General features: G+C 42.9%; 1 protein-coding gene across 1 annotated transcript; it reads right to left on the bottom strand.

Annotated features, from left to right (window-relative positions):
* Positions 1 to 140,065: 140,065 nt before the first annotated feature.
* MID1IP1 (MID1 interacting protein 1) lies at positions 140,066 to 141,453 on the bottom strand. The gene is made up of 2 exons (XM_082864529.1): positions 141,245 to 141,453; positions 140,066 to 140,984 (listed from the first exon to the last, which is right to left on the bottom strand). The coding sequence occupies exon 2, from the start codon at positions 140,719 to 140,721 to the stop codon at positions 140,170 to 140,172; it is 552 nt and encodes a 183-aa protein (XP_082720655.1). The 5' UTR covers positions 140,722 to 140,984; positions 141,245 to 141,453; the 3' UTR covers positions 140,066 to 140,169.
* Positions 141,454 to 144,179: the final 2,726 nt, after the last annotated feature.

Genomic DNA, 144,179 nt, shown 5'->3' with positions numbered 1-144,179 from the left:
AAGAAGGAATAGTGGGAGCTAAGGGGAGGTGACAGCTAAAAGAAATGGTTAAAAGGAAAATTGCCAGGATATGGTAACCGGGTGTAGAGAGTAAGGGAAAAGGAAGAGCCTTAGGTGACATCCTGGTCAATGACGGAGCCATTAACCAAAATAGAGAAGTGAGGAAGAGGAGCTTGAATGGAAAGATGATGAATTCTGCTCTGGGACATGTTGGATTTCAGGAGCATGGAGCTGGTTAAGGTGGAGGTACAGTTTATGACAGAAGAGATACATTTAGAAGATATCTACATATAGATTATAAATGAAACCTTGGGATAAAACAAGTCATGGAAGTATGCTGAGTGAAGAGAGCAGAGAAACAAGAATGAGTCCTGGAGTAATGTTAATAGTTTGATATCTGTTAACCAACTGAATATAGACACTGAAAGGCTTTTATACATCTAAATATCAGGTGAGTATGGGCTGTATGTAGCGAGGTCAAAAAGTGAGGGGGAAAGTAAAATAGTATGATCATGAGTTGGTTTTATAAAGGAGCATGGATAATGTATTATAAATATAATATAAAGAGGTTCAACAGACACTTCCACACAATCCCTGTGGAAGAACAGCTCATGTTGAGATCTGCTCATAGATTAGAGTCAAATTAAGAAGATGCTTTGATATCTCAAAGCCTGGTGGACTGGATATTTTCAGCACCATCAGTCTCTTCCAAGTGACTCAGCACTTGAGAAATGCGGAGTCACTGGGGAGAGGCTGATTCCAGTTAATCTTTTCTTAGGACCAGGCTCAGCTGTCAGAACAGGGAAAGTTCCCTTTCGCTAAGCCGAACAAGAATGATATCAGGGTTGTATTAAAAGCACAGTTGGGGTGAATCCTCATCATCTAGTATAATTTCAACTTACCCTGTAGCATCATCATTCAAGTTAATTATGAAGTTGTTCTCCAGTCAGCCCTCTTTCCTTTTAAAGAAACCTTCTAAATGGGTTTTCCTTCTGGCCTGAAATTTCCACCATATGAGTCATTAAGTCATAAAACTTTAGGGCAGTCATAGACCATAAGGTCCAACTAGCCTAATCTCTTTATTTAGATGATGTTAGTTAAGTGCAGAGAGGTTAAATCAAATTCCCAATCAAATGCCTTCCGGGATGAGGTAGATAACATCAGTGAGTACAGCAGGCCTTGAATCTGCTTTTTAAACACCTAATTTTCACCAATATGAAATATGCCCCTCTTTTGTTTTTCTTGAAATCATGTGACCTTCACGTTCTAGCTCCCCTCCCCCCAACATTTTCAATAGCAATATGGAAACAAATATTTCTAGCTACAGGGAAAAGCAGCACCCATTATGAGCAGGATAAGAGATATGACTTCAGTGTCAGGCTCAGTACGGAGCTAACTGGACAACTAACTGGACAAGTTCCATCCAGAAGGGTCAGATTCTCCCCAGCTTCAGTCAATAGTTGTCTTCAGGGCTTCCCTGGTGGCACAGTGGTTAAGAATGCAGGGGACACGGGTTTGAGCCCTGGGCCTGGGAACATCCCATGTGCCTCAGAGCAACTAAGCCCGTGTGCCACAGCTACTGAGCCTGCGCTCTACAGCCCGCGAGCCACAACTACTGAGCCTGCGTGCCACAACTACTGAAGCCCACACACCTAGAGCCCGTGCTCCACACCAAGAGAAGCCACCGCAAAAGAGAAGCCTGTGCACCACAACAAAGAGTAGCCCCCGCTCGCCGCAACTAGAGAAATCCCGTGTGCAGCAACGAAGACCCAGCACAGCCAAAAATAAATAAATAAGTAAATAAATAAATTTATTTTGTTTTAAATGGTTGTCTTCAAGACTGTGAAGCAATTGCTGCCGGACCTTCTAAATGTGTTTACTTTTCTTTTTCTCTCTTTCGCCTACAGGCTGCTCCATGCTCTTTCCACAGACCTTAACTCATCTCCTGAAAATAAGCTGTTGACCAGGATGAAAGCATAAATAACTTTCCTAGAGTTTCCCTGTTATTTTGGGGGCACCTGTTGGTTTTCCTGTGTTTCAAATGGATGTAGAACGTTCCAAATTTCTTCAGTCTAGGTCATTTGGTACACAGCACTCATGTTTCATTTCTGTCTGCCTCTCCCTGTTTCTCTTCCTACAGACTTTTTTCTGCAACAATTTCAAACACCAAACCAAACAGATTTTAAACAATCATGTAGAAGTTTCTTCATAGTACATAATGGATTAGGTAACCAGAGCAGTATGATAGGGCAATTTTTCCAGAAGTTCATGGTTTAAAAATGCAAACAGGAGCCAGAAACACTTCAACATATATTTATCTCTAAGATTGCCTACTTGAAATTAGAAGGTTACCAGTGTTAACAGATTGTGGGTAAACCCCAGATTAAAACCCAAATATCTGAGTGTATTAGTTGTCTATTGCTACACAACAAATTACCCCAAATTTTAGAAACTTAAAACAATACATACACATTCATATTTCCCAGTTTCTGTAGGTCAGAAATCTGGACAAACCTTAGTTGAGTCCTCTGTCTCAGGGTCTCTCACAAGGCTGCAACTAAGATATTGACTGAGGCTATAGTCTCATCTCAAGGTTCAACTGTAGAAGGATCCATTTCCAAACACATTTATGGAGTTCTTGGGAGGCTCCAGTTCCTTGAGGCTGCTGGACTGAGGGCCTCAGTTCCTCACTGGCTGTTGGGTGGAACCCACCCTCAATGCCTTGCCACATGGGCCTCTCCAATATGGCAGTTCGCTTCATCAAAGCCAGGGAGGAAATCTGCTAGCACAAGGGAAGGCACAATCTTTTGTAATCTAATCATGGACGTGACCCTCCATCATCTTTGAACTATTCTACCAAATATAAATAAGTCATTAGGTCTGTCCACATCCAGGGGAAGAGGATTATATGAAGATGTGAGTTTCAAGAGGTGGGAATCATTGGGGGCCATTTAGAAGTCTGCCTACCCCAGTGTGATTCCAAATATACTTGTCACTATACCAACTAGAGCTTAAGAACATCAGTTATAAGGAATTTGAACTTCATTGTAGCCCTTGAAATGGTAGGAGGGTTGGGAGATAGAGATGTGTTAGTTCAGATAACACTGGCTTCTATAACAAATAAACCCTAAAATGTCACTGGCTTAACACAAACTAGGTTATTTATTGTTACTATAACCATGTAAATTGGGGGTTCCTGATCAGGTGGGTCTTCTGAAAGTGGTGATTCAGAGACCTAGGCTCCTTCCATCTTGTTGCTAACTGTCTTCAAAACGTCACCCTGGAGATTGTCTCCATTCCAGGAATCTAGAAGGGGGAAAGGGCATGAAGGATACCGTCTGAGAAGTCTCTGTGGATCTAACTTGGAAATGGTGCTTCCACGGAATTTCCATCAGATAGAACTCACAGGCTATTCCTAAGCACAGGGAGGCTGGGGAGTGAGGTCTGTTTACGTGCCCAGGAAGAATATGAATCATTTTGATGAGTAACTAGCCAGGCTCTGCCATAGAAACTTTATCAAATTCATTCATTTAACAAACATTAACTAGGAGCCTCTTTGTGCAAGACTCTATCCTAAATGTTGGTAATATACACATGAATGTATGCATATTTGTAGAGTATTCCTATTATATTCTTGAATTTTCTTTCTTCAATTTCTGTGTGTTTTTTTTTTTCCTTCACCATTCCCTTATATTTCGCCCTCCTTACTGGTAAACTATCACTAAAGATGGCTACCAAAAATTCCTCCCACCCTTTATGTACACGCTGTTCCTTTTATTTAGAACTAGAAGCTATTTCCCTCCCCTTGAATCTTATGCTGACTCGGTGACCTGTTGTGGCCACTAACATGCTGTGGACTTGGTACAGTTTAATTTCACAGTACTGGGCTGAGACCTTACTTTCCTGCTCTTGGAACCCTGAGACCACCTTTTTGCAAGAAAGTCCAAGTTAATACCATGAAGAGGCCATGTGGAGAAGAACCAAGGCATCCAACTGACAGCTCCCACCCTGCCATTAGCTGAATGCAGCCACATGAGTGACTTCAGCCAACATCATGTAGAGGAGAACTGCCCAGCTAAGTCGAGCCAACCCACAGAATCACAAAATATAATAAATCATTGTTGTTTAAGCCACTAAATTTCGTAGTGGTTTACTACATAGCAAAAGATAATTGAAACATATTTTATTCATTTTTCTTTCCTTTCTTCCATGTTCTTCACATTTCTAGCATGTCTTCCAGATAATGTTAGAAGAAATTACTTCAGATAATAGAAAACAGGTGAAACATATCACAGGGTACAAATACACATGATACCACAGGAACCCTGAGCAATCACACTACTTCAAATCATTGATGCAGTGTGGGCAGAGTATTTATTTGCCTTGCAGAAAGTGTAACCTGTGAAAAAATGCCAAATGAACTTTGGATGCGAATTGCTCCCCTCCTAGGGTATGACCTGTTACAGCCACATTCTGCAGGCATGTAAATACTGATGAGTGATAAGTTCTGTAGTTCAAATAAAAGAAAGTTCCAAGCGATATGGTCACGGATTCAAAATGTCAATAGTGAAAGTGAATAGGGATTGATATGCCAGCCCATGCCTGACAGTATGGAAAGACAGATTCCAATAAGTGCTGATATCCTGTTTCTATTTGCATATTTCTCCTACAATTAACCAGCACTTTTTTACACAATTTTGAAAAAAAAAATTACATAAGAAGAAGTCTCAATTCCAAGAGAAAAACTGACAGTGAAACCTAGAGATATTGCTACCTCACATCAGAGCCTAAAAGAAAAAGACACCCTTAGTTTGCAGAAAGGAAAAATGGCTCTTCTCCAAAGGATGAGTACAAATGATTCTACCATTGGTTCCCATCCAGGCTTGGCTAAGTCTACCTTAGTCTCCTCTGTCCTTGAGTACTCTAGGGGCGTTTGTCTGGCAGCCCATCAGCTATTTGCCTTGGAAGGGTGGAGGGGAAGTAGGGTGGGACGAGGGTGGAGCCAACAGGTACTCTGTTATTTGCCCTTCTCCCACGCCATTACACTTAACCTCATAAGAGTTGCCCGAGTCTCTGTGCAGAAGCCTGGCATCACTGAGCTTTATACCACAGTCTGTCATTTGAATGATTTTTGTCTGCCTCTGAGCAGATGATATGTTTGGTGTCCCTGTTACAATCAAAGCATCCTTATTATGGTTAATTCCCATCAATCAATAAGACTTGCCTCTTTGCTTCATCAGAGAAACAGAGAATGGCCTCCATGCCAAAGCTCTGTAGATAAAATGAGAGTCAAGGCTTATTTGAGGAGGCAGAAGACATCTGGGGGAAATGAGAAAGGAGTTAGTGAGTAATTCAGCTCTAGGGAGTCACATTTCCTGCACTTAGATGGGTTAAAGGAGCTGGGGACCAAAGAGATTCTTTGCTTAAAGATCCAAGGTGAGAATCTCATTTGTAGTCAGATGGCAGCTGAAGCAGGAGTCATCTGAAGGTTTCACTGGGCTGAACATCCAAGATCAGCTTCTTCACTCACATGTCTGGCATCCCAGTGCTCCTCTACATGGCCTGTCTCTTCAGCAGAGTAGCCTGGACTTCTTTTATGGACACTCAGGGTCAAGGCTAGAATTAGAAAGTACCAGTCCTCTTAACGACTCAGCCTACCACTGGCAAAGCATCATACCTGCCATATTCTATTGGTCTGAGTAGTCACAGACAAGCCCAGATTGAAGGGAATGTAAGAACGATTAATTCCTCTTAATGGAAACATAGCACTTCTTTACAGGAAGAGGAGTTGACGGCAGCCATTTGGGGGACAAGGTACCACGTTGTCCTTCCACTCTCAAATTTTTCTTGGTTTGCAAAATAAATCTGTAGTCCTAGAAGTCAGGATAGTGGTTACCCCTGAGGGAAAGGGAGTGACTGGCAAGAACCCGAAGGGGCTAGTGCGTGTTCTGTTTTTGTTTTATCTATGTGTTAGTTACACAGGTATGCTCATTTTGTGAAAATTCTTCAAGCTGTACACTTGTGATTTGTCCATTTTGCTGGGTGAATGTTACACTTCAATTTAAAAAAAGTTTACAGAAGGTGAAAAAAACAACCACAAATCAAAAAAAGCTGACCCTTTCTAGATGATAAATTATAAGGTCATCCTGCCCACTACCCAACTCCAGGCCATATGAGAAAAGCCAAGTGACTCATTAGAAGTTAAAGGTGGGGAGAGAGTGGCTGGAGTGCTGGTGCCCCTCGCCGTCATGAGTGAGAGGAATGGGGCTTTTTCTCTTTGTCTTAAACCAGGTGATAAGGGCTTTATGAGAACCGCGAAGAGCCTGACCTATGCTCCCTGGAGCTTGAGGGACATAAAGGCAGCCATCTGACTCCCTCCTGGGGAAGTACTAAGGTGAGCCTGTGGCCGACCAGCTGCCCTGGAAGCAGCGTAAGGAGAGCTGACTGCCCTCGGAACCACCAGCACTTGCTGTGTCAAAAGGGTCGGAGATGCATGCATATTTCCCCTGAACCAGACGTGGCCCTTGGAAGGGATCTGGACTGAGCGATCCTGAGAGGGCTCTGCCCAGGAGGACCACTTATAAGGCACTTGATCAGTTGATCCCATCAAGGGATGGACTGTACCAAAGCCAGGGGGCTGAGGGAGAAGCCAGCCAGAGGATGCTCACCCTCACCAGAGGCCTTGCTGGGGAGAGATTGCCAGCAACGCAAAGTCCCCTTTGGGACCATGAGAGCTGCCAAAATAGAGTCAACACTGAACATTCTCCACACCTGGGAAGTTCCCTGGCCAGTAACAGCTGCACCTGTCTACTGAGGGGTGCCCTGTCCTGTCCTCAACCCCTTCCTCTGCACCAACTGTGGAAGGACTGGAAAGGGTAGCCAGAGACTGGGGGAGACAGTGAAAGGTGGAAAAGAGAGAACAGAGGACATCACTATGCATCTCTCCCAGCCCCTTTGCACAGGTCCCAGTCAGAGGCAGGCTAGAGTGTGGGTGCAGGGCGTGGGGAGCAGAAAGTGCTTCAAATTGAATAAAAGATTGAAGTTCTCAGGTTAGACTGGATGGGACGTTTTATTTACTGAAACGAGATTATGCTTGAGACTGAAGGGGATTGAAAACCTCTGGCACCCGCCTGAGATTTCATCCAGGAGTGAGAAAGAGCTACCTGAGAAATCACGTTTGATAAGGCGGTGGAAGGAAGAATGAATAATTTTCTTCTTACATCCCCACACAAGTCGGATACAAGTAAAACACAAGTTGTAATGTATGCCACAGGCCTTTGTTAGCTGGTGACTTCAAATGAGATTGCCGCCCCGCCTGGTACTCAATATTAAGGCACAGGCCTGTATCAATCCAATTGCTACCACGAGTGCCCTTGAAAGGGCTCCCCCTTTCCCAAGCTCTTTAGGCGAGTTCCCCATGGCACTGACTTGTGGATGTTCCAGAAGCAGCCTCTCTGTTCCTTCCATTCACACGTCCTCATTTGCATCTTTATGCCACAAGAGTCATTGAGTTTAGTATGTATCGGGGCAAGAGGTACAATAACAAAAACAATAGAGTCCCACCTAATAGTGAGGGAGGTCAGAAGACTGTCCTCTGAGGGACTTGTGATTGAGGTGTGATCTGAAAAAGAGTAACAGTTAACTAGGGGAAGGGGGAGACTACCCCAGGCAGAGGGACCAGAATGTGGACTGAGCAATAAAAATAGGGGCTGGAATAGAGAACCTGAGGAGGAACACTGTACCAGGTGGAGAGGTGGGTAGGCGCTGGGGAGTCCTATAGACCTTGTTCATAATTTTGGAGTTTGTCGCAAGAGTGAGGGCGCTAGGAAGCCACCAAAGTGTTTTGAGTATGAAGGAGACATTAACAGAATTAACCCTGCCCTCAAAATACAACTCAAATCTGACCACTTCCCCACCCTGACTGCCGCCAGCCTGTTCCAACGTATCACCACTTCTCACTTGATCTCTGAAATCACTTTCCAAGTGGCCTCCATGTTTCCTCCCTTGCCCCTCCCCCTATAGCCTGTTCTCCGAACAACAGCTACAGCGATCCTCCCAAAGTGTAGGACTGGTCATGCCCTCCCTCTGCTCTAACCCCTCCAGTGTCTACCCATCATCCTCAGAACCCGATACAGAGTCTGCACCATGGTCTACAAGGTCCTTCAGGAAGCGGCCCCTGCCTGGCCCTTGCTCGATCTGCTCCAGCCCACTGGTCTCCTGGCTATTCCGGGCCCCAACCGAGCGTGTCTCCACCGCAGAGTACTTGCACTTACTGTTCCCTCCGTCTTCCCAGATTGCCGTGTGGCTCTCAATCTCAACTCATTTGGGACTCAAATGTCACCTCATCAGCAAAGCCTTTTCTAAAATAGCACCCTGCCACCCTTACCCCTAGTCACTCTCTATCCCCTTTCCCTGCTTTATTTATTTTTCGGGGCACTCACCCGTAGCTGACATATTTATTTTGTTTATCTCTGTTTCCCAACCACCTCCCTAGGATAAGCTCCAAGTGGGCAGGAACTTTCTCAGTCTTATATACTCCATCGCCAAGAACAGTGTCTGGCACACAGCGTCTCTCAATAACTCCTTGTGTATGGATGCATGCAGGGAAGAAATGAGATGAGTGAGGCGAGGGTAAGAGTGAAAGTGCACGGCCCACCAGCTGCTAAGTTCCCCCATCCCGCCAAACGCGCAACCGACACGCTACGCCCCAGCCAGGGGCAAGGAACCGGTCTTCCTGTGAACCTGTCACCCCGACCCAGAGCCTACCCCTACCCTCCAAACGTGCCATGACACTAATCTCAGAGCAGAGGCGGCTATAGCGATGCCCCACGGCAAGATGCGCAGGGCACATGCTCCCGGCCCCGACCCTTCCTACACCTGTACCCAGGCTCCCTATAAAGGCAGAGGGCAGAAGGTGGCAGTGGTCCCAGGGTGTGGGCAGGGCAGCAACCAGCCAAGAACCCAACCTGGGGAAGCAGGGAGGCAGCAAGAGGCAGGACCACAGTGAGCTGACGCTCCACACCCCGGCACCGTTGGGTTGCATGATGCCTTTGGACTCCATTTACAAAATACAAACTCAAGGACAAAATTATGAAGAATTTCAAGATAACAACCGCAGAGCATTAAACCCCAAGCGTGAGACCCTTCTGAGCACGGGGCTCTGTGGTCCTCCTGTACTGGCCACAGGACCATGAAGCCAGGGCTGCTGGCCCTCTTTGTACTCGGTGAGAGATCTGCGGCTTCTGAACCAGGATGGGTTGGCAGCGTTCGCGTTCACCATCCTAGGGTAGGAGGACCCTGGTTGAGGCTCAGAACACAGCCCTCAGCCTTTTTTGCCCTCCTCCTCACTGTGAGCCTGTTTTCCCGCATGACATGTGCAGCAAGAGCTTTGACCCCCCCAGCCCTCTCCAGTGGAGCTTATCCACTCTTGCTTCTCTCCGACACTTTGGAACTGAACCAGCGGCCTCCTCCCTACACCCCACCCCCATCACACACTTCAACTTTTCCCGCCTCTCCAACTACTTTGATGGGATGATGGCTTGCCCAACATTTTAGAGACTGAAGGGGAGGACTAGGTTTGGGCGACCAGATGGAAAGAATGAGGCAAGGGAAGGAGGGGCCCTCCATGGGAGGACATACAGTGCTGAGAATGCTGAAGAGGTACTTTTCACCACGATATGTCGGGAATTTATGTTTCTATGCTCTACTCAACCCAAACTTCCTGCAGCTCTCAGGAAATTGCTTGGGGTGAGGGAGGGGAGCCACACAATGTCACCGAAGCAAGGAGAATTTCAGTACATTAAAGGTTAAGAGGGATCTTGGCTATTGTTAATTGCTAATTGCCTACTACTTAAGGACTTCCAAAACAGACACTCAGTTGATCAAAGGAAAAATGTAAGTGCAGATAAGACTCTCCCAAACACTCACCCAGACACTCAATGTGTGTGCACACATACTCACAGAGGGGAAAGAAGGCAACTTCAAGTAGAATAAAAGAATACTACTAATAGACAGCACTTAGGTTGTCTATTACCATGTGCCTGTCACCCTTCGAAACATTTTATTCGTAGTAACCGATTTAATCCTCACACAAATCTATAAGGCATTACTGTTATCCCCATTTTACAGATGAGAAAACTGAGGCACAGAGGATGATGTAACTTTTTCTGTGCTGTCATCGTGTGCATAGAACTAACTAAACCAGGCAGCGAGTCAGAATTCTTAGAATTAAAACATCAGTCTTCAGAGCAGTTCAAGAAAGAGTACTCAGCTACACAGGTAAAGCTTAAGAGGAAAGTCAGTCCAATGCATAAAACTACAAGCCTGAAAATATATTCATAAGCACTTCTGTCCTGTTGCCTCTATTCAATTACAGTTAGGGGCACAGTCTCTGACTTTGCGGAAGACTGGAGAGGAGATGATGTGACTACATAATCTGTCAGAGCAAAGACTAAGGCCTTCCCACAATTCCCATCTGTTCCTGCTCCCGAGAATAAACAGAAAGTTCCCACATGAACTCATTTTTTAAATATTGCGAGGAGCATGCCAAAGGTGTCCTGACTCATTGCTCACGGGTGGCCACCCCTGAGCCATGCTCAGCTGCTTCATCAGCATGGCCCTAAAAGTCCCTTCATACCAGAACAGCGACCTGCCAAATATAGCAAGCGCCCTATTTTTAAAAAGGTTCAAATGAGCTAGCAGAGAGCCATCAACGCATGCCATCAGCGTAGTTTTATAAAAACCCGGGCCAGGCCATCTGCGCGGCATTCAAATAATGCTGAGGCAATACAGCCACAACAACAGCAGCCATGAGAGTGAGTAGCTCCTGCTCAGTGAGGGCCTCCACGGGTCAGACCCCTCTAAGCACTCTCTTATATCCACTCTCACTTCATGCTGGTAGCTGCCCTGCATGACAGGTTTTATTATCCCCATTTTACAGATGAAAGTACAGTCTCAGAAAGGTCAAATGACTGCCCTGCATTCACCTAGCCAGCACTCCACACCGTTTCTGAGACACCTCATTAAATACCACTTGCAGTTGTACATTCCCAGGCGTGTGACACTTGTGCTACTGGAGGTTGATTGACCCCAGATGTACCGAGGACCTAAGAGGAGACAAAACCTAGTGGCATGTTGTTGCCCCTGCACCCAACGGTCAGACCCTCAGCTATCAGCGTGGAAATGCCCTTCAAGTTTTGAAAGGTTAGAGAGCTTCAAGAATGGATCATAGACCTAAGCATAAAAGCAAAAATGATACAATGTCTAGGGAAAAATAAAAACATTTTGTGACATTGGGGTAGGCAAAAAATTCCTAGATAAACAAGCATGGACCATAAGAGAAAAACTAGATAATGGACTTCATTGAAATGTAAAACTTAGGCTCTTCAAAGGACACCTTTAAGAAAATGAAAAAGCAAGCCACAAACTGGGAGAAAAAAGTTGATATATACTTGACAGAGAACTGGCATCCAGAATGTAGAACTCTTACAACTTGATAATAAAACAAACAAGTCAATTAAAAAATGGACAAAATATTTTAACAGACACTTCCCCAAAGACAAGTACAAATGGCCAAGAAGTGTATGAAAAAGTACTCAACATCATTAGTTGAAATGGAAATTAAAACATGAGATGTTAGTACATACCCACTAGAATAGAATGGCTAAAAATGAAAAGTCTGACAATACCAAGTGTTGACAAGGATGCAGAGGAAGTAGAACTGGCCTACATTGATGCTGAGACTGTGAAATAGTCTAGCCACTAAACCAGTTTAGCAGTTTCTTATAAAGTTAAACATACATTCACCATATGACTCAGCCATTCCACTTCTAAGTATTTACCCAAAAGAAATGAAGACATATGTCCACACAAAGACTTGTACAAGAACATACATAGCAGCTTTCTTCATAATAACTGAAAACTAGTAACAACCCAAATGTCCAACAACAGGAGAATGGATGAACACATTTTGGTACACCCACACAATGAAATGCTACTAGCCATAAAAAAAGAGCAAACTAATAATGCATACAATGCCATGGATGAATCTCAAAATAATTATGCTAAAAGAAGGAAACTAAGCAATAAAATAATATAAAAATCTCTGGGTGAGTCTATTTATATGATATTTGAGTACATGCAAAATGAATCTATACTGACAGAAAGCAGATCAGTGTCTGTCTGGTACTGAGGGTTAGGGTGGGTTTGGCTGCAAATGGACACAAGGGAAACCTGGGGGGCATTAGAAATGTTCTATATCTTGACTGCAGTGAGTACACATACCACATGTGAGTATATAAATCTGACTAACTGGATGTTTACAATTGGCACATTTTTCTTCATATTTATTACTCCTCAGTAAAGTTGATTTTGAAAAAAAAATATTGATAAAACGTGTTTTGAGAAAGGACAGGAAATTCAGAGGACAAGGAAAGAGGTTCGGCGAATGAGTGGCAGTTAGTGATGGGGCAGGGAGGGGAAAAGGTGAGAGTTTCCAATCGTGAAAGAGAACCCGGCCCTGCCATTTGTCACTCGGAGAGCTTCAGCCAGTCTGTGAGGTGCGGGGCAAGGAAATTAACTCCTTTCACCCTCATTGTTAAGTGCAACAATGAGTGTGGTGGCTTTATTTCCAGGGCTGACAGACCTGGTTCCTGGCTGCCCTGAGACCTGAAGACCTCCAGAGCTATCTGCTGCTTTCTCGTCGTGAGGCCTGACGCTCCTGCTGCCTGCTGGCACCACACCTCTCTAGCTGGGAAAGTGAGACTTCTGTGAAACATGTGGTCGGCATGGAACATAAATCTCATTCCTCCCGGGTCCCTGCAAAAAAAGATCTTCTTTGTCTAAGTACATAAGCACATTTCTCTCACAAGAAGGATAAATTATTTCCAAATGCAGGAAAACTGTACCTATGTGCTGCTGCTCTCACTGCAGAAGCTCCCTCAGAGATAGATGTTATTCAGCCACCCGTTTAGTCATTCATCCACTCATTCGCTCATTCAACAACCATCTAGTGAGCACCTGCTATGTGCTAGGCCAACCATGGTGAACACATAGGCCCTGAGAGCAAGGAGCTCACTGCCTGGCGGGGTGGGGCAGGGGGCTACAGGTAGTTAACAGGCCATTACAGCCCAGTGAGGTAAGAGCCCCATAGCAGATGCTGCCAGTCTCTGTCCCTTGGACCGCTTTACCTCATGCCCTTGGACCTCTTTGCCAGTTCTGTGTATGCCTGCTCTAAAGGTACTTTCAGCCTACAGAGATCATCCATGCCCCTTTGTAAAAGGACTTCCCCCAGGCTGCTGGAGCCAGATTTGCCTGCATCAAAGAAAGCTAGAACTACCTGGGAACTTTCCTCTCCCGTCCCCTTAACCAATGACTGAGGGGTATATAAATATTCCGTAAGTATAAAGTATTGATAAATATAATTACTCCAGTTTCCTCATCCCCTGTTTGGGACAGTAGTGAGCTGTGGTCTTCACTGTGTCCAGAGCTCCCCTCCAGGACCAAGCCAAAGTCACCTACTGTGATATTGTGATTTATAATAAGAAATAAATATTTGGTCTTTGTTCTCATTTCTGGCACAGAGCTCCTAAAGCCCTTAGAATTTGTCTTTCGTTATGTTAATGAGGTGACTTTTAAAATAATTTTTATTGGAGTATAATTTCTTTACAATGTTGAGTTGGTTTCTACGGTGCAGCAAAGTGAATCAGCTATACGTATACATATATCCCCTCTTTTTTGGATATCCTTCCCATTTAGGTCACCACAGAGCACTGAGTAGAGTTCCCTGAGCTATACAGTAGGTTCTCATTAGTTAGCTATTTTATACATAGTATCAATAGTGTACATATGTCAATCTCCCAATTCATCCCACCACCACCACACCCTGCTTCCCCCTTTGGTGTCCATATGTTTGTTCTCTACATCTGTGTCGCTATTTCTGCCTTGCAAACCAGTTCATCTGTACCATTTTTCTAGATTCCACATATATGCATTAATATACGATATTTGTTTTTCTCTTTCTGACTGCCTTCACTCTGTATGACAGTCTCTAGGTCCATCCATGTCTCTACAAATGACCCAATTTCATTCCTTTTTATGGCTGAGTAATATTCCATTGTATATATGTGCCACATCTTCTTTATCCATTCGTCTGTTGATGGGCATTTCGGTTGCTTCCATGTCCTGGCTATTGTAAATAGTACTGCAATGAACATAGGGGTGCATGTGTCTTTTTGAATTACGGTTTTCTCTGGGTATATGCCCAGGAGTGGGCTTGCTGGGTCATATGGTAGTTCTGTTTTTAGTTTTTTAAGGAACCTTCATACTGTTCTCCATAGTGGCTGTATCAATTTACATTCCCACCACCAGTGCAGGAGGGTTCCCTTTTCTCCACACCCTCTCCAGCATTGATTGGTTGTAGATTTTTTAATGACGGCCATTCTGACGGTGTGAGGTGATACCTCATTGTAGGTTTGATTTGCATTTCTCTAATAATTAGTGATGTTGAGCACCTTTTCGTGTATTTGTTGGCCATTTGTATGTCTTCTTTGGAGAAGTGTCTGTTTAGGTCTTCTGCCCATGTTTGGATTGGGTCTTTTGTTTTTTTGATATTGAGCTGCATGAGCTGTTTGTATATTTTGGAGATTAATCCTTTGTCAGTTGCTTCATTTGCAAATATTTTCTCCCATTCTGAGGGTTGTCTTTTCATCTTGTTTTTCATCTTGTTTATGGTTTCCTTTGCTGTGCAATGAGGTGACTTTTAGAAGGCTCCTAAGGATGGGGGCTAGTTGCCAGGGGAATGAACCCTGTGAGTGGAGGGTTAGAACTTTCATTCCCACCCCTGGATCTCTGAGAAGGGGGAAAGGGCTGGAGATTTAATCACTCATGCCTGTGTAACAAAGCCCCTATGAACACCCAAAAGGACAGGGTTTGGAAAGCTTCTGGGCTGGTGAACACGTGGAGATGTGGGGAGAGTGGTGAGCCCAGAGAGGGCATGGAAGCTCTGTGCCCTTTCCCCACACCTTGCCCTATGCCTCTCTTCCATCTGGCTGTTCCTGAGTTATAGCCTTTTATCATAAACTGGTGATCCAGTAAGTAAAATGTTTCTGAGTTCTGGGAGCTGCTCTAGCAAATTAATTGAACCCAAGGAGAGGGTCGTGAGAATCTCCGATTTATAGCCAGTTATCAGAAGCACAGGTGACAACCTGGACTTGCAATTGGCACCTGAAGTCTGGACAGTCTTGCAGGGCTGAGCCCTTAACCTGTGGGATCTGATGCTACCTCCAGGTAGATAGTTTTGGAATAGAGTTGAACTGTAGGACCTTCAGCTGGTGCTGGAGGACTGCTTGGTGGTGTGGGGGGAAAACCACACATTGGAATTGGTACTAGAATCATCTTACCCACCCTCTGGAGGACTTGACGTAATAATTCACCCTGGCTCAGCTTCCTTTGCTCTATCTCCTGCTTCCCCAATTCCCTACTGGTTATTCCCAGAAACATTTCCTAGTAAGTTGCTTTCCCAGGAATCCTTACTTCAGGATTTACTTCTGGGAATTCCAACCTAAGACATGCACCAATTGTAGAATACCAAAGTTGAGCTGTGGAGGCCCCTGGGAGGGGCACTGGGATCAGAGAAATCTTCTAAGAAGGAGCAACATTGGTATGTGCCTGTGTGTGTGCATGTATGTTGGGTGGGGTTGGGAAAGCAAAACTGTAAGTGGGGGAGGAGTCTGAACCAAGGCCCCACGTTGTGGTGAACTTGGGAAACAGCAAGCAGTCTAGTTTGGCTGGAGCGCAGCGCATATATGACAGGTCACGGGGAGAAGTGAGGCTGGAGGGGTCCATAGGGATGGAGGTCATAAAAGTGTAAGTCCCATTAAGAACTTGATCTTCAGGGTAATAGTGAACCATTGAAAGGTTACAGTGATGAGACCAGATTTACTCTTTAGAAAGATGGCTTTGTTTGAGAGGGGCAAAATGAGAGTCTGGGAGCAGTTAGGAGGCTGTCTCAGACATCCAGGCCATAACTGGAAAGAGGTCATCGGAATGGAGTGGGAGAACATGGGTGCATTCAAGAGATGTTCCAAAGTCACATTCAATAAGACTCAAGTTTTGATTGAGTGAACGATTGATCATATAGGGATGGATAAGGAAAGAGAGGACACAGAGATGTTTCCTGGGTTATCACAGGTCTGGGTCCCTAGGAATCAGACTCTTATTTGGAAATTGGAATGCAGGAAGTCTATTGGAAAGTGCTCTCAGGATTGACCCTTGTTGGTAGAAAGGGAAGGAAGTTGGACTGTGATGAAGTCTCCACAAAGGCCTCAGCCAAACTCATGGGGGGGCCCTGGAGGTGGGAGAGCCCTGCAAGAGTTGTCCTAAGTTGGGACAAGGGATCCAGGCCCCTGTCCACCCACATCACCCAGCCACTGGATGCAGATTACCCTGGGGGACAGCATGGAACCTTGGGTGGTACGGCTCCCTTCAGCTGAAGGCAATTCCTGGAGAGGGTTGACAGCTGAGCCGTCAGCTAACAACCTTCCCAGCAGCTGAGGAGGTAGGTCCTTCTGTCCTAGCAGGGGTGCTGGGCAGCATAGCACAGCATCCACAACTGACATGTAAGTGTGAGGTACTTGTGAGACCTGCAGTGGGATACATACAGAAAGCACCTGGTTCTCTGTGACTGGATATCAGGAGTGGATGAGCCGATCTCGAGAAGAAGGGTTAGGTGTTGGTTCTTGGCCTCTTTAGGGTCATAGACCCTTTCGAAAAGTTGATGAAGGCCCTTAATAGTCACAACTCCAAACAAAAATTTGCATAAAATTTCAGGAACTTGTCGTAGTTTGGGTTCCTCTACCAGCAGACCCTGGGACAAAGATGTTGGTTCAAGAGGTTCATTTGGGAGGTGATCTCAGGAAACTTGGAGAGGGAGTAGAGAAATGAGCAGGGAAGGGAGAAAAGCCAATAAAGGTACATTAATGGGAGGTGGCCAACTGGGGCTCAATCTTGCTGGAGCCCCTCTGAGAAACCCTGAGGGACACAACCTAGAATTGTCCCACCCACCCAGCAAGGAAGCTGGGGAGTTTGTCTATCATCTCCCATCTCTCATGGATTGAGGATCGCCCCAGGGGCATTAACTCTCCGGCCTATCTAGTCACCTAGTACCCATTCTCCACCCTGTCCCACCCCCTGTGGGACTAAGAACAACTTGGTTCAGTGGCTAGAGAACACCCTCAGGCAGAGAGGGTGCAGATGCTTACAGTAAGAAACCATTAGATTGCCGCTAATGGTTGAGAGCCAGAAGACACAGCTAGGGCACCAACAGCATCTGCCACAGGACTCGTATATTCCTCGTTGAGAATTTTTGCCAGAGAGGACTGAGGAACACCGAGGAAGCAGAAGGCACAGCCAGCGAAGTAGGGGAAAAAAAAATCAAAACAGTATGGTGCCACGTCAACAGCGGGAAGTGATGGAGACATCGAGGGTACACAGCTTCCTCCAACTGGGTCCCCACTGGAGCCACTGGGGAACGTACTGCTGTCAGTGAGCTTGGTTTTTCTGTTGTAACTCTGAGCTCCCCAGTTCTGACACTGCCTGCCCTGACAACTCAAAGACCAAATGGAAGGCTGGGATTGCCAACTGTCGGAGAGCAGCTTGGGAAATTAGGGTGCGGCTCTCAGGGGGCCAGGATTGAAGGGGATATTTAATCATTTGCGAGTTCAGTGACAGGTCTGGAAAGTATACAGAGGAGGCCAAGCCACTCGCCTTTGTGCCACAAGAATGCCTCAATTAAGATGCCATTCAGTTAGAAGAGGCAGAAAGAAAAACAAACCCTTCAGCTGTAATGGCGGACCGGGTTTTTTTCTGTAAATCAAGGGGTGCAAGTGGCATTTCCATCAGTGGTAAGTGTCAAAAAGCCCAGAGGTGTGCAGCTGTTATTGTGCAGTATTACCCAGTGACCATTTAAACAGCCGATCAAGTTCCTTCCAGAAAAGAAGGTTCTGAGTCCACGTTCCTAGTCAAACCACTTGAAGTGTTTGACTTGAGTGGAGCCATGAAGGCCTTACAACGGGTCTCCTCAAGGCTGGGCTGTATTGGGTTTTGTGGTTGTTATTGCAGTTGGGGTTTGAGTTTGCTTGCTCCTCAGAACACCTCCTGCTACAAACAAATTGCCCTTGGACAAGGTGCTGTGGACCCAGGGGACAAAACACAGTGTACACAAAGCTAAGGAAAGGTTAAGAGGAACTTGGTAACCTTGGGATAGTCTGGAAACGAGCAATGCTAACAACAGCTCCTGTGCACAGTGGACGCCCAGTCAACAGTCCTCACACTTGAGAGAGATGATACAGCTATGCTTATCCATATCTTCACTAACTTATAAAACCCTTGAATGCGGAGACTGTAATCCCTATGCTCATCCCCACCAAACTCCCTTGTGTTGACCGAATCGCATACGTGTATACTCCAATTACACAGTGCCCACACCACTGTGCCCACACCACCTAGATGACTCTGTTGATCATTTTGCAAAGACTTGGGTAAAACAAGGAGGGAATCGCAGATCAGAAGGGCAGAGCTCCTGCATCATTCTCCTGCTTTTCCGCTGCTGAATGATCTTGAATGAATTACTAAATTCCTCTGAGTTGTGATTTTCCCAACCAGAAAATGGATAAATCACCCCGTTTACAAAGTGCCCTGGTAAGACAACTGGAAATACAATCAAAAGTTTATCAAGGGAGATCTCTCAACTAGAATAAAAATTAGACCATGACATTTTGGGTAAAACTCAATATTTTGTTAGTCAAGTTCCATCAAAATTATACTTAGGTACATTAACTTAATTTAAGAACTAGTGGTAAATTATATTACTATTTGACACATTATTGCTCTGCATAATTATTCAATCAGAGCTCCCCTGAAACAAATTAATGCTGATGCAACCCAATTTTTTTTTGAAATAGTTCAAGAATACAGAAAAGTATCAAGAATAATATAACGAGCACCCGTACACCTACCATCCAGCTTTTTGGAAGACTCACATTTTGCCGTATTTTCTTAAGAAATAACACATCAAAGAGCCAGTTGAAGCTCCCTGTATATCCCTTTCTCATCCCATTCCTTCCCCTCTTTTCCCAGGGGTAAGAACTTAAAATAGCATGCCCTTAGCCCACTTCTGGCTTCAGCCGTCAGCCATACTGGCAGTATCCCACTTCCAGGGCCCACCTCGAGTCTCTGTTTCTTTACTCCAAGGCTTTCCTCCAAACCCTCAAGAGTGCACTCAACCCTCACAGGCACATCACAAATGCATGGGGGAATTAGCACCCCCAGGAGAATCATCAACCCAGGGGGACAGAGCATTTTATAAATGCCCTTAGGACAGACAATTCTCAGAGGTGGGGTTGAGCCCTTTTCCCTAAAGCAGTGACCTCAATAACACACCCTTTCCTGGCTTCCCCCCTTTTCTTGTCTCACTCTCCCTGCTCCTTCACTCCTACTCCCTGGGATCGCCCCTCAGTAAATGCCCTGCACCCAAGTCCTGGTCTCAGGCTCTGTTGGAGGGGAACGTAATCTAAGACATGGCTCTCCTGTAATTGTCTACTGCTTACAGGCAGGTATGGTTCTATCACTGATGTGCTTGCATGCATTCTGAGACAATGGATAGCATTTTTTGCACCTTTTTGAATTCTATATAAATGGTATCATATTATACTTGCTTTTTGTCTTTGTGACTTACTTATGCATTCTGTAGCTCTCCAGAACGTGGAAAGGCAACTAGACACAAAACACACTTCGTTTCCAAATGTTGAGCAATTCTATTATACCCAACACACTAAACTCTATGTAAAATCTTTCTCAATTCACATCACATTAACATCTAAAGGTGCTGCTGAGCTTGAAAAATCCCAGTAAATTTTCCAGTTAGATGCAAATGTTTGCATACACAGAAGGCTGAGAATAATACTTTGGCAAAAGTATTACTTTCCTGGGGTAAAGAATTACCTTATTGCATTGAATCAGGCATTCACCATAATTGTCATGTCTTAATAAACTCTTACGTTGCTGTAACTCTTTCTCCTTATAATGTGATTTTACATGAAGTGCCTCAGTTGAGTCTCTCAACTCTGAGTCTGATTTATCTGTTTCTCCCACACGTCTACCCTTGCCCATGGTAGGCATTTGATAAATATTTATTGAATGACTCACCATTTTATTCACAAGAATACTGAGTCTTCCAAAGATAAAAACATTGAGTACACACAGCAAGTTAGTGGTGGACCTAGGAGTAAAACCCAAGTCTAGGAGCCAAAATTTGATTCAAAGCATTTTGAAATCTGTGTAATAACATTATATTATCTTCCATAATTAGTGGTTACAGTAGTACCAGTCCAATACTTGCCTTTCTTTTTTAATGTTTTAGTGAATAATCTTTTTTTAAATTTTATTTATTTATTTACTTACTTATTTTTGGCTGCGTTGGGTCTTCGTTGCTCCGCACGGGCTTTCTCTAGTTGCGGCGAGTCGGGGCTACCCGTGGTCGTGGTGTGCAGGCCTCTCATTGCTGTGGCTTCTCTTGTTGCAGAGCACGGGCTCTAGGCACACGGGCTTCAGTAACTGTGGCATGCTGGCTCAGTAGCTGTGGCTCGCGGGCTCTAGAGTGCAGGCTCAGCAGTTGTGGTGCACAGGCTTAGTTGCTCCATGGCATGTGGGATCTTCCCGGACCAGGGCTCGAACCCGTGTCCCCTGCATTGGCAGGCAGATTCTTAACCACTGCACCACCAGGGAAGCCCCAATACTTCCTTTTGTTCAAGGATCAGTATACCAAAGCCACAAGATTGGATATTTTCCTTTAACATGGAATGCCAAAAGAATCCAGAATATAACCGAGTCTCCATGGGAAAGAAACTGCTTTCTTTTTTTTCTTTTCCAGATATATCTATATCTATATCTATATCTCATCTATATCTATATCTTATCTATATCTATATATTGAGAGAGAGGGCACTTATACAGAGCAAAATGGAAAGATCACAGTTACATGAATTTTTGTACCCATTCACCATCAGATTAAGATATAGAACATTTCCAGCTATCTATCCCCAAAATGTCTTCATTCTCCATCTTATTTAATTACCACCCCTAACCCTGCCAAAGATAACTACTGTTCAGACTTCTCTCACTATAATTTTTTTGCCTATGTTGGGACTTCATATATATGAAATTATACAGTCTGTATTTTTTTTTTTTCTTTTTTGCGGTACGCGGGCCTCTCACTGCTGCGGCCTCTCCCGTTGTGGAGCACAGCCTCCGGACGCGCAGGCCCAGCGGCCATGGCTCACAGGCCCAGCCGCTCCGCGGCATGCGGGATCCCCCCGGACCGGGGCACGAACCCGTGTCCCCTGCATTGTCAGGCGGACTCTCAACCACTGCGCCACCAGGGAAGCCCTACAGTCTGTGTTGTTGACGTCTAACTTCTTTCACCCAGTCTTATGTCTATGAGACACATCAGCGTTGCATGTATCTGGAGCCACCACTTTTTCATTGCTGCATGGTGTCCCACTGTATGAATACAGTACAGTTTTCTTGCCCATTTTACTGCTGATATACATTGTAAGTTGTTTCTAGCTTGCGGACATTATGAATAAAGCTGCTATGAATGTTCTTAATGATGTCTTTTGGAGGATATAAAAGCCCAGATATATTCTATTGGCTATATACCCAGAAGTGGATCGCTAAATTACAGGACTGCTGTATAGTTTGCTTTGTTAGATGCATTGCTTTGGCCAAAAGTGTGAAGGTTTCCCTCACCTGGAAAAGCTGGCAGGGAGCAGAGCTCCTGTTCCTAAATGGCTCCTCATTAAAAAACCATAGATTCTTTGATTAGAAGAGACCCTAAAGGCAATGACCTGGCCTCCCACACAATATCGACTCCTTCTCTAGCTCCAGTCTTAGCTGCCCTCACCTGGGCCACCCTCAGTAAGCAGAAGTCACTACCTGCAAAGGACTCGGACAGCCCTGCCACCTGTGACAACCATCCACTCTTCCCTTTAAATCTCCCATGCCTCAAGTAGAACCACACATACTCCTTTGGCTTCGGTCTTACCCCCCAAACCCTTTTTTTGGCACTGAAGAGTAGACCAGAGTTGATTCAGATAAGAGTGAAATTTGTTTCAAACTGAAAATTGGTACCATATGTCATGGATTCTCAGATCCTTAAAGGCTCTCAGAGACCTTTGTGGCCATTTAGCCAATGCCAAATCCACAAGGTATTTCCAAACCTCTGTTTAAGCATGTCCAAGGCAGAGAACTTCGCTCATTCCAAAGCAACCCATCCCATAGTCACACGGATCCATTTGCTAGAAAGTTCTTCCTGTTAGCTTTGAAGCTACCTTCTTTTAATTCCCACCTACTGGTCCTTGTTTTGAACTCTGAGACTCTTGAAAACAAGTTTGTTTTTCTCATTCAGCCATTCTGCAAAGATTATAGGAGCTCCTTCAATATTGGAGCAAACTGTCATCATTTAGTAGGTGAACTGAAGAAGGATGGAAACAGCAGCTAGGGCCTTAGGATGAGGCAAACACTGTTTCATGTCTTAGGTTTTATAATTTGTTATTCTTTAATAGTAACTTTTCTATTTTTAGTTTTGCTATGGCTTCACTGCTCACCAAAGAAGGAATGTGCAGGCTTCTATTATGTATCAAGGCCATGGTGATACCTCCCATCTCATAACTCAGTACCTTTGTCCTCTGGCAGTTGACCAGAGCAGCTCTGGCCTATCTACTGAGCCCTCTGGGCTAATCTGGTTGGCAGTCTGGTGTGTGGTAATGTAGACTAACTATAGTCTTTATAGTCAAATGCATATGCCAAAAATCAGTGTGCTGGTCTAGCCACTTCTTTGAATCTTTATTTCCTTTACTGCAAAATCTAGCTTTTATACCCGCCTCAAGGGAACATTAAGAATTAGATATGCTCATGTATACGAAGTACTTGGCCCCATGCAAAGCATACAAAAGATGCTCAATAACATTCTCTTCCCTCATCTTCCTCCCACTGCTGCTTTTGAAATCATGAATATCCAGTCATGAAAAGGAACTGTCATGTGGTACCATGGGAAGACCTATGAAAGTGTCTTCCACTCTAAGCCCAGGTTGCTAATTTTAACCCCGTAAGGCCTAAACTATCAACTCCATAAGAGACAATTTTTTTGCCCAGTTTATCTGTTTATCGAAGTGTCTCCTAGTACACCCCTAGTGGCTTTTGATGCATCTTATATGATACAGCATTTTACATCTTAAGAATATCCATGATATGGAGCCTTCTGAAATCCTCAGAGAGTGCCATGGAGATTCAGCAATCTTTAATACCTGTCAACTGAATTCATTCATGGGAGGAGGGGCTTTCATATACACACAGGCCTGATAACCATGCTCAAGAGCTGAGCGGAATGGGGCTGAACTGGGAGGGCAGCTTAAGGTCATGCTCACCCCGCGCTGCTGACACAGAGGCCCTGCCAACTGTCTCCCTGTGTGGAGCTGGCCCTGACCCCTGGCATGCAGTTGGTAATTTGAGATCTGGGAATGTGTGACCCAGGCACTGCTGGGGTGATAATCAGCCAGTCCTCAGAGTACCCTAAGACAGTTCACTGCACCCCTCACTGAAAAAAAACTCTAGTCAAATGCAACAACCTTGATGGTAGGTCCCAGAGTCTGGCATGAATGCCAGCTCAGGTCATCACTCATTTATTTGAAATCAGCCAACATTTACTGAGGGGCCTCTCTGCTTCATCTCTTATATGGGAACTGGAAAATAAATCAGATTGTCTCTAGAGCCTGCAGTCTGAATTTCCACTCTGGGCCTCCTCATGGAAGTGTCTTTTTAAAAGCATGTGTCCCCTTTTCCAACCCCTCCCACCTGCCCCCCTGCCCCCCACCATGGGTTGAATTACTGAACTCCTTAGAGAGCAGAAATCCGGTTTCCTCCTCTGTACAATTCTGGTCTTTTTTCAGGTGCCATTTTTCTCCTAGAACTGGACAGAGGTACAAGGTAAACCTGGACTCTGTTAACACACGACAGCTTTGGTCCCCTCGTATCTTGTTCATGCTGGGCCAGGTCTATCTACCTATGAGGTCCTTGATCAGGGCAACTCATTCATGGGGAGGACATTCGTTTACCTTGCTAATCCATGCATTTCCCAAGAAAGACAATAAGGATGAAACTAAACCAAATCATTTATCTGCCGGAGCTCGGAATGAATGAAGAGGCTGCAGGGAGGGGAGGGGCGGGGAGGGGAGAAGGCAGAGGAGGCAGTGCAAGATCTAAGGTGGCATCCTAGCATCCTAACAAGAAGAGGAGCAGAATCAGAGTCCTATTGCCGACTTACAATTCCACTGATTTGAGACCGAGGTTAAGCAAGCCTGACAAAGTGGTTCATCAAATTGGAGGCAAACCCCCACATCTATTGGATCTCATTAATTCCCAGACCGGCTTATCGTCAATCCCAAGCAGTTCAGCCCGCCACGTGGCACTTTTGTCTCTCCGCACTTGCTTCCACCATCCATTGGTGGCCTGACTCCGTTCCCCGAAATAATTTCACTGTTCCTGTCACGCCGGCTACTGGCTGTCTGCTGGGAATCCTAAAAGCCCTGTAGGTGGTGAGCGGCACAGCAACTGGCGACTCTCATTTACCAAAGCTTTTCTATTTTTAATTTTTTTTAAATATTCCATGCTAAAGTTTCCTTTCTCCCCCTCCCACCCTTTGTGTTATTTTTAGGCCGTGCAGGCTCTTCAGAACTAGCGTCTCGCTTGCTGGGCTCTGCAAATAGCTTTTCCCCTTACCTGCCAGTCACAGTGTACTACAGGCGTGTGTCATGTGGAGAGCTGGTCCTTTCACTCCAGCCTCTTACGCAGGCTTCGCTTCTGTGTGCCGCTAATCTGTCAAGAAATCAAAGACACCAGCCTCAAAGGGGAGGCCCTGGCCCAACGGCTGCCTGCCAGGGTTATTATGAAGGCCCATCCATCCTGTACCGAGAGCTCACTGGGAGCAACTAGCAGCAGACAGGGGGAAGCCAGAGATCAGGGATCTGAGCAGGGCCAGGCGATTTGGGTGAGAGGAGGGTGGGAAGGGGCACTAGGGATCAGGACTTGAAAGATGAAAGCATCCTGGGGATGCTGTAGTCACGACTGCTTTCAGGCAAGGACAGACGTGAGAATCATTGGAGATGCTTGCGGGGGCGACCCAAGGTCCACCCAACCCAGGGTCTCCTCTGTCAGGGGTAGCTCCAGAGTTTCTATGGGGAAGAGAGAGGGGTGGAGCAAGCTTGTGAGCCGTCCTCCTTTCTATCATCCTCCCCATCACTCCTGCAGGTACAGAAAGAGGCCCTGCAGCTGCCCGGCCCTCCTCAAAATCTATTGGAAGAGACTACAAATAGAATCTCTTAGGGTGGCGGTTCTCAAAGTGTGTCCGCAGACTGGCGGCCCCAGCAGCACCTGGGAACTTGCCAGAAATGCAGAATCTCGGGAGCCCCACCCAAGACCTACAGAATCAGAAACTCTGGGGGTGGGGCCCAGCACTGTTTTTTGGGGGTATTTTTTGGCTGCGTTGGGTCTTCGTTGCTGTGCGTGGGCTTTCTCTAGTTGCAACGAGTGGGGGCTACTCTTCGTTGCGGTGCGCAGGCTTCTCATTGCACTGGCTTCTCTTGTTGCGGAGCACGGGCTCTAGGTGCTCAGGCTTCAGTAGTTGTGGCACACAGGCTCAGTAGTTGTGGCGCACGGACTTAGTTGCTCCGCGGCATGTGGGATCTTCCCAGACCAGGGCTCAAACCCGTGTCCCCTGCATTGGCAGGTGGATTCTTAACCACTGAGCCACCAGGGAAGCCCCCAGCAATCTGTTTTAACTAACCCCCCCGGGGATTCTGATGCGCATTCAAGTTTGACAACCACTGTATTAGGAAAAACAAGGCAGGGTTATCTACTAAGGAGTCAACTGAAGGAGCAATTTTTCTGTGTCACAGAATGAGATAGAAACATTAGGATTCATAGGTGCTTCTCATATGACCTCTGAAATGAAACAAAATGAATGAAATGAATGTTATCAATATCTAAGAAAAGCAAAATGGCCATAAACCAGAGAAAAAAATAACTCTTTCAAATTCATGTTATAATGTTAACAAGACCTTATCTGATGTTTCCTTGAGGAAGATGGGGGTGAATTTTCCATTGAAAAACTAGTCAGTTGGGACCAGTGCACTGGGTTTTGATTATGAAGAGAACATCCCCAAAGACCATGCATACCTGGAATTGCTGAGTACCCCCAAAAACTGTGCTTGAAAAGTTATAAAAATATGTTATCGTGATTACTGATGTTTCTAAAGGATAAACCTACAAGGACAACTTTTAAATTATAATTCTTGGCTGTTCCATATAGTAGAATAAGATAGAAGACTCCCTCCTTGCTCTCAGCTCAGGGCTTTCTTATTTACTGAGAAAATTGAAGTCATCAGAACTGAAATCCCACATGAGCTGACCACCAACTAGCCCCACCTCCCTGCAACTCTACGCTCTGCTCCACATTCCCTTTACGGGGTCTTCTCACAATGCTCTAAGGCCAACTCCTTCTGTTGTGCCCTGGAATCCCACCGGCTCTCAGCTCATCAAAGATGCGCCTCCTGCAATCACCAATTTCCCCTCCTGACTGGGTCGTACCATCTGCGCATAAACATTCTAAAGTGCGGCCCACCTTTAACAAGCTCTCTTGATCCCATTGTCACTGTCAGCTACCGCTTAATTTCCCTATTCCATTTTATAGTTAAACTAAAATGAAATCAGTCTAAGTTTGCTGTCTCCACTTTCTCTTCTCCTAGTTTTTCCGGATCCCTCTCCGATCAGGCTTCCGGCCTTATCCACACCACTGAAATTATCCTCCTCCAGGCTACCAGTGACTTCTGTGTTGTCAAACACAGTGACCCATGCCCCATCTCATCTGGCTCAGCCTCGGCAGCCTCTGATATAGTTCTCACCTCACTGGCTCAATCTCACCTCCCTGAATCCCCCTCACTTCTCCCTATCCTAAACTTTGGAATGTCCCAGAACACTTCAGCTGCTCTGGCCTCCTTGATGGCCCTTAAACCTGCCCAAGCTGCTCCCACGTCAGGATCTTTGCACTTGCTATTTTCGCTGCTTAGAATGTTCTTCCCCTATATCTACATTTCCTCCTTCCTGTCTTCATTCAGGTCTCTCCTCAAATGTCACCTTACCAGAGAGGTCTTTCAAAATCCCTCTATCTAAAGTCATCCACACATTCACCACTCCATCCCACCCCACCATCTATCCTTTCACCTGCATTATTGTTTTTCACAGCACTTATCACTACTCAGCCTGTTATATATTTATTTGCTTAGCGTCTGCCTCCCTCATATAGAATATAAGCTCCATGTTCCCCAGGATCTAGAACAGCACCTGGCACATAGCACACTTCCAGTAACATTTTGTTGAGTGAATGAATAAATGAATGAACAAAGGTATATTCTCTGTCCCCCAGAAGGAGAAAGTAAGGGTGGGCTCCTCTCTGTCCTGGAAACTTGACACTTACAGGGCATTTACCAGCTCCCTGGAAAATTCTACATATTCTTTGCTGGCCAAGTATAAGAATTAGTTCTCATTATTTATGAAGACCCTCATCTTTTGGTTCACATTAGAGTCTCCCGTGAAGTTTTAAAAATAAATGTTTCTTGCCCCACTCCAAGGACCTCTTGATTGGGAGGTCAGTATCAGGACTCTGAAAGGCAGACTCTTGAGAGTGGAGTGGAGAGATCTAGAGCAGGAACACTGAAGTCTCCATTTTGAATCCTGACGCCATCATAGCTATAGAACCTTGGGCAGGTGACTGTACCACTCTGAGCTTCAGTTTTCTCATCTGCAAAGTAGTGACAATAAGAGGAATCCTATTTCACAGGGTTGCTGTGAGAATTAATGAATATACATAAGCTCCTTAGAACAATGCCCAGCATGTAATAAGCAGGAACTATTATCACCAACATTGTGTAAGTTTCTTGGGTGATTCAGGAATATAACCAGGTATGAAAATTGCTGATATAGACTGTATGTGACACCACTGCATGAGAGAGAAAGGAGATTTCAATGAGGAGTAGGGCAAGCCAGGGCTTGAGAAGAAACCAGAAGGCACACACTGGCTGGTTTCTGAAAGGTGACAAGGATTGAGCGGATCACAAGACAGGCACCACGCTCTCCTGAGGGCACTCAGGAACTCTGAGACTGGCAGAGAGGAATCAGCCCTTTCTGAATTCTATTCTAGTTGGTTATTCTTAGCCAGCTAACCAGTTCAAAGGCAGATGCTTTGTCTTCTCTAACCAAAGCTGGTGATAGAAAGACCCATGTGCTGTACTCAGGGCTGCTAGGGCCTAGAGACTCTCGCAGGGGTACTGATCAGGCCCAGCTGCAATGGGGTACAGTAGGCAGCAACAGCCCATCCTCCAAGACTCCTTCCTCATGCTCCTCACAAAAACCTTCCCAACCTGCTCCCTGATTAGCATGCTTAAAATGGAAACACCTCCCCAAGAAGCACAGATGTAAAGTGACAACACGTTTGATCAGAAAAGCTTAGTCGGGTGATCTAGGAAGATGGAGGAAGAGCAACACGTGGAGATCACCTTCCTCCCCACAGATACATCAGAAATACATCTACACGTGGAACAACGCCTACAGAACACCTACTGAATGCTGGCAGAAGACCTCAGACCTCCCAAAAGGCAAGAAACTCCCCACGTACCTGGGTAGGGCAAAAGAAAAAAAGAATAAACAGAGACAAAAGGATAGGGACGGGACCTGCAGCAGTGGGAGGGAGCCGTGAAGGAGGAAAAGTTTCCATACACTAGGAAGCCCCTTCGCGGGCGGACACTGCGGGTGGCGGAGGCGGGGAGCTTCAGAGCCGCGGAGGAGAGCACAGCAACAGGGCTGCGGAGGGCAAAGCGGAGAGATTCCCGCACAGAGGATCGGTGCCGACCGGCACTCACCAGCCCGAGAGGCTTGTCTGCTCACCCACCGGGGCGGGCGGGGCTGGGAGCTGAGGCTCGGGCTTCGGTCGGAGCGCAGGGAGAGGACTGGGGTTGGCGGCCTGAACACAGCCTGCAGGGGGTTAGTGCACCACAGCTAGCCGGGAGGGAGTCCGGGGAAAAATCTGGAGCTGCGAAGAAGCAAGAGCCTTTTTCTTCCCTCTTTGTTTCCTGGTGCGCGAGGAGAGTGGATTAAGAGCGCTGCTTAAAGGAGCTCCAGAGACGGGCGCGAGCTGTGGCTAAAAGCGTGGACCCCAGAGACATGCATGAGACGCTAAGGCTGCTGCTGCCGCCACCAAGAAGCCTGTGTGCGAGCACAGGTCACTATCCACACCTCTCTTCCGGGGAGCCTGTGCAGTCCGCCACTGCCAGGGTCCTGGGATCCAGGGACAACTTCCCTGGGAGAACGCATGGCGCGCCTCAGGCTGGTGCAATGTCACATTGGCCTCTGCCGCCACAGGCCCACCCCACACTCCGTGCCCCTCCCTCCCCCCCGGCCTGAGTGAGCCAGAGCCCCCGAATCAGCTGCTCCTTTAACCCCATCCTGTCTGAGCAAAGAACAGACGCCTTCAGGCGACCTACACACAGAGGCGGGGCCAAATCCGAAGCTGAACCCCGGGACCTGTGAGAACAAAGAAGAGAAAGGGAAATCTCTCCCAGCAGCCTCAGAAGCAGCGGATTAAAGCTCCACAATCAACTTGATGTACCCTGCATCTGAGGAATACATGAATAGACAACGAATCATCCCAAATTGAGGAGGTGGACTTTGAGAGCAAGATTTATTATTTTTTCCCCTTTCCTCTTTTTGTGACTGTGTATGTGTATGCTTCTGTGTGAGATTTTGTCTGTATAGCTTTGCTTTCACCATTTGTCCTAGGGTTCTATTCGTCTGTTTTTTGTTTTTTAAATTTTTTTCTTAATAATTACTTTTTTTATTTTGATAACTTTATTTTATTTTACCTTACTTTATTTTATTTTCTTTTATCCTCTTTCTTTCTTTCTTTCTTTCTTTCTTTCTTTCTTTCTTTCTACTTTTTCTCCCTTTTATTCTGAGCCGTGGGGATGAAAGGCTCTTGGTGCTCCAGCCAGGACTCAGTGCTGTGCCTCTGAGGTGGGAGAGCCAACTTCAGGACACTGGTCCACAAGAGACCTCCCAGCTCCACGTAATATCAAATGGTGAAAATATCCCAGAGATCTCCATCTCAACACCAACACCCAGCTTCACTAAACGACCAGCAAGCTACAGTGCTGGACACCCTATACCAAACAACTAGCAAGACAGGAACACAACCCCACCCATTAGCAGAGAGGCTGCCTAAAATCATAATAAGTTCACAGACACCCCAAAACACACCACCAGATGTGCACCTGCCCACCAGAAAGACAAGATCCAGCCTCATCCACCAGAACACAGGCACTAGTCCCCTCCACCAGGAAGCCTACACAACCCACTGAACCAACTTTAGCCACTGGGGACAGACACCAAAAACAATGGGAACTAGGAACCTGCAGCCTGCAAAAAGGAGACCCCAAACACAGTAAGATAAGCAAAATGAGAAGGCAGAAAAACAGCAGATGAAGGAGCAAGATAAAAACACACCAGACTTAACAAATGAAGAGGAAACAGGCAGTCTATCTGAAAAAGAACTCAGAATAATGATAGCGAAGATGATCCAAAATCTTGGAAATAGAATAGACAAAATGCAAGAAACATTTAACAAGGACCTAGAAGAACTACAGATGAAACAAGCAATGATGAACAACACAATAAATGAAATTAAAAATACTCTAGAAGGGATCAATAGCAGAATAACTGAGGCAGAAGAACGGATAAGTGATCTGGAAGATAAAATAGTGGAAATAACTACTGCAGAGCAGAAGAAAGAAAAAAGAATGAAAAGAACTGAGGACAGTCTCAGAGACCTCTGGGACAACATTAAACGCACCAACAATCGAATTATAGGGGTTCCAGAGAAGAAGAGAAAAAGAAAGGGACTGAGAAAATATTTGAAGAGATTATAGTAGAAAACTTCCCTAATATAGGAAAGGAAATAGTTAATCAAATCCAGGAAGCACAGAGAGTCCCATACAGGATAAATCCAAGGAGAAACACGCCAAGACACATATTAATCAAACTATCAAAAATTAAATACAAAGAAAACATATTAAAAGCTGCAAGGGAAAAACAACAAATACCACACAAGGGAATCCCCATAAGGTTAACAGCTAATCTTTCAGCAGAAACTCTGCAAGCCAGAAGGGAGTGGCAGGACATACTGAAAGTGATGAGAGGGAAAAACCTACAACCAAGATTGTACAACCAGCAAGGATCTCATTCAGTTTTGATGGAGAAATTAAAACCTTTACAGACAAGCAAAAGCTGAGAGAGTTCAGCACCACCAAACCAGCTTTACAACAAATGCTAAAGGAACTTCTCTAGGCAAGAAACACAAGAGAAGGAAAAGAACTATAATAACAAACCCAAAACAATTAAGAAAATGGGAATAGGAACATACATATCGATAATTACCTTAAAGGTAAATGGATTAAATGCTCCCACCAAAAGACACAGACTGGCTGAATGGATACAAAAACAACACCCATATATATGCTGTCTACAAGAGATCCACTTCAGACCTAGAGACACATACAGACTGAAAGTGAGGGGATGGAAAAAGATATTCCATGCAAATGGAAACCAAAAGAATACTGGAGTAGCAATTCTCACATCAGACAAAATAGACTTTAAAATAAAGACTATTACAAGAGACAAAGAAGGACACTACATGATGATCAAGGGATCGATCCAAGAAGAAGACATAACAATTGTAAATGTTTATGCACCCAACATAGGAGCACCTCAATACATAAGGCAAATACTAACAGCCATAAAAGGGGAAATCGACAGTAACACATTCATAGTAGGGGACTTAAACACCCCACTTTCACCAATGGACAGATCATCCACAATGAAAATAAATAAGGAAACACAAGCTGTAAATGATACATTAAACAAGATGGACTTAATTGATATTTATAGGACATTCCATCCAAAACCAACAGAATACACATTTTTCTCAACTGTTCATGGAACATTCTCCAGGATAGATCATATCCTGGGTCACAAATCAAGCCTTGGTAAATTTAAGAAAACTGAAATCGTATCAAGTATCTTTTCTGACCACAATGCTATGAGACTAGATATCAATTACAGAAAAAGTTCTGTAAAAAATACAAACACATGGAGGCTAAACAATACACTACTCAATAATGACGTGGTCACTGAAGAAATCAAAGAGGAAATCAAAAACTACCTAGAAACAAATGACTAGGGAGACACGACGACCCAAAACCTATGGGATGCAGCAAAAGCAGTTCTAAGAGGGAAGTTTATAGCAATACAATCCTACCTTAAGAAACAGGAAACATCTCGAATAACCTTGAACCTAAAGCAATTAGAGAAAGAAGAACAAAAAACCCCCAAAGTTAGCAGAAGGAAAGAAATCATACAGATCAGATCAGAAATAAATGAAAAAGAAGTGAAGGACACTATAGCAAAGATCAATAAAACTAAAAGCTGGTTCTTTGAGAAGATAAACAAAATTGATAAACCATTAGTCAGACTCATCAAGAAAAAAAGGAAGAAGACTCAAGTCAATAGAATTAGAAATGAAAAAGGAGAAGTAACAACTGACACTGCAGAAATACAAAAGATCATGAGAGATTACTACAAGCAAGTCTATGCCAATAAAATGGACAACTTGGAAGAAATGGACAAATTCTTAGAAATGCACAACCTGCCAAAACTGAATCAGGAAGAAATAGAAAATATGAACAGACCAATCACAAGCACTGAAATTGAAACTGTGATTCAAAATCTTCCAACAAACAAAAGCCCAGGACCAGATGCCTTCACAGGCGAATTCTATCAACCATTTAGAGAAGAGCTAACACCTACCCTTCTCAAACTCTTCCAAAATATAGCAGAGGGAGGAACACTCCCAAACTCATTCTAAGAGGCCACCATCACCCTGATACCAAAACCAGACAAGGATGTCACAAAGAAAGAAAACTACAGGCCAATATCACTGATGAACACAGATGCAAAAATCCTCAACAAAATACTAGCAAACAGAATCCAACAGCACATTAAAAGGATCATACACCATGATCAAGTGGGGTTTATCCCAGGAATGCAAGGATTCTTCAGTATAAGCAAATCAATCAATGTGATACACCATATTAACAAATTGAAGGAGAAAACCATATGGTCATCTCAATAGATGCAGAGAAAGCTTTCGACAAAATTCAACACCCATTTATGATAAAAACCCTCCAGAAAGTAGGCATAGAGGGAACCTACCTCAACATAATAAAGGCCATGTATGACAAACCCACAGCCAACATCATCCTCAATGGTGAAAAACTGAAAGCATTTCCACTAAAATCAGGAACAAGACAAGGTTGCCCACTCTCACCACTCTTATTCAACATAGTTTTGGAAGTTTTAGCTACTGCAAACAGAGAAGAAAAGGAAATAAAAGGAATCCAAATCAGAAAAGAAGTAAAGCTGTCACTGTTTGCAGATGACATGGTACTATACATAGAGAATCCTAAAGATGCTACAAGAAAATTGCTAGAGCTCATCAATGAATTTGGTAAAGTAGCAGGATACAAAATTAATGCACAGAAATCTCTGGCATTCCTATACACTAATGATGAAAAATTTGAAAGTGAAATTAAGAAAGCACTCCCATTTACCACTGCAACAAAAAGAATAAAATATCTGGAAATAAACCTACCTAAGGCGACAAATGACCTGTATGCAGAAAATTATAAGACACTGATGAAAGAAAGTAAAGATGATACAAACAGATGGAGAGATATACCATGTTCTTGGATTGGAAGAATCAACATTGTGAAAATGACTCTACTACCCAAAGCAATCTGCAGATTCAATGCAATCCCTATCAAACTACCACTGGCATTTTTCACAGAACTAGAAGAAAAAATTGCACAATTTGTATGGATACACAAAAGACCCCAAATAGCCAAAGCCATCTTGAGAACGAAAAACGGAGCTGGAGGAATCGGGCTCCCTGACTTCAGACTATACTACAAAGCTACAGTCATCAAGACAGTATGGTACTGGCACAAAAACAGAAAGATAGATCAATGGAACAGGATAGAAACCCCAGAGATAAACCCACGCCCATATGGTCACCTTATCTTTGATAAAGGAGGCAGGAATGTACAGTGGAGAAAGGACAGCCTCTTCAATAAGTGGTGCTGGGAAAACTGGACAGGTACATGTAAAAGTATGAGATTAGATCACTCCCTAACACCATACACAAAAATATCATCAAATACTAATCTTCTTAGCCTCCCTACAAAATAGGTATTATCCTCATTTTACAGGTAATGAGCTGAGGCAAAGGGAAGGGAGAGAACATGTCCAAATTCATATAGTAAGTCGATGCTTTTGGCTACTACCTTATCCTACACTTTGAGGGATGCTGAAAGGGCCATGGTTCAAAATTATCTTTGAATTGTCTCTTATCCAAAGTGCATGCATACACACGCACACACACACACACCACTTCTATTTCACAACAATTAATAAGCAGAATTGTTAGCACATTAACCCAAAAGATCCATTAGATTCTATAACTTGGGTTATGTAACCTGAAAGATATAAACTAAACAGACTCCCACAGGGGGCTGGTAAGAACCACTGCCTTATCCTTGGAAGAGGTTCTGGTACAGAAGAAGCACTGACTCAGAAGTCCTAAGTCCTGGGTTGTGGTTCTTGCATAGCCACTTACAAACCCTGTGACTTTGGCAATATTCCTTCCTCTCTCCAAGCCTCAGTTTCCTCATCTGTAAAAGGGAACTTTGATACCTGCTTTACCTGCCTCATGAGGAGAATCAGATAACGGAGGGGTGCTTTATCAATACACCTGTCAAGAGAGAAGACAATAAATGTTTTTGTGCATTCAAGCTATTATGGTTTGGACAGTATGGATCTTATAGTCACTGACTCAAGTACACAAAATTGTAACTTTTAAAAATTTCCTATAAACTGGACTTAAATTCTACCTGGTACTCCCATCTGTCTGAAGCAGAAAACATAGGCTGATCACTAATAGGCTGTCAGACATTTCAGTGATTTTCTCAGTCATCCAGATGAAAACTCAAACAAACTCAGAATTCCCTGTGCAGCCCCCTTTCCTTCTCCTGGGCTGGATCTCAGCTCATGCCTCACCCAAATGCTGTCTCACCATCAGCAGTAAGAGAAGCCCCCTCTCAGTCTCCATCTGTCTCAGTCTTTTGAGATGTGCCTATGTCCTCATTCTTCTCCTGGCTGGGTGGTCCATTCTTTGCTGAGATGTCCCCCTGTTTGGCATTACATCTCCATCTCTCTGTCTCTCTGTCTCTGCCTCTGTCTCTCTCTCTCTCTTGATTTCTTGTAGCTTAGACCCTAAAAATGGGTTTATTTCAAGATTCAGTACTTGGTCCTGTATGAATTTTTTCCACGTTGTTTCTCTCAGGCAATTTATCCACCTTCTTGACTCCTCCAACCTCCCACTTAAGGCGAAGATTCCCGGATTAAAGCTCTGGCCCCATTTTTTCCCCTAGTCATCAGAGAATCACAATGTTGGGGTTGAAAGGAACCGTTTTCCTGCAGGACTCTGCATGTCTAACTGCTTGGTAGACATCCCCCCATCCTGGCTGCTTCCCAGCCACCCCAAATTCACTATGGCTGTAGCCAAATTTATCGTCTATTCCCCAGACAGCCAGCTCCCCTCTACACTACCTTACAGTTCCCAAGGGAAGTGCCATTACCTCGGCTGCTCAGCTTCGGAGCTGAGAGCCTCTCTCAATTGTTCTTTATGTCTCTCCTTACATCTAGTTGGACCTCACGATGCTCAATTCTCACCATTTAAGGTCTCTGGAATCTGTTTTTCCTTTCCACACAGATGGGAACCACCAGAGTTCGGGCGATTATTGCTTCCTGCCTCAATTACTAAAATCGTATCTTGATTTGCTCCCAGTTAAAATGCATCCTACCCGACAAGACTCTCATCTACTTCTCTGTGACCTCCCAGTCAATACTTGTTGAGACATAAGGGGTTTTTAATGGGTGGCACAGAGTTCACAGATGGGCTCTGGGGAAAACTGTGAACCCTCTGAAATTATACAAAACATTACTTAAACCGGACAATTAGAAATTTGATTTAAAATGCAAATGTTTCTCAGAGAGGGGGCATGTCAACTTAAACTCACACCTAAAATTCAATGGCTAACATTAGGACCTCTCCTGAGACCAGATTTGAAGGGGAGAGAATGAAGGCCCTGGGGCCCAAAGATTGAGCCTCAGTTCTTCCTCGTTTTCCACATGAACACACACGGTAGCCCTTGGACTGATTTCTTGGACTCTAATCAGTCATTCATTCTTTCTTCATTCCTTCGTTCATTTTCTATGTATGGAACACATAGTATGAGCCAGAATATTCCATTTATCATTTCATCTCCACCACGAGCCTCTGTTGAAGACTGTATTACACCTATTTTATAAAAGAGGACATTGAGGCTTAGAGACGTTAAATCCCTGGCCTGAGTTTCACACAGCTTTACAGAAGGGCTGGGATCCAAACCCAGTCTAACTTCAGTGCTCACATTCCTTCCAAAATACCTTATTTTTTTACCTCAACTTCCCGGGTTTCCAGGCACTGCCCGCTCCCTAAGAATATAAAAATGATTAGAACTAAATAAATGAATGTATGTTAAAGCACCTGGCATTGGGCCTGACCTAAAGTAGGAATTGAAAATTGTTGGTTAAAAGAATGATCTTTGAAAAAAATAGTACTGAGTGCTCAACTTAAAGAACTGGCAGTGTGATAAGAGACGGCCATCCAAAGTGGCAAGGGGCACCAAGCAGGAGGGTCTAACTGCGCGGGGCAATCAAGTTACTCATCATCCAGTGGGGAAAGACAGGCCAGAGACCAACTGTGTGATACAGTGAACCGTGAGCAACCTGAAGCCAAAGGCTTGACCTCTATCAGTTTCTCTTCCCTTCAACAAATAGCTTCAAATAAATCTAATCCAATCTATAATTTTATAGACAAAATTGAAATCAAGAAAAGAGAAGAAATAAGGAAGATAAACTGTTAATAACTATGGGCAGTTCTGGGTGGTAAAACTAGAGGCTAAATTTTCCCTTTCTCTCTTCTTTTTTTTATGTACTTAATGATCTACAATGAGGAAGTACGGCTTTTGTTCACAGAAAATAACAGTGTTAATTAAAGATACAGAAGTAGAGGAAAGATCCCAGTGTCAGGGGTACAGAATCTTCTCCTCCATTCTATCACAGAAGGCCCCCACTGTGGTTGCAATAACATGTCCTTGACCAAGCATAGCTTTAATTATCGTTAGAGAAAGCTTATTTTACAGATAAACACACTGACATTCCCAAAGGCCTGAAATTTGACTACATTATATAGCAAAAATCAGGCATAAGACTTCAGCCAAACTAGAAAAGTAAGAAAAGTAGCCTGATAAGGACCTTAATGCCGGTTCTAAGCATTTAGCATACTTTCTTTTCTACCAAGGAGGCTGATGGGATTCATTAGTACTCATTTGATCATTTCAGGGTCAACCTGTGTTGTTAATTAATAATCCTCTCATCCTTCTGTCCTCTTTTTACCCAGGGGCCTGGAACCGCTACTAACGCTCGGTGCCTTAGGGGGGGAAATCCTTTCCTCAGACAGAGATTGAAGCTGTCTAGCACACCATCTTTTCCTCCTCTACCTGCCAACAGCACTCTCTGCTCTCTCAGTGGACAGTTTCCACTGCTAATGTGATACATCAAGAAGCCACCTCAGGGAGTCCTTGCTCAGGCCTCTCGCTGGTGATTTCCAGCTCACCTCCAAAGCCAGCACAAAACTACACTTCTCTCCTTTCTCTGTTTTCAACTCCAAGCGACCTAGTTTCCTCCACACTTCTTTCCCAAAAGCGGCACAAGGGAGCTCGTGAAAACTTCAGCCAGTGGATACAGAAGAGGACATGATAACAACAGTAACTGCAAAGTTGCAAGTTCTGTGTTGTTTCTTAATCATTTCTTCCGTGCTAACGTGAGAGGCCAGTTTCCAAGCAGGAAAGGCCACACGTATTCTTTATCCTTACCAACGATAAAAGCAAGGAGACATTTTCTTCCAACTTTTGTGCCTTTTTTTTTGTCCTGATGTAGGAACTAGGCTTTTATTTTCTTCTTGGATTCTTCATTTCTCCACCTCATTTGTTTCTACAGCCTGAGCAGAGACAAAAATCACGCTTCTACTCAGTTTTCCTGTCCCCCTGAACCTCCAGGAGGTCAGGAATGAAACAGCGCTTCCCCTGCATTCCCATCTGCCTGTTCCATAGGGCCTGTGGTGAGCCTTTCTTTCCCAGCCTAGTTCACAGGCTACCTGCTTCTCTCGCCTGGCCTACCCATGGGTTGAAACTCTCCTTCCCGGCTAGGAAAACCGGGGCCGGGGAAATTAACATGAAGAAACAGATGCCTTAACCGCGGGGATGTTTATAAATAAAGTTCAGAGGACAAATAGCTTTTAACACAAGTGGCTATGGCTACATTAGAGTTTCCTCAGAAGCAAGCCTGGCCAGCATGGTCAGTGACGGGAATTAGAAAGTGTAAAGGATGCTGGCCATACACACATCCTCGATCAGCAAGCAGAGGCACCTTATTTTGGACATTTCAAAGGTCTAAGCACACACAGGCTCCTCTGGCTCACGCCCTGGCACATCAAATATACAACGGAGTGGGATGCAGGTGGCCTTAAGCCTTGCCTCCAGAATCCCCAGGTGAAGACAAACCCAGCTGCAGCTGCAGGGCAGAAAGTTCCTCAGCCATCACAGAGAGGCTCTATTTAGTAACTTTCAGAGAAGGTGAGAGGCGTATAAATGTTTGTATAAGTCAATGTTATTTAGAGGAGGGGTTTTAAACATGGGCTCCATGGAGAGATTCGATGATAGCATTCAGAGGTCTGTGAACTCAGATGGGAAAAGTTTGACATTTTTATACTCGCTAACCTCTAACTAAAATACATTATTTTCTTTGTTTATGACTGTAGGAAACAGACCACAGTTTTATTAGTAAATGTTGTGGCTTTGCTACCAATAAGCATCATAGGTTCGTTAGTATCGTTAGAGTTGTTCAGAATATCTATCATTTATGCTCATCTCCACCTCAAAACTATGGCAGTTATGGGATCTGTCACTACCTTTCCACTGAATATACCAACAGAACACACACATTATCACAAATGTGTTTACTAATATTTTGATAACTATATTGCAGTATAATTGTCTCCCTTATTAAATCTGTGGATTTTTATAGCATTTTTAAAACATTCTTTTTTTTAACATCTTTATTGGAGTATAACTGCTTTACAATGGTGTATGCTTTCTGATTTATAACAAACTGAATCAGCTATACATATACATATATCCCCTTATCTCCTCCCTCTTGCATCTCCCTCCCACCCTCCCTATCCCACCCCTCTAGGTGGTCACAAAGAACCGAGCTGATCTCCCTGTGCTATGCGGCTGCTTCCCACTAGCTATCTATTATACATTTGGTAGTGTATATATGTCCATGCCACTCTCTCACTTCATCCCAGCTTACCCTTCCCCCTCCCCATGTCCTCAAGTCCATTCTCTACGTCTGTGTCTTTATTCCTGTCCTGCCCGGAGGTTCTTCAGAACAATTTTTTTATTTTTAGATTCCATATATATGTGTTAGCATACGGTAATTGCTTTCCTCTTTCTGACCTACTTCACTCTGTATGACACACTCTAGGTCCATCCACCTCACTACAAATAACTCAATTTCGTTTCTTTTTATGGCTGAGTAATATTCCATTGTATATATGTGCCACATCTTCTTTATCCATTCATCTGTCAATGGACACTTAGGTTGCTTCCACGTCCTGGCTATTGTAAATAGTGCTGCAATGAACATTGTGGTACATGACCCGTTTTGAATTATGCTTTTCTCAGGGTATATGCCCAGTAGTGGGAGTGCTCGGTCGTATGGTAATTCTATTTTTAGCTTTTTAAGGAACCTCCATACTGTTCTCCATAGTGGCTGTATCAATTTACATTCCCACCAACAGTGCAAGAGGGTTCCCTTTTCTCCACAACTTCTCCAGCATTTACTGTTTGTAGATCTTTGATGATGGCCATTCTGACTGGTGTGAGGTGATACCTCATTGTAGTTTTGATTTGCATTTCTCTAATGATTAGTGATGTTGAGCATTCTTTCATGTGTTTGTTGGCAGTCTGTACATCTTCTTTGGAGAAATGTCTATTTAGGTCTTCTGCCCATTTTTGGATTGGATTGTTTGTTTTTTTGTTATTGAGCTGCATGAGCTGCTTGTGAATTTTGGATTTAATTCTTTGTCAGTTGATTCGTTTGCAAATATTTTCTCCCATTCTGAGGGTTGTCTTTTTGTCTTGCTTATGGTTTCCTTTGCTGTGCAAAAGCTTTGAAGTTTCATTAGCTCCCATTTGTTAATTTTTATTTCCATTTCTCTAGGAAGTGGGTCAAAAAGGATCTTGCTGTGATTTATGTCATAGAGTGTTCTGCCTATGTTTTCCTCTAAGAGTTTGATAGTGTCTGGCCTTACATTGAGGTCTTTAATCCATTCTGAGTTTATTTTTGTGTATGGTGTTAGAGAGTGTTCTAATTTCATTCTTTTACATATAGCTGTCCAGTTTTCCCAGCACCACTTACTAAAGAGGCTGTCTTTTCTCCATTGTATATTCTTGCCTCCTTTATCAAAGATAAGGTGACCATATGTGCGTGAGTTTATCTCTGGGCTTTCTATCCTGTTCCATTGATCTACATTTCTGTTTTTGTGCCAGTACCATACTGTCTTGATGACTGTAGCTTTGTAGTATAGTCTGAAGTCCAGAACCCTGATTCCTCCAGCTCCATTTTCTTTCTCAAGATTGCTTTGGCTGTTCGGGGGCTTTTGTGTTTCCATACAAATTGTGAAATTTTTTGTTCTAGTTCTGTGAAAAATGCCATTGGTAGTTTGATAGGGATTGCATTGAATCTGTAGATTGCTTCCGGTCGTAGAGTCGTTTTCACAATGTTGATTCTTCCAATCCAAGAACATGGTATATCTCTCCATCTGTTTGAATCATCTTTAATTTCTTTCATCTGTGTCTTATAGTTTTCAGCATACAGGTGTTTTGTGTCCTTAGGTAGGTTTATTCCTAGGCATTTCATTCTTTTTGTTGCAATGGTAAACGGGAGTGTTTCCTTAATTTCTCTTTCAGATTTTTCATCATTAGTGTATAGGAATGCAAGAGATTTCTGTGCATTAATTTTGTATTCTGCTACTTTACCAAATTCATTGATTAGCTCTAGTAGTTTTCTGGTGGCATCCTTAGGATTCTCTATGTATAGTATCATGTCATCTGCAAACAGTGACAGCTTTACTTCTTCTTTTCTGATTTGGATTCCTGTTATTTCCTTTTCTTCTCTGACTGCTGTGACTAAAACTTCCAAAACTATGTTGAGTAATAGTGGTGAGAGTGGACATCCTTGTCTTGTTCCTGATCTTAGTGGAAATGGTTTCAGTTTTTCACCATTGAGAACGATGTTGGCTGTGGGTTTGTCATATATGGCCTTTATTGTGTTGAGGTAGGTTCCCTCTATGCCTACTTTCTGGAGGGATTTTATCATAAATGGGTGTTGAATTTTGTTGAAAGCTTCTTCTACATTTATAGACATGATCATATTGCTTTTCTCCTTCAATCTGTTGAGATGGTGTATCACATTGATTGATTTGCATATACTGAAGAATCCTTGCATTCCTGGGATAAACCCCACCTGATCATGGTATATGATCCTTTTAATGTGCTGTTGGATTCTGTTTGCTAGTATTTGTTGAGGAATTTTGCATCTATGTTCATCTGTGATATTGGCCTGTAGGTTTCTTTCTTTGTGACATCTTTGTCTGGTTTTGGTATCAGAATGCTGGTGGCCTCGCAGAATGAGTTTGGGAGTGTTCCTCCCTCTGCTATATTTTGGAAGAGTTTGAGAAGGGTAGGTGTTAGCTCTTCTCTAAATGTTTGATAGAATTCGCCTGTGAAGCCATCTGGTCCTGGGCTTTTGTTTGTTGGAAGGTTTTTTTTTTTTTTTTTTTTTTTTTTTTTGCGGTACGTGGGCCTCTCACTGTTGTGGCCTCTCCCGTTGCGGAGCACAGGCTCAGTGGCCATGGCTCACAGGCCTAGCCTCTCCGCAGCATGTGGGATCCTCCCAGACAGGGGCACGAACCCGTGTCCCCTGCATCGGCAGGCGGACTCTCAACCACTGTGCCACCAGGAAGCCCTGTTGGAAGGTTTTTAATCACAGCTTCTATTTCAGGGCTTGTGTTTGGTCTGTTTATATTTTCTATTTCTTCCTGGTTCAGTCTTGTAAGGTTGTGCATTTCTAAGAATTTGTCCATTTCTTCCAGGTTGTCCATTTTATTGGCATACAGTTGCTTGTAGTAATCTCTCATGATCCTTTGTATTTCTGCAATGTCAGTTGTTACTTCTCCTTTTTCATTTCTAATTCTATTGATTTGAGCCTTCTCCCTTTTTTTCTTGATGAGTCTGGCTAATGGTTTATCAATTTTGTTTATTTTCTCAAAGAATCAGGTTTTAATTTTATTAATCTTTGCAAGCATTTCCTTCATTTCTTCTTCATTTATTTCTGAGCTGATCTTTATGTTTTCTTTCCTTCTGCTAACTCTGGGTTTTTTTTGTTCTTCTTCCTCTAATTGCTTTAGGTGTAAGGTTAGGTTGTTTATTTGAGATGTTTCTTGTTTTCTGAGGTAGGATTGTATTGCTATAAACTTCCCTCTTAGAACTGCTTTTGCTGCATCCCATAGGTTTTGGATCGTCGTGTGTTCTTGTCATTTGTTTCTAGGTATTTTTTGATTTCCTCTTTGATTTCTTCAGTGATCTCTTGGTTATTAAGTAGTGTATTGTTTAGCCTCCATATGTTTGTATTTTTTACAGATTTTTTCCTGTAATTGATATCTAGTCTCATAGCATTGTGGTCGGAAAAGATACTTGATATGATTTCAATTTTCTTAAATTTACCAAGGCTTGATTTGTGACCCAAGATATGATCTATCCTGGAGAATGTTCCTTGAGCACTTGAGAAGAAAGTGTACTCTGTTGTTTTTTGATGGAATGTCCTATAAATATCAATTAAGTCCATCTTGTTAAATGTATCATTTACAGCTTGTGTTTCCTTATTTATTTTCCTTTTGGATGATCTGTCCATTGGTGAAAGTGGGGTGTTAAAGTCCCCTACTATGATTGTGTTACTGTCAATTTCCCCTTTTATGGCTGTTGGCATTTGCCTTATGTATTGAGGTGCTCCTATGTTGGGTGCATAAACATTTACAATTGTTATATCTTCTTCTTGGATTGATCCCTTGATCATTATGCAGTGTCCTTCTTTGTCTCTTGTAATAGTCTTTGTTTTAAAGTCTATTTTGTCTATTATGAGAATTGCTATTCCAGCTTTCTTTTGATTTTCATTTGCATGGAATTTCTTTTTGCATCCCCTCACTTTCAGTCTGTATGTGTCTCTAGGTCTGAAGTGGGTCTCTTGTAGACAGCATATATACGGGTCTTTTTTTTAATCCATTCATCCAGTCTATGTCTTTTGGTTGGAGCATTTAATCCATTTACATTTAAGGTAATTATCGATATGTATGATACTTTTTCCATTTTCTTAATTGTTTTGGGTTTGTTATTGTAGGTCTTTTCCTTCTCTTGTGTTTCCTGACTAGAGAAGTTCCTTTAGCATTTGTTGTAAAGCTGGTTTGGTTGTGCTGAATTCTCTGAGCTTTTGCTTGTCTGTAACGGTTTTAATTTCTCTGTCGAATCTGAATGAGATCCTTGCTGGGTAGAGTAATCTGGGTTGTAGGTTTTTCCCTTTCATCACTTTAAATATGTCCTGACACTCCCTTCTGGCTTGCAGAGTTTCTGCTGAAAGATTAGCCGTTAATCTTATGGGGATTCCCTTGTATGTTATTTGTTGTCTTTCCCTTGCTGCTTTTAATATTTTGTCTTTGCATTTAATTTTTGATAGTTTGATTAATATGTGTCTTGGCGTATTTCTCCTTGTATTTATCCTGTATGGGACTCTCTGCGCTTCCTGGACTTGATTATTTTCTTTCCCATATTAGGGAAGTTTTCAACTATAAGCTTTTCAAATATTTTCTCAGTCCCTTTCTTTTCCTCTTCTTCCTCTCGGACGCCTATAATTCGAATGTTGGTGCGTTTTATGTTGTCCCAGAGGTCTCTAAGACTGTCCTCAGTTCTTTTCATTCTTTTTTCTTTATTCTGCTCTGCAGTAGTTATTTCTGCTATTTTACCTTCTAGGTCACTTATCCATTCTTCTGCCTCAGTTATTCTGCTATTGATTCCTTGTAGAGAATTTTTAATTTCATTTATTGTGTTGTTCATCATTGTTTCCTCTTTAGGTCTTCTAGGTCCTTGTTAAACGCTTCTTGTATTTTCTCCATTCTATTTCCAAGATTTTGGATCAACTTTACTAACATTACTATGAATTCTTTATCAGGTAGACTGCCTATTTCCTCTTCATTTGTTTGGTCTGGTGGATTTTTACCTTGCTCCTTCATCTGCTGTGTGTTTCTCTGTCTTCTCATTTTGCTTAACTTACTGTGTTTGGGGTCTTCTTTTCTCAGGCTGCAGGTTTGTATTTCCTGTTGTTTTTGTGTCTTCCCCCAGTGGCTAAGGTTGGTTCAGTGGGTTTTGTAGGCTTCCTGGTGGAGGGGACTAGTGTCTGTGTTCTGGTGGATGAGGCTGGATCTTGTCTTTCTTGTGAGCAGTACCACGTCCGGTGGTGTGTTTTGGGGTGTCTGTGACCTTACTTTGATTTTAGGCAGCCTCTCTGCTAATGGTTGGGTTGTGTTCCTGTCTTGCTAGTTGTTTGGCATAGGGTGTCCAGCACTGTAGCTTGCTGGTCGTTGAGTGGAGCTGGGTCTTAGCATTGAGATGGAGATATCTGGGAGATTTTCACTGTTTGATATTACATGGAGCCAGGAGGTCTCTGGTGGACCAATGTTCTGAACTCAGCTCTCCCACCTCATAGGCACATCCCTGACACCCAGCCGTAGCACCAAGACCCTGTTAGCCATGCGACTCAGAAGAAAAGGGAGAAAAAAAGAAAGGAAAGGAAAGAAAGAAAGAAAGAAAGGAAGGAAGGAAGAAAGAAAAGAAAATGAAGTTATTAAAATTAAAAATAAAAAATAATTATTAAAAATTAAGAAAATAAAAATAATAAAAAAAGAGAGAAAGAAAGAAGAGAGCAACCAAACCAAAAAACAAATCCATCAATGATAACAAGTGCTAAAAACTATACTTAAAAAAAAAAATAACGGACAGACAGGACCCTAGGACAAATGGTAAAAGCAAAGCTATACAGACAAAATCACCCAAAGAAGCATACACATACACCCTCACAAAAAGGGAAAAAGGAAAAAAAATATATATATATTTATTTATATATATATAAAGGAGGAAGAGAGCAACCAAATCAATAAACAAAACTACCAATGATAATAAACTCTAAACACTAAACTAAGATAAACATAAAACCAGAAACAAATTAGATGCAGAAAGCAAACCCCAAGTCTCCATTTGCTCCCAAAGTCCACCGCCTCAATTTTGGGATGATTCATTGTCTATTCAGGTATTCCAGAGATGCAGGGTGCATCAAGTTTACTGTGGAGATTTAATCCGCTGCTCTCGAGGCTGCTGGGAGATATTTCCCTCTCTCTTCTTTGTTCGCACAGCTCCTGGGGTTCAGCTTTGGATTTGGCCCCGCCTCTGCTTGTAGGTCACCGAAGGGCGTCTGTTTTTCACTCAGACAGGACGGGGTTAAAGGAGCAGCTGATTTGGGGGCTCTGGCTCACTCAGGCCGGGGGGAGGGAGGGGTACGGATGCGGGGCGATCCTGCCGTGGCAGAGGCCAGCATGACGTTGCATCAGCCTGAGGAGCGCTGTAAGTTCTCCTGGGTAAGTTGTCCCTGGATCACGGGACCCTGGCAGTGGCGGGCTGCACAGGCTCCCAGGAGGGGAGGTGTGGAGAGTGAGCTGCGCTCGCACACAGGCTTCTTGGTGGCGGCAGCAGCAGCCTTAGCGTCTCATGCCCGTCTCTGGGGTCCGCACTGATAGCCGCGGCTCGCGCCCGTCTCTGGAGCTTGTTTAGGCGGCGCTCTTAATCCCCTCTCCTCGCGCACCCCGAAACAATGGTCTCTTGCCTCTTAGGCAGGTGCAGACTTTTTCCTGGACTCCCTCCCGTCTAGCTGTGGCACACTAACCCCTTCACGCTGTGTTCACGCAGCCAACCCCAGTCCTCTCCCTGGGATCCGACCTCCGAAGCCCGAGCCTCAGCTCCCAGCCCCGCCCGCCCCGGCGGGTGAGCAGACAAGCCTCTCGGGCTGGTGAGTACTGGTCGGCACCGATCCTCCATGCGGGAATCTCACCGCTTTGCCCTCTGAACCCCTGTTGCTGCGCTCTCCTCCGCGTCTCCGAAGCTTCCCCCGTGGCTCTGAACCTTCCCCTGCGCCCAGCCCCCATCTCCCCAGTGAAGGGGCTTCCTAGTGTGTGGAAACTTTTCCTCCTTCACAGCTCCCTCCCAAAGGTGCGGGTCCCATCCCTATTCTTTTGTCTCTGTTTTTTCTTTTTCTTTTGCCCTGCCCCGGTATGTGGGGAGTTTCTTGCCTTTTGGGAAGTCTGAGGTCTTCTACCAGCGTTCAGTAGGTGTTCTTAGGAGTTGTTCCACATGTAGATGTATTTCTGATATATTTATGGGGAGGGAGGTGATCTCCACGTCTTACTTCTCCACCATCTTGAAGGTCTCCCTCTAAAACATTTTTTTGAGAAGGAATCCATTGGCTTCACAAGACTGTCAAGGGGGTCCGTGGCACAAAAAAACATGAAGCACCCCTGTCTTTGAGCATCTTATGTCAAGAGTCTATAACGAATGAATATGGACAACTTATTTTATATAATCACCACAATTCCACAGGCAAATTTATCATCAATCCTATTGTATTAATGAGGAAACTGAGGCTAAAGCCAAATCTGTATGATTTCAAAGGCCATGGTCTTTCTATTACATCACATATATACACACGGGCGCACACACACACACAAATATGCATATCTTTTTATGATTCCCAAACATCCAGTCAAAAATTCAATTAGCACAGACACTACTGGCCATCAAACTAAATTAACTAATGATCTGTCTCTACAATGCCACAAGAACTGGTTGAAACAATGAAAAAAATCAATCTAACAGATGTTTTGTCTAATTGCAGTCATAATTTGATGGCCCTCTCCCCCCTTCCCAAAGTGGCTGAGTAGGCCAAGAGCTTCCTGTTATCGGACACAAGTTAAATGAGCCCATCCTTTGGTTATATGAGGGCATGGATGCCCTCCTTCCTCTGCTAGGGCTCTAACATGTAGGTGTAGGACTCCACACCCACTCCCCTTTCCACTGTGGACACCCATCCTGTTCTGCCCCACCTAATGGCTTTAGGACTAAATTATTTATGAAGAGAAGGGGAGAGAAGGGGAGGGGAGGGGAGGGGAGGGCTACAATTGCATTTTGCCCTGAGTGTTAGGGAGAAAGACAGAGAGGTCTCTATCTGTATGGAATTAACATTAAATATTTGAGGACCAATAAGAAATAATTAAATAATGGATTAATTTATGACAACACCAGTGAGTGCCACAAAGGAGGAATTCAGGGCATTATATAACAGAGGGTCCTCAACCAGTCTGGGGCATAAGAAAAGATTTCTCTGAGGAAATGGTGTTTGCCAACTCTTCTTTTATAGTATTTATAGTTTTATTATCCTGCTGGCATGTAACCATCTTTTCATTATAGTATGAAATACAAGTCAGGCCTCACCTCTGCAGTCTCCTCTGGAGTAGAAGCGTGGTTTTCCCACCATTTCTAGTTAAGATTCTACTGCAGGGAAGCCAGAGCCGGTGGCAAAAGTATCTGTCATACGTGGTTAGTGCACAGCCCCAAACAGCTTGTGCTGCCCCTGGCCTGTGTCACCACAGCTAAGCTGAGCGAGGCTGAGACGTGCAGGCCGCCTAAATTGGCCCAGCTCAGCCCCACCATGGCAGCTTGCTGCAGGGACTAGGGAACACCAGCCACATGCCTCGGTGGCATTCAGATGGCCTCCTACAAATCTGATCAATCAAACTTGACAGGCCGGTGTCCCATTTGCCCATGCTGTACAGCATAAATCCAGTGTCTTTTCAACTAGAAGCATAATAGTCGCAGTTACGATGAGGGATGGTCTGGTGTGAGCAGACAGGATCACTGACCCACCCAGGAAGGGAAACCTCCTTTTCCCAAGAGACAAAGAATCATTCATTGAAGGTTTAAAATTCTTACTTGAGAGCAAAATTACAGTGTACTCAGGAAGTACTCCTTCTGATAAATTATTCTGTGGTATTTTTTTGATCCTTTTTTTTCCTCCCTCCTGACATCACTGATCACGGGTGCTAAGCAACATGGGAAAGGGAAGAAGAAAGAGGAACAAAGACTTACTGTTAATCAAAATAAAAAATAATAACTTGAGTTTTAGATGGCCTTTCTAACAAATAAGTACACAAACTCTTTCTGCTCAGGATGAAATTCTGTACTCATTTTAAGATTTCTTCCTGAGATGTGTTCTGTTGATGCAGAATCTTATGACTTTTGGAAAAAAAATTTCTACCCACAAAAGAAATATACTAATTCTGGAAACTTCTGATTCTTAAACCTTTATTTATTGTCTTGCTAACTACATTCCAGGGGTCATCTTTGCTCTCTAGAGGAGGCCTTATTTAATGGTCATTTGCAAAACAGAATTTCTTTGGATATATCATACCTAACTCACGTGATTAATAACAAGAACATCATACCTACAGTTCCCTTCATGATACTTAGAAATCTATCCGCTGTTTTCTTAGCACAAGGAAAATAGGATTCCTTCTTTACGTGGATAGATTTTGATTTACTAGCTATTAAAATGGAAAACTAAAATTGCTATCAATCATATATCTTTTCTATAGCCCTCTAAATGATGCAACTTAAAAATCTTCTAAGAGCAAAATAGAATTGTCTATCTTTTAAAGAAACCAAATTTACTTTATATACCATTGGGCTTTGCGTTTGCCACTTACAAGAAATCATTTGATTGTATTTAATCTAACTTAATGATTATTCTGATTCTTATTGGCAAATTCTTTCATATACTGATTTGAATCCTATCACTAAGGAAACTGATCAAAGTCCACACTTTTCTGTATTTTTCTAGTTTATTCTTTCTTCTATGCTTGCTTTGCTTGGACTTTCAGCTAAAATCCTGAAATAACGTGTGCTAATTGCATAGCATTTTATCTCTCAAATTAATTCTGCAGAACACTGATCTTTCATGAATTGTTGACATGCTCATAAAAGGGGTTTCAAAAGTTAAATGAGATCAGACACTGCAAACTGCATGTCCCAGGAAAGTCGCAAAGCCCCTTGGCATGACAAATGCTCTGACGATCCTGTTATGAAGAAACCTGTGTAATAATTTGATTCAGCACTCCCAAAGCTTATTTAACCATAGGCTGCCCATCTCCTCCACTGCACCCATACTTATGGATCCCAGAACACTTCTGGTCCTCAGAACATGGTTTGGGAGACTTTTACAGCACAGGATGGTTGTGTCTATATGCATATACGGTTTTGCAGAATATAGCTTGATTCATCCAAACTCATATGCAATCAGGAGTAGCTAACGGGTTGTTCTCAAAGGAACTGCACATTTGACTCAGCTCAAGAATTGCTGTATTGCTCCTTTAAAAAAATCAGTTTCCATAGATAAATACATTAAGTATCCCTAAACAAAGCTGAAACTCCAATCAAAATAAACTTCTCTGGAACTGTTCCATTATATCAAAATTTTGCCTTTTTTTTTTTTTTTCCAATTCTGCTATCTCACAGCCAGCAATTTCAAGACAAAATCTTAGGGTAGGAAATGAGAAACCCAGAATGTTCAAGCTAGAAGAACTTTAGAAAACTCTAGTCCAACCCCTTCAGTTTACAGATGAAAGAACTGAGGCTCCAGATCCCATAACCTTTAGTAGCTGATTGGCCCTAAAAGTCACACCCCCTCTCTAAGTAGGCCCCTCTGATCCAATATCATATTTCTCCTTACTTTTTAAGCCAGTAAGTCAATTATACTGTGTGATCTCAATACTGTTGGAAGATTCATGCTTACAAGGAAGACAGATATTTAGGTACACATATTCTATAAGCTGCCAGAGGTACTCTCTTAGGAAGAACTCTCCTAGGGAAATTTCACATCAGTGTGAGGTCTCAGAATCTCATGTATGGACTTATTTCTTTACTAGGGTCTTGTAATTAATTCTCATTAAAGAAAACATTAAGTAATGTCTTCCAATTAGCCCACAAACAGTTTTCGAACCATGGTAGAATGCACGTTTGTTCTTTGCCGGAACATTAATATTATTAAATGCTGATTAAAAAAAAAACCCACCACTTGCTGCCTGTATCTTGTGGCAGCTGCAGAATTGCTTTCTATAGAAAGGACAGAGATACACTGATTTTTCTTGGCTTAAGCATTTATTTGGGGTGGCTGTGAGGGTTGGAGTAGGAGCAGCTAATGGAAATTATGAGGAAGCTCTAAAGCCTTGGGTGTCTGCCTCTCTCTTTCCCTCTCTCCCCCTTCCTCTTCCTGCTGTTGACCTAACCACACTTCCCTGAGCAGGTGATGCTCGCCCAAGTCACACGCTACACCTGTGGCTAATTCTCAGGCAACACAAGTAAGGCTCTGTCACTTAGAAGCAATTGGCTGTTTGTAGGAAGCATGATGATCGGTAGTCACATCTCATTAGGGGTGCCTGGGCCCCGTGGTGCACGAGTGAAGCAAACTCTGCCAATGTAATTTGTTTTAGATGCCTAATTCTCTTCCTTATAATTAACATTTGAAATGCAAAAAGAAAACTAGGGTGCTTTGCAGGCATGTGGGCTCCGTAGAACACTTTCAGGGAGCCTGAGATTTTAGAGCAGCACTCACCCTTGCCTTGTCCTTTCCCACAACAAACAACAGTGTGAGCTGGACTGGGACATCCATAGGTTGTCCTGGAGGACTGATTCCTGGGGTACAATACGTGGAGGGAGGGAGGAGAGGTCAGAGTAGTGAGAGCCAGCATTACCTGCCACCCCATGCATGGGTTTAACTGCTGTCATCTCTGCAATGAAGTGACCCTACAAAGATAACTCAGCAGTAGAACAGAGCCACCAGTCAGGACCTTGCTATACGTTGCCCTAGGCAGACTTTGCAGTCATTCCTCCACTGTCCGACCCTCCCACGACAGCTAGAAACAGTCAGACACAGAGGAACAGAGATGAAATGTGGCGTGATGGGGTTTCTGCTGCCAACCACGCTGGCAGACAGTCTGTGGAACCAGGAGAGAATGCCGTTCACAACATCTCTGCCACGTAAACAGGGCTGTGCAGAAAGGTTTTGGTTTGGCCATCAGATCTGGAGCCTGAACATCTAAGATGAGCCAGAAGAGATGGAGTCTATATCCTGGGTGTACCAGGCAGCTCTCTTGGTTACAAACCTCAGAAACTGACCCTAGAGAATTGAAGTTGAAGAAGAATTTATTGGTAGGATATTGATTAGCTCGCAGACTTGACAAAAAAGCAAGAATATGGGGGCTTCCCTGGTGTCGCAGTGGTTGGGAATCCACCCGCCAATGCAGGGGACATGGGTTCAAGCCCTGGTCCGGGAAGATCCCACATACCACGGAGCAACTAAGCCTGTGCGCCACGACTACTGAGCCTGCACTCTAGAGCCCGCGAGCCACAACTACTGAGCCCGTATGCTGCAACCACTGAAGCCCACGCGCCTAGAGCCCACGCTCCGCAACAAGAGAAGCCACGGCAATGAGAAGCCCACGCACAGCAAGGAAGAGTAGCCCTCGCTCTCTGCAACTAGAGAAAGCCCGTGCGCAGCCATGAAGACCCAATGCAGCCAAAAATAAATAAATAAATTTTTTTTTTTTTTAAAAAAAAGCAAGAAGATGAGATGATTAAAAGAAGCTCGTGACCACCAGCGTATACAGGTTCATGCAGCAAGACCAGCCTGGTTAAAGAATCCCAGGCACTGCTGCCTCTGAACGCTGCCACTGCCACTGGAGGTCACCACTAAACACTGGGTGCCACCCAGCTCCTTGTCTCCCACGAATCTCCATCCAGAAATATAGGAAGGGGGCTCAGTTGTGGGGTAGCAAAAATACAAGTATCTCCTAGCATTGGCCAGCACACTTGGCAGTATGTTGCTTGTTCTTTCAGTTAATGAGTTTCTGCTAAACCTCAGATGAGTCAAAGATACGGTGGAAGACATGTAATACCAGAAAAGGCTGTTTTCAACCTCCCTTGGTATCCCCATCTCCTAACTAGCTCACAGCTAATGCCTTTCCTTCACTCTCCTCCCGTCTTCCTCCTCTTCCTCCGTCTTTCTATTTTTCATAACAAAATCAATAATTATTTATTGAGCCACATGCAACTTGTTAAGATGATTTACATTTAATCTCCATGGAAACCCATGAAGCAGATATGATGATTCATTCCCATTTTCAGGTAAGGGAATTAAGGTTTTCAAAGTTAAGCAACTTGCCAAAAGCCACCGAGCTAATATGTGACAGAGGTGGAATGTGAACCCAAGTTTGGCTGACTCCAAAGCCTGAGGTTTAGGCGGGATAAAGGACCCCCTTTCAACATCAAAAAATTCATAGACACCAACAAGATAATAGTATGCTTATAGTATGTTTTGACTAAAAAATACATAATAACAAAAGCAATGTTAATTCATATATGTTAAGATATATTTTATGAATCCCAATAGTATCTACACATAATGTTTTATTAATCACAACAGGATCTACATGCATTTGAAAAACATATGTGAAGGACATGTTACTTATCTGGTCTTTCACATGACCCCTCATACATGCCCCTTACGATAACTACGTCCCTCAACCCACGAGCTAGGGGGCAGGCATGTGACCTGAGTTGAGCCAGTCGGTTCGGAACCGGAAGGCAGGAAAGACTGCACTGAAACCTATAACTCCGTGGCTCCCATAGGACGCCCATGGTAAATGTTGAAGGAGGAAAGGGCTGAAGGGAGGGAGGGAGAGAGGAAAGGAGGAAGGAAGAGGGGGGAGGGTCAGGGCAGGTTTAGTTAGGAAAAACTAGCAGGAGAAGCTAAGCCAACTTGAAGGTTAAGGCTAACAGGTCCCTTGTGTTCAAAGGCCAAGTCCAGAAAAGTCAGCTCCTGCTGGAGCAGGCTGGCTTCACAGGTCCTGGCAGGTGAACTAAAGTACTCTACAACCTTGAGGACAAAACCAGGAGCCAAAGGAGCAGGGAGCAGGGATAGGGCTCAAATAATTAGACACGAGCTGGGTCACTGACAAAAAAACAGGCACTAAACATCAAACCCACCACCTGCCAGCCACCACCCATCACCCAACATAGGGCTTCCTTTACCATCCGGTCAAGGGGCAGAGCAGTCCTCAGGGTTCCAGCCAGCCTGAGCCCCTTCATGCCTCCTGGAAGACGTCATTGCACAGACTGTGTTCTCTGGGACCCACTTGTTCTAAGAGATCTTCGTAGGGCTTCCTATGAAAGAAATTTGTACTCAGATTCCATTCCCCTCTTGGAGTTTCACAGTGTACATGAGTATGTGAAAGGGCCTTGCAAATCTGAAGTAAAGAAACCCATTTTCCTTTGTTGAGACAAACACTTCCCACACTTACTTGATCCTGGAACCCTATTTGTCAGAGTGCCCACCGTTGTCTCACAGAGCACGAAGGTTCCAAGACAACAGCTGTGGAAATACGGGCCACAGCACTGCCATCATAGGGCAGTGTGGATGCTTCTTCCATGGAGTCATGTCCTGGAAGCTCTCTCTCGCCTTGCCCTCAGTTTTCTGCCTTGCACACCGATTAGGTTTCTACACATATTCATGCTGACATGGCCAATGGAAGTATTTTTGAGGCTGTTATTTCTTCTGAAGAGCTTTCCTTGACTCTTGCCCATCCCAGGCCCACTTCAATCCCACCCAATCCCTAGTGTCATGGGGAAGAGCACAGGCTTTTTTTTTTTAATTTATTTACCCATGTTTGGCTGCGCTGGGTCTTCGTTGTTGCCCGAGGGCCCTCTCTAGTTGCAGCGAGTGGGGGCCACTCCCCGCCACAGTGCGCGGGCCTCTCATTGGGTGGCCTCTCCCGTTGCAGAGCACGGGGTCCAGGCGCACAGGCCTCAGAAGCCGTGGCACGCAGGCCCAGCAGCTGTGGCTCACGGGCTCCAGAGCACAGGCTCAGCAGTTGTGGCACACGGGCTGTGGGATCTTCCCAGACCAGGGCTCGAACCCATGTCCCCTGCATTGGCAGGCAGATTCTCAACCACTGCGCCACCAGGGAAGCCCCAGAGCACAGGCTTTGAATCTGTCTGACTGCCTTTGTATTCTGACTCTGTGCCTTTAGCTCTATGTTTCCTGTGTCTAGCATAGTACCTGACACTGGCTGGCTATACCATATAAATTGGTGAGTAAATAAATGATCTTTTGTGATTTTGAGAAAAACCAAATGGTGGCCAAAATTTGTTTTCTAGAAAATGATAGCAAATGGAGAGAAACCAGATAATGATTAAAAAAAAAAAAAGCTCAGGTGCGAAGCTACAGCTGAGAGATGTCTGGTTCATATCCCACTGCCGGTTTCATCTCTCCAAGTCCATAATTACAAAACAAATGGTATGCCTTGTTTACGTTGAGCATCTTATTTTAATGAAGAATTGATTTCCTCTCGCTTAGCAAAAATGTTCAGTGTCCTTACAAAGGGGGAAAATAAACTCTTACATTTGCATGCCAGATGTTTTAATTTTCGATTATGAAATCCCTGTCTTTCTAAGACATTCTAGGAATGGCAGAATGGAAGCCTGGTTGTAGGCTCTAAAATGCTCTTAGCGGCTCAACTTTCCAATGTTCCATTCCAGGGCAAGCATTTCTTGATTGGGTGGGAGTTCCTGACTACCCAGACGTTTATCTTTCTTCTTCGTTTGGGGGAAAGAGAGCTGTTTTGATCCCTGAGCCTGGGTTTTCCTAACAAAATGATAGTCAGAAATGCCCTTCCACTCTCCTGCTCCAGCCACAAGAAGAGAGGTAACATTTAATGACTCTTACTTGTAAAGGGAATAAAAATAAAAAGCAGAGAAAGTCGTAGAAGTGGGGAGATCTCCAAAAGTCATAGCCCCCATTACAGTGTGTTTCTAATTCTAGCCACAGATACAGCCGCAGACCCCAAAGAATTTGTTCTTAACAATGTAAGCAAGATTGTTTTAAGTTAATCATATACCGCAAACCCTTAAAACAGCCATTTCCAGTCAGCAAACCATTTTTACAGCTCTCTGCTTGTCTGTTTTGCCTTGCGGTGACAGACTTATCTTGCTCTGTCCTTGTCCTAAACTCAGATATGACAGTGGGAATGGACAAAGCTGCAAAGAGAATTATCAAATATCAAAGAAGAAGATACTAAAGTCTGTGCTGGAGTTTGCAATTCACATGGGAAGTGTTTTGTACTTTGTGGCATGTTTCAAGTTTAAAACCTGTGTGTGTGCATATGTGTGTGTGTGTGTGTGTGTGTGTTGCTTTTTGTTTTGGTTTTTGCAAAGTGTAAGGGAGGGTGTTTAATGGCCTAGTTCACCACCTTCAGAAACACTGGCTCTGTTCTTAGCTTTGAAATGGACTTGGCTGTTATCTCTAAGCAAGTCACCCTAGTAATCTACCCTGCTGTTTTCCCAACTCTAGAAACAGAACGTACTTGCATCCAGTCCCACAGATAAGGCACAAGGACTATTTAAAAAGTTAGCCAATCTTTCACCTCCCGGGAGCTTTTTACAAGGTAGAGAACGTTAATATTCTAAATAGTTCTAGCCCTCTAGCCTGTGCACGTTTCAAGCTGCTTCATCATCCGTACAGAGCCTTTCTTTAATCTTCCCCATGAGCGTGTGCACAGGTTCAAATGGTGACAATTACCATAAAACAATTGTGTTGTCCTTCTCCCAATAAAAATCGCTCTGTTAATCGGCCAACTCGCAGCCCCCTTGTCTGAGGACCCTTATGCCAAACTGGCTGCAGATAAATTAGCCCATGTGTGATTGCATGCGAAAACACACTGATTTAGGGGTTTTTTCTTCTCCCGTTCAACCTGACAACTTGTCTAAATAGGCTTCTGCCACGACCTGACAGCTCGTGGACAAGCTGTGTACAACAGGCCATTAAAACGAAATGCTCTGAATATGGAGAGTACAAAACACAGACAAAGGGATAAGATTGAAAGATAAAAGGATGAACAAAGGGAGTGGTGGGGCTGTTATGGGGGAGTGGAGCCTGAAGAGGTACCCTTTCATTGTGCTTTCAGTCTTTGTCATAGGCTGGATTCTTTGAAGCAGACCCTGAGATGGAGTTTGGGGCGAAGGCTATTTATGAGGGATCCACAGCTATGGAAAGGAGGGGGAAGAAGCAGGATGGGGCAGAGGGAGAAGCTGAAATGCACTGCAGGCTGGACAAAATCTCTGTTAATCTCCCCTCTCCTGGGGAGCTTGGGAGTGGTCCTGTGTTGCACTGAAACAGTAAGGACTTTATTCCCCTCCTTTGGCTCCGTCATTATAAAGGCAAGGGTGTGTTCCTGCAGCTGAGGCAAACCCTGACCAAGGTGACAGCTAGAGTACAGAGTCCTTCCTTGGAGTGGGATCTGGGCCTTACATCTCTGTATCTACCACAGAGGTGTTGACAATTGCCCACATGATCAGAGCCCAGCTCCCTATATCTGTAAAGTCGTTTCCCAGCCTTGATCATGTTATAAATCTCCACTGATCACAGCATAATAACAACTCTTGATTAAGCACTAATTAGCCCTATGCTATGAGCAGTACCTACTTTATCTCATTTACTTCTCATAACAACCCTAGGAGGTAAGTATTCTTATAATCTTCATTTTGTAGATGAAGAAACCGAGGGTATGAAAGATGAATTGACAAAAGTTATATAACTGGTGAATGGCAAAGTTGGTATCTGAACTCCGGGCTGTCTGATTCCAAAGTCCATCTGCTTACCTATGACACTGTACTGATTGGAACAGATATAGGTCTGACTGGAACAGATGTAGGCCAATACTGCAACTCCTTCCTTGACCTTCATCCATGAAGATTTAACAGAAAACAATTTTATTAAGACTGTCAGAACTCATGAAAGAGCCCACATCTTGGGCTGGGAGAAACAGCCATGTAATTCTAGTGGATCCTTGCCTCTCTTTGACTGCCAGACCCGGTAAGTGTTTTATTTAGAATATACTATGTTCCATTTCTGGTTGGGTTCTCTGGAAGCGGACACTGAGACAGAAATTAGCGTGCGGGAGATTTATTAGGGCTTGCTCTTGGTATCAACACCTGGAGAAGGGAGGGGCAAGAAGCAGGACTGGGCAGACGAAGTTGGACTACAATGCAGTTCCATTGAAGGCCTCAGCTGATCTCAGAGTGAGCTCTAGAGCTAAAATGGCTCATCAGAGTTACCCTGAGCTGGAGGAAGGGGGCTGAGCCTTCATATACTATGCCAGATAGGCACTGGGTGTGGGATGCCCTAGGAATGGAGCATTACCTTGGGCTAGGTGGCTCTCTGCAGTTGAGACAAATCACAAAGTGGGACTCAGCTGAGGGCTGTCAGCTGTCAAACTCCCAACAGCTGGGGGAATGAGTGCTTCATGATTTAAAAGGGACCCAGGGGGGCTTCCCTCATGGCGCAGTGGTTAAGAATCTGCCTGCCAATGCAGGGGACACGGGTTCAAGCCCTGATCCGGGAAGATCCCACATGCCGTGGAGCAACTAAGCCTATACACCACAACTACTGAGCCTGTGCTCTAGAGCCCGTGAGCCACAACTACTGAGCCTGTGTGCCACAACTACTGAGCCCACATGCCACAACTACTGAAGTCCCCGCACCTAGAGCCTGTGCTCCCAACAAGAGAAGCCACCGCAATGAGAAGCCTGCGCACCACAACAAAGAGCAGCCCCCGCTCGCTGCAACCAGAGAAAAGCCCGCGTGCAGCAACGAAGACCCAACGCAACCAAAAATAAAATAAAATAAAATAATTTATATAAAAAAAAAGGATCCAGGACGCAAATCGTAGCAGCCACTACTGCTATTTTTTTTCAAATACCCCAAGGATGAAGTATTATTAGTCCCATATTTTAGAAGAGAACATTGAGGGTGAGACAAATTAATGACTTATCCAGAGACATGCAGGTAGCAGTTAATTATTCATTCATTTATTTAACAAATATTTATTGAGTACCTTCTGTGTGCCAGGCATTGTGCTTGGTCTTCAGAATTCAATAGTGAACAAAAAGGACCCTTGACTTCATCCAAATAACATTTTAGTGTTGACAACTGTCCCAGATACAGAAAAAAGTTTAGGAGTTTGTCAATTTCTTTAGCTAGCTATATAAAATTCTAATTGATCCCATTTATACATATTGCCAAACTTCTTTTCAAGAGAGTTAAAAACTTGTAAACGTACATTCATAAAATTTTGAGAATGGGGAAAGGGGAAACCAACCTGGTCATGAGATTTGTGGTTAGCATAATGAGGAAGTATTCAGTATAAATCAACCTTAAACCAGCCAGCCAGTTTTCATCTGGAATCTCCAAAGGCACTGCAGATAATAACACCTAATTCTTCATCATTTCACTGATAGCATGAATAGCATCAACAACAAGAACCAACCAGTCAAGCATTAAACTTATGTTTTTAATTGGGATACAGTTGCTTTACAATGTTGTGTTAGTTTTTGCTGTACAGCGAAGTGAATCAGCTTTATGCATACATATATCCCCTCTTTTTTGAATTTCCTTCCCATTTAGGTCACCACAGAGCATTAAGTAGAGTTCCCTGTGCTATACAGCAGGTTCTCATTAGTTATCTATTTTATACATATTAGTATATATATGTCAATCCCAATCTCCCAATTCATCCCACACCCCCTTTCCCCCCTTGGTGTCCATACATTTGTTCTCTACGTCTATGTCTCTATTTCTGCCTTGCAAACTGGTTCATCTGTACCATTTTTCTAGATTCCACATATATGCATTAATATACGATATTTGTTTTTCCCTTTCTGACTTACTTCACTCTGTATGACAGTCTCTACGTCCATCCACGTCTCTACGAATGACCCAATTTCGTTCCTTTCTATGGCTGAGTAATATTCCATTGTATATATGTACCACATCTTTTTTATCCATTCATCTGTTGATGGACATTTAGGTAAGCACTAAACATTTATCAAGCACCGATTCTCATTAGCACATTTCCTATTTAAGAAATTATTGTTTAAGAGAGTAAGTCAATTACTTTCAGAAACAGAGTGAATAAACAGTATAGCTGAACCAGGTCTCTTGTACCCAGGCATTTTCTTGTCCAATAATTTCACTCTTGACATCTGTTGAATCTTGGCACAATCAAAATGGTGCCAAACTTACCACCCACAGATGCCAGTGCCCTCAACCCACTCTGTTCTTTGGCTCCAAGGCTTTTTGGATAGGAAAAGGAGAAGAAGGGAAGAAGTGCCTCTGCTCTGGGTTCTGATTCTGTAGGCCTAAGGTATAGCCTGCCATTTGCATTTGGAAAGTGTTTTCCCCACCTCCACACCCTCCAAATGAGAACCATGACCTTAGCATCTAGAATTTTCCCTCTCACTCACCTCTGTAGTGTCTTGTGGTCTATGCCATCAGGGCAGTCAAGGAGCTTGTCAGCCAATTCAAAAGGCTGGTTGGAGCTCAGGTTTTAATGGGTGACCCTAAATCACATTGATACCCCTCTGAACTAACATTTGTAGGTCAAGTGTATTTGAGGCTTGATCAGTGACTGCATTGTGCAGACCTTAATGGCAGATTCAAGTCACCGTGGGTTTCCTATAGACAAAACGACAGGAGGATTCTGGGACTCCTAGGATGGTGGACATGATAATGGGCATAAACAGGTAATTTTTCAAAAGACAGGCAGAATGGACTAGAAGCACGTCCTATTCACCACTCAGCAGGGAAGAAGTGGTCTTCTCAAAAAGACCAATCAAGGGATGGACAAATGCATCTTTGTGTTGCAAGGATGGCGTTGACCTTGCACAGGGAGAAAAAGCCAGAGAGTTCTGCAACTTGTAGGTAAGTGTAGAACTGTCAGGATAGTAAGAGAAAGAATTAAAGCTGATGCAAATGTTTACTCTAAATAGACCAACAAGTTGTGCAGCTCTCTTGTTTCACCTGAGCTGAACAAGACTTGCTCAGGGCAAGAAGTCAGGGATAAACCCTAAGATTGTAACTAACAGAGAAGAAATTGTCACAGTGGCCCAGATCTCAGAATGAAATACATATACTTGTATTTTCCATTCTTTTGAATTCTTTTAGATAAATTCCTGCTTGCCAAAAAGCTGTGTACTTGGGAAAGGGTGGCCCCAGGGCCTTAATGACGGCCTTGGATTTTCAAGTCGGCCCTCAGAGAAAGTGTTTGGAATAGTGTTCTGGGACTTCCAACCACCACGATGAGGTGACTTGTTACGCTAAAGAATGATAAACTCAACAGTCATAACAACCAAAGCTCCCAGCAGAAGTCACTCCTATTCATACCCCCAGGTAGACCTGGCCATGTCAACAAACTGCCCTGTATGGACACCCACCACCATTTTTTCGTCAGGAACCTCAATCATGTAAAGACTTAATAATAGCAGCTTGTGTTCAAATAGCTTTTAGGCTTACAAAGTATATTTAACATATATCTAAGCCACAAAACAACCCCTTGAGGTATGTCCCATATGCCTCTATTTTACTAATGTGGACACTAAGGCTTATCTAGGTCAAAGGACCATCCAAAATGTCACCCAGGCATCTACTTCCAACAAGGCTGGAGTATTTTTTTGCAGACTAGCCCTTTCATGAGAACAACTAGAAGAGTGGGTCAAAAATACAAAGAACATGGGTGAAGGCCTCAGACAGTTTCCAAAGCAGCAAGGACTTGAAAGGCCAGAGTCTCAGTCCTCGCAGGCTGCTATAATAAAAATAGTGGCAGGTGGTTTGAATAACAAACATTTATGTCTCATAGCTCTAGAGGAGGTCAAGTCCAAGATCAAGGCACTGGCAGATTCAATGTCTGACAAGGATTTACTCTTTAGTTCACAGATGGCCATCTTCTTTTTTTTTTTACAGATGGCCGTCTTCTTGCTGTGTCCTCACATGATGGAAGGGGCAAGGGAGCTCTGTGGGATCTCTTTTATGTGGGCACTAACCCCACACATGAAGGCTCCGCCCTCAGGACATAATCATCTCTCAAAGGACCCACCTCCTAATACCATCACATTAGGGGTTAGGATTTGAATATACGAGTTGGGTGCGGGGGAGACACAAACCTTCAGTCTACAGCAACCAGGATCCCAGAGAGAAATGCATTGAGGGGAATCTGAATCTGGCATCTGTACCCAATTTCCCCACTGAAGTATCTGCTGATTCATAAGAAACTTGGGGCCAAGAGTCTAAGAAGCCAAGTATAATGTGACAACTAAGAGACTGGGAAGCCAAAGGGGGGCTTTTGGAAGTCTCACAGCATGGGGAGAAAAAACCTTGGAGTTCAGGGCTACCCAGGAGGCCAGAACTTGAGGGGCCAAGATTTCAGAGAGACAGGAAACCTCCTGAAGTGAGCCCAACATTCTCTGAGGCATTTGGCACAATGCCCTTCCTTTCTATAGAAAGATACAACAAGGTTGAAAGTAAAAGGATGAAGAAAGTTATAGCATACAAACATCAACCAAAAGAAAGCTGGTGTAGCTATAATAATAGCAAACAAAGTAGACTTAAAGGCAAGAAGCATTATAAGAGATAAAGAAGAACATTTGATAAAAAGGGTCAGTCTACTAGGAAGATAGAAGAAGCCTATATGTGAATAATAACATAGCCTCAAAATACAAAGCAAGAATGGACTGAAATAAAGAGGAAACAGACAAATGCACAATCACGGGAAATTTTAATGTAACTCCCTTATTCTTGAAAACCCAAGACTATCAGCAAGACTTTGGACCAACCTTTCCCAAATAAACATCTTTCTGGCAAGCAGGGATTTATCTAAAAGAATTCTAAGGAATGAAAAATGTAGGTATGTGTGCTTCATTCTGAGACTTGGATCACTTTTATAATTTCTGTCTTGGTAGTTATTTCCCTCCACAACTGCTAGAGAAAAAATAGGCAGAAGAGATATGGGAACCTATGTATATGTATAACTGATTCACTTTGTTATAAAGCAGAAACTAACACACCATTGTAAAGCAATTATACTCCAATAAGATGTAAAAAAAAAAATCAGGAACAATATGGAAGATCTGAACCACACAAATAAAGTCCCCCCCACCTCTCTCTCTCTCTCTCACAGACACACACACACACACACACACAGACATCTCAAGTGTGCATGAAATATTTATCAAAATTAAACATGCTGGGCCATAGAACACATCAACACAAATTTTGAGCAATTGAAATCACTTATAATATGTTCCCTAACCACAGTAAATTAAGCTAGAAATTAATTTTAAAATAGGCATAACTAAAAAATCATCAAATATTTGGAAATTAAATATTATGCTTCTAAATAACCTTTAGGTAAAAGAAGAAATCACAGTAAAACTCAGAAAATACTTTGAACTGAGTGGTAATGAAAATATAGCACAGCAAAACTTGTGGGATGCAGCTAAAGCCATGCTTACAGGGACATTTATACCCTCAATTTCATAACTTAGAAATTAAGACTGAAAGTCAGTGATCTCAGTATTCATCTCAAGAACTAAGGGAAAACACAACAAATTAAACTCAAAGAAAGTAGAAGGAAGGAAAGAATAAAGACAAGCACAAGAAACATTTACATAAATAGAGAAATTCTACAAAGCCAAAGCTGGTTCTTTGAAAAGGCTAAATACAGTCAGTGAGACTGATGCGAGTTTCACCGATCCTGAGGCAGAGCCATGACTGAAACCCAGGCCTTGACCAAGCACTCCCCAAGTGGCCTCTGTTGCAGGAAGCTCTCTGCAGGTTTGTTGGGATTTGGCTGTGCCCTGGCTTGGCAAGCTGGCAGGAAGGCAAGTTAGGGAGTGCCACTGCGGATGGGGTCGGGGGTGGGATGAGAGGTCACTGGGCTCGCTTTCTGGCAGCTTCAACAATCTATCAGGGAAGGAGTCTCTCAAACCGCCAGGAGCTCTTTTATCAAAAGTGAACATTTTCACTGGCTGATAGTTTTCATTTTTTTGCTCTCTTCTCTCAAAGTAACTACAGTATCACATGATTACAGTCTAAATCCTCAAATAGCAATATATGAGCTTATTTTCCATCAATTACTCCATTTAATGGAAATAGTCACCCACCACCATTTCCTGTGAAGGATCAGGGGTCAGGGCTTACTCAGAGGCAGGCACTCAGCTGAGGGCTACGATATTCTCTAGCCTCCTTACTGAGCTGGGAAAACTCGGGCAGTGTTACTTTCAGCCCTCTGGAAAGCTTTAATTTGAGCTAACACTTCCCTGATTTCCATCTTGCAGTGGAATCCAAATGGCTTTCACAGAGAGAAAGGGAACTGTCTGCCTACTGTGTGCCAGAATTTAAATTAATTAATCCACTTAATCCTCACAACCCCTCTGGGCTGTGTGCATTTTCCAAAGGAGAAAATCAAAGGACAAAGTGTTTAAATAGCCTCACCACAGTTGTAGAGCTTTAACTGGCAGTTTTATTTTTCTTTTATGCCAAAGCTCACTTTCTTGAGAGACGATCAACTGAAATAATTAAGAGAATGGGTTTTGCAGCTAGACAGACCTTGCTTCCCGCTCTGGGTCTGCCACTTAAATGGCTGTGACCCTGGGCAACTTAACTGACCTTTACTGGAGAATAAAGCCAGAACCCACATCCTCGGACTGTTGAGAGAATTAAATGAGATAATCCAGACAAGTGCTAAATACAGTGATTGACACATACAATAAATGGTTACTGTTCCTACTGCTCTTTGGTTTTTTGGCCACGCAGCATGCAGGATCTTCGTTCCCCGACCAGGGGTCGAACCCGTGCCCCCCACTGGACCGCCAGGGAAGTCCCCTCCTACTCCTACTCCTACTATTGCTCTTGCTGCTCTTCCTGCTGGTATGCCAGTATATCGCACTGCCTGTCTCACCTGCATTATCTCCATTTAATTCTAATGCTGAACCCATGGCTGCACTAGCTTCACTGGATGCCATTCTAAAGAGCCAAATTCACCAGCCATAAAAAGTAATGAGGAAGTTACAGCTGATGGGGAAGCACAGGCCTCAGGAGTTAGGTCCCACGGGTTTTGTTCTGACCACTGAGTCACGTAGTGACCAACAATCACACGGAACATTGGCGAGCGCTCCTGTTGTTCCTCAGGGGTAGAGGCATAAACAAAACCTCCTGCTTAGCACATGAAAATTCACTACCTGCTCTAAAATGTCCCTGGGGGGAAGGTTTAGGAACCACAATTAGCAATTTTTCTTGACGGAATCATTTCAGGTTTCCATCAGGCTTTTCTTTTAACTTCTGACCTACCCAGCTGGTCTTCTGGTGTATCTGAGCAGAGCAGTCCCCAGAAGGATAGAAGAGAGGAATGATGCCACTACATAGATTATGAAAATAATCTTGAGGAATCAGAGATGAGTCTAGCTGGTATATCCTGGAGGTGTTCAGATATATGTCACGTGAATGCATAAATGAACTGGCAGGCATTTGTGTGGTCATTCCTTACATCCAAAGCATTAGAATGCAAAATCTAATTTTCTTTCCAGGTTTGGCCTTCCATTTGGCCCATGGGCTTCGTGTGTGTCAGAAGCAGCTGTCCCTATGCTAGAAAAACTTCCCAACTCTGCTCCTGGTAGTAGTGAACGATGTGCTAGAGCTCCCAATTTTGGCTGGGTTTGGCTTTTTAACACTCGTCACAATTACAGATTTTGTGTGTGTGTGTACGGCTGATTTCCTTGATAGATGCATCATGGAGCACAGAAACTGGCACGTAGAGGATACTTGCTAAATACCAGTTGAAGGAAGGAAGGAAGGAAGGAAGGAGCTACTTACTATCTAACAAACCAGTGCTTAGAAATGGCGTATGTTGCAGATTTCAGTTTAGTGCTGCTGTACATTCTGTCTTCCTTTCCTAGATTTTACTTCCCAGGCAGGCAAGGTGCAACTCTCCCAGTTTGTTTGATTGAAATGAGGAAACGCGTATGTTAGCGTGAGACTGGCTCTCATGTACTTTAAACCCACGCCCATCGGCACCAGGGTGTTCACAGGCTACTCCTACATTCCCTGGGTGCAGAGTCAGGAAAGTAAGCGGCTTCCCATTTGTCCACACGGTGACTCATCTTGCTTTGATGTTGCTTTGTCGTGTGTGAGTGGAAATGTGACTCCTGAGAGAACCATGGCCGACAGAGCCACTTCCTAGAAACCAAACACACACCTGGCACAGGTCATTTGCTTCCATCTCCCACAGAGAAGGGCGGATTATCTAAATGCTGATTAAGTCATGAGCTGTTGGTATGACGACATTTCACTACGAAGCACCACAGATCCAGCGGGTCTCAAATAGATGATGCCCTCTGTATATTTCTTTTCATTTCTCCCACAGGGACAGAGATGGCCAGAAGGCAGAGAAAAACTCAAAGTGGTGGCCTGGAAAGGTGTGTGTCCTGAGAGGGAGGGCTAAGGGAGGGACCAGCTGAGTGGAAGGGCCAGGATTACAAAGGAAGCCTTAATGCTTTAAGCCTGTACCAAGGCAGCTACTCGTGTGGCAGTGCGTACACTCACATGCTCATCACTCATGAGGGCACAGACTACTAGAGTTCTGGGTGCCCGTGGACATCTTGTTCCTGACAAAGAATGTCCAGGAAGCTAACCTGCCTTACCTCTGAAAGACTTTCTTTAGACTCACTGGTCTTGTGGCTGTTCTGACTTGACTACAGATAAAAGCCTGGTGAGGAACAACAGACTGTCTTGGTGTCCCCACTGAGATCCGCTTTTTGGCAGGTGCACCCAGCCCTCAGCCGCCGTGAGCTGTTGGCTGCTAAGAGCCCACAGCTGTCCCCTTTTCTGGAGGATTGGCCTCAGCTAACAGGAGCAGAGTCCCCAGTCCAAGAGTTCTCCACCCCCTGCAGCCCACAGCCAATGACAGACCGCAATGGGGGTATAAAAAGCCAAACCCCTTGTTTCAAGGTGGGCCAACTCTGGTGCCATTTATGCTCCAAGAGCCACCATAGGATACACTAAAGCTGGACTCCAGCTTTAGTGTATCCTATGGTGTACCACATCCTTGCTTAGGTCCTTCCCCTGTCCTGTCCTGCTTCCTGACCTTCCTTTCTCCAGAGAATGCTCCCTCATTTGCACTTAAACAAGAATCTTCTTCTCAGGCACTGCTTCTAGGGTTCAAGACTTAAGATAGGTAGTAATACAGCTAACACTCACATGGCACATACCACATGCCAGGAGTTCTTCTACGTGCTTCACATGTAGTCCCAGATTCAGCTCTCACAAATCTACCCCTGTGAGGTAGATGTTGCTAATACCTTCTCTTGGCAGCCAAGGCAACTGAGACACAGACGTGTTAAGTGATTTGCTTAATGTCATACAGCAAGTGATGGAGCCAGAATCTGAACCCATGCAGTCCAACTCCAATTACAATTCAGACTGATTTTCATAACTCTCTTTAATACCTGCTTATCTTCCTTTTCAGAAAGTAAGTTTAGCTTTCATTCATTCCTTCTATAAGCTTTAATATCTGGGGAATCAGGGACACTTTGAAACTATAATCCTGAAAAACAAATCTCAATAGCCAGAATGGTTTCCTCTAGTTTCACCCCCCTCCAATCCCAGCCAGCATTATGTAAAGTTAATTTCATACTTGAGCAGATGCTGAGCAGTATGCACTGCAGTGGCTACAGGAAGTATCCACTTAAGACAGAGTAGGCAAAACTGCTCCAGAGCACAGCCTTTTTCAAGTGAAGTCCTGTCAAACCACACTTTCAGATACTCACAGTGGCAGCAGCTAGAAGTTACTCAAGGTAGGGGGGAAGGGAGGGATGATAGCAAAATGACAGAGGCCAGAGCTCTCCTGCACTGCTAATAGGAGTGGAAATTGGTGCAACCACCTTGGAGAACTGTTCGGCAGCATCTACTAAAGTGGGATATAAGCAAATCAGCAATTCCGCTCCTAGGAATATACCCAACAGAAATGGGTGCATTTAAAGCAGCACTGGCTGTAATAGTAAAAAACTGCAAACTCCCTAAATGCCCATCAAAAGTAGAAAGGAAAAATAAACTATGGTAGATGCACACAATGGATGACTATATGTCAGTGGGAATAATTGAACTATGCCTATATATAAAAGTAAGGATGACTTTCACCAACACGATGTTGAGCCAAAGAAGCCAGACACAAAAGAGTGTATACTACAAGATTCCATTTACATTATGTTTTAAAACAGACAGAATGGATCTACTGTGTTTAAAGACAAAGCAGTGGCTACCTTTGGTGGGGGAGATGACTGGAAGAGGGCAGGAGGGGGGTCTTCTAGAGTGCTGGTCATGTTCTGTTTCATGATCTGGGTGCTGGTTTCATCAGTGTGTTGACTTTATACAAATCCATCAAGTTGTACACTTAGGATTTGTGCACTTCCTGTATGCTTTTCCTATGCTTCAATAAAGAGCTCAGTAGCCAAGACAATGGAAGCAACCTAAATGTCCATCAACAGATGAATAGAATAAAATGATGTGGGGTATATACACAATGGACTATTACTCAGTCACAAAAAAGAATGAAACATTGCCATTTGCAGCAACATGGGTGGACCTAGAGATTATCATAGTAAGTGAAGCAAGCCAGACAGAGAAAGGCAAATATCATATGATGTCACTTATATGTGGAATCTGAAAAGATACAAATGAACTTATTTACAAAACAGAAATAGACCCAGACATAGAAAATAAACTTATGGTTACCAAAGGGGAAGGTGGGGGAGGGATAAATTAAGAGGAGGGTATTAACATATACACACTGATATATATAAAATTAATAAACAACAAGGACCTACTGCATAGCACAGGGAAGTATACTCAATATTTTATAATATCCTATAAGGGAAAAGAATCTGAAAAAGAACATATATCTATACATATATATATATATATATATATATATAAAACTAAATCACTTTGCTGTACACCTGAAACTAACACAACATTGTAAATCAACTATACTTCAATAAAAAAAAGAAAGCTCAAAAAATGACAGAGGAAAATTTTGCTACAAGAGACAGAAAGCCTCCCCACATAGACAGGCTGCCTTTTTATTTTCCAGGAGGAAAATTATTTCAATGAGGACCAAAGCAGTTTTCTAACCCAGTGACCACCCTTAGGGTGGTCTGCTTCAAATTCCTTAGGGAGGTATTATGTTGATCTCTCAGAGATCTCCCCCTATACTCATCATATTCTGCCCTGCACTGCTTCCTGGAATGGTTTCTGTATTCCAAAGAATGGGGTCTAGGCCATTTACTCTGAAATTGGAAGACAGTTAAGGGAGGCCTTCATTAACCACCAGAATAAAATGTCTCTGTTTGCTTCATCCATGTTTACCCAGGGCATGGATTGATGATGGTGATGAGCAAGCAGGGCAGGAGAAGGCTGTGTTACATGGAGCCAGTCAGCACCAAAGCAGCAGGAGCCCCTGGCAGACAAAGGGCTGCCTTTGGCAGCTCCTCCAGTGCCCGTCCATTTTGCTGGAGTTTCCCGCCACCCCTTCTTCAACACAATGAGTCAGCGACCTCAAAGAAACCAACAGTCTAGCTTCCAATAACCTTGTCAATTTATTTCAATACACAACAGGGTCCCTGATGTGGAAAAATCAGATTCTCTAGGCCTCTTCAACATCTGTTTCTGGCAGTTGCAATGTGTTATCTTTTTTCATTGCAAAAAGCAGCTGGTGAGTCGTCATGCCATTTCATTTAAAAAAAAAAAAAAAAGGCCAAGTAAAATAAATAATGTCTTCTGAGAGATTAGCTGTGACTTCACCAGAGAGGAGCTAAAGAAATACTCTCCCTTCACTACATGGAGCGCCTTTCTCCTCTGTTAGCATGAGGCTAGCGGGTCACACTTGAGAAAATGTAAATTTGTCACGAATTACCTCTGTCCTTTGCTGATGGGCCTGGGGGTGAGAGATGTCCATTTATTCACTTGTTTGCCTCACAGACATTTATTGAACACCGGCTACGGGTCAAGCATTGTGCTAGGTGCTGAGGACATGGAAGTGAATTAGAAAAAGATCCTCTTTTCTGGGAGATTAAAATCCCCCATAAAAGATCTACTTGGGACAGAACAAGGTGCTGTGCCAGGGCCATGCTCCTCCAACAGAACTTGGATCTTCTTTAGCACAGAAGCCTTCCTTCAGAAAAACATGTCACTCTCTCAGTCTCCCTACCACCCAATGTTCCCTGCTCACAGCTGTTGCTAGTCAAGATGCTTCTCAAGCTTTTCCATCAAGACATACCTGTGATGTAAACAAGGATGGAGCATATTTGCAATAGAAGGTCCTGGATGATCTGACCCCTGCCAACCTCATCATCTGTCACCCTCCCTCTTCCACCTCGCTCACTTTTCTGGGGTTACACTGGCCATCCCCCTGATTCTGAAACATGCCAGGCTCTTGACCACCTTAGGCTCTTTCTGCTAGCTGTCCTCCCAGCCTAGATTCTCTTACCCCAGATCTTCTCAAGACGCAGTTCAACAATATCTTCTTGGTACTGAAATACCAGCTTAAATGCCACCACTCTGAGAGGACTTTCCTGACCATCACCTAAAATACCTCCTACTCCGTCACTCCCCATCACATTATCTTGGTGTTTTCTGGTCTGTAGATATGTGTATTGCCTGTTTCCCTGGCCCCCATAGATTGTAAGTGCAGTAACATGGGGACCTCATCTGTCTAGTTCGCCACTGTGTTCCCAGCACGTAGAACAGTGCCTGGTGCATAGTAGGCACTCCATACATATTTCCTGAACAATTTAATGAACAAAAGAATGAATGGCAAGCTATTAGAAAAACTATAAAAGTTCAACAATGGGAGATCTGTTAAATCATTACTGTATATCTCCACAAGTCCTAGTATTTTTCAAACTACAAATTATGATCTATATGTGGGTCATATAATCTATTAGAAAATCATGAAATAGTGTATTCTATCTATTCTATACTATTTCATTTTAATACGGAATAGAAAATATCAAAGTACACCATATACACTAATGGCAAGTATCAGGGAATTATATGTACGAGTGTGTGCATGTCTGTGTGTGTTTACTGAGTAGCAAGGTAAATGTATTTTTTACTATGGATCATGGTCAAAACATTTAGAAGTCACTGTTGTACAAGATTTATGATAAGTAAATATGTTCTTAATAAATTAAATGAAAAAAGTGGGTTGTAAAAGAGTAAAGGCAGTGTATGTATGTAAGATAAAATATTAAACTGAAACATTATTAGGTTAAAAAAAAAGCATAGATAGGCACAGAAAATGAACTGAAAAAAATATTAACCAAAATGTTGAGTAGATTTTTCTGGGCAATTTTATTTTCTTCTTTTTACATTCATTTTTGTTTTTTAAATTACCTACATTGAATATGTAATTTTTAAAATGTAAGTTATCTCTAGAAGATGCTGTATAATACTCTTTAGAAAAACAGGGTTTTCTTTAATAAAAGTACCTCAATGACAACGCCATAAATTATTGCAAGTAAGCTTTTAAGTGCCTATAGAAAGCATAATTATGAATGGGAGTTCTCTATACAAAGTGTTTCATCTCACATTATCTTGTCTCATCTCCATAATGATACAAGGGAGGCAAGGCACAGTCGTCCTTATTTCACAGAAGAGGGAACTGAGGAACAGAGAGGTTAATTTCACAGAAGAGGGAACTGAGGAACAGAGAGGTTAACTGACTTGCCCACAGTCACACTGTAAGTTAGTGGTTAGCCTGGCAAAACACTGAGAGTTAATCCACTCCCTGCACTCCCTGACACTTCACCTATTATACAGCAACCTTGATACTTTATTGTGTTGTATGGGGTGTAATCACCTTCTTTTTACCCCTGTTGTGAAGAAATGAAGTTTCCTTCTTTCGTTCTTCTGTCCTTCTAAGTCCGCTGGGCTGCCAGCTCTAGAGAATGGCTCAGCCACTCCTTCAGCCATATTCCTGTCCCTGTCCACCAGGGTATTGCTATTTCTGTGTCTTCATTGGGGACACTATAATGTGGGTGTTAAGAGCTATCAGAGTTGGAATCCTAGTCGTGCCACTTACTAGCTCTGCAATCTTGGGCATGTTGCTTAACTTCTCTGGGCTTTGATTTCCTCATCAGTAAAATGGGGACAATGATGATAATAATTGTTTTGACTTCACAGGGTTGTTATGTTGATGAAATGAGTTAATACATGTAAAGTACCTGGCTATCATCCAGCATTATGCTCAATGTGCATTATTGCAAAGTATTCCTGTTAATCTTATTGTTATTATTATTATCACTATTATATAGTTTTGGAGGATACTGTGGCCAAACCACTTTCACACTGTGTCCTCTGATTCTCCTCATTTTCCTCCTCTCCCACCACCCAGAGTGGAATTTCCTCTATCACCCTCCTTGTATTGGCACTGATTTCAAAACTCTCCTTGGTATTTTATTCCAAGAAAGCTCCTGATGTATCCTTCTTGTGTTTGAAGCTGCAGCTTCCGGTGCTAGCTGTTTCCTATGTATATGTATATATGAGTCACGCTGAAGGGGGCAGAATCACCCCAGAAGAAAACTGATAGCTGCCCCTGCTACAGACATGTTCAATCTGCCTCCCAGTATCTGTTATCCCCTCTTCCAGCAAAGACCCAGATATGCTTGGACATAGATCCCTCTGTCAAGCCTAAGTCCAAATGGTCTGGGTGGGCTCAGCCTCTCACATCAGGGTGTAGAAAAGAGAAAGAGAGAGGGAGTCACTTGCTGGGAGCTCCTATCAAAGTCTCAAGCGTCCCTCTGATTAGACTAGCAAGATTTGGAACTGAGAAAATAACGGGAAGCCACTGCCAGTGCCCTGCTACCTTGTGAAATCTGAGAAGCAAGCCAATGGATGGAGAAGAGCGAGGCCGAGTCTCCGGATGGAGAGAAATGCATCTTGGTGACAGCACTGGAGCCTCTGAATCAAGCTTTACCTAAAGCCAGCCTCCACGGTGAACTTCTCCATTAGGGAAACCAGTACTTTCTTGAATTTTCCCTTAAGACAGCTGGAGTTGGGTTTTTTGACACTTGGAAAGAGTTCTAGCTGACAAATTCTTGCAGCAGAAATGTCCTCAGAACCATCAGTGAAAAACAGCTGAGATAGCCTAGAGGCGAGTAGAGCAAAACAAATGCCTGAGGAAAATTAAACATAAAACATGGCAAATCGGTATTATAGTCTTGGAGTCTCTCTGGGAAAATCCAACTCGAATGGCCTTTGTATGACTCCAGCTTCCATCTGCCTTCATTTCATTTGAAAATGCACCTCCTATTCAGTTTCTTCAAGATTTTCCACCTGGGCCACTTGGACCCGAAGAAATACCAGGAGAACACCACTTTCAGCAAAAAGGAGAAGCAAATATGGTTGTAACAGAATTTAAAGCACGACAGAGTTGTTTACATGAAACACCCGAAGGCTATAGTATTAGGCTCCCGAAGAATTAACAGCTATCCGAGGCCAGTGGTGGGCCTGGAGGACAACTAGGTTTACCACTTCATCTTAAGGGTCAAAGCCTTTTTAGTCCAATCCTGTGCTCCTCAGAGAGGCTGGGTTGGCTGAGCTCACGACATTAAACCTATTGCCTACAAGCAGGCATCCGGGAGATTTGTATAGTGGGCTGTAAGAAGCAACCTCACAAGAAAATGAGATCCCCATCATTGGAAGCACTTAAACAGGGTCTGAATGGCCATCAACAAGGGGTACTGTGGAAAGAATTCCTGCCCCAGGAGTGTGTGTGTGTGTGTGTGTGTGTGTGTGTGTGTGTGTGTATGCAGATAATACACAGATTAGGAAAACAAGAGAGAGTGTAAAGTTGAGGGAGGAATAATTGGATTTTGTTGACTTTCGATTGGACCCTCTCCCACCCCCAAATCACACCCGTCCTCCACTTACATGCCACATGGTTGTGTTACTTCTCAGAGAGGTGGCACTTAGTCCCAGAATCATTTTCATTTCCCCTCACCTCTGACATGCAGAGAAGTTGCCCTTGCTCCAAGCTGTACACTTCCATTCTTGAGGGTAGCTGGAAGACCAAACTGGCAGCTGTCTGGAAGAAAATGCAAGTCACCGGGGGTGGGAAAAAGAGGAGAGCTGGGACAGCAGGCTCAGCCTGCTGCCTTTTCGCCTTTTGCTACTTCCCAAGCTACCCCCTAGGCTGCCTTGTTGGCAGGTGTGAACTGGAAAAGGCTGCCGGTGGTGCAAAGTGAAGATCAGTCACAGGCCATTGTGCAGGAAGCTCACGTGCCCAGCCAGGTGGCCTGACAATGGGATTTCCTGGCTCGAAAGCTTTGCTGCAACAGCGATCTCCTATCAATGAAAGAGCAGAGAAACACCAGGCTTGGGACTGCTTTCAGGGCCCAACACTTGAAATCCCAGAGAATTTGGTGTGATAGGACATGTGCATTGCCCAGAGTGTTTGAAAGAGAGGCCGTCTGTAGAGGTGAGTGTCGGATGTGGTTGTATTGCACAGTCCCAAAAGCAAGATGATGCCCGTGTCTGAAGTCTGCTTTGGGGGCCAGAATTTCAACATAAGGCCACTTCGGTCTCTTCTGAGTGTTGAATAGAGGTAAGGAAAGTAGCAGGAGGAGAGGCAGAGAGTGGAGAACCGAGGCGTTAGGCAGTTCTCAGACAAGAGTGGAAAGTTTTCCACAGTTTAGGTGCATTTCTGTAAATGAGAAATTTATCCCCTTCCTCCTCCTAGTGAACACAGGCAGAATCCCTCCTCCCCAGACTTCAGCCTGGGAGGGGTTTTTAATCATTAGCTCCAGTTTGATAATAAATCACAAACTCACCTTTGATTTTTCGAGATAGAAGTTGGGGACTGGTGTGTGTGTGTGTGTGTGTGTGTGTGTGTGTGTGTGTGTGTGTGTGTGTGTGTGTGTGTGTGTGTGTGTGTGTGTGTAGTAGTGGAGGCTGTGAAAAGAAAATATTCCATTAATTCCCCAAATATATCTTAAAAGCGGTCTCATTAAACCTTATGACTAAAAGGCATTTAATTAGCAAACCCTTCCTCAGAGGCTTACAGCTTCCACAGTGAGATACGTGAGAGAGACCCCGACAGCAGTGTCCAGGTGGGTTTTTGTGCTCTGTCCAGGGATGTCAGGCAGGGTGTTAGATTTCAGAAGCTATGCATGGAATTTAACAAAAAGGATATTGCTTACATCTCTAACTCCAAACTCAAGCTAGATCAAAGAAAGCCAAGGCCAAACGATTACCCTGAATTTGGCAGACAACATAGATTGAGAAATGGCTAGAGAGAAATTTTTTTTAAGAACGGGTTTCTTCCTTGCTTCAGATAATACAGCCTAAATGGACATTTTCCCATTATCACATAATTATAGCTATACAGACTTCGTCTTAGTAACAGGTCTTTTAAAAATTCTTTTACATGAGCTCAAAAGTTCATTTTTAGTGGCTTAAGCTTTTTTTTTTACTAGCCTTTAAATTAATGGTTTTTGATTAAGACAGATTTATTGTAATTGCATTTGGAATTGTTAGAATGTTTTATTTTGTAACTATAGTTACATTCAATACATTGTGCTTAACTAATAGATATTGCATCATTCCTCTGTATTCTGTTTCGTGCCTATTTTCTCTCCAACACAGGACTCTACCCAGGAAACAAAACAGATATTTCTAAATTATATTAATGACAGTCCTGACTTTATGTAAATAGACAGAAGATGCGATCAAGATCCTTATAACTGGAGCCACATCTTATACTTTGGTGGGTTCCCAGTGCCCATTACATTCCTCCCTACAGAGCTGATGCCTAATAAATATTTGTTAAGTTGAATGCAGGGGATCTCATGAGCTCCAAGCCACTTATGAGTCACCAGCATATGTAGAGCTAATTGACAGCCATGAACTGGGATATAAATTGAACAAGGCCACGTAGGGGCTGTGACACCACCTTCTTTCCATATCAAGATTTCTCAGGCTTCACCAATCATCAATCAGAAGATCCAAAAAAAAGATTTCTCCAAGTGTGGCCTGCCAACCACCATCAGAATCACCAGGGCGTTTGCTAAAAATTCAGACTACTGGGCCTCCGTGTTGGCAAATAAGAATTTCGGGGGTGGGACCCAGGGTGCTGAGTGCTAAGTTGGAGGACCTGTGCTCTACACCATGCATTGGGCAGGCGCTTTTTTTTTTTTTTTTTTTTTTGCGGTACGCGGGCCTCTCACTGCTGTGGCCCCTCCCACTGCGGAGCACAGGCTCCTGACGCGCAGGCTCAGCGGCCATGGCTCACGGGCCCAGCCGCTCCGCGGCATGTAGGCTCCTCCCGGACCGGGGCACCAACCCGTGTCCCCTGCATCGGCAGGCGGACTCTCAACCACTGTGCCACCAGGGAAGCCCGAGAAAATGTTACTTCTGTTACGAGCTTGAATCCCCAAAAGAGTGAATCTCATCGAATGGAACAGGCGGTGAGTTGCCGGACGCAGGGTGATTCTGTGAAACACCCTGAGAGGAAAAATCTGCCAACCACACTCTTTCTATCTTACTGGCTGTACGAGGCACCCTTACTACGTGCGGGGAGGGGAGACGTCTTAAAATTGTTAAAATATGGAACCTGCCCCCTGCAAACTCCCCAAAGTTTATTAACGTCTTACCTGTATCCGAGGGTCTCTGTGAGTGCGTGTGCGCATGCCCGCGCGCAAATGGGCGGTGCCTGGACAGCTTCGGCTCCACGTCAGTGCGGCCCTTGGGCCTTAATTTTTTTTGTTTGTTTTTTTTGCGGTACGCGGGCCTCTCACCGCTGAGGCCTCTCCCGCCGCGGAGCACAGGCTCCGGACGCGCAGGCTCAGCGGCCATGGCTCACGGGCCCAGCCGCTAGGCGGCAGGCATGTGGGATCTTCCCGGACCGGGGCATGAACCCATGTCCCCTGCATCAGCAGGCGGACTCTCAACCACTGTGCCACCAGGGAAGCCCGGGCCTTAATTTTTATTAATTGGTTCTGATTTTTTTGGTTTGTTTTCTAAGGAACTGTAATAAACAAATGTTAGGATACCCAATGCCAAATAAAGATGTATTTATTTAAAAAGAAAAAAAAAGAGAGAGAACGAACTTGAGGAGAGGCCAAAGGAAGGCTTGATTAAAGGATGGACAAATAGCTCCTATAAGGACATCCTAAAGGAAATTCTCTAAATAGAAGGCCTCAAAGTTTAGGAGGAGTCTCCAAGCACACAAAGGAATGCAGCTTTCAGGAGAGAGCGAAGCAGATGTGCCTCTCTAACTTTGTGTCTCCAGAAGACAAGCAGGGCGTGCTGTGCTGGAGAACCTCAGATGAACCCTCACCCCATCACCAGCAGGCTCGCCCCTAACGTCTGCAGAACTGAGCCAATAGTACAAAGGGGGGCCCACACACCATATGTCTGAATGTTGGAAAGTTATATATCAAGCTAACAAATGTTTAAATGAAACAGCTTCTTTCCTCTTATCTTGACAAATAAACTGTCATAACAACTTGGAAGGCCAGGTGTGAATTTAGAATTTGGGCTTCCTTGGAATTCCACACTGGAATTCGGAGGAGCAGAGAGCTGGCATTCGGCCACCTCCTCCATTTCCCACCCACAGAGCCATCCTGCACTGAGTGGCCAAGCTTCTTCCACAGACCTTCCTGTTTCCACCCTCCAAACAGCCACATCTGGCTGCATCTCAGGCCTAGGGGGATGCATACTGGCTGTGCAATCAGCCCAGTGTAGGCCTTGGAAGCAGACTCACGACTTTTGGGTAGGGAATTTAGGGATCCAGGAACCCAGAGAGTGTTCTAGAAGGAGGGCAAGTCCTGAGTGGGCACATCCCCTTGGCCTTTCAGAATCTTGCTTGGTGGAGAGGGGCATGGCCAAAGGAGAGGACCTCTAAAACAATGCTTCTCAGACATTAATGTGCACCTAACTCAACAGGGGAGCTGGTAAGATGTAGATTCTGATTCCTTAAGTCTGGAGTGGTATTTGAGTCTCCATTTCTAACAAGCTCCCAGGTGATGCTGCTGATGCTTATTCATGGACCACACTCTCAGTAGCAAGGGTCTAAAGCCCCAGAACCCCGGGCAGATATCCCTTTAGCTCTGGTCTAAGGATGGACAGTACTTCCCATACCTCTAGGACCGAGAGATGTTTAATGAACTCTTGCTTCGTTATTTGGGTTGCTTGATAAAAGAGAGGGGAGGGGAGGAGGGAGGGAAGGAGGAAAGAAGGAGATGAGGGATAAAGCGAGGAAAGGTGGAGGAGGGAAGGAGGGCAGAAGGGAAAGAGGAAGCTCTTTCTCCTAGAACTAGGCATCATTAGTGTGAAGTAAGCATCGGTTTGCATTCACTGTGACCTACTTGATACCACCAACCTTTTATACACTTATTTTTTCCTCTTTTGCCCTCGATGTTTGCCCTCTGATTTTCTAAGTCCTTCAAGGACAGCGAGTGACCAAATACTTTAGCTCTTTTCTTTGCACTAACTCACTTTCAACAAAGCCTAGACTGAAACCCAAGTATCCTGGCTCACAGTCCTGGATCCTCCCCCATCGCCACTGTGCCTGCTCACTAGAGGAAACAGTAATTTGGAGAGGCTGTGAATCTTCTGGAAATTTCCATATCACTGAAGATTCAGAAAGCCAGTTCGCATTCCCTCTGTACCCGTTAGTTATTAAATCACAAACTTTAATTTAAGGCATTTTAAAGGGCCCAAAGGAATTTTAATTTGATGTGAATGAGTTTCAAATCTGAATAAAAATCAGATCATATAAAACTGCAATCTCTATTACTTTTAAATAATAGAACAAGTTTAAAAATAATCAACAGCCAATGTAAGACTCCTGTATAATTCAGTGGAAACCTTATCTTCTGGAATAATGAAAGAGGCAGTGAGGGAAGTAATTCCAAATCATTTGTATGTGACTTTGCATAAGATGGACACTCCTACTTCTCTGTTAAGCCAAGTGTCTGTTTAAATTAATGACATTCTTTAAGGAAAGGATGGCTGTGATTGGATAATCCAGGCAATTCCTGGGAGGCATTAGCCTATGGCTTTTAGCACTGAAATCCAAACCAAGAGGTGAGTTGTTCATGAAGCTCCTCGGAAGGCAACCCCCTTGTTAAAATAAATGGTTTGCTATATAGACACGTCAGAAGGCATTACCCTAGACCTGCTCTGAGAGTAAACAGGGGGTGACCACCCATGCAGGAGAGTTTAGGGTGTTTGGAGGAGGGGAAGAGCTGTCCCCTATGTAAATATCTTTGTCCCACTACCTATCACAGTGGTGTCAAACACACAGCTGCCATTGCTGCCACACACCCTGGCACAGTTCATCAGAGCAAAGCACCTCTCCCACTCAGAGCACCAGAAAGAGGGAGGCATCGGATCCAGAGAGTGAGTGAGCTCAACCCACATGAAGCTCGCTCATGTGGGAAGGGGTACCCACTACCTTGGGCTCACAGGCTGGAAGAGTGGCTCCCATATGTGAGCGGGCATCAGAACCACCTGTCAGGTTTGTGAAAACACAGATGAAAAGCAACCCCCAGGCTTTCTCATTCATCAGGTCTGGAGTGAGTCTTGAGAATCTGCATCTCTCACAAGTTGCTAGGTGATCCTTCTGCGGCTGCTGCGGGAACCACATGTTGAGAAGCATCAGAGCATTGAAATCTGACTGCACGTGGTAGCATCTCCTGCACTTTATCTTGACTCGCAAAATTTGACAGCTACAGACTAGCCCTCTGCTTCTTAAGGATCCTGACAGGTGCCCCAAATTCCACCATTAGCAATCTGCTCCTTTGGACTTGAGAATGGTCTCCCATTAAAGAGGTCACTCTTAAAGTATAAAAACACCTGGAAAAGGTCCAACCTTGCCAACCACCACTTTAGTGCAGGGCTTCTCAAATGTGAGCCACTGAAAAGCACCTGAGAAGCATCAGAAAATGTTGATCCTTAGACCTTACCCCAATGATTCTGTTTTAATAAGGGTAAAGACCAGGAGTTAATAGTTTTCACAGTTCCCCCAGGTTACTGCCATTGCCTGACGTTCGAAACCCACTGCTTTAGCAGAAATTACACAAAGTGATACAATGGTCAGATCCCAGGAGTGGGGAACAGCGTGCTGCAATTTGCTTGCAGTGAGACTGAAAATTATCAGAGACAATGCTGACTGCTTCCCAGTTTTATTCAGGCTCAACCTTTGGTCCATACCTATGTTTATTTGACGAAACTCTCTCTTCAGTTTGGACACCTGCATTGACTGAGCACTGAATGTAACTGGTAACACGAGTTGACCTGGCTGCACTGTCTTTAGAAGTGCAGTTGCTATGAGGGCTGAAGCACATCTAGACATACGTTTCAGAAATTCTAGAAGCCATCTGAGGAAAGAAGGTCCTGCTCTGTCTGTCAATCAAGTAACTAACACCTCTAGGCTAAGCACTAGCTTAGCTACAGAAATGACAGCAACATGGACCCTTCCTTCCATGAGCTCACAGCATCCTTAGTTGGGAACAGGATGGGAAGAGGTTGAAAAAAAAAATGTACAGGGGCTTCCCTGGTGGCGCAGTGGTTGAGAGTCCGCCTGCCGATGCAGGGGACACAGGTTCATGCCCCAGTCCAGGAGGATCCCACATGCTGCGGAGTGGCTGGGCCCGTGAGCCATGGCCGCTGAGCCTGCACGTCTGGAGCCTGTGCTCCGCAGCGGGAGAGGCCACAGCAGTGAGAGGCCCGTGTACCGCAAAAAAAAAAAAAAAAAAAAAAATGTACAAAACGATGACCAGTACAGGTTAGAGTATGAAAAACGCCTTGTTGCTCTCATTTACACATCTTCTAGTCACCCATTTTTCCTTGAATTATTTAAGCATGTGGCTCCCCTCTCTCTCTGCCACTGTAACTATCATAATTCTTGGTGATTTCGGTATTCAACGTAGATGATCCTTCCAACTCTCTAGATTCTCAGATTTTTGACCCTTTTTCCTCCAAGAATTATGTCCCTGCCCTATCTCAGCCATTCATTCCTATGGTCACATCCTAGACCAGGTCATTAGCAATGTCTTCAACATAATCTCAGTTTTACATGTTCCTCTCTCCAACTACCACCTCCTATCTTTCCATGTCACTCTCTCTATCCCCCAACTCTAACTAGTTCTTATATCTTACTGGGAGTTCTTATTTATCTACTGATCCTACCAGCTTCCCACTCCCCTTAGTACCCTTCCTAGCCTCAGTTCCTTCCTCACCTGGCTTTGATCCCATCATGACGCCCACTCCCTTTCCCACCATTTCAGCCACCTCCATCCCTCACAGATCTCTCCTTCCTGCACAGCCCAGTGCTGGTTAAATCCACCTCTCCACTTCCTTGGCTCCTGATGACTGGTCTCACTTTAAATTCATGACCACACGTTTCAAGCAGGTCTGTAATGCTGCCTAGTGTCTGACATTTCCCTAGTCAGTCTCTTCATTCAGTCTCTGAAACAACTATTCCACTCTGTCTCATCTCTCCTCAAATCTCCAATACCCCACTTTTCATCTTCACCCTCAGCTGACAATGTTGCTTTTGTCCCTGAGAAAACAGAAATCATCAGAAGAGAACTTCCATAACCCCTGCCCCATCAAATGTCCCAGCCTCTCTGCATCTGTGATCATATACCCCACCTTCTCTCCTGTCACAGTAGATAAACTGTCCATGCTCCTGTCTAAAGCCAAAACAATCTGTATGTGAACTGGACCCCCGCCCCACCTCCAGCCTACTCAAGACTTCCCTCTTGCCCCCTCCTACATCATTAAGTTAGCCCACCTTACTAGAGCTTGCCTATCAGCATGCAAACTTTCTCTGGTATCAGAAATAAGATAAAACTAAAACCTCCTTTGATCCCCCCATCCCCCTCCAGGCACTGCCCCGTTTCTACACTCCCTCCTACAGCAAAACTCAAGTTACTTCTATTTGTTCTCCGTACGTCCTTCTCTTCCGTTTTTTGAGCTTGCTCTAACAAGGCTTTGGTCCTCACGATCCCACTGAAACTGCTCTTTTCAAGGTCACCAATGACCCCTACAAGTAAGTTCAAGACTAATTCTCAGACCTCACCCTAACTCGACCCATCAGCCTCATTTCTCCTTCTGGAAACATTTTCTTTAGGCCTTATGGATGCCACACCTCCTTGCATCTCTTCCTACCTTTCTTCTTCTTCTTCTTCTTCTTCTTTTTTTAATATTTGAACTTTATAAGGATGAAGCTGGAATAATCAACAATTCATTTTATTCTGAAGTTAATTTCATGGGGCTTGGAACTGAATTCAAACTTGTACGATTCGGCCTTCCATCTTTTTCTTTAAGAGAAAGCCTGGTCTACTCAATTGAGTAAAAGATGATGCTATTGAGTGCCTGTTATCTTGGGCTAAACCTGATATATTTAGCTTTAATCAGTGATTAGCTTTTTAGCCAGTCAAATGAACAGTTATTTATAATTTCAATATTCTTTTTGCCATTTTTAGACATAAGAAAAATAAACTAATTGTTTTGCTCTTTTTCTCACTATTTCTTTGTTGCTTTAAATCTTTATAAAATAAATTTAAGTAATAATAAAAAATTTCCTTGATGGGGGTACTGATGAAAAATAAAATGGTCAAAGTTGGTATTTTTCATAGAAAGAAAGGGCCACAAGCAATGTCATTCAACTCTCTAATCAGATCTGGGTCCTAGGCAGCCAGTCGTGCTTCTTTGTCCTAGGAACTTTAGCAGACCTGAAGGTCAAGGTAGCTTTTCTCAAATTTGTTGTTACACAAGGGTTAGTCTCAGTGCAGCTTGGAGTTTCTTTCTCCTAGTTGGTGCAGCTTTGTGCCCACAACCAGAACTGATAAGTATTTGCCTAAGTTAGTGAGGTGGACGACAACACTTTAGAAATACATAAAGTCCGCTGGATCTATACGTGGGAGTGTATTACCATCGGCGTTGTTGGTGAATGATCGTTTTGGTTATGTAGATAACCTTACATACGTGTTCCCCTCCCCGGCCTCTCCATAGACCCACGTGATTCTTCCTACCTTTCTTGATGTTCCTTCTCAGTCTCTTCTGCTGGTTACTCCTCATCTTCCTGACCTCTAAATGTTGGCGTGATCTAGCATTCAATGCTGGGACCTCCTCTCTTCACTGTCCACACTTACTCCCTACGTGCTCTCATCTTGGATCTCAGGACCTTAAGTATCATCTATTTGCTGAGCGCTCCCAAATTTAAATCTCTAGCCTTGATGACTCCCTGAAGCCCCTGCCTGTTTTTCCCATTGCTTCATCAACATCTCTTCTTGGATGTCAACTAGGCTCCTCAAAGCCAGAATCTCTATTCCCCTTACCCAAACCTATTCCTCCTGGGGTCTTCCACAGGGCAGAAAAGAACACCATTCTTCAAATAGCTTAGGACAAAAATCTTGGTATCAACTCTGAACCTTCTCCTTTTTCTTACATCCTACATTCAATCCATCTTCAAATCCTGTCAGTTATGCCTGCGAAATATATCCAGAATCTAACCACTTCTCAGCAGAAATTACCACTACCACCAGGGGTTCATCTACCATCATTTTTTACTTGCACAGTTGAACAGGCTCCTGACTATTCCCCTTACTTCTACCATTGACCCCTACAATCTCATGGCAGCACAGTAGCCAGAGTTGTCCTTTTTATTCTTTTTTTAATTTATTTTATTGAAGTATAGTTGATTTACAATGCTTTGTTAGTTTCTGGTATACAGCAAAGTGATTCAATTATACATATACATATATATTCTTTTCCATATTCTCTTCCATTATGGTTTATTACAGGGTATTGAATATAGTTCCCTGTGTTATACAGTAGGACCTTGTTGTTTATCCATCCTATATATAATAGTTTGCATCTACTAATACCAAACTCCCAATCCTTCCCTCCTTCACCGCCCTCCTTGGCAACCACAAGTCTGTTCTCTAAGTCTGTGAGTCTATTTCTGCTTTGTAAATAAGTTCATTTGTGTCATATTTTAGATTCCACATATAATTGATATCATATGATATTTGTCTTTCTCTTTCTGACTTAACTTCACTTAGTATGATAATCTCTATGTCCATCCATGTTGCTGCAAATGGCATTATTTCATTCTTTTTTATGGCCGAGTAATATTCCCTGTGTATATGTACTACATCTTCTTTATCCATTCATCTGTTGATGGACATTTAGGTTGCTTCCGTGTCTTGGCTATTGTGAATAGTGATGCTATGAACATAGGGGTGCATGTATCTTCTTGAATTATAGTTCTGTCCAGATATATACCCAGGAGTGGGATTGCTGGATCATAGGGCATAGAGTTGTCCTTTTAAATACATAAGTCAGATCATTTTATTTCTCTGCTCAAAACCCTCCAATGGCCTCTTAGTTCATTCAGAATAAAATCCATAGTCCTTTTTGTGGCCTATGAGATCCTACATGATCTTGCCCTGCTATCTCTAGGCCCTCATCTTTTGCTCACTGAGCTCCGGCTACAGTGAACTCCTTGCCATTTCTAGAATGTTCCATGTTTAGACTTACTGTTTTCTCCGCCCCAAATTCTCTTCCCCTAACTAGCCACACAGCTCATTCCTTTGCTGAATTCAGGTTTCTACTCAGAGGTCCCTACTTCACAGAAATCTTTTCTAACTTTATCTGTAGTAGCACTCCTACTGCTCCATCCCTCTACTTGCTCTATTTTGCTTCATAGTGTCTGATATTATATTATGTCTTAGCTTGAAAATAGCCTGAGACAAGGGCACTGGCACAGGTAGTTTCTTTGGGAGATAATCCCATGAAGCAGGAATGAGGAAATGGGGAGAGTGAGACATGGAAGGAAGAAAAGACAATGTAAGGGTGCTTTGTCAAGGTTGTCCATTGGGCCATTGTAGACTTGGGTCACTTGGGCTCCATTCCAGGGGAACTCTCTAAAAAATGTACAGAAGGCATCCCAGAAATTTTGGCCTGAAGTGTTGAGCTTACCCTTGAGAGTTAACCCATCCACACAGCCAGGTGACTTGCCTTCAGGCTGAACAGTCTCAAGGCATTAGAGAAGCTCCAGAACAGAAAGTGAAAAAACATAGAGTGCACACTTGAGGAGAGATGCTGTGACACGAGAGGAGTCTAAGGTTGCAGGGAACTGTGCCCTGGAGCAGCAGATGACATCAGAGCGGGGCAGATGGGAAATGATGTGGGGCACCAAATAGGTCTGCTCCATCTTCTCTATATATTCATTAATATCTGTACCCCTACTAGACTAGAAGCTGGTGTTGTTTCTTAAAGTCAGGTTTATTAAGCTACAAGGTACACACAGTAATATTCAGCCTTCTCAAGTGTAGAACTCAATGAGTTTGTTAAATGCATTCCATCATATAGCCACCACCACTATCAAGATGTAAAACATTTCCAGTACCCCCAAAAGTAACTCTGTGCCCCTTTAGCAGCCAATCCCCTATACCCACTGGCAACTACGGATCTGTTCTCTGTCCCTATAATATTGCCTTTTCCAGGATGTTATGCTATAAGTGAAACCGTACAGTGTGTGGACGTGTGTGGCTGGCTTCTTTCAATTGACATGATAATTTTTGAGATTCATCCATGTGGTCATGTGTATCAATATCTTGTCCCTTTTTATCAGAGTGGTACTCCATCATATGGATATACCACAGCTTGTTGATCCATTCTCCAGCTGATGGACATTTGGGTGATTTTTGTCTATTATGAAAAAAGCTGTGATGAACATTTGCATACCAGTCTTGGCATGGATATATGCTTTCATTTCTTTTGGATAAATGTGTAATGTTAGCCCTGTTTTGTTCCCTGCTACATCCTTAGTGCTCAACCCATTGCTTGGCACATAGTAAGATCTCGATAAATATTTGTTGAATGACTGAACATAGACATAGCATATTCAAAGTTATGAAGACCAGTCTTCATGCCTAGGAGGACTCAAGTATTAGTAAAAGCTGAGAATTAAACTACCTATACACTACATAGATGTTTATAAAAATCTTATCTGAATAACTTCGGGGACAGCATCGCTTTCCATTATGGAATTCATGGAACTGCACTCGTCTAGCTCATCAACTATTCCCCAGACCTCAGCAGGCTCATACTTACTACACAGAGGTATGGTGGGGGGGGGGGTGTTAATGCACTGCCCTGTACACCACTCGTGCTTTGGTTTGCTTGATTTAAATTCCAATCCATCTCTCCACCACTTGATTTCCTTCCGGCCCTAGGCCTGTGGACTCATGCTGACTTTCCTGGCCACACTATCAACAGACACAAGAATGACACTGTTAAAACAAACTCATATCCTCCTCCCTCCTCCTGGCCAGTACAACTTCTCACTGGCTAATGGAATCCCATGGGTGGCCAGGCTATTCTAGGGGCTTCTGAACTTTTAAGTGACGTGCCCCATCCTTGGGTGCTTTGTTCATGACATGTTTTCTTGCAGATATTATTACTTGGGTTTCCTTTAGCCAAGCCAATAGTACTAATAGACTTATATCACATGTCATAGCAAAGATTTCACTCACCCCTGCCCGTATCTGTAGTAGTTTTAGGAGGCCCCCGAGGTGTCTCACATGTGCTCCTGAACAAGTTTGCTCAGATATTCTGCTGGGAGCCATATTTTTCTATTACTTCCCACTGAGCACAGCCATTAAAGGCTGGAACCTTGACATGCTGGTAGAGCCAGTTGTCTGGAGCAATAGAGGGAGACTTTCGAGGCGCCCTCTCCTAGAGGGATCCCATAGTAATGTGGCTTCTGTGCCACTGGGTTCCCAAATTGAGTGTCACAACTGTTAGTTTTTACTTACAGCCCTTGTGTGAACCAGTCACTTAGGAAGCACTTACTGAGTTCCTGTGATGCACCAGGCACCCTTCTAGGGTCTGGGACAAGAAATTTAAAACAGACAGAATCCCAGTGTCAGGCACCTCCTATCCAGTCAGCCTCATTTCAGGTCCCAGTCATGAATATAGCAAACAATTTCATACAGGCGTCAACCCAGTTTAACCTGGGTACAGGTTAGAATTTGCCAGTGAGAGGAACCTAGGTGAGATTGGAAAGGAAGAAGTTAGAAGAGGCTATTCTTGGGAAGTTACAGAAGGCAGGACAATTTCCCAGAGAACATTCAAGAACCATTTTGGTGCTTTGCTCCAGGCTGAGATCATCAGTGATAGTGTCCCTGACCTTCCAACTTCAGTCTTCTTGACCTTCACTCTTCTGGGTCCTCCCATATTCAGGCAAGCTCTGATTCCTATACTAAACCTCTTTATTTCTGTAATACTTAGGGGAGCTCTGTCTTTGAATACAAAGTACATGCACCTAACACTTGTCTCAGGCTTTGCTTCTGAAAGGGAAGCTAAACTTAGACAGACCCTGTCCTCAAGAAGGAAGAGAAAGACAATAAATAAGTTAGCAACCAAACAAGATCATATCAGCTTGTGATAAGGGCTAAGAATAAGACGAAAAGGGTGATGTGAGAGAGTTATGAGGCACGAGAAGGGCTGTCACTTATGGGGCTCAGAAAAGGACAATTTAAAAGAGGTGATATTTAAATTGAGACCTGGAGGGTGAGAAGAATCCTCCAGGGAAGAGTATTCAGGACAGAGGGAACAGCACATATAAAGGTGGTAGGGTGAGAATGGGCCTAGCTAAGGACGAGAAAGAAGGCCCTGTGGTTGAAACAAACAAGGCAGAGGGGAAAGTGGTACAAGATGAGGTGGGAGAAGCAAACAGAAGCTGCTGAGGTAGGATCCTGTAGGCTCTCAGAAGGGGAGTTTTGTTTACTACTACATGGAGGGGAAAGCCACAGAAGGTTTTTAAACAAAGGAGTGCCATGGTCCGATTTACGATTTGAAAACCTGGCTGCTGTGTGACAGATGGAATATTGGGCGGGAGGGTGGGGGGAGAATGATAGCTCATCTCTCAACAGGACCCAGACATGAGTTCAGAGGTACACAGGGGTCAGCTTAGAGTGCCATTGACCACGAAGCACGTGGTTATAAGCACACCTCCTTCTCAAGTCCGGAACTCTCCTACAGGGTCAATCTTCTCAGGCCTGGCTGCTTCCTCCCTGGCTTATCTTTCTCTTAGGGGTTGTGCCCTCTTAAGAGGCTCCTTAGTTCCTCAAACACAAAGACTTCTGATAGGCTTGTCCCTGGAGCGCCCCAGACACCCCCAGGCCATCTGAATGCCAGCTCAGGTGCCACCAGCACCCCACCAGCGTTTCAGGAGGTTTCAAGTCAGAGGCACCCATGTGAGTTAAAATTGGTCTGGCCTAGTTAAAAGAAACAAATGAGAAATGCAGACACCTACGCTCAACAGAACTATAGCTTCTCAGACACTCCAACCATTTTGGCAGAAGGAGATGTGTGAAAATGGTCTTGAGATTGTTAATGGTGCAGAATCACAGAAAATATGATGGGATAGAAACGTCTCAAGTGATAATCTCAAAATGGAGTTTTCTATTCTGGGTTGAGAAACAAAATGAGGAGGGGCTGGCTTTCAGGAGACAGCCCCTATTTCCATAATTATGGGCAATTGCGCAAGTTACTTAGAAAACACACGAGTCATAAGGCTGGACTGTTTTGAGACCATAATTTAGATGTGTACATACGCTGTGTTTCAATCTATCAGGAGCTCAAATTTGATCAGCTTTTTTTTTTTCTTTCTTTTAAGAAATGTGCAGCAAATTGCTTCTCCTAATTAAGGTAGATGAAGACATAAGCACGCATACTACTTACCACTCTGGGATAAAATTGACTTTCAAATGATATTTAATGGACCAGCCTGATGGTAATGTTCTGCAGTTCCAGGCAGGAGGCCTGAATTTGACTCTCTTACGGCAGGAAGAGAGGAATAAGTGTGTGCGTGTATGTATGTATATGTGTGTACATGCATGTGTGTATATGCCTGTGTGTGTATGTATGTGTGTGTATGTGGGGGGAGAGGGGTGTTTACAGCGATAGTAAGTGGGGGGCAAAGGGTGAGTACATGTTCTCAAGAAATCTTTCCCCCTTCTGAAAAACATTTCACCTGTGTCATTCCAAAGGAAGGTAAAGGGGAAAAAGTCAAGTGAAATGGTGGGGTGTATATGGATAGGAGGAAGAGTAGAGAGAAAGCGTTATCATGACTATTTAAAGTATTTTGTGTAAGGATTTTCTTAGTTGTTTACTAAAATTTTAAAAAATACGAAGACTGACCTCTCTTATGAGGGGAAGGTTAATATAATAATAATAACAACAGCAACAATAATAGCTACATTGTTAATGTGCCACAAACTGCACTAAGAAGGGTTGCTGCTTGCAGAAGTGAAGGAACTTGACCCAGGTAAGTAGCAGAGCCAGAGTTCAAATTCAGGTCAGACGCCAAAGTGCGAGCTCTTGTCCATTACACCACATCCCCTCACTCAGGCCCTCAAATCCATGGCAGTACGTCACTTGCGTTGTTACCAGACATGGTAACACTTGCTCGTACCCAGATGTCTGCTATATAGCAGTAGGGGACAGCAAACAAATGGCAGTGGAGTGATTCAAGTACTGGGACAAGCAGTGTGTCCCACTAAGGTAAGGGCAAGAAAGATGCTGCTACTCAGTTAGAATCCCAGTTTCTACCCCTCAGCTCAGCTCCAAAGCAGAAATCTGCTTCCAGACTTCAGAGGTCAGCTGAAGAGGGAGAGCTCTGGGTCTGAATGGGTCAGACTCGCACCTCCTGTAGTTCTACTTATTCTATAGAAAACAAGGATAACTGTATATCATCTGGGGCCCTCTGTTCCTTGGGGATCTAGATAAACCATGCCCCCAGTTCTATGTGCAGCAGGAGTCCAAGGCCGTCCCCAGGACTTTAGTGACTTCTCAGAGGCCTGAGGTTCTTGGGGCTCCTACTTTTGCCCAGGTGGCCAGTAGCCTTCAATTCTCAAATGTGTAAATCAGGCCCTTCTTCAAGGGCCACAAAAAGTCCACTCTCATAATGCATTCCAGAACATATCAGACTTTAATGAAAAGTTCAGGGGGAGACAGAAGTGGTTGGTATCAAAAGTTGCAAACAACTGAGTTAGAGTACGCATCACTGACTTTAGAATGCCCTGTGGCCACCTCATCACCACGGCTGCACTGCCCTCACCTTGTGCATTCTTTCCAGACTGAGCCCCTCTTGGCTCCAAATGTTCCCCCTCCCTATCTTAACAGAAGAATCTGCTTCCAAACTTAGATAACCAGACAAAAGAGGCTTGCATTTCCTGCAAGCATTCTTAATCTGGAGCTAAGAGTTCAGAGGGTCCAAAAACGTGGATAGAAAAATGTTACTTTATTTTCAGTAACATTTAACATTTAGTATTTGCTTCTATTATGAATCTAGGCAGCAAACCCCAGCAGTGTTAGCAATACCTAAGTCTGTTGCCACCATGAGAAATCACAGATATTTTCATGTCAGATTATAGTTGTTACAGCTAAATCATCATCTTTGTTCACCACCGCATTGAAACTGTACCAGATATTAGTCTTGCTTGCTAGCTCTTGCTATTAATGCATTCATTAAGAAACATATATATGACTGTTTCACTATTTGTTCCTTAAAAATCTGACAACAAAATTTCAAAGTAATTGGCTTCCTTTGAAATTCTATGTATTTTATTTTATGCATTTAAAAACGTGGTTCTGAGAAGGGGTCCATGGATTTTACTACACTGCCAGTGGGATCTATGGCACAAAAACGATTAAGAAGCCCTGATTTAAAATAGAGAATTTTATGTCAGTTTTACCACAATAAAAAAAGAAGAAGCAGCGGCGCTGGTTCTGATTTAGTAAGACCCACCCTACTGAGAAGGCCATTGTGGCCATTAATAAACTTTTTTTTTCTATAACTTGAGTTTGAAAGTTTCCCCATAGTTTTTTCTTTTTTTTTTTTTCTTTCACTGCTTTTTTTTGTTGTTGAGGTATAGTCGATTTGTTGTGTTGTGTTAGTTTTAGGTGCAACACAGCGATTCAGTTATACATATATATTCTTTTTCAGATTCTCTTCCCTTATAGGTTATTACAAAATATTGAGTATAGTTCCCTGTGCTATACAGTAGGTCCTTATTGATTATGTACTTTATATACAGTAATATGTATATGTTAATCACAACGTCCTAATTTATACCTCCAGCCATCCCCATTCCCCTTTGGTAACCATAAGTTTGTTTTCTATGTCTATGAGTCTCTTCCTGGTTTGGAAATAAGTTTATTTGTATCTTTTTTTTAGATTCCACATATAAGCGATATCATATGATATTTGTCTTTCTCTGTGTGGCTTACTTCACTTAATACGATAATCTCTAGGTCCATCCATGTTGCTGCAAATGGCAACGTTTCATTCTTTTTTGTGACTGAGTAATAGTCCACTGTATGTATATACCACATCTTCTTTATCCATTCATCTCGTGATGGATGTTTAGGCTGTTTACATGTCTTGGCTATTGTAAATACTGCTGCAATGAATATTGGGGTGCATGTATCTTTTCAAATTATGCTTTTCTCCAGATATATGCCCAGAAGTGGGATTGCAGGATCATATGGTAGCTCTATTTTTAGTTTTTTAAAGAACCTCCATACTGTTTTCCACAGTGTCTGTACCAATTTACATTCCCACCAACAGTGTAGGAGGGTTCCTTTTTCTCCACACCCTCTCCAGCATTTATTATTTGTAGACTTTTTGATGATGGCCATTCTGACTGGTGTGAGGTGATACTTCATGATAGTTTTGATTTGCATTTCTCTAATAATTAGCAATGATGAGCATCTTTTCATGTGCCTTTTGGCCATCTGTATATCTTCTTTGGAGAAATGTCTATTTAGATCTGCCCATTTTTCAATTGGGTTGTTTGTTTTTTCGATATTGAGCTGCATGAGCTGTTTGTATATTTTGGAGATTAATGCCTTGTCAGTAGCATTGTTTGCAAATATTTTCTCCCATTCTGTAGGTTGTCTTCACTTTGTTTATGGATTCCCTTGCTGTGCAAAAGCTTTTAATTAGGTCTCTTTTGTTTATTTTTGTTTTTATTTCCATTAATCTACGAGAAGGATCCAAAAAGATATTGCTACCATTTATGTCAAAGAGTGTCCTGCCTATGTTTTCCTCTAGGAGTTTTATAGTATCTGGTCTTACATTTAGGTCTTTAATCCATTTTGAGTTAATTTTTATGGATGGTATTAGAGAATGTTCTAATTTCATTCTTTTACACGTAGCTGTCCAGTTTTCCAGGCACCACTTATTGAAGACGCTGTCTTTTCTCCATTGTATAGTCTTGCCTCCTTTGTCATAGATTAATTGACCATAGATGCGTGCATTTATTTCTGGGCTTTCTATCCTGTTCCACTGATCTATATTTCTGCTTTTGTGCCAGTACCATATTGTTTTGATGACTGTAGCTTTGTAGTATAGTCTGAAGTCAGGGAGCCTGATTCCTCCAGCTCCATTTTTCTTTCTCAAGATTGCTTTGGCTATTCGGGCTCTTTTGTGTTTCCATAAAATTTTAAAGTTTTTTGTTCTAGTTCTGTGAAAAATGCCATTTGCAGTTTGATAGGTATTGCATTGAATCTGTAGATTGTCACGGGTAGTGTAGTCATTTTGACAATATTGATTCTTCCAATCCAAGAACATGGTATATCTTTCCATATGTTTGTGTTGTCTTCGATTTCTTTCATTAGTGTCTTATAGTTTTTGGAGTGCAAGTCTTTGCCTCCTTAGGTAGGTTTATTCCTAGGTATTTTATTCTTTTTGATGCAATGATAAATGGGATTTTTTCCCTTAATTTCTCTTTCTGATCTTTCATTGTTAGTGTATAGAAATGCAATGGATTTCTGTGTATTAATTTTGTATCCTGTAACTTTACCAAATTCATTGATGAGCTCTAGTAGTTTTCTGGTAGCATCTCTAGGATTTTCTATATATAGTATCATGTCATCTGCAAACAGTGCCAGTTTTACTTCTTCTTTTCCAATTTGGATTCCTTTTATTTGTTTTTCTTCTCTGATTGCTGTAGCTAGGACTTCCAAAACTATGCTGAATAAAAGTAGTGAGAGTGGACATCCTTGTCTTGTTCCTGATCTTAGAGGAAATGCTTCCAGCTTTTCACCGTCAAGTATGATATTAGCTGTGGGTTTGTCACATATGGCCTTTACTATGTTGATGTATGTTCCCTCTATGCCCACTTTCTGGAGAGTTTTTTTTATCATAAATGGATGTTGAATTTTATCAAAAGCTTTTTCTGCATCTATTAAGATGATCATATGGTTTTGTTTTTTGTTTTTTGTTTTTTTTTGCAGTACACGGGCCTCTCACTGTTGTGGCCTCTCCTGTTGCAGAGCACAGGCTCCGGACGTGCAGGCTCAGCGGCCATGGCTTACGGGCCTAGCCACTCCGCAACAATGTGGGATCTTCCCAGACCGGGGCACGAACCCGTGTCCCCTGCATCGGCAGGCGGACTCTCAACCACTGCGCCACCAGGTAAGCCCGATCATATGGTTTTTATTCTTCAATTTGTTAATGTCGTGTATCACACTGATTGACTTGTGGATATTGAAAAATCCTTACATCCCTGGGTAAATCCCACTGGATCATGGTATATGATCATTTTAATGTATTATTGGAATCAATTTGCTAGTATTTTGTTGAGGATTCTTGCATCTATGTTCATCAGTGATATTGGCCTGTAATTTTCTTTTTTTGTGGTATCTTTGTCTGGTTTTGGTATCAGGGTGATTGTGTCCTTATAGAATGAATTTGTAAGTGTTCCTTTCTCTGCAGATTTTTGGAATAGTTTCAGAAGGATAGGTGTTAACTTTTCTCTAAATGTTTGATAGAATTTGCCTGTTTGAAGACTATTCGCCTATGAGTTTTGTTTTTTGGGGAGTTTTTAAATCACAGATACAATTTCAGTACTTGTAATTGGTCTGTTCATATTTTCTATTTCTTCCTGGTTCAGTCTTGGGAGATTGTACCTTTCTAAGAATTTGTCCATTTCTTTTAGGTTGTCCATTTTATTGGCATATAGTTTCCTATAGTCGTCTCTCATGGTCCTTTGTATTTCTGTTGTGTCGGTTGTAACCTCTCCTTTTTCATTTCTAGTTTTATTGATTTGTGCCCTCTCCTTTATTTTCTGGATGATTCTGGCTAATGGTTTATCAATTTTGTTTATCTTTTTAAAGAGTCAGCTTTTAGTTTCAATGATCTTTTCTATTGTTTTTTGGTTGGTTTTTTTTAGTCTCTATTTCATTTATTTCTGCTCTGATCTTTATGATATCTTTCCTTCTACTAACTTTGGGTTTTGTTTGTTCTTCTTTCTCTAGTTGTTTTAGGTATATGGTTAGGTTGTTATTTGAGTTTTTTCTTGTTTCCTGAGGTAACCTTGTATCACTATAAACTTCCCTCTTAGAACTGCTTTTGCTGCATCCCTTAGGTTTTGGATTGTCATGTTTTCATTTTCATTTGTCTCTAGGTATTTTTTAATTTATTCTTTGATTTCTTCAGTGATCCATTGGTTGTTTAGTAACATAATGTTTAGCCTCCACGTATTTGTGTTCTTTTACAGCTTTTTTTTCCTGTAATTGATTTCTAATCTCATAGCATTGTGGTCAGAAAAGACGCTTGATATGATTTCAGTTTTCTTAAATTTACCAACACTTGCTTTGTGGCCCAGCATGTGCTCTATCCTGGAGAATGTTCCATGTGCACTTGAAAAGAATGTGTATTTTTCTGCTTTTGGATGGAATGCTCTGTAAATATCAATTAAGTCCATCTGGTCTGTGTTTATTTAAGGTCTGTATTTCCTTATTGATTTTCTATCTGGATGACCTGTCTATTGAAGTAAGTGGGGTGTCAAAGTCCCCCACTATTATTGTGTTACTGTCAATTTCTCCCTTTATGTCTATTAACATTTGCCTTATATATTGAGGTGCTCCTGTGTTGGGTGCATATATATTTACAATTGTTATATCTTCTTCTTGGATTGATCCCTTGATCATTATGTAGTGTTCTTCTTTGTCTCTTTTAACAGTCCTTATTTTAAAGTCTATTTTGTCTGGTATGAGTATTGCTACTCCAGCTTTCTTTTGATTTCCATTTGCATGGAATAACTTTTTCCATCCCTTCACTTTCAGTCTGTATGTGTCTCTAGATCTGAAGTTGGTCTCTTGTAAACAACATATATACAGGTCTTGTTTTTCTATCCATTCAGCCAGTCTATGTCTTTTGGGTGGAGCATTTACTCCATTTACATTTAAAGTAATTATCTTGAATTCCCTGACAGTCCAGTGGTTAGGACTCAGTGCTTTCACTGCCATCGGCCCTGGCTCAATCTCTGGTCGGGGAACTAAGATCCCACAAGCCATGTGGTATGGCCAAAAAATAAAAAATAAAATGAAATAAAGTAATCATCGATATATATGTTCTTATTGCCATTTTGTGAATTGTTTTGGATTTGTTTTTGTGGGTCATTTTTCTTCCTTTCCTCGTTTGTTCTCTTCTCTTGTAATTTGATGACTATCTTTAGTGTTTGGATTTCTTTTTCCTTTTTGTGTGTACCTATTACAGATTTTTTGTTTGCAGTTACCATGAAGTTTTGATATAGCAGTCTATATACACACACACACATACACACACACACACACACACACACACGATTGTTTTAAGTTGCTGATCTCTTAATTTCAAAAGCATTTCAAATATTCTGTACTTGTATCATATTTGTGTGTAGATGATTTTCTACCTCTACTATGTTTGCCTTTACCAGTGAGCTTTCCCATTTTGTAATTTTCTTGTTTCTAGTTGTGGCATTTTCTTTTCCACTTAGAGAAGTTCCTTTAGCATTTGTTGTAAAGCTGGTTTAGTGGTGCTGAATTATTTTAGCTTTTGCTTTTCTGTAAAGCTTTTGATTTCTCCATCAAATCTGAACAGGAACCTTACTGGGTCGAGTATTCTTGAGCCCAAACTCTTCCAAAGGAACCTAGAACAGTCTTGCTTCACTTGCACAGAGTGGCTTTATGTGTTAAAGTCTGCTCATGGCACCAGAAAGGTTAGCTGATGGGAGAAGATTTGGCAAGACCCTTACCTTCTTTAGGCTACTAAATACTCAAGAACCTGTCTTTGGAGGTGCTGAATATTTGCATCCCCCCAAGTTCATATGTTGAAACCCTAGTTCCCCAATGTGATGGTATTTGGAGGTGGGGCCTTTGGGAGATAATTAGGTTTAGATGAGGTCATGAGGGTGGGGCCCCCATGATGAGATTAGTGCCCTTATAAGAAGAGGAAGAAACCAGAGCCCTTTCTCCACCATATGATGATATAGCAATAAGACAACCCATCTGCAAGCCAAGAAATGGACCCTCGCCAGGATGAGAATAGCACCTTGATCTTGGACTTCCCGGCTTCCAGAACTGTGAGAAATAAATGTCTGTTGTTTAAGCCACCCAGCTTATGGTATTTTGTTATAGCAACCTGGACTGACTAAGGGAGTTGCTTTCTTATTGACCATTTCCAGATGCTTCAGATACTGTAAACAAACTATGCAGATAACAAGCAAACCCTGTGCTCACCTACATTTCATTAACAGCACATCCTCTGCCCTTCCAACACCACCTTCTTCATTTGAAATCTGGCTTAGTACTATATTTTAATTTACCTTTGTTTTGGCAACCACTGTGTCACTGCTCAAAACCTGTAGATCCTTCTGATCAAGGATCTAGGCTTAATTAGAAAAAAATCTGTAATAAATTAAAATTTTAAATATAATGATTATTTCTGAACAAGCCATCAGAAAGTAATTGCTTACCATCTGTCTTCTGTTGACCAGCATAAATGGTAAATAGCAATAACCCATGCTGGAGAGTCAATGCTACGGTTATGCATGCCCGGGTGAGAGCCCACTCTAGCCCTGAGCTCAGCTGGCATTATGAAAGCCATCCTCCAAGTATTGAAGGGGGTGAATAAGAAGGGGGGAAAGGTCATTTATAATAACAGTGTGCTTAGTTTGGACACTAATGCTGTCACCAAATTTTTCTAGATTCTGTTATAATTACACTCATTGAACTCACCCAAATTTCCATGTTTAAATTATTTTTATACCAATTAAATTGCATTGCATTACTATTGAGTCCACTTTTTCAGTTTGCCTTTTTAAATTTCTTTTTAAAAATTTTGTTTGTTTGCTTCAAGAAAAGCCATATGAAACGTTGGAGACAATGGAACCATTAAGGCAGAATGTAGCAACCCTTGTCAATGACTGTCTTTGTGGGTCTGGGAAGGGAGAAAGCAGTGGGGCCCCAGTAGGGAATAATATAAATTTTCCATTGAGAAAAGGATACTTATGTGAACAGAAACAATCATCTGCAAAGGCCCTCTCCCATGGGCAGCACCAGAGGAGACCTCAAGAGATTTCAATGCATAACCATAGCAAGGAAACATGATTTGTGGATTCACATGTTATAAAAGCTACTTCTGTTGATTTTCTGTAAATGTCATGTGAAATAAATTGCTCTACATCTTGAAGATTGTTTTGCAAGTAAAAAATGTTTAGGGTGGCATTTTCCTTTAGAGGAATGAATTTATACTGAACTAAAAACCTTGAACAGCTTTTTTTTTTTTTTGGCTTCTTTACTTTTTTTTATACATTTATTTATTTAATTTATTTATCTTTGGCTGCGTTCGGTCTTTGCTGTTGCATGCGAGCTTTCTCTAGTTGTGGCGAGCGGGGGCTACTCTTTGTGGCTGTGCGCAGGCTTCTCCTTGCAGTGGCTTCTCTTGTTGTGGAGCACGGGCTCTAGGTGCGTGAGTTTTAGTAGTTGTGGCACATGGGCTCAGTAGTTGTGGCTCTTGGGCTCTAGGGCACAGGCTCAGTAGTTGTGGCACACGGGCTCAGTAGTTGTGGCGCACGGGCTTAGTTGCTCCGCAGCATGTGGGATCGTCCCGGACCAGGGCTTGAACCCATGTCCCCTGCATTGGCAGGCGGATTCTTAACCACTGCACCACCAGGGAAGTCCCATGTTTACTTTTTTTTTCATGCAGCAAATACAGTTTCACAGACCACTGTAATACATACTGTATATGTTTTGCTGTCCATGTTGGAACATGATGGAAGTGACAAAGTTTATGGCCCATGAGCACAGGAGTTGTTTATATGTTGCAATGCAGCCACCCCTTCTTCCTCCATTTTAGTATATATGAACATTTTTCTTTGGCTTCTAGCTATAGCCACTGTCCCAAAAGCCTATTTCTTACTGCTACAATAATCTGTGGTCATTTCCTATAAATCCGAAATTTGGCTTCACATGATAAATATTCAGGTAGCGACAAGTGATGAATTTTGTGTCACGATCTTTTATGGCTCCACTTCCCATGCTTAGCAGTGGGTGAGGCCAATGATATTTTCTCAGCTCTAGTTACTCAAAAAAGTAGACTCTGAGAAAGGATTTAGGTTCAGGCGGTTTATTTGGGACGTCATCCCAGGAAACACAATTGAGAGGGTGGAGAAAGTGAGATAAGGGGAGAGAAGATAAGAAAAGGGTGCTTTAATGAATGAGCTTCTGCTGTGGGCAATTGGAGCTTGATTCTTCTGGGGACACTCTGAGGAATCTTGTAGAACATGCCTCAGAATTGTCCCACCTAAGGACCGGGAAGCCGGGGTACTTATGTGCCAAGTCCCACTTCTTATTGGTTGAGGATTTTCCTGGGCCTTTATATGCCCCAGCATTTCTGGGCTGCCTTGCCAAGAAGTAAATAAGCTCCTGAGGTGCCTGAGGAGGCCCTTGGGCAGATGAACCAAGGAAGCCCAGCACTAAAGATGGGAACCCACTGACTTGCATAGGAACTCAGAGGCAGCTGCAGGCAAACTCAGAAGTGGGCCAAGGCAATATGGGGCAGGATGGCAATAGCATCTACTACAACCGCCACCATTCATCGGGCACTTACTATGTTCCAGGCACTATTTCCTTTACATGTATTAACACTTAATAAAAAGATGGTTTTAGTACCATGTCTTGAAGTACCTTTGACATGGTTACTTACACAATCCATTAGCTTTCTTGAAGACAATTCAGTATTGATGCCTTCATCAGGCAACAGAGAAAGCAAGTACGTAGGTCACTCAAAAGACTGGTCAAGATAGTGTAAGCTGCTTTCCCAAAGCCTAAATTAAGTCATTTCTTTTGAGTAGTGAGGGAGATATAGTAGTCAGAGAATTTCCTAAACACCACCTTACACTTTCTGATGGTTTCCTAAGCTTCCTCTGAAACTTTTCCTATTCCATTCTCTCTCTGCTTTGGATTCCCTTGCAAGGAAAATACGAGAATCTTTTCTAAAGGCCTGCTCCTCAAAGAAGACATATTCCTGTTTTTCCAGAGACAGTGAAACGTACCTTTGCATAACATAGCCATTGTTACACAACACTTTATCAGGAACACTCAGTGCTTTCTATCAGTAGTTTCCCATCTCACATTTCAGTAGTGTTGACAGGAAAGCCAATCCAAGTTTTTCTGGAATGTGTGTTTGTCTGTATCATCATTCATGCTGCTCTCTAAAGGGCCAGCTGCAATGGCACAGTGGTACTTATCATTCCCTCTGCTGGGTACAGTGCAGAAGCTGAAATTGGGTAGAACTTCCTAGGCGGCAGTAAATCGCAACCTTAGATCAATAGGTATAGAGCCAGGCATCCCTTGCCAACTCTTCTGGGCTTACTTATGTATATACGAAAGCCTGGTCCTCAAAGTCAGTTAGGAGTGAAGTTTTATTGATGGTATCTGCTTACCATGATGGACTAGACAACAAGTCAGAAATGGTTTTTCCAAGGCCCCTTTCTCCATTTCCATTGGTGAGGGGAATCCTTGTCGGGCAAGAGAGAAGGTACGAATGTTCTTTGTTAATGTTTTGTTCCCTTCTTAATTATTCTACTTTTATGCTCGTCTGATGTAAGCCCAAATCATAACTCAATAGTAGTCTCCTCAGAATAAATGTGGAAAGGAGATAAAACCCTTGCCCTATATTAGTTGCCGTCTAACACTTCACCTTCTGGCAATAGGACAGCAGGTTCCCAATTTTTAAATTCAGAAGGGAAATTGGGGAAACCAGGAAGTATTTGCCACTCTCAGATAGTGTTAGCTGAAGGGGCTTCCCTGGTGGCGCAGTGGTTGAGAGTCCGCCTGCCGATGCGGGGGAGGCGGGTTCGTGCCCCTGTCCGGGAAGATCCCACATGCCACGGAGCGGCTGGGCCTGTGAGCCATGGCCGCTGAGCCTGTGCGTCCGGAGCCTGTGCTCCACAATGGGAGAGGCCACAACAGTGAGAGGCCCGCGTACCGCAGGGAAAAAAAAAAAATAGTGTTAGCTGTTGACTATATGTGGCTGGTGCCCTGGAATGTGGAGTTGACCTTGTGCTAAACATGGCTGCTTTGAGGCATACTGACCAGGCTGAGGTCGGTCAGCTTGCTTAACCATTTAGTCAGTCTTGGTCAAAACACACCAGATAGTTATGATCAGAGAAATCTCTGCTCTTGGCCACCTGTGGAGTGCGAACACAGACTTTTGTTTATTCATGATTCTCCCGGAAACTAAGATATCGATATCGGCACCTTCAGCTCTTGTTTAGATATTCAAACTCCATAAACAGCAGCAACAGCCTGATAAGAGTCTGCAGAGCTGAGATGCTTCCTTCAGTTCTGTAGTTTGGGAATTTCTCAGCTGAAATCGCCAGATCACATCACATGGGGAGAATACAATGAAACCCTCAAAGCAGAACCTCTTGGTTCATCCAAAGTAGATCTTTATGAAGCCCCAAGCAAACAGCCCAGAGAGGCAGGCAGCATCGTTATGTTTCCCATACACACAGGCAGATTGCTCTGCCCACCGGGTCAGCAGAACTCTGCACAGGGCAGGTGCCCCAGTCTCTGCCTCAGGCTGTCTTGAGGGTCTGCTCGGACTCTCCCCCGTTCTGAGGCCACTGTGCAGGCCTTAATCAGAGCCCACTCTCTGCTGGCAGGTTAAAAGGTATGCTGCACAAATTCTCTAAGAGAAGACCATTGGGACAGAGGAGAACTTTCAAAATCCCCCAGAAGGGCACACTAAGACAGTCATGGCTGTTCCTATCTGCAGACGTCAGGTGACACAGATACTGTCAGCCCCTTGCACACACCTCCGCCACACTCTCCTCTATACACCCAAGCTGCTGACTGCCAGCGATCTGTATCTGAGGGCTTTTGTTTCCTTTTTAATACTTTATTTTTTAGAACTTTTTAATTTTATTTTTTAATATTGTTTATTTGGTTGTACTGGGTCTTAGTTGCGGCACGTGGGATCTTCATTTCAGCATGCAGGATCTTTAGTTGCAGCATGTGGAATCTTTGGTTGCAGCATGCAAACTCTTAGTTGTGGCATGTGGGATCTAGATCTAGTTCCCTGACCAGGGATTGAACCCAGGCCCCCTGCATTGGGAGTGTGGAGTCTTAGCCACTGGACCACCAGGGAAGTCCCTAGAACTATTTTAGATTTATAGAAAAACTATAGCTATTGAGTTACAGATAGTACACAGAATTCCCATGTATCTCACACACAGTTTCCCCTATTGTTAATATCTTGCATTAATGTGGTACATTTGTGTGGTTACAATTAATGAACCACTACTGATGCGCTATTATTATCAAGCATCCACACTTTATTCACATTTTGTTGGTTTTTACCTAATATCCCTTTTCTGTTCTTAAACTCTTCTTGACTGTGACAATGTCTCAGGCTTTCCTTGTTTATATTGACCTTGAAGATTTTGAGGAGTATTGGTCATGTATTTTGTAGAATGCCCCTCAAGTGGGATTTGTCTGTTTTTCTTATGATTAGGCTAGAGTTATGGGGAGAAAGACCACAGAGGTAAAGTGCAATTATCATCACATCATATCCAGGGTACATACCGTCAATGGGATTTATCACTGTTCATCTTGACCTTGTGATCACCTGGCGGAGATAGTGTTTGTCGGGTTTACCCAGTGTAAACTTACTCTTTTTTCCCCTTTCCATCATTGCACTCTTTGAGAGGACGTTACTACCCGCAGCCCACACTTAAGGTGAGGGGAGTATGTACCACATCCTTGAGGGTGGAGCATCTCCATAAATTATTGGGAATTCTTCTGCACTGGAGATTTGTCTATTCTCCTGCATTTATTTATTTACTCAATGACTTATTTATATCAGTATGGACACATAGATATTCATTTTACACTTTTGTTACTAATCCAATACTACTTTATTTTGTTGCTCAAATTTTTGAAGCTTTGGCCATTGGGAACTCTTTCAGTTGACTCCGGTATACTTTTGACATACTCATATCAATGGATTTTTTTTTTTTTTAGCATTTCCCTACTTGTTGGCACTAAAAGATGCTCCAGGCTCATTTGGTATACTTCCTGCCCCAGCCCTAGAATTAATTTGCCCCATTCTCTTTTATTAGAGTACTGTATTATAAACTACAGCCTTGATACTAGATGTGTTTTTGCTACTGGGGTGTCATTGCTTCTAGCCCCTTTCAGCTGGCAGAGCAAAGAAAGATATGTGTGTAATAACTTGTGTATATACACATGTCTATAAATATTTCTATAGGTAATCTGTATTGATATAAGCTAAATAAGAGTTCATACCTATGTCTCCACGTGTAATCTGTTACCACATGGATCATTCTAGACTCCTCCCCTTGCTGACTTGTAGATTCCCACTGCAACAGTGAGAGACCTGGCTCCGACCATCCACCACCCATTTACTAAATTGTTCAGTTCCAGTATATATGCGTACCAGAGTCAGAATCGTTCATCTGGGCCCCCATGGGTAGAGTGCTTCTGTGCAGTCCCTTCTGCCTTTCATCTTAGAGAATCCAGTCATTCCCTCAGTTACTTATGTCAGCACCTCCTCGCCCATCCCCTTCAGTGAGGTTGCTTCATCCATTTGTAATACAGTTAAATTCCTTTTATCACAGTCTGCATTCTATCTTGGGATTCCTACCTGGGGACCTCTTTTTCTCCAACAGTGGGAAACCTGACTCCCATTATTCTCAACATATTTACTCATTTGCTCAAACTTAAAATGCACAAATAACTTCAAAATTGCTAACCCTTACAATTGTACAAAGAAAACCTATTAAGTAGGGTTCAATATTTGTTTGCAGTTTTTTTTAATCTCGAGGTAAAATTTTCATGAAACCAACTGCACAGATATTAAGTGTACAATTCGATGAGTGTTTGACAAATGCATGTGCCTGTGTAACCCAGACCCACATTAAAATGACAATATTTGCATCACCCCAGAAAATTCTTCATGCCCCTTCACGGTCCAGTTACCTCCTCCCTCCAGAGGTAACTCCAACCTGATATTTTCCACCATAGATGAGTTTGCCTGTTTTAGAACGTCATATAAATGGAATCATATAGTATGTAATCTTCTGTGTCTGGCTTCTCTCACGCAGAATCATGCCTATGAGATTTATCCATGCTGATCTGTAGCCTTTTAATTAGTTTCGTAGTTTCCAGGAATGGAGTCAAGACAGTAGTATGCTGGTAAATGTTTAACAACCAGATCCCTGAAAGAAAAAAAAAAAAAGCCCTGATTTGTAGCATTCGCTAATTTTTGTGGCATAAATACTGCCAACATTGCCAGTTTCAAGATACTTTCCAGAATTTCACGAACGGCTCTGGTGAGCTGGTGCAAGCAGGCCCAGCCCAGCACTGACAGCAGAAGCCAGAGGCCCCCTTCAGCGGTGGGCCACCAACAAGCTAGTGAAACCCTTATTGTATTATCTTCTGTAGTGCCGTAGCGACCAAGTGGTTTGCGAGATCAGAAGTCTCTAAACAGGCTCTTGATGAGAGTATATCCAGTCAGTCAAATATTGAGGACCTATTGTGCAACAGCCACTACTTGGATGCATGTTTATGAGAGGTCTGCTGTCCTTTGTTTCTTTGGCATCTAGGCAATAGAGGGTCCTGCCTAGTAGCTCTCAGTAGCGTTATCACAAGGAATTGTGGTAGATTTGGCCCACTGAAGCTTTTTGACCTTAAGTCTGTGGAATTCTGGGGATCTTTTTAAAGCCATATTAGTCCACTTATGGTGACACTAATTCAAACAGCTGAAATTAGGAAGATGCATCTGCCAGCTTCTGCCTCTGGCAAGTTACAAAATAAGGGTCAGGTGCAGCCACATGTCACCTAAAAGAAAGAAGACACATTACGGTGTGGCAAGGAGATTTTCAAACAAATGGTCTGGAGTGAAATCCTCAGCAACTTGAGCAGGCAAGAGCTCTTTCCACATGGCCTGGCCCACTTAGCCCCTGCAGCTTCCACGAAGAACGTTCAAGTCAGGCCTTTCTCCCGGCTGCTTTTATTTTACATTTTCTAAGTGCTTTTCTTAAAGATGTTTAGAATTAGGGCCAGGAAAAGGGAGGGAATTGGAATAGGGAAGGAAAATCCTTCAAGATCCTGCTGGGGCTTCCCTTCAGGTGGAAGTCCCTTTATACTGCAGAGCTGTGGGTGAGAACCATTTGAGTTCATTAACACCCTCTTCAAAACAACACATGAAACGAAAAGCTTCTCTTCCCCATACCAATGCCTGAATTTGGCTTTTATAGGTTAGTGTGTGGCCAGGGCCTCTGAAGGCTGATAAAGCAGTATAATAAGCAGCTAATGCAATCCACAGACCTTGAACATCTCATGTAGATGCTGCTTAATAAATATAAAACAATGGTTTTCTCTCTCTGCAATCCAGACTTTACTATAAGCCCTATTTTTAATACAATCGCTCTCTGGATATTTCATCACCATCATTACTAAAACCACATGCCCTGGACTTCCCTGGTGGCGCAGTGGTTAAGAATACGCCTGCCAATGCAGGGGACACGGGTTCGAGCTCTGGTCTGGGAAGATCCCACATGCCCACTAAGCCCGTGCACCACAACTACTGAGCCTGCGCTCTAGAGCCCGCGAGCCACAACTACGGAGCCCGCGCACCTAGAGCCCGTGCTCCGCAACAAGAGAAGCCACCGCAATGAGAAGCCCGCGCACCGCAACAAAGAGTAGCCACCGCTCACCGCAACTAGAGAAAGCCTGCGCACAGCAATGAAGACCCAACGCAGCCAAAAATAAATAAATATTTTTTTAAAAAAACAAAAAGAATAAAATAAAATCACATGCCCTGTCTACCCCACCTGTCTCTTTTCTATTCCTCTTTGGATACAGTCTCTCATCAGACCACATGCCCCTGTTTCTGATTCAAGACCATGATCATGATATCAGGTCTCAGCTTGGCACTCTCGGCCTCCCTCTCAGTGGTGCATCCCTGTTCTTGAGCTTGCATTCAAACCAGACTCGATGACTATCCAGTGCTCCTGCTGCCTTTAATCCTATGCTCCACCTGACCCCCGTGCTTGGGGCAAGAACACTTCCTTCCCCCACTCATCCCTGCTAACCAGGGTTTCCTTCCTTGCCTCCACCAAAAAGGGGGAAAATCTATTCTTCTCCAACAAAGAAAGCAACTCACATCCCACCCACTGCAAAGTGTTCTTTTCTTGATCCAAAAGTGACACCATGTATTGTCCATGTAGGATATTTCCAAGTCATCTCTGCCCCCAACCATACCTTTCCCCACTCTATGCCCTGAAAGCCACCATAGATGAGCTACTCTGGACAGCAAAGGCCAGTGCACATTCCAAGATTGAGGAAAATGATAACTCATGCTGGATGAGCAATCGGCCAACAAAAGGTACAGCAGACGTCCTCAAGGTCAAAGATATGAAGTGAGTGGATGAGGCTCCCTCCTCCCACCTTCCTTTGCTCCACATAGATGCTGATAGATAGTCCGATGATCACACAGTCGTGTGTGTGCACATACACAGGCACAGTCTACAGATTACTGTTACTATTTAGAGACACCCACACCCCACAACCCTCGTAACACAGCACACACCCTGCACCCTCTCTTTCCTTACTGTGGCACTGGGCTTACTGAAGAACTCAGTGCATAAAAAGGCTTGACCAAGGCTTTCCACAATAGGTTACATAGGAAATTTTGAAATATATATTTCCTGCATCAGCTTAATATATTGTGAACTTTTGACTGCAGTCTTTCCAGTGTATAAGCTGAATTTGCTTTCACCTGAGTTTTATAGCACTTTGAAATTCATCTCTCTGCCATAGTGCCACCGAGTCGTTGCAGAGCATTTTCTGCCGGACTTCGTTGAGGGTCCCACCTAGGCCTTACCTGTCTTGAATCATCGGTAGTTAGCACAGATCTTCTACATATCGGTTACATAAACGTTTGCCAAATCGCTGTTAACTGTTTTCACACAGCACACTGGCTGGATCAAGTGTGAGTCCTCAGGATGAGGGGACTGTATCTGTTTTATTTTTTGCACAGAACCTAGCCCATGCAATTTAATAAGTTCCTTTGAAAATCGATGCTCTAACTTGTGTCAGCTTCCACTACCTGTCTTTTCTTGTCTCTGCATTTTTCTTTGTCAGCCAGACACATTTGCAAAAAGGTAGGGAAACCAGGAAGGCAGAGATATCTTGTCCGCTGCCTTTAAAAGCTAAACAGGAACAAATCGCTCTCCGTGACCTCACTGTTATCGCCTTTGGAAATAAACATCAAGGACTATGGTTTTAGATGAGAAGTGAATGACATTAAGACCAGGAAAAGCCTTAATAGATGATTGAGCCCATTTCACCAGCTCCCTCAGGCCACCTGCCAGTACGAGAAGAACACGAAGTAACCCTATCAGCCAGCTTCACAATTAGAATGAATTCATAAGAAACAAAAGATCTTGTTTTCATGGGAAAATATCCTTTGTGATATCCAACAAAGGGAGAATAATTTTGAAAGCATGTGACTTGGGGTCCCATCCTGCAGCTCTTGCACAGACAAAACTCTCATTGACTTTATCAATAGAATTGTTGCTACATAAAAGTCTTTTGCAAAATTTCCATGAGGCTTCAAAGCGCATTTTAAGTGCATCAGCCCCAGCGTCCCCCCTCCCCCATTTTAATAAAGCCGGAGAAGGTTTCTCTTAGATTGCACTATTGTGCAGCAAGAGACGAACGCAGCACAGGATTGGAAGCTGATGGACACCCCTCACCTCCACCCCTGCAGACACCATCATACTAAAATCCATGACGATAGAGAGAAGGTCAAATTTCAACTGATCTCTGAGCTCAAATTTTCCATTTCAAATTGCTTTTGCCAGGTAGACAGAAAACGATTTCTTGCAGGCTTCCATAAAAACCATCTCCAAGTAAAATCCACATTTTTCAAATAGATAACAGTATAATGATCGGTATTGCTATTCCAGCTATGGTTGAATAGCAAGCAGGCCATTCCTTTTTATGTAGTAGGCGCTTTAAAGAGCCTCAAAAGACGAAATTGGGCCTTCAATACTGCTGGAATGAAGGACAATGGGCCTGATCTCTTCTTTCGAATTATCTCAGCAAATGTACTGCATAAAATAGAATGCAATGCTAGGAAAGACTTCCCTTCTCAAAAAAAAAAAAAAGGCAGTATGTGTTCTAATAGATTATCCATTCTCACCCATATCTGTGTTGTTGTTCTCTCAGTTGATGCAATTTTTAGTGGGTAGCATATTCTTAAACTAAGAAAAAATATTCTTACTTTAATTCATGAGTTTTTACCCTAAAATACTAAGTAATAGTTTCACAAATGGGCATAAAAATGGGGGAGTCTGTGGCCTCTCCCCTGGAACTTTTAAGAATCAGGAGGATGCTTCCCAGTCTGAGATGGCGTAGGCCAGCAGTTAGCTTCTCTGTATTATGCTTATCCTTAATCATTAGGTGTGACAGAGACACCTATTAGCTTCCCAATATCCATTCTCTTCTTCATTAGAAACAAAGCTCTGATTTCCTTCCCCAGAATTCCTTGCAGTTAGGTATGGCCTTATGGCTAAGTTCTCACCAATGAAATTTATATAGAAGTGTTGTCTGGTATTTCTGGGAAGATCTTTAAAATAAAGGAGACCAACCTGTCTTCTCCTTCCTCTTTTCTGCTGATATTCAGTGGCCTTTTTGAAGCATGAGGTGACCTTGGGAATTGAAGCCACAATGACGCCATCATACCACCTCTGGCTGTCTACATGTAAACTGTGTTTACATAAAAGAGAATGGGATTTCTAGCCTGTTTAAGCCACTGTTAATTTATTTCCTGTTATATGCAGCCAAACGTAGAGCAAATTAACAGTTGGCATATACACCAACAAAAATGTTTCTTTGATACCTGTAACAAAAGGTTATATTCATATTTGAAGGAGATCAAACATTCTTTTAAAAAGTAAACAGTTTTTGGGCTTACTCATAAAATTTTTTCTGATTATGAAAGTAATACATTTCTATTTTGGAAAGCTTAGAAAATACAGAAAAGCAGTAAGAAGAAAATTATACTTGTCTCTAATTCTACCAATCAGAACAAATGCTCTTAATACTTTGGATTTTACACAAATGTGTAAAATTCATATAGAAATCCTCAAATCTTAAAGCCGAAAGGAACCTAGAAGTCATATTGTCTGGCATTATACCAGAACCCTCTGTGATGTCTACCCAGCTCCTCCTTCAATAGTCCCAATAGTGAAGAGCTCAAAGCTTTATGAAAGAGTTTAGTCCACAGCTGGGGTCATTTTATTTTCAGTTCTATCTTATATTAATGAAAATTTGCCTCCCTAACATCTGAAGCAACCAAAACTGAATGTTTTATCTCTAGAATATCGTGTTCCTTTAAATTCTGAAGATAAACACAAAAGCTATATTTTCCGTAATCGGTCACAAACTATGTGTCAAGCATTACGGCATGAATGAAAACACAGCTCATGCCTTAATCCAGGTGACAGATAGTGAAGGCAAACGAGGTGAGGACAGAAGTAAACATGTTCAAAAGACTTTTTTTTTTTTTCTTAATGACAGAATTTGGTAGCCAACTAAATATGGCTGGTCAAGGAGCCAAGGAATAAGGTGGGTGTTGATGTCTTCAATGAAACGGGTAATATTCAAATAGCAGCAGAAGTGCATTTGCAAATTAGTGGTAGTGGTGGGGAATCAGGGTAAGAGGATTCAAAGAGATAAATTTTGAAAATAAATTTTTGACGTACCTATAGAACACTCAAATAGGGATTTGCCGTAGAGAGTCAAAAACATATGTCTGGAGTATAGGGGGATGTTATCTGCTATATTGTCCTCTTAATTCAGCTCTTAGAGACAGTGAAGGGATTAGAGTGCTGTGCTCTTGAGTGGTATTACGATCAAAGAATTGAAGAATATGGGGGGGCTTCCCTGGTGGTGCAGTGGTTAAGAATCTGCCTGCTAATGCAGGGGACACGGGTTCCAGCCCTGGTCAGGGAAGATCCCACATGCAGTGGAACAACTAAGCCCGTGCGCCACAACTACTGAGCCTGCGCTCTAGAGCCCGCATGCCACAACTACTGAAGCCTGCGTGCCTAGAGCCCGTGCTCCGCAACAAGAGAAGCCACCGCGATGAGAAGCCCGTGCACTGCAACAAAGAGTAGCCCCCGCTCGCCACAACAAGAGAAAGCCTGCACACAGCAACAAAGACCCAATGCAACCAAAAATAAATAAATACAAAAGTAAAAATTTTTTTTAATTTAAAAAAAGAATATGTATGGCTTGCTCTAGACACTGCCATCCTCCCTTGAAAGGTTCATGAAAAAGATACAAACACACACACATAAAAATAATAGAAAAGGAAAAATTAAATAAATCCTTATCACTTTATGGGCTTAGACCCCCAACCCTGCTCCCACAAAAGACACTCTGATGTTTAGGCTGGGTCATGTGGAACATGTGTTCATTTGGTGCATAACCTTTCCTATGTTACTTAGCCTACATGCCTTCAGCCCAGAGCAGATTGTGAGTGAGCCCTGCTAATGTTTCACCTGCCTCCAAGTTTGGGATCTTACCATGCTCCAGGCCCATGTAAAGAAAAAAGAAAAGTGAGTTAGTTGGTTGGCTATGATTCAAGATGATAGCCCTGAGTAAGCTTATCACTTCTGCCATATGGATGGCAGAGAACGAAGAGAGGAAGAAAGTCTCCCATGGTGGGGAGTAGCCCCTGACACCTCCCATTTCAGCAGTGTTTCAGGGAGCCTAGCAAGCCAGCCACACCCTAGTGCTGACCTGTTAACACACATTGACTGTGCCCACTGGCAAACATGGCAGAATCATGTCCCAGAATCTGATGATTCCAAAACAATACTCCTCCTCCCCAGAGGCAGATTTAAGGGAGGAGGGAAAACAGAATATTCCTCCTTCAGTAACTTATATAGCCAAAGGAATTATAACTTTGGGACAGTTTCCTAGACTTATTGGCTTATATTAAACTTGGGGCCAATTAAATCCCCCTGGTTATTTTCATAAGAATCTCCTCCATCATATACCCATGTAATTAAATTATGAACACTTCATGAGAAATTTGCATTTATCTCTGTTAGTTTTAATCTCATTGTTTTTGTTTCCTAATTCCAGTCTATGACAATTATCTTTCAATCTTCATTTCATCATCTAACATATTACCTAACACTCCCAGCCTATTTCTCCTAGCTTTGGTTCACTTCTAAATTTGCTTCATGTGGCTTTGGGCTCTTCATTCAAATAGCTGATAAAAGTGAAAAAAGAAAAGGCCAAGTTCAGGGGTCTGGAACCCACAACCAAAAACCTCATTCTAGGTTGACATAGATGTAATATTTTTTAGCATTCAAGTTACCTTGAAACTCCCCAGCCGAAGAATATTTGGCCTTTACTTTTCTATGTTGACCACAAAGGCAACATGGCTACCAAACAGTTGTTTAAATCATGCTATTCCACTGGCCATTCCATTATTCTGTCAGTCTTGGGACTCTGTTTTTAAAAAGGAAATGAAAATAGTTAACATTTTAATTATATGTAAATGCAATACCAGAGAGATAGGTTTAACAAAATGCTCATTGTAGTCATCGTCTCTAAACATTCAAGTTTTCATGTGTATATGTGACAGATTATATCCCTAAACTGTTTGCATCAAGCCGGGAAGAAAGAAATTTTATAGCTAGTAGCAATATTTTCTTATGTACACTTGCCACACAAAAGCTTATTTTATTTTATATTTTATAAATTTTTTTTTTTTTTTTTTACTTTTGGCTGCATTGGGTCTTTGTTGCTGTGCAGGCTTTCTCTAGTTGCGGCGAGCAGGGGCTACGCTTCGTTGCGGTGCACAGGCTTCTCATTGAAGTGGCTTCTCTTGTTGTGGAGCACAGGCTCTAGGCGTGCGGGCTTCAGTAGTTGTAGCACGTGGGCTCAGTAGTTGTGGCTCACGGGCTCCAGAGCGCAGGCTCAGTAGCTGTGGCGCACAGGCTCAGGAGTTGTGGCGCACAGGCTTAGTTGCTCCGCGGCATGTGGGATACTTCCCGGACCAGGGCTCAAACCTGTGTCCCCTGCATTGGCAGGCAGATTCTTAACCACTGCGCCACCAGGGAAGCCCCAGAAGCTTATTTTAAAAAGAAGACATACAGATGGCCAAACAAGTACATGGAAAGATGTTCAACTTCAGGGAACTGCAAATCAGAACTACAATGAGATACCACCTCGTACCTGTTTGAATGGCTATTTTCAAAAATGAAAGAAATAACAGTGTTGGCAAGGACGTGGAGAGAAGGGAACCCTCGTTCCCTATTGGTGAGAATGTAAATTGGTGCAGCCACTATGGAAAAGTAAATGTACCCGTACATTCAAGGGACACTTAGGTTGACTCCATATCTTGGCCATTATAAATAATGCTGCAGTGAAACATGGGGGATTAGGAGGATAGAGGAGCCAGCGTGGTGAAAATGAAATAAAGAAAATCCAGATTTACCTACCACAAATATGAGAAAGAGATAGAGATAGATAGAGAGAATAAGACGAACTGTCTCAATTTTTCCCTGTCTCTCCCTTCCTCCTTGGCTCCCACTTAAGGACGTCCCTATGGGGACTTCTCTGGTAGTCCAGTGGTAAAGAATCTGCCTTACGATTCAGGGGACGCGGGTTCGATCCCTGGGCAGGGAACTAAGATCCCACGTGCCACGGAGCAACTAAGCCCATATGCCACAACCACTGAACTTGCGTGCCTCAACTAGAGAGCCTGTGTGCCACAAACTACAAAGCCTACATGCTCTGGAATCTGCACGCCACAACTACAGAGAAGCCCGCACACCACAACTAAAGAGAAGCCTGTACGCTGCGACGAAGAGCCTGCGTGCCACAACAAAAGATCCCACATGCATCAACGAAGATCCTGCGTGTTGCAACTAAGACCTGCCGCAGCCAAAAATAAATAAAATAAATAATAAATAAATCTTAAAAAAAAAAGACATCCCTATGAAAAAAAGTAGAGCAAAACCAATAAAGGATTTATGTCCCCTGCATGCTATCGACAGAGCAGCCAGTGCTATATTAACGATTGCTATGTCACATCATACTTCAAAGTAAGGACGCAATTTCCTATTCTTCATCCATGAATTATCTTTGAAACATAACTTTGAAACTCTGTGTTTGGGTTTGTCCAGAGCCACTGGACAAACTCATTCTCAGCCAAGTATTTTATCATTTATTCAAGTAAGACTGTGTGGCTTAAACCTTAAGATCAATTGAAACTTCCTTTTGCTCTAGCAGCTCATCAATGCCCAAAGAGACTTTGAGACAAAGGGCAAGATGAACAGCGTAAGAGGGAAAGTTCACAGTGGACAAGGTAAAAAAAAAAAAAAAAAAAGCTCAAGGGCTAGTTCTCTCTCCAGAACTAATTAGATGTGTGACCTTGGAAAGCCACTTAATCTCCCTGAGTCTCAGTTTTCTCATCTATAAAATGGATAGATGACCACTTTTCCTCTGAGAACCAAAACTGTCTATGCCACACTCAGCCTGGGCACTGAGAACCCAAACCACACCTTACCGGCTACACTAATGTGACTTCGCTATTCCATTGTCTTCATTAGTATTACTTTACTTTTCCAGGATGGTTTGATTTTTTATTATGGGATCTTGCCAAGAGAACCATCAACTCTTCGATAGAAAGCATCAATAGATAATTTGTACTCTAGTATTCATTGAATCCCTCATCTCAAAAGCATCATCTTGCTGTTTTCACCAATCCGGGACATATGGTGATTCTCATCCAATCCTAGTCAAGCCTCCCTACATTGAAAGACTTGCCTTAAACCAAACTTCCAATTCTCAATAAACTCTAACCTTACCTTCGTCCCTCTGAGACAGTATCAAAGCGAGAAACTCACCTTTGTCTTATCATGTATTGGTGATGTTTGGGAAGCCAGCTTTCAACACCTCCCAGAATCATTGTGCTAATATATGTGAAAATTCTTTGAATGCTGTGAATTGGAGTGAAAAAATGAGTTGGGGACTTCCCTGGTGGCACAGTGGTTAAGAATCCGCCTGCCAATGCAGGGGACACGGGTTTGAGCCCTGGTCTGGGAAGATCCCACATGCCGCAGAGCAACTAAGCCCGTGTGCCACAAATATTGAGCCCACGTGCCACAACTACTGAGCCTGCGAGTCACAACTACTGAAGCCCGTGCTCCGCAACAAGAGAAGCCACCGCAATGAGAAGCCCGCGCACTGCACCGAAGAGTAGCCCCCGCTCACCACAACTAGGGAAAGCCCGCATGCAGCAACAAAGACCCAACGCAGCCAAAAATAAATAAATAAAAAATTTTAAATCCCTTTAAAAAAAATGAGTTGGTAGAACGACCATGGGCTAGCCTTTCCTCTCTCCTGTGTGATATCTTTGCAGTGGGCAGTAAATCCTACCCTGCTAAACTGGAAGTGCCGGTATGCCAGAAGGGGATGTAAACATCCCTGTGAATGGTGACTCCCTGAAAGTATTGTATGATGTTGGGGGCTCCTGTACCCACCATTGGAAGGAGAAACTTTTTCACCGGTATCTGCCATTGGACTGTTCTAATTAACCTACGTAGGCAAGAAAGCTTCATGATAAGTTGTCAGATCCAAGTTGACCTTTTAATCTAGGATATAACTAGACAATGGCTGTGCAGATGGGTGGGTGGTACCACTGATGCCTCCACTTGAGTTGCCAAATGTAGGACAGCTTTTCAACCTGAGGATTCAAAGAACACCACTTTAATTTGGATTGAGTGCACAAACTTTACACATGCTAAAATTGTTTAGTTTGATTTACATGGTTTATATATTCTTCAGACCCTTCTCGTCACCCAAATGTGATTAATTCATCACTATACATCTCTACACTTTTTTTTTCCTTTTTTTTTTTTTTTGTGGTACGCGGGCCTCTCACTGTTGTGGCCTCTTCCATTGCGGAGCACAGGCTCCGGACGTGCAGGCCAGCGGCCGTGGCTCACGGGCCCAGCCGCTCCGCGGCATGTGGGATCTTCCCGGACCGGGGCACGAGCCCGTGTTCCCTGCATCGGCAGGCGGACTCTCAACCACTGCGCCACCAGGGAAGCCCTTTCTCTACACTTTGTGTAGTGAGTCCATCCACCCATCTCTGCTTCATGTATATGTATGAAATTTAAATTCATACCACAGCAGTTACTTAGTCCGAATTATAAACATAGCATCCTCAACTCTGAAGAATGTGGCCAAAACAAGGAAGTGGCAAAACAGACTGTGAATTAGCCAAAGGAGGCTAATCATCAACCAGGAAACTCAAAGTGCTTCACATATGGTCAAGTTAAGCATTCAGCCCAGTGCTTGACATGAAGAGCACCTTCAATAAATGGTGTGTGATCAAAGCTTGGTTCGTGTCTGTCTTGATACAAATATGTTCCCACGATATATCTAGCAATGTCTGGCACGAAAGAGGTGTGATAATATGTGTTGATTGATGGGCAAGACAATTCTCAAAAAAAGAAAGATGTACAAAAAAATATTCAATGTCACTAGGTAACCAACAAAATTCATATTTAAATGAAATATCATTATTTGCCTATTCATTAGCACAGCTACAAAAGATGGTACACAGTGATCTTAAGGGTGGAACCAGATGACCAGTGTTACACAACACTAGTGTGGGTACAAATAGATACAACTGGTCTAGAAAGGCATTCAAATCAAGCCTTTAAAATGTTTATGCCCTTTACTCCACTGCTAGGAATTTATCCTGAGGAAATAATTTTGGATGTAGGCAAACATCTGACATTATAAACAGCAAAAATATTGGGAACAGGTTCCATTTCCAGCAACTGAGGAAAGATTCAGTACTAGCTGATGTATATTTCACATTTATTATCTACAGAAACTATGTAAGGGTTTTGCAGGTATCTCAGTTAATCCTTCCAGAAATCATATGAAGTAGCTAATATTATCCCCATTTTATAAAAGGTGAAACTGAGGTCAATTGCGCATTTACAGAACTGGAACCTGAAGGAATCAGGATCAGAGTTGGGATCTGTTTGACTCCATAGCATTTTCTCACACAGCACTTCCATACTATAAAATGTTATGCATTCAAATTAAATTTTAATGAGAGGGTAAAAATTTAATGTTGAGTGAAGACAGGATAGAAAAGCATACATATTTCATCTTAATTTTGTGATACACACACACTGGAAAAACGTTTTCATGAAATGCACCAAATATTATTAACAGCGGTTATTTCCAAGGGGATGTTCTAATGTTCTAAGTGATTTTCTACTTTATAATTTAGGCATATTTCCTATTTCATGCTGTTATTAGTAAATTACTTTTATAAGGAGAAAAACAGAAATGTTATTAAGAAAAAAGCAAAGTTGTGAGAGGCATCCCTGTCCCACAGATAAGCATGGGCTTATACAGCAGTAAAGATTATTTGCTTGCTCTGGAGTCTGGTCATAGAGCACCAGCATACTTTGCTGGGATCCCAGAGTAACGTATGTTTCTTTGTTTTCATTTCTGTATCTCCGTCTATGAGCTATGCATCTCGTGGATGGATCAAGGTGGATTTTCTGTATAACCCTGCTTTGCTGTATGGGTTGTAAGAAGCAACCATATGCCTCCTCTCCGTCCCCTTCAAGCTGGCAGGTGTCACACACCTGGTGCTTGTGAAGGTGCTCAACCTTCTCCAATCATCACGTGACAGAGATGCATGTGGTGACCTTACGGACGGGGTCAGATCAAGCAGATCATAATCTTCTGAGTCACAGCAGACAGGCCACATGGGAGACCCCTGAAAATACAGAGCTTTTGGCACCTGTACCCTGAATACAGCCTGAGCTAAAGAAATGTGGACACATGGCAGAAGCCAAGTCCACACAGAAGCATACAGATCATTTTTATGGTTGTTGTCTCCTTGGTTGCTTGAGAGACTTGACCGGAACATGCCAGCAAAGGATAATTGCTAGGTAGAGGTCTGTGGTCCTGTTGTAATCGCATTGTCGTAGAAGCTTCTCCACTTGAGTCATAAAAATAAGATATTCTTTAAGCCATGGCAGAGGAAACATTCTCAACTAGTAGGAGGCTGAGCCACATGAAGTAGGAGGATTAAATTGAATTTTGCCATCTCTTTTTCTGTGACCCGATTGCAGTCACATTGAGCTCTGTGCCCAAACTATTTGTTCTTATTTACACACAGTTTCTATACAGATGGCAGAGCCATCAATGAAAGGTCTGTGACTGTGGCCTTATCAATTCACTACCCTTCCAGCTGCCAGTTGGCTATAAAATCTCTCTCTTCTCATCCTGAACTGGAATTACTTTTAACATCTATTGCTCTTACTGCTCAGCTTCATTGAACTTATTTTGATGCAAACCTAATTAACTACTTTTTCCCTACATATTCACGAGATAGTCAAGTTGGGCATAAACCTGCCTTATGAAATTGTACAAAGAGAAAGAAGATGGAGAAAAACAGAATCAACTTTCATTACTATAACAACATCTACACGAGACAACAACAACAAAAAACACAGCAGCTATTAGAGCTTCTAGGCTCTCATACAAATGGCGAAGTACTATGTTATCTAGAGAAGAAACTATACCAGGTGGACTCTTCATGGAACCTTAGAGTTGGACCAAAGTATTTTTGAGATAATATGATCCAGCATCCTACTTACAGGACAAGTAATGTAAACCAATCGGGAGAGATCACTGCTAATTCGCCTCTTAAGATTCTTCTGGAGTGATAACACACCCCTAGCTCAGAAACCCATTGGGTTCTCTTGCCCCAGTTGACAAAAAGTTTGTGGACCTGATGAAATTAGGTCCTATCAAAGTCTATTCTTTCTTGTCTCTCCATGAGCATGTTACAGAACTTCTTAGGACTCCTTTCCACCACCCTTGCGCGCATTATACCGAGGCAGTCATCAGCTTTTGAAAGCTCAGCCAGATGGACAGATGGGGAGTGAGGAAGTCCACAAGAAAATCCTCCTCCCTATGGTGTAGACAACTGCCCCGGCTCTGATTAATTCTGAACCCTTAGAGAACCACACATTTTGAAAAGTAACTTCTAAGAAAATCCAGGTGAGAAGTTCCTGACGTCCCTGCTAGAAACTTTCTCCATGGCTGGTGGTCCAGTTGCCTATTCTCTCCACATGGCATCACTCTTCAAGGCCTCTCCTTGTAGCTTGAACTACTCACAGCATGATGGTCTCATGGTAGTGGCACTTCTTACATGGTGGCTGGCTTCCAAGAGACACAAAATGGAGGCTAGCACAACCTTATTTCTGCTGTATTCTATTGGTCAAAGCAGTCATGAAGTCTGCCTAGATTCAAGGGGAGGGGAAATGGACCCCACCTCTCTGTGGAAAGAGTGTCAAAAGCTTGTGGCATCCTCAGTCCATCACAACTGGGGAGTCTGAATGGATTATCTGCCTCCCTGAGACAATGGGACTATTGGGATATTAGAAACTTGCACAGATATCCTTGAGTGAGAGAGTTTTCTGTCCCTACCAGAGTGTCTTCCTTACTGTGTGTGGCAGACAGAGCTTAGAGTGAAGCCCACAGATTCCTTCATTCACCAAATATTTAATAAGTACCTTCCATATGCTAGATACTGTTCCATGTACTTGGAATATCAGTGAATGACATAAAAAAAATTCTCCACAGGTGAATTCTGTCATTTAGAGAAAAGCTCACACCCATCATTCTAAAACTCTTCCCAAAAATTGCAGAGGGAGAAACACTCCCAAACTCATTCTACAAGGCCACCATCACCCTGATACCAAAACCAGACAAAGATACTACAAAAAAAGAAAATTACAGACCAATATCACTGATGAATATAGATGCAAAAATCCTCAACAAGACGCTAGCAAGCAGAATCCAACAGCACATTAAAAGGATCATACACCATGATCAAGTGGGATTTATCCCAGGTATGCAAGGAATCTTCAATATATGCAAATCAATCAATGCGATACACCATATTAACAAATTGAAGAATGAAAACCAGATGATCATCCCAACAGACACAGAAAAATCTTTTGACAAAATTCAACACCCATGTATGATAAAAACTCTCCATAAAGTGGGCATAGAGGGAACTTACTTCAACATAATAAAGGCCATATATGACAAACCCACAGCAAACATCATTCTCAATGGCGAAAAACTGAAAGCATTTCCTCTAAGATCAGGAACAAGACAAGGATGTCCACTGTCGCCACTATTATTCAACATAGCTTTGGAAGTCCTAGCCACGGCAATCAGAGAAGAAAAAGAAATAAAAGGAATCCAAATTGGAAAAGAAGAAGTAAAACTGTCACTGTTTGCAGATGACATGATATTATACATAGATAATAATAAAGATGCTACGAGAAAACTACTAGAGCTAATCAATGAATTTGGTAAAATAGCAGGATACAAAATTAATGCACAGAAATCTCTTGCATTCCTATACGCTAACAATGAAAGATCAGAAAGAGAAATTAAGGAAACAATCCCATTCACCATTGCAACAAAAAGAATAAAATACCTAGGAATAAACCTACCTAAGGAGGTAAAAGACCTGTACTCAGAAAACTATAAGACACTGCTGAAAGAAATCAAAGATGACACAAACAGATGGAGAGATACACCATGTTCTTGGATTAGAAGAATCAATATTGTGAAAATGACTATACTACCCAAAGCAATCTACAGATTCAATGCAATTCCTATCAAATTACCAATGGCACTTTTTACATAACTAGAAGAAGAAAAACTTAAAATTTGTATGGAGACACAAAAAACCCCTAATAGCCAAAGCAATCTTGAGGGAAAAAAACAGAGCTGGAGGAATCAGGCTCCCTGACTTCAGACTATACTACAAAGCTACAGTAATCAAGACAGTATGGTACTGGCACAAAAACAGAAACATAGATCAATGGAACAGGATAGAAAGCCCAGAGATAAACCCATATACCTATGGTCAACTAATCTATGACAAAGGAGGCAAGGATATACAACGGAGAAGAGACAGACTCTTTAATATGTGGTGCTGGGAAAATTGGACAGCTACTTGTAAAAGAATGAAATTACAACACTCCCTAACACCATACACAAAAATAAACTCAAAATGGATTAAAGACCTAAGTGTAAGGCCAGACACTGTAAAACTCTTAGAGGAAAACATAGGCAAACACTGTATGACATAAATCACAGCAAGATCCTTTTTGATCCACCTCCTAGAGAAATGGAAATAAAAACAAAAGTAAACAAATGGGACCTAATGAAACTCAAAAGCTTTTGCACAGCAAAGGAAACCATAAACAAGCCAAAAAGACAACCCTCAGAATGGGAGAAAATATTTGCAAACAAAGCAAGTGACAAAGGATTCACCTCCGAAATATATAAGCAGCTCATACAGCTCAATATCAAAAAAACAAGAAAGCTAATCCAAAAATGGGCAGAAGACCTAAATAGACATTTCTCCAAAGAAGATATACAGATTGCCAACAAACACGTGAAAGGATGCTCAACATCACTAATCATTAGAGAAATGCAAATCAAAACCACAATGAGGTATCACCTCACACCGGTCAGAATGGCCATCATCAAAAAATTTACAAACAATGAATGCTGGAGAGAGTGTGGAGAAAAGGGAACCCTCTTGCACTGTTGGTGGGAATGGAAATTGATACAGCCACTGTGGAGAACAGTATGAAGTTTCCTTAAAAAACTAAAAATAGAACTACCATTTAACCCAGCAATCCCACTACTGGGCATATACCCTGAGAAAACCATAATTCAAAAAGAGACATGTACCACAATGTTCATTGCAGCTCTATTTACAGTAGCCAGGACATGGGTGCAACCAAAGTGTCCATCAACAGATGAATGGATAAAGAAGATGTGGCACATATATACAATGGAATATTACTCAGCCATAAAAGGAAACGAAATTGAGTTATTTGTAGTGAGGTGGATGGACCTAGAGTCTGTCATACAGAGTGAAGTAAGTCAGAAAGAGAAAAACAAATATCGTATATTAACACATATATGTGGAATCTAGAAAAATGGTACAGATGATCCGGTTTGCAAGGCAGAAACAGAGACACAGATGTAGAGAACAAACGTATGGACACCAAGGGGGGAAAGCGGTGGGGGCGGGGGTGGTGGTGGTGGGATGAATTGGAAGATTGGGATTGACATGTATACACTAATATGTATAAAATAGATAACTATTAAGAACCTGCTGTATTAAAAAAATAAATAAAATAAAATTCAAAAAGAAAATTCCTGCCTGCAGAGAGCCTACATTCTAGCAGAATGTAGACTGAAAAAATGGGATAAAGTAACAAGTTTCATGATCAGATGCTTGCTGTCCGCCAGGCACTGTAATTGGCACTTAGCTGTACGTTAATTCATCTAATCCTCACAAGAGGCTCCAATGGAAACCCAGCTTATATCCACACAGCTGGTAAATAGCCAAGCTGAGATTTAAACCCAGGGTCTCGTTGAGTCCAAAGTCTGTGTTCTTAATGGCCATGCTACACCATCTCCCTCATGCTAATAATTTTCTAAAACTGCAAAGGAGCCTAGGATAAAAGTGTCTATGTAAGTCTCAGGTCAAAATAGGGATCTGGATAGGAAAAAGCACCAACGTCTGAGAAGCACCTACCACTTATAAAGAATTTTCATTTACCCTACCCCAACTATCCCATGAGGTTTGGAATTTTCTTTTCTTTGCAGATAAGAAAATGGAGATGCAGGAAATTTCAGGGAATTATCCAACATCTGACTTGAACCTTCCACAGACCTGTCCAGCTGTGGAGACCTGGGCACAAGCACAGCCATCAGAAGACATGGAGGTCAGCTCACAATCAGTCAGAGAAGCCTATCTGGCAGAATACAATTCTTCTTCTGTCATACAGAAAGCAAGTGTCATGGCTCACAAAACTCTGTCAACTGCTCCCACAGGTCAACACTAAAAGAGTAATGAGAATGATAGGAGCATGTTGAAGAAATATTTCTACCTCCCATCGGTTTGTATTTCTCTCTTCTTCATAATAGCTTTCTACTACCTAATCCAGGCTTGGGCCCTCCCTCAGCCAGAATCACTACAATCTTTGTTGTGGGAAGGAAAAGGCTCTCCCATTATAAAATAACGTTTTCTACCTTGTTGTTCCTGTAATAAATAATTTCACCATTACACCAAATGGTGCCCTTGTTCAAGACTCAGTTCCTGGAGAGCAGGGACCAGATGGCATCCATCTTCATGTCTCCAATAACCAGGTCAATGCGTGGCATGTAGTAAGTGCTCAAAAATTTTTTTATCCAATTTGATTAAATCTTATTTAGCTCCAACATGTCCTGAGCAGATTTTAGGGTCATTTATGACTTCAAAGGTCTAGGGGTAGATGGCAATGATTTAATAAAATGTCTTTGGCATGTTTGTGGTTAAGCAGTATTAAAAACAATAAAATAAACAACAAAAAACCATAAATGTAGATTTCTGAACACTCTAAACTCAGTGTAAATATTAAAAGGGCTTACTTTTAATAAAAGTTTTTTTAAGAAAAGTTTTAGGTTTCTAGAAAAATTGCATAGATAGTACAGAGAGTTCCCACACACCCTACATGCAGTTTCCACTATAATTAACATCTTACATTAGTGTGGTACATTTGTCATAATTAATGAACCCACATTGACATATTATTATTAACTAAAGTCCATACTTTATTCAGATTTCCTTAATTTTCATCTCCTGTCCTTTTTCTGTTGCAGGATCCCATCCAGGATCCCACATTACATTTAGTTGTCGTGTCTCCTTAGGCTCCTCTTGGCTGTGACAGTTTCTCAGACTTTCCTTGTTTTTGACAGTTTTGAGGAGTACTGGTCAGATATTTTATAGATTTCCCCTCTGTTGGAATTTTTCTGGTGTTTTTGTCATGATTAGGCTGGGGTTATGTGTTTTTGGAAGGAAGGTTGCCATTCTCATTATATCTAGTTTACATACTATAAACATGACTTATCACTGTTGATGTTGCGCTTGATCACCTGACTGAGGTAGTGTTTGTCAGGTTTCTCCATTGCAAAATTACTCTTTCTTCCCAAGGGGCTTATTTTTATTTATTTTATGCAGTATGTTTTATATACAGTAAAATGAGCGCAACCATTTAAAGTGTGCAGTTTGACAAGGATTGATGAACCACAGCGGTGGTTTTCAACCAGAGGTGGTTTTGTCACCCAGAAGACATTTGACGATGTCCAGAGACATTTTTGGTGGTTTCATCTCAGATGAGGGGAGGTGTTACTGGCATCTAGTGGGTGAAGGCCAGGGACACTGCTAAATATTCTATAATGCACAAGTCAGCCCTCCTCAAGAAAGAATTATACAGCCCAAAATGTCAGTAGTAACAAGGCTGAGAAACCCTGATATACACTCATGTAACCACTGTTCCCAATTTAGACCTGGCAGCACCCCAAGAATCTCTTGTGCTTCTTTGCAGCCAATCCCCCAATACCTGTCCCTGGAAAGCGCTCTTCTGTTTTTCTACCATTGAGCAGTTTCGCTTGTTCTTGAACATCATATAGATGGAATAATACTTTCTTTCTCTTTTTGTCTCTGGCTTCTTTCACTCAGCATAATGTTGAGATTCATCCATGTTGTTTTATGTATCAGTAGTTTGTTCCTTTTTATTGAACAGTACTCCATTGTATGGCTATACTGTACTTTATTAATGGGCATTTGGGTTCGTTCCAGTTTGGGGATTTTAGGAGTAAAAGGAAAACTGTTTAGAAGTCTTTGTGTGGACAGATGTTTTTAGTTCTTTTGGATGAATACCTAGGAATGGAATTGCTAGGTCATATGGTAAGTATACATTTAACTCAAAGGGCTTATATTTTTAAAATAAGAAAGACAAAATAAATCTTTCTTTATCTTATTTTGGACTATATGGATTCTCTCACTACTTCTACTTTCTCATCTCAGCTAGGAAATAAGTTTTGAATTAAATAAGAAAGTGATGTCAGGGACATCCTCTTCTACTTTTTCCATCCCCAGGCAGAATTCCTTGGAATAGGTGATCAGACCTCATCAATTCCCTTCTCACTTGCATTTTGCCAAGCAAAAGTTGATGTCTCTTAAGATCAGAACCAGAAACAGCTGTGTCTCTGGTTCTTTGGGTAATGTGTGTTTGATTGTTTTTTTTTTTTTTTTGAGAAGATGTTTATAGAAAATGGCCTGCGGTATTGGCAGTTGTGAGAACAGATCTAACTTCTGCTTGGAACTGCTATAAATTTTTAAAACAAACCAAACCCTAACATCACAATATGGCTATGTAAGGTACCTCCAAGCCAAATCCATTAGATTGGGAATGAAATATTTATTATGATCTGAATGAGACAACGACAAAGAAAGGACTTTAGATTTTCCTTAAAGTTGTACTATCAAAACTTTGAACGTTTATTTTCCTACAGTGAGTTGGGGGATTTAATCCTTGATTTAAATAAGGGCTCAACGTGATCATTCAGGAAGACAAAGTTTGCAGAATAAAGAAAAAGGAAATCTTTTCAAGGTTAAAAGTAAAGACTTGTTTTGCTAATAAGCATTCCTAACCCGTGTTTGAGGTAGAGAAAGCTATTTCTTAGGCTTAAAAATTGTCTATAATATACACTATCAAATGATCCTTCCCCTTAGAAACTAGTAAGTGATAGCCCCCAAATTTTAGAAATTCATATCCAAAGACAAAATTTTAAAAGCACCTTGGTAAAATTTTTACTTTTCTCAAAAAATTAAATAGTTTAAATAGGGACAAAGGTCTAGAAGTTGAGAGACCTAAATTCTAGTCTTGCCTCTGTTGCAGACAATGGAAAATATACTAGATGATCCCTAAGGTTCATTTCAGCTCTAACCTTTTATGAATTCCATTGTCTGATTTTCAATACACACATAAATAATAGACTACATGTATTTGTATAAGCAACCTTTTCATCCGAGTGTTTTAACTCCCTTCAAAATAATCCTGGAGATGGGGGGTGGGGGACCTTAGATTAGAAGAATTTGCTAAATTCTTTTCTTGTGTGGAGTTACTATCCTCCTTACAAGAATTAGAATACTAAAATGTCTTCATCAATTTTTTCAGTTACAATCTGATGAAAATTTAGCATTACCTTTTACATCTTTATTTTGGGGTAGATTTATGTCTCCTTGTTGTAAGGTTAAGCATTCATATGACACTTTGATGTTTACTAAGTGGTTAAATATCTTATGCAAGTTAATTCTCGTGGGAGATATTTTAAAGGCTGTCTGGCTTATTTAAATGGAAAGAAATTGCTTTGGGAAGAAAGTATGTACAAATGGAGTTAACTTTGAAGGGAATGTATGCCACCTTAATCTGAAACCATCATGAGAAGCTGAGAGGGGTACAACTGTTGTCAGAGTGCATGGCTTCTGTTCCTAAGGGTTAAATAAGGTCACCTCTTGGGTGTTTCCCTTTCATATAGTCAGTCAGGATTACCATTTTGACAACTTTTCCATGCTTCACATTACTCTTTTTATATCTGAGTTTTCAGTATTTGACACCTCCTTTCCCACACAATAGCCCTCAGTGAGGTACATCCCTTATTCAGGTGATCATCTCAAGGTCATAAAATCATCTGCTTTTCAACCGGGGAAAAACCTAATAGAGTGGACAGTTCTGATGTTAGCCTAATAGTATGAACCATAGGAACTCTCCTGGTGTGAAGATTTTTTTTAAGACCCCTAATTCACCTGAGGGACAAGTACAAATATACAGTAAGGTCATCTGCAAATTATATTCGCCATGAAAATAGAACCTTGACTTCTTTGACTTAAGTGATTAAAATATCAGATTCGAATATCACAGTGGCTTGTCTTTCTGCATTTTAATTTGCATGGTTTACAAACAAGACACTATCCTTTTAAGTTAAAGAAAATCCAAACATAATGGCTGTAAGCCTATGTGAATGAACCATAGTCTGAAAACCATGATGTTCAGAATGAGTAGAGATAATTATATTGTTAAAATGACCAAAAAAAAAAAAATTGCCCTGCCATTGCCATAAAGGTAACATTATCACCTGAGTCCAGAAGTAAAATTTGCCCACAGGGCTTCTTTCTGATATAACAGTGCTGGTCATGATGCCATGAAGTGTCAGGACATCGTGTCCATGAATGCATAGAGTCATAGGCTCACCTCGAAAAGGGAATTTCTACCACAATAAGAACTTACACTTTTTAGATTAGATTGTTTTCTCAGCTGAAAGAAGAAATGGTTTCTTTGGACAAGATGTTTAAATGAACAAATGTAGACAATATTTTTACCTTGCAATAATCATCAGATCTCTGTAACCCACTTTGGATAATAGTGTGTTTCCATGAGAGACGAATTGCTAGTAAGAAATTGACCTTTACGGAGACAAGGCTAGAACTCCTACCAGGCATCATATTAGAGAATTAGGCTGTTTCTACAGATTTACAAATACATCTTTGGGGAAGGAATTAGCTTGCTGAGGTGGGAATGTGTTGGATCCTAGATAGCAAGATGTTTATTTCTACCTTTCTGAGAGGCATCTTCCAGAGGAAACATGTTGAGATAGACTCCTGTCTCTCTTCTCATAGACTTGGCTCTAACCTTGCATGTGGACTCGCCCTCTTGCTGAGGGACTCCCCCTCTTTCCTCAGCAGCAGGAGTGTCCTGCCCAGCTCTGCCGGGCTTCCTCGTGGTCTCCTTGCTATCAGCAGAACTGCCTTCCATGCCAGTCATGCTAGCTCATCTTCTTTGTCTCCATTTCTCCACGGTTCAGTATCCAAGCCCCCATCTTACACCTTCCTCTTTTGCTATCTATGCAACATACATTGAAATGTTTTGCCAAAAGTCCATATCACTGTTGGCATAAAAGTTTGGAACCATCTCCATCTCCCAGTGTTCCACACCTAAAAGATCCCTATTCTTTCCCCAATCTTCCCCCAAAGAAGATTGGTCAATCTTGATACGAGTTGGACATTTTAGAACAAGTCATTTGTGTTGGCTATGGTCTGATTATTGTGCCCTGGGCTTTTGAAGAGAGCCAATCCAGGGACCGCTTGGTTATTTGTCCTGCCTTGGGTTTCAGGGGTTTTGTACACATTAAAAAAATAATACAAATTGATCATTTTAAAAGGAGATAATAAAACTAAAATTCCTCCTATCACTCCCGCAGAGATACCCAATGGTTAGAGAATATTGGTTATCCCTAAAGACTTTTTTCTATGGGATATACTAGTCTAAGATGTATACTTTGCCTGCCTTGATTTTAAAAGGTATTTGTGAACATGTCAAATTCTAAGAAATGATCTCTTGGTGTTTATTTTTTTTAACTTCCACAACCCCTCAGTTCTGCTAGTTTATTAAAAGAGATAAATTTATCTACACATTCCTTTCACAAAGAAGTTTACACATCAGAAAATATATTATTATAATTTATGGTAACATTTAGTCCTTTCTATCTCTTTGTAGCAAAGCTTCACTCACACTTGGGTCTCTTCTTACAAGTTGCACTAGATAATAGCACATGTGGCCAAAAAGCATTACCAATATCCTAGACTGAAATGAAAATGCAAAAAGAATGGGAAACATGAGAAACTCTGAACACAGACACATTTCATACACAGGCCCAGCAGAACACCTATGTCTTACGCCAGATCCCACACAGACCACCCTGAGTGTGAATGATTACAGTGGAAAGAGACACAAGGATAAACATCAATAGTAAGACTCAAACCTCAATTTAGTCTTAGATTCATCAAAGACCAGAGCTCTGATTCCTTCATGTATTTCCCCTCGCCCTTCCTACATGTCCAGGGCTTCCACACCCTCTCTCTCAGCCTATCTGTCCTTCTTACTACCTCACCAGTGTGGCTCGAAACCCAGGCTCCCCACTGCCCACCCACAATGAAGATGGGCAACATGGCATCAGGCCCTGTGGCTGTGCTGGCAGAGGATAGGGTAGTGGTGAAGTCATCAACATTAGAAACAAGATATCTGCGGCAAAGCCTGCTAGCTACCTATGCCAATATCCATTCTCCCCTTTCTCCTTAGGAACAGGAGTCTAATTTTTAGCTGGGCACGTTGCCACCTGAAATAAACAACTGTATTTTTCAGCATTCTTAGCAACTAAGTATAGTCTCTCAATGTAAAAGCCATAGTCCTTCCAAAGGCTTTCAAATTGCAAGTGGTAAGATGTAACCAAAGAACTCTACACAGAATTATTTGCGGAAGGGCTAGGATTGCTGCTTATAATGGAACTGACTTGGGTGAGAGTTTCTTTCTGCCTACCCTCCTGCTGACCGTGTAAAATATGAACATGATATCTGGGGCTCCAGCCATCTACCTTGTGCCATGGAGTATCCTTAAGGAAGGATGCTGAAGCTGTGGAAGCATAAATTTCTGAGCCTGGAGCCTGATGACACACCATGGGGTCACAGTAGCATCCCTGGACACCTTGCCTTTATATTCCCTTTATGCAGAGAGAAACGATTCTAAGTCCTTGTAATTTCAGAGTTTTCTGTTATACTGATATCTGAGGAAAGAGCGTTCCAGAAGAGAGGAGAGTAAGAGCAAGGGCCCCAAGGCTGGAGTGCATCTTGCAAGTTTAAGGAGAATCGAAGTGGTTGGTGTGGCTGGAACAGAATGAACAAGGGGGAGAGTGGAAGATGAGATCAGAGTGGTACTGGAAGCCACTCCATGAGTCTTAAAGGCCCTTGGAAGGACACTGCCTATTACACGGAGAGATGCTAGGAGTTATTGCAGAGTTTGGATCAGAGAAGTAACATGATAGGACCTCTGTTTCAACAATATCCATCTGGTTATTGTACATAAAAATGTGTAGAGGCAGAGAAACCTGTTAAGAAGCTATGAAATAATCCAGATGGGATATCATGGTGGCTTGAACCAGCACAGTATCAGTACAGGTGGTGAGAAGTGGTTAGATATCTGGTATTTTATGAAGACAGAGCCAACAAGATTTCCTGATATGAGAGAAAGAGAAAAGTCAAGAGTATCTCCAGAATTTTGGGCCTCAGCAACTGGAAGGGTGGAGTTGCCATCAACTTCATGAGGAAGGTTGTAGCTAGAGCTGGCTCACTGGTAAGGTAACTAAAATCATCCTCCCCCTAAAATCTGCTCCTTTGCTTCTGGTGCTTAGCTCACAAACTCAACGAAGACCTACTCAATGACTCCAGGAAGAGTCCCAGAGGTCACCCTGATTCCTCCCTCTCCCTCCGTAACATCCCATCATGTCCTCTGATTTCTACTTCCTAGATATTCCATTTATCCATCCACTTCTCTCATCCATTGCCATCACTTTATTCAAGGCCACCATCATCGCTCATCTGCATTTTCACAAGAGCCTCTGAACTGGCGATGAGTCCACTGCAGATTGCGCCATTCACTGCACTGCACTTGAAAGCACCAATCCCTCCGATGGCCACCGTTTCTTGTCGTCCTTGGATATAGCCCAAAGTGCTAAGTGTATTTTTCTTTAACTTTTTGTTTTAAAATAATTTCTGACTCACAGAAAAGTTGGCAGAATAGTACAAAAACTTTCCATATACCCCTCACCCAGATATACCATTTTACTACTCTCTCTCTCTGTATATAGAGAGCTATAGTAGTAATACATATATATATATATATATATATATATATATATAATTTGAGAATGCATTGTAAACATAATACTCTTTTACCCCTAAATACTTCAGTGTATAGTTTCCTAGCAATGAGAACAATCACTTATATAATTGCAACACAATTATTATAACCAGAAAATGTACATTGTTACAATACAATTACGTAATATACAGACTTTAGATTTTTTCCAGTTGAACGAACTGTGTCCTTTATAGCAAAAGAGATACAGATATAGATATAGATGTTGTTGACACTACTGGTCCAGGAGCTAATCCAGGATCACACGTGGCATTCAGTTTTCCTGTCTCTTTGGGCTCTTTTATTCTGGAACAGTTCCTCAGTCTTTGCCTTTTATGACGTGGTCACTTTTGAAGAGTATAAAGCAGCTATTTCGTAGAATGCCCCTCAGTTTGGATTTGTCTGATGTTTCCTCATGGTTAGATTTAGGTTGTGCCTGTGGGGCAGGATGAGCACAGAAGTGATGTGTCCTTCTCAGTGTATCATATCAGGAGGCAGATCCTTAGCATGTTTTTAAAAGCCTCTTCATAACGTTGCTTCTGTTTATGTGTCATCCTCGTCGCTCACCCTCTATCCATCCTTGCTCCCAGGTTCTCAGACATAGTCCCAGATAATCCTTGCCAGCCCCATTTTCACCATTTCACCACCAGCACATACCCAAGGTCTGGCGCATAGTAAGTAGCCTCCCAACAAATATTTACTGAATGAAGCAGTGCTTCCATGCAGGCTTCCTGCTGCATGTTCCCAGAGCCCTGCATAACTCCATTGTGTCTTTCATGGTGTTGCTAGATTGTTTGTCTACGTTTGGTGTTCCCTGCTAGAAAATTCCTGGAACCACATCTGAGCTCTTGCATTTGATTCCAGTACACCTGAACACAGAAGGAAAGAAAGAGGGAGGGAGGAGGGAAGAGATTGGACCTTTTGTCTTAGAACATTGTTCCTTCTGAGTTTGTGTTGAGCAGGTGCAGAGCTTTCTGGAGCCTCTCTCCCAGCCACCCCTCCCCTCGCACCCCACTTCCTGTTTATTATGCCTTCCAGCATTGCACTGGGGAGGGGTGGGGCTGGGAACCATTCCAGTTGCTTTAGCCGCCTTCTCACTCCCTGTCAGTCCCGATTCTGGAATGGTTGCTTTAAGGTTGAGTTTATGCTCTTTGTGAGAGTTATTAACAAGATTCTAAAGCTTTTCTAGGGTAAATTCTCATCAGTGTATATACTAATAAGCAGTGAAATAAATAAAGGAAGAAAAAAGAGAAGAAAGAAAAAGAGGCCTTGAATACTCACAGATTAAATAGCCAGAATAATCCAGAACTTGGCTCTACTGTCTGATGAAGCCTAAATGAATAAATCAGGTGAGAGAAGGAGCTCCTTCCCCAAGGGTTTCCTTTTTCTCCTTTCCCTGGCCCTCATATTTAATTAACAACTAGCAAACACTTACTTCAAGATTTTACAAATTATAGTTTAATCTTTGTAATATCTTGAAGGTTCGGTTTTCCTTGTAACAACTTCTTTAAGCCCTTCTCTCAGTATTAGGATTAGATTTGGTCATGAGCAATAGACATGGCAGTGGCTTAAACAAGATAGCAGTTTAGTTCTGGCTTTTGAAAGCAAAGTTCAGAGGTAGGCTATCCATGAAAATCAGAAACCCAGGTTCCTTCTCTCCTGTTGTTTTGTTGTTCTGAACATGTTGCTGCTACCTTATTAGCCAAGATGGCTGCTGGAGCTCCAGCCGTCCCATGTCATTCCATTCAACAAGAAGGAGAAAGGAACAAAGGTACTCTTCTATCCTCTATAGACACCTTTTGGAAGTCAGATGTGAAACTCCTGCTTTCAGCTCGTTGGCTACAGCCTTGTCACGTGGTCACTCCGAGCTGTAAGGGAAGCTGAGAATTATAGCTTTTATCTGAGGCGATCCAGTTCCCAGCTAAAGCTGGAGGAATAAGGAGAGAAAAGATAATGGGAAACAATAAGCAGTCTTTGACACAATTTACTCATCTGTAAAATGAGAATAATATTAATATGTACCACATAGAATCCTTGTGAGTAGAAAATGAGATAACGCAGGAAGTTTGCCACACTCACAGTAATAATAAGTTTGCCACACTCACAGTCATAATAAGACGGAAGTATACACAGTAAGTGTACAATACACAATAAGTGTACACTGAATGGTAGTTCACTGCTATCACTATGAAGCCTGTGAGCTGGTATCTCCATTTTGCAAAAGAGAAAACTGAAAATCCAAACAGTTAACTTCCCCAGGACACACAGAATGAACTGGCAGAACGGGGGCTAAATAGAGATTCTTTGACTCTAAATCCTGGTTTTCTTTCACCACTGGGTACCACCTTGCCTTCTACCTCACCTCACCACAACCACCTCTCTTAACGTCTCTCATGTTCACCAAGGCAACATCTAATATGTTTCTCCATTGAAAAGCTTTTATGCTCCATCCCAGCACTAACTGATCACCATTCAATGAGAGCCAGGAGTACCAGGTCCCAGTGGTGAAGACATCACTAATCAGAAGGGGCCGCATAATTGTATCTCTCATATATTACTGGTGAGAGGGTGTATGGTATAACCACTGTGGAAAACTCTTTAGCAGTTTCTTGTAAAGTTAAATATATACCTATCTTATGAACTAGCAATTCCACCCCTATGTATTTATCCGAAAAAAAAAGACTTGAACTAGAATGTTATTTATAGATTTATTCATAAAAGCTAAAAGAAATAAGTTAAAAAATGAAACAACCTAAATGTCCATCACCAGGAAAATAGATAAATTGTGAAAATTTATAAAATGTAATACTGCTCAGCAATAAAAAGGAATGAACTACTAACTTAGGCAAAAGTATGGGTGAACCTCAAAAATACGTTGGGTGAAAAAAGCCAGACCCTAGAGTACCTACTGTATGATTCAATTTATATGAAGACCAATAACAGGCAAAACTAATATATGGGGATAGAAATCAGAATAGTGGTTGCCTGGGGTGGTGGGGTGGGGGGAGACGAGCAGAAAAGAATATAAGGGAATTTCTTAGGGTGATGAGAATGGTCTGTACCTTTATCGAGGTGTCAGTTACATGGGTGTATGCATTTGCCAAAACTTAACAAACTATACACTTAAGATCTCTACATTTTATTGCATGTAATATGTCAATAAAAAAGAAAATAATAATGAGATGGGGGCTGCAGAAATAAATGCTACACATAAAGATCCAAAAATATCTTCAGAAGGGAAAGAAGTGAGAATTAAAAAAAAAATTAAAGAGAGAGTGGATCTAAGATCTTAACGACAAAATATGTAATAAATAATGCCGCTATATTTGAATCAAGCCCTCTCAGTGCTGCAGTGGCAGCCCCACAAGTAGTGTCTGTTTATGCAGGGCTACTGTCAACAAGATTAGAGCTTAAAAGAAAAATAAAGTCTCTTTCACAAAAGAAGACTAAAAGTACCATTCAGTCCTGTTTTCAACAAGTGGCTGTGTTTGAAATTCTCTATTTTAGCCAGCCCAAAAGCAACGAATGGATTAAGTGCCACAGGCTAGAGGCAGAGTGTTTTAGTGTCCTATTGCTTCCGTAACAAATTCCAACAAACTTGGTGACTTACAACAATGCAAACTTATTCTCTTACAGCTCGGGAGGTCAGAAGTCTGTGATGGGTCTCACTGGGCTAAAATCAAGGTGTTGGCAGGGCTCTGTTCCCTCTGGAAGCTTTAGGGAGAATCTGTTGCCCCGCCTTTTCCAGCTTATAGAGTCTGCCTCCATCTTTTGGCTACGGTGCTTTTCTCCACCTTCAAAGCCATCGAGGGCAAGTCAAATCCTTGTCGTGCTGCGTCACTCTGACTCTGGCTCTTCTGCCTTCTACTTCCATTTTGAAAGACTCTTGTGATTACATTGGGCCCATCTGGATAATCAAGGATAATTTCTCCATCTGAAGGTCAGGTGATTAGCAACCTTAATTCCAGCTGCAGCCAACCTTAATCGCCCCTTGCCACGTGGGCGATATATTCACAGGTTCCAAGGATTAGGACACAGACATCTTTGGGGGACCATTATTCTGCCTACCATGTCGAGCTTTAACAGAACTGTAAAATGTTACTTATAACATCTCTCTCATCATCCATCACTTCTAATCCTTCCATTCTCTACATCAGCCATCAGATGAATGTTTCCAAAGGTTCTGGATTTATTTTAAGCTGTTACTCAGGTACAGGCGATAAAATAGACCGTGTTTCATAGATTACATTCTACTTTCAATTGCTTTCACTTATTTCTACAGTCTCCTGAAATTTGGAAAAAGGTCTCTGTTCCAATTATCTAATGCTGTGTAACAAACCACTTAGTGGCTTAAGAGAATGAAAATATTTTGCACACAAGTCTAAAATTTGGGTAGTGCTTGATGGGGACAGCTTGTCCCTGCTCCACTTGGCATCAGCTAGAGTAGCTCCAAGGCTGGGGGCTAGAGTCAATTGAAGGCTTGCTCACGTGTTTGGCAGTTTGATGCTGGCTGGTGGCTGGGACCTCAGTGAGGCTGTCAGCAGGAACACCTACATGTGACCTCTCCATGTGGCCTGGGCTTCCTCATGGCATTGCAGCTGGGTTCCAAGGATGAGTATCTCTTAAGAGACAGCCATGGATCTCATACAAGAGGAAGATGTATCACCCTTTATGGTCTGGCCTTGGACGTGATGGTCACATTGATTTTGTCAAGGCAGCAACAAAGCCCCACCTAAATTCAAGGTGAGGAGACAAGAGATTCTACCTCTTGATGGAAGAGCATTTAGGGCCAGAAATAACTTCGCAATCTCTTTGAGAAAATACAATTGGCCACAACGTCTCTGCCACTTTCCCATTTCTTCTCTTCATTTTAAGTCTCCTCTTTCTTCCATTGTATGTGTCTCCCTTATATAGTTGCCCACCTTGGTCTTTTTTTTGTCCCTCACTCCTTCTATCTCAAAATCAGGTCAACCCTGAGTTGGCAAACAACAGTTTCATGAGGTGATGTAAGAAGACTACAGCATGTCCACAAAGGGACATCTAATTGCTGGAATCAGGGATTATTCAACCACTTTGGACTGACAAAAATGGCAATTTCATATGCTTCAACCTAACATTTGCTGCCTGTCTAGGGAGAGGAAAATATACCACAACCTACTATCAGAAGAGAAATGATTCCCTCCCCACTCCTCAGGTTTCCAATGGTGGGGAGGGTCCTGAGAGATACCTTGCACTTCTCCATCACTTCCCATATCACATTGACCCAGGAATGGTGGAGTGACATCTGGTAAATTTGGAAAGGCAGGCGTGGCTTGGCTTTTCCACTTGGGGCCAAACTGGCTGCAGGTATCAGGCCTTTTCCTCTGCTCCCCAACCCACTAAAGGGAAAGGGCTGCTGGTTTCTGAGATTCCCCCTACGCCCCAACAGCTGGGTTAAACATCTAAGTTTCTGGCACTTTCCCCTCAAACGTTTAAGCTATGAAAGCACTGTCAACAAGTATTTACCACAACAGAAATGAATTATACCCCCAAAGCATCCATGAGTTACAAGCTGCAATGTCAATCAGATGCCACAAAATACTACACCTTGTTTTGAATGACCAATGTACACTAACTACACTCCTTGCATTCTACACATAGTTTGGCTGCTAGGGAACATATGCATGTTCTTTCACAATGTATATGTTTCATTAAAAAAAAAACAAAAAACAGGGCTTCAAATTAACATCACATTGTGAACAACTAGAAAAACTTAAATACCTCTGTCAGAATTAACAATGTGGTACTTTTGTTTTCATCTTTCCTTGACTACCAAACAGGAAATCTCCTCAATTAGATGTATGCTAAGTAGAAAAAAATGCCATTATCCAAGGACACAGAAAGTCCTGTCAGGTATTTCAACATGGCGGAAGAGTAGTCAGGTTTTAACTGGCCCTATTGAGCTCACCCACAAGCTACAACCTTCTTTACCTCAGCAGTGTGGTATTCAAAAGGAAAAAAAAAAAAACTACAAAGTTAGTTTCTACCTTTGAAAACATCAAATGAATCACGTTCAGTTTCATCCTGTTAACTGAATGCTTGTTGATAAAAGTGCACATATCAACACTAGTAAGATTGGGATTCAAAAGTAAAACAGATTTGAGAAAACGCCCCACCTCCAACATTGTTTATTTCCTCACTAAAATAAAGAGCTGGGCTCTATGTTTTGCTAGTATTTTCCCAGTCTCCTTGTCTACTGGGTTTGAAGACACTCTCTAGACAGTTCAAAGTCAGAAAGTGACCTTCTATAACTCTGTTCTTAACTAAATGATAAGAACTTTCTCCAGTCAAAATTCTTACCAGTTTGGGATTATTGAAGTTGGACACACCAGCAGATATATTTTTAAAACTGCTAGGCAAAGCGTTCTGAAACAATAGACAAAGAAGTAATAAAATATAAGAAAAAGAATGGGAAGATACAAAAATCTTCCTCTTAAAAATAGAGAACGCCAAAACAGGAAGGGCCGATGACATAGTTGTGGTTTTAGCAGGCTTTGTTTAGACAGATGCACAACTATTAGTTTTCTGCTTTAACCTGACCAAGACTTTTGACGCCAAAAAGAAAACAGCTAACTCAATAATAATAATAATAATAATAATAATAATAATAAAAACAAGATGAAAGAACATTTGAGGAGGTGAAATCTTCATGGTTTTATGGAAGATGTATCCATTTAGGTCTTTACCATAATCACCACCTTTCCAGCACTGAATAGCAAGCAGCTGGAAAAGGCCTGTATACAGATGTGGTTTTCCTTTTCCTTAACCAACATTTCATTAATTAAGTAACATTCTATCAATGGCACAAGGAGACTCATGAGCGATGTGGGAAATAGTGAGAAAAACCATAGGATCCTCGTTTGTCAATAATGGAAGAGGCCTCAAAGCTTGAGCTGCTTTCCCCTCCTATTTCCTTTCTGCAGGCTTTCAAAACGTTTGTTCACCCTGAAACCCAGGGAGGCCAAGACAAGAGGACGAACGGGAACCTCCAGCCTACATTCTACCCCCTTATCTTTCCACCCAAGTTCCATCCTTGGACAGCCCAGTTTGCATGGCTAAGCCTTGTCCACCAAGCAAGCCTGTCCGCTATCGGGAGGATAAACTCAGGGCAAATGCCTATGAAATCCCTGGAATGGGCTCGGGGCCATCTGGACAGGGAACTCTGGGGAGCCAGGAACCCAAGTGTGGTCTAGAAGGAAGGGCACAAGCTCTGGGCATTCCCTTGGCTCTGAAGATTCCTTGCCCATGGGGAATTGCAAGGCCTTACAAAGAGTCAGTGTGGAGGCCCTCTAAAGTGGGGATCCCAGAGAAGGAGCCCTGGTTGCATGAGGCAAAGGACAGTACTGACTTCCAGATACTGAAATAGTTATATTGGTCACAGACTATCATTATCTCCACCACTTACCAGAAAGTTCCCCATAGTTTCAGATGAACTAACTGGAGACCTAATATTTAGAGTAACTCAAGGACAACCTTTAAATTTTCTTGAGTTATTTTTAAAAAAATGAAACATGGCCTTGAAAGAAAAAAAAGTTTAAAAAATAATTTTAAGCTTAAATTATCTTGCTAATTAAAGCAACTTAGCCTTGATCAGAAACTACATAAAGTTTGAAATTTTAAAACGATTAATAATATTAATTTTTGAGACCAATCCAATAGTCCACATGTTTAAATTTTCCATAAGCTTCTGATTCAGAATTTTTTATCTGTTGGGGGTAAAAATTACCTCTAGAATTTTAAAGAAAACATTCTTTCTGTCATTATTTTGTTCAAAACTCTTCAAAATAAATCACCCAAGGATGGGATGATTAGTATAAATGTACTCGATGCCCCATAAAAAGATAATTACCTTTGAAAAAGAAAAAAGGTATATGAACTTTGAGCCCGCAGTCCACCAGAACTGTATCCAATTGGAAACATCTGAGAACCACAGGAGTAAGGGGAGAAGGCGTGAGCGGGGAGGCGGGTGGAGAAGACGAGCCTCCCAAATGATTTTTGTTCAGCAATTAAAAGCGAGGAGGCATACGCAAATGACAATAACTTTCATTTTTTAAAAACATTGTTAAGAGTAGACTAGTTTTCAAGTTGGTCCAAAGAAGGATAATCCCAGCAGCTGTGACATGCTAACAATGGGTTCAGGTTCAGAGCAAGAGTAAATCAGGCTAGACCACTAAGGAACACTGTGTAAATGTAAAACACGAAAAGCCCCATGTGCGCAAAACGGAAAGCTGTTTTTAGAGGCAAACGCAGGCCTTCTCAAAGGCTCTGGTGTGAGGTTTTGATGTAGAAAATTCTTATCAAATGTAAATATCTGGAGGGTAATCAACTCCAATCTAAGCTGTTCCTCTTTGCCCAGCTCATCTATCCCTGCCTTCCCTTTCGTCCCAAATTGCCACGGAGGTGGGCACTTGCAGAAAACCATGATCCCTGAGAGCTCTTTGAAGGAGGGTCCACACAATTTTGCAACTTTTAAAATCTATGAAGTACTTTGAGCTTCCTCAGGAAAGACCTAAAAATATGAAGTCACTTATCACTTTACCTCAGAAGTTAAGCAAAGTTTTAAATGGCTTGAGAAGTTTTAACAGGTAAATCTGGTCAGGGATCTGACTTTGTATCATTGCATAAACTGAACTTGAATAAAATAGTTATATCAGTGGAATAACACTTACTGGGCCTGGGAAACGCTACTGGTTCATGAAAAAATCCAATCCTCTTTTAACAGTGATCATCACTACTCCTAGGTCAGAATCACTATTTATATATAAAAATACTCTCACATGAATATTTTCAAAAAATAAAGTTAATAGCTTTATTTACAGTTTGGTTTTGCTATCAACATCTACCTTTCTGTATTCTATATACAAGAATGTTCTGAAAACATCGTGTTAACATGTCATAAAATTCTTGCTATCGCTTGCCCAAACTATGACTATTTGATTTTAATTCAGCTTCTTCCCTGAGACTTTGAGAAAGGAAATAGTTTACCTGTGGTTTCATGTATGTAATTGAAATTATGCTTTTAAAGTGAACATATTGTCCTAAACTTCATATATTCCTGGAGAAAGGCAAGGAGGGAGATAAAGATACAAGCCACGTTCAGAGAGCTGGAGAGAACCTGTAGTGCCCTTCAGTAGCACCTAAAGAAACTTCTAAGCATCAGACATTCTATATACCATCTCCTTTCACTCACTGCATCTCCACGAAGTAAGCCTTGTAGTTATTATTATGCCTAATTTCAAATGTGGCAACAAGCTTGGAGTTAAATTCTCACAGTTAATATGTAATAACAAGAGGACTTGAACACACAACTTTCTGGCTCCAAGTCTTGGCGTTTTACCATGTGGCTTCTGTAGTTTCCTTCCTTTGTATTTTTTGCTTGCACTTTTGGATTTTCAAGGGGATACAGGGCAAGAGGCCATACACCTTACTTCTGGCGCTGCCTAGCTTATCTTTATATATTAACTATTAACTTTCTCTGGGAGCACAGGCACCAGCCTTAACACTTCCCCATTTTTTCACTGCTGCTAAAAGCTGATAATAGGTTTGAGCTGCCCACAGCACAAAATACTTTTCGCCTTTTTTTTTTTAAACTGCAAAGTTATATGTATTTTAAATTCAAGCTCTATGAGCTTAGAGAATGTCTCATGACTTCAAGATCAAAAACTGAAGTCGATCCAACACTTATCCCCCCTAAACGAATCACGAAATAGAGAAAATACAGAGCATTGCGTTTCACCTGTCCCACCCTCCCAGGAAAGCATCATAATGGCATCTAAGGAAGTGTTCCAAAGGGCCCTACTGCAGCCATGCTCAGATCTGCTGTCCACAGCGGCAGACTGGCTCCCTGGAAAACTGGAAGCATTGCTGGACACTGCTTAACAAAGCTTAGCACTTCACTGGGAACTAGTCAAAGAGGCCACAGCACGTGTTATAACACACTTAAGTCTCTCCTAAGATTAACGCAAAAGACTTGTAAATAAAGACCTGCAAGATGCGTGCACTAGTGTTAGCTGGTGTTTTTCTTCCGACTCTTTACTTCTCAGTAGCCAAGTGAAATTTCTGCCTTTAAAATAAGTTTCTAGGCCTCAAAATGCATAGGTCGTGCTTGAGCCCCTTAAAAGATTCAAAATGTTGACTAAGCACTCCAATAAGCTAGTCAAGTTGGTTGAAAACTGTAATATATGTACCTTCCCAAATTCTTTGAATATTTATGATATTTTTGTTGAGATGTTATGTGCTTACCTTGGTACTGAATTAGAAATAAAAAGCTTGGTAGCTTCTTCCCAAACAAAACTGAACACTTACGGAGATGATTATCTACCACTTTGAAATACCAGAGAAAAATAAGATTGGTTTTTGCTAAAAAAAAAAATCAATGAACTGTATTTTATTTAACTACTAAGCCATCCATTGGTGGATTAGAAAGCAACAAACTTTTGTCAAATTTCGTTAACACATTTGCTTTTTTTTATTTTTTAGAATATAGTCTACATCTGGATTAAAAAAGTTTTAAATAAATTTAAGACACATAACAACAGTGGAACCCTTCATCATTCTATGTACAACACGGATAGAATGTCAGTTGGTTCCATTTCGTGTAAGTCCACTTTCTCATAATAACATTACTTTCACTGAGTGGCACGCTTCGTACGAGCTGGCACAGTGCCAGCTTACACACTTTGAGGGGGTGGCGTGAAAAGGATGGGATAGGGGTACCACAGGACAACTCTACAGTGTAACAGAAAATCATTAATAAAGTAGTACCGGTTACCGACAGACAGTGCTGTTTGTGCGCTTACCACAATGGAATCGCCGAAGTTTCAGAGCGAGGAGATTGGAAATACTTAAGACGGGGCCACGGTTACAAAAAGAAATAGTGCAAACAGGAAAACTGATGCAACCCTAGCAGCGCTGCGGCCTCCACCAGCCCAACGGCAGGGCGGCGGGAGGCTGTGCGCCCGCCCCGCCTTCCCTAGCGCCCAACTCCAGGCGGCGCTCCCAAATGTGGCAACCCAGCGCCGCGCCCTGGAATGGCTCTTTCTCGGCCCTTCTCCTCCGGAAAGAACAGAAAAGAAACTCCAGGAAAAGCACAGACTGAATGCAGGGCGTCAACTCAGTCCTATTCCCACCAAAGCAGAACACAGCCCCCTCATTCCCCCTCCCCACCCCCGCGGGAGAGAGGGAAATCCTTGAGCACTACCCCACCTCTTTTGCCACCGCTTTCCTCTCCTCCCCCCAAAGAAGCCCCCTCCTCCATGCAGCCCTGCCGCGTCCCCTGCACGTACGCAGCCCCCCAACTTCGCAGTTTGCCCATCGTGCCCTAGAGCCAGAAAGAAAATAGCTTTGAGGAAAGAGAGGGTGAGAGATGGGGCCGGGAAGGGTGCTGGGCAGCCGCGGGCAACCCGCCTCAGTGCCCCCAATTGCTGAAGCCGATCTCCTGCTTGTATCTATTAGTGAGGATGTTGGCTTTGCGCGTGAGTTTGGAGAGCACAGTGTGCAGCCCGCGCAGGTGGTAGTGGAACTGCTGTTCCAGGTCCTCCTCGCCGGCGTCCGCGCCCTCCAGGTGGCTCAGGTCCACCAGGATGTCCTTGGACTTCCAGGCGCTCCCCTCCTCGCTCCCCGCCGCCGGCGGCGGCTGCTGCAGGACCCCCCACTCGATGTCGTTGCGGATGGACTTGAGCAGCACGTAGTGGCTGTACATGTCCCGGGAGGGCGCGAAAAAGCTGCCGTTGCCGCCGCCCGCGCCGGGGGCCGGGGGCTTGCGCTCCTCCAGGCAGCCGCCACTGCCGCCTACCTCCACGCCGACGCCGTTGTCCAGCCCGGGCTCGGCCAGTGGCACGTCGCGCAGCAGGCTGGGCACCATCACCGTCTGGTCCATGTTGTTCACGGCGCCGATGAAGCGATTCATGGCGTTAAAGAGCGAGTGCTTCTGGTTGTAGGTGTCGCAAACCTGCATCATGGTGGCCGCGCGGGCGCCGAAGCACAGGGACGCAGGGGCACGGGATGGCCGGCCGGGGCGAGGGGCTGTACGCCTTTCACGCGCTCTCTGAGGCCCGCGCCGGGGGCCTGGCTACAGCCGGTGCGGCGGGATTCCCGGCTTCCTCCGCCCTCTCCAACTCTCGTCTAGATCGAAGCCCGGCCCTGCGGGAAGCACGACTTCTCCTGGCTCTGGCGTCCGGAAGCTCGCGATATCGGCGCGTGGTCTCTGGGTCGAGCCCTGGCCTGGTTGGGAGACGGGGACGAAAGAGCAGATTATTCACGCGGCTAGGGTGCCCGGCGCCCCCACCCGCGCGCACCTCCCTCCCTGGTTACAGCTTGTCTGGGACGGCTCCCGGGTGACTCCCAGCAGGAGTCCCACCTCCTCGCCCCCCGCCCAGGGCCGCGGAGAAAAGGAAGGGGTGCTCCCCACTCCCGTCTCCCTCCGCAAAGCCTGAGTCCAAGCACCCACGCTGACGGGGCAGAGGTGGGGCGGGGGCACGCACTTCCTCCGGCGCCTCGAGATCCCCTGCTGCTGGGTAGCTCAGTGTTCCCGCTGCTGGATGCTGCTGCCTGCGGACGCTGCTGCGGTCAGTGGCCGAACTGTGACTGCGGGCGGTGGTGGTGGCGTCGGCCCCCTACCCATCCCAGGTGCTCAATTTATAGAGCCCCGGAAAGGTGTCGCCGGCGCTCAGGGCCACTCGCCGTGTCTCCTCCTCCCGCCTCCCCGGTAGCGCGGAGATAAAAGGCCCGAGCTGGGGATGACCGCGAGTAACACTCCAGGCCCTTTCTACAGCGGGGGCGGGGCGCGCCGGGCCAGCCCCGCCTCTCGCCTGATACCCGGGCGGAGGGAGGGCGCAGTAGCAGGGCAGGGCAGGGCAGAGGAGGGACAGAACAGCCGCACCCAGCCATCGCCGAGTGCAGAGCAGGCCAGCTTGGGGGGAGGGCCAGGCACAGTGCGGGTAAAGAAGGTGCCGGCGTCCGGTCCCGCAAGAGGGCGGGCTGGAGTGCGGGGGGATGGGTGCGCCTTGCTCACGCTCCCAGGGTGGGATGACCGAAGTGCTGGCGCCCAGGTTGTAAAGTGAGGCCCCCAACCCCGCATCTATGCTGGCAGTGGCCCGGAAACTACCGATCCGGTTTATTAATAGCCGTCGGGGAAGAGGGACCCTCAGCAGCAGCAACTCCATCCCAAGACTCTTACGTAAGAAGGGTGACTGGGCATGCCGGGTGCACGTGGACGCGTGGTGCTCCCGCCGTGGCCCTGGCCTTGGCCAGCTGCTGGGGGAGGGGGACCTCAGAGGCTTTTGTCTCCCTGCTGGCGATGTCTTCCCCAATATTGCCTGTAACAGACTTTGCCAGGGATGAAGAGCGACCCACAATCGGATCTGCACATTTTTCCAAGAGATCAGATGTGACAATGCGGTGAAGCAGCCAAATTCCTGACTTTTGTCCAAGTCCCGCTACTCAGAGATCCCAGGCCCCAGGCCCTGTGGCCTTTTGGCTGCCAAAGGGCCAGGACAGACTGACAGTAGGTAGGTCCAGTGTTGGGTGTCTTTAGTCATTTAACAGAAAAGGGGGGAGGTGTCCAATATTTTTTTTTGGAGGGGAGTTTGAAATGTACCTTTCCAAAAATAGTTCTTAAAACGCAAGGTCATTTAATAGGCCCTAAACTAGGTACCAAATCGCTGGATTTAACTTTTAAGAGCCTTGCACCTTCAATTTCACTTTGAGACTCCAAACCACAGCCTGTTTTCATTTTTGTTTCACCATCTCAATCCCCATGCCATGTCTGTCCTTCACACACCAGCCTTCTCCAACAGTCCTACAGATAATTCAAGAAGACTCAAGTTTCTAATTTTGAATCTCTTTTCTCCAAAACCTTTCAGGGGTGCTTTCAGTACACTGTTTTTTCACGGGACAAAAAGTGCCAAAAGGGAGAAGCACATAATAAGAGGTTTATTTTTTCCCTGTTTCTTTCACCTTAATAATATATATTTAATTTTTTCCCACAGCAAACCATCTTCCTAATTGTCTTTTGAATGAAACTGTGACTTGGTGTGACAAGGGCTGGACAGGAGTCAGTGACTTATGGAGACAGAGCTCAGCCTGGGGAGCCCCCTTCCCAGGGCTTATTAGCTCTGCTAGGTCATAGCCCTTGTTTTCTTATCTAGAAAAACTGGAATCATGTTACCTGCTCAACCTATCAGGGGCTTTGGGAGAATCAATGGAAAGGAAAATATAGAGCCAAAAAAGCATTATATAAATTTCAAGCATTAAAATAATCTCACCCCCCTCTTTACACACGTGGAGACTTGCAAACTTTTCCAGCCCCAGTTTCCTTATCAATAAAATGGAGCTTATCCCATGGGCTGTGCCAGATTTGGGGTGAATGAGATAATAGATGTACAAATTATGATGTAAATACAAAGTACTTTACAAAGATGAAATTGTACTTTATGTAGGATCTTATAGTCTAAAGGTGTTTATGTGAAGAGTCAGAAACCTTAAAATGTGGAAATGGTCTATGATGATCCACAGACCCTCCCCCCATTGCTTCAGCAACCGGCAAGTACACAATAGTCCAGCTTGAGTTTAAGCCCTATGTGCAATGACATACAAAAAACATTGCAAGAAGTAATCTCGAAAAAAACCACACACACATCCAGTTTCCAACAACTGATTCTCTATAAATTAAAACGTATTTTGTCTCCCATGGCAGACCCTCTGGATATTTTAAGTCCGTATACCTCTGATGAAAACTTGGTGTTCAAATCTGAGTTACAAAATGCCGGGATCCTGCCTCTTTTCTTCCCAGTTTCAGCAAAGTGTGATAATGACTCGCAGAAAACGGAAATTCAAGTGATCTAGCAAAGGGATCCCAGCAAAAAAAGCCCAGCTTGGGAGAAAGCCCCTAATGCCTTCTTTTTGGCCTCCACTCCTCCCCGGTCTGTTTCCTTCCTTCTTCTGGTGTCGAGGTCACTCTCCATCCCCCAGCTTCTTGACTCCTGTTCTTTCACATTTCTTAAACACTATAAGAAAAAGATGGCTCATGCACCTGCTTGCAAAACTTCCCAAACCGGGCCTTCTCGGCTCCCGCACGGCCGGAAGAACAACTCACGCCCACCCGGGTAACTCCTGAACGGAAAGGTCCGGAGCCAGAGCTCCAGGCCCTTGGAATCACCCCACCACCGCCCCTCCGGCTTCAGCCAATCAAGGAATATTATGCAAATAAGCCTTCGTGCCCCAGCCAGTCAGGAGCCACGGCCCCCTCCCCCCAGCGTCCTCTTTCACCCCAGCCGAGCCGAAGTGGCGGCGGCGTCTCTGGCAACCGGAGCGCCGCCAATTTTCCCCTCCACTTGCGCCTGGAAAAAAAAATTGGTTCCTTGGGGTCACCTGGGAGGGGAGCGGGCGGGTCTGGCCCGGCCGGAGGCGAAGAGCCTC

Source organism: Leucopleurus acutus (genome assembly GCF_964270905.1).
Source record: "Leucopleurus acutus genome assembly, chromosome: X".
Lineage (NCBI taxonomy): Eukaryota > Metazoa > Chordata > Mammalia > Artiodactyla > Delphinidae > Leucopleurus > Leucopleurus acutus.
This window is presented reverse-complemented; position numbering and strand designations above follow the sequence as displayed.

Bases quoted from the DNA above. Each gene is read 5' to 3' on its own strand.
- MID1IP1 (XM_082864529.1), bottom strand. From the start codon at position 140,721: ATGATGCAGGTTTGCGACACCTACAACCAGAAGCACTCGCTCTTTAAC.